The sequence below is a fragment of the Megascapheus bottae genome, chromosome 27, assembly GCF_031878675.1.
Source record: "Megascapheus bottae isolate mThoBot1 chromosome 27, mThoBot2.hap1, whole genome shotgun sequence".
Taxonomy (NCBI): Eukaryota; Metazoa; Chordata; class Mammalia; order Rodentia; family Geomyidae; genus Megascapheus; species Megascapheus bottae.
The window spans coordinates 22,387,721-22,530,960 of NC_143535.1; the positions used below are offsets into that span (position 1 = coordinate 22,387,721).

Sequence of the window (143,240 nt, forward strand, 5' to 3'; positions counted from 1 at the left end):
TCATCACCTCTGATTCTGGCAAGCTTTATACCTATTTGTTTTTGCCTGTTTTACTACTTGACTAAATACTTGCTTACTGTTAGAAAAAGAAACCTTTCCTACCAAACTGCATGTTTTTAAGAATTAAAATTTCATATAGTTCCTGTTAGCTTCATATGCTTAATTAAATACAGTATACTCTTTTTTCTCTGTCTGGTGCTGGGTTTGAACTCAAGAGCCTTAGTGTTGCTCAGCAGAAACTTTACTACTTGAGGTATATCCCCAATGGAAGAATAAATTTAGTTAAAAAATCTAAATTTTCATGATATAAGCCAGACTCAAAGGAACATAGGCCCAATGGTTTCCCTCATTTGTCATAATTAGTATAAACCTTGAACTCTCCTAGCAGAGGTTTACAGTAGGGCAAAACCTAAATACATAAGGCCATATAGTATGACACTAAATGAAAGGACCTCCAAGATACAGAAACAAGAGCCATTAATGTGTGACTGTTGTTCTTAACCTACTATGTTATTTCTTATCTTTTTTGTTGTCTCTTGGTTATCTCATATTGTTACAGAATCTTACCTTGTTATCTGATATATTGTATATATGTTTATTTGCAATAGGATAGGGAAGGGGGAAAACAAGATGAGGGGAGTGGGTGGGGGAGGGAAATGGGGACAAAAACATGACAAGGGGTAGCAATGATTGTTAAGTAATGCACCTTCTATCTGGCGAATATAATGTAACCCTTCCATTAATTACAATAAAAATATATTTAAAAAAATCTAAAATTTCAGGTTATTTCCATCTTGCAGTGGAAGGCATGGCTGGTTTGGGGAGCTGAGACAAAATGTTAGATTGGTTCAAAAATCTCAGCTATAGAAAATTTTCTAGTTCCTCACAATCATAGTTGAGGGAGAGATGGGGAGAACTACAGTTTCAGGCCTAAGATGTAGAGTGACTCAGCAGGTCTTCTTTGATTGGTTGGTTATTCTAGGCCTCATTCTAGGCCATAGGAGGGACCAATCAGAACATAGCTCAGAGTATAAAATCCCTAGACACACAGCAACTGAGTCCCACACAATGGACTGGGAGAGTAGTCCGTACAGAGCAGAGGCTGTGACTGGGGTGGTTCTCTGAATAAAGTTCTTTGCACTCTTTCTCCATTTCCCAGGACTTAATTCCTGAGATAGCCCTGCATAGGATACAGGTGACAGAGCTGGCAGTCTGGAGCTGCACTACTGGCTGGCGTGGTCTGCTGCTGAGCTACAATACTACACTGGTTTTGCCTGCTATAGAGCAACAATCCCAGTGGTTGCTGCTAATTAGGGAGCCAGAAACTTGAGCAATAGCAGAAGAAAATTCTGTATCATAGATTTATCCCCCCCTTTTTGTCAGTTGTGGGGCTTAAACTCTGGGCCCAGGTGCTGACCCTGAGCTCTTTAGCTCAAGGCTAGTGTTCTACCTCTGGAGCCACAGCACTATTTCTGGTTTTCTGGTGGTTAATTGGAGATGAGTCTCATGGACTTTTGTGCCGGGGCTGGCTTTGAACGGAGATCCTCAGATCTCAGCTAGGATTACAGGTGTGAGCGACGGGTACCTTGCAGATTCGTTCCCTTTTGTCAGCACTGAGGTTTGAACTCCAAGCCTGGTACTTGTTGGCTTTCTCAGTGGTGCTCTGCCACTGAAGTCATTCATGCCTGTTCTCTAATATTTTGCTGGTTGTTTTGGAGACAGAGCCTCATAGAGTTTTCTGACAAGTCTTGGCTTCCAATTACAATCTTTCTAATTTCAACCTCCTGAGGACCTAGGATTATAGGCACAAACCAACCTCCAGCACTTTTTGCTGTATTTTTCCAAGTAAGGCCTTGCTTTTGCACAGGCTGTCTTGAACTTCCTTTTATTTGAGGGAGTAGGGAAGCACCTGCACTGGGCTTGATCTCTGGGTATTGCACTCTCTCCTGACCTTTTCTCATTATAGTACTTGAACCATACCTCTACTTCCAGCTTTTTGCTGGTTAATTGGAGACAGGAAATAGGGCTTTTTTTTTTTCAGTTTGGGCTGGCTCTAGATCTCCATTCTTAGATATCAGCCTCTTGAGCAGCTAGGATTATAGATGTGAATCATTAGTGCCTGATACACCTCGCATTTTAAATTTATTGAGATGGGGGTCTTATGAACTTTTTACTGGTAAAAAGTTGGTTGGCTTCCAACCAAGACTTCAGAGCTCAGATCAGATTGGGGAAAGTGTGTGTGTGTGTGTGTGTGTGTGTGTGTGTGTGTGTGAATGTGTACAGGTGTGTGTGTTGGTCTTGGGGTGGGGTTGGGGTAGAACTTAGGGCCTGGGTACTCTTCCTGAGTTTCCTGAGTTGTTTTGTTTGTTGTTTTGGCCAGTCCTGGAGCTTGAAGACAGGGCCTGGGCTCTGTTCTTGAGCCTCTCTGTGCTCAAGACTAGCCCTCTACCACTTGAGTTACACCTCTACTTCAAGTTTTCTGATGCTTAATTGGAGATAAGAATCTCACAGACTTCCTGTCTGAGCTGGCTTCAAATCACAATCCTCAGATCTCAGCCTCCTGAGTAGCTAGGATTAGAGGCACATAGCAGGTTAAGGTTTTAAAACAATGCAATAGGAGGATTAGTCTAGAAATCTTGATGTTAAAACTTTTTTTTATTGCCTCTCTGGAATTTCTTTAAGCAAAATCTGAATTTTCTTTCAGGAGTTTGTGATCGTTACATAGAATAGATTTTACCCAAATAATCCATGATGTCCCCTGGAACATAATTGTTTTGCCTACAATACTCATCCTTTCAAAAATTAGGATTTTATCTAGACCATTTTTTCTCTCCAAGGAATGACATTTGAGCTCAATTTCTTGAGCTTTCCTCAGCTGGAGTTCCTGTCTGGAGCTCTCCCACTTGAGTCAGACCTCAAACCAGGCCTTTTGTAAGTTATTTTACAGACAGAATCATTTGGATTTTCTTGCCTAGGCTGGCTTCAAACTTTGATCCTCTGGATTTTTGTCTCCTAAGTTGCTTGTGATTGCATGTGTGAACCACAGAACTGAAACTACCGGGAGTCAGGGCTAGAATAAGGCTAGAGGAAAAGAAGGACAGAATGTTTCGGTCCACAGACACATCGTGCTACACCTGTAAGAAGCACTCTGAGCTATACATTATGTTTACAATTCTTTAAATTATTATTCTTTAATTCTTTAAATTCTTTAAATTATTTCTTTTCTTCGAAATCTAAATTATTTTAAAAGGTTTCCTTGTTTGCTCCCCAGAGTGGCAGGTGCCTTTAACACATACTTCCCTATGTAGCAAGGTGGGGAGGGAGAGACTTTATTCAGAGTATGCTAGGAGTAGAGGACACAGGCTTACTATTTCTGCACTTGTCTGTATTCCACGTGCAGGAAAAGACTTTGCAAAACTAGGAATGCCTCTCTGCAGCTCAGGAGGAGATCTCCCGTGGGGTCCACCCTTCTCAGGAAACATGGGGCTGGCAGGAAACCTGCTCCAGGCGAGGCCCCGCCCTGCTGCAGTCAACTCCCCCGAGTCCTCCGCCCTAATCTCCCGAGCTCGGGGCCCCGCCCCTGCTTAGGCGTGGTCTGAAGCTGCAGCCAATGAGCGCCAGCGGGGCCCAGAGCGGGCCGGGCGGACCGAGTCACGGTTGCCGGAGCGACCGGCGCGCCGCCCCGCCCCGCCCCGCAACTCCGGGGCTCCAGGGTGCGCGGAACAGGGCCGGAGTGGAAGCGCAGACCCTGGGTCATCTGCGCCCAGCGAAGCGCGATGACCACGTGGAGCCTCCGGCGGAGGCCAAGCCGCACACTCGGACTCCTACTGCTGGTTATCCTGAGCTTTCTGGTGCTCCGCAGGTGAGGGAGAGCCCCGTCCACAACCTCCTGGGTCCCTTGCACGCACCCCGGCTCTGCACACCTCTCGTTCTCAAGGTGCCAAGCCTGAACTCCCACTGGAAATGGTCCCAGCCTCCTCTTTCTTGGAACTCGCCAACATCCAAGAGTCCTTTTGCACCTCAGGCACTTTGATCCTACCTGGAGATCTAGGACGCTGGGTGACACACCGAGCAGGTGTTGTCCTCAGACTCTCCAGGCACCTGTCAACTGAATTTCCCACTCCAACACACCTGTGATGCTGAGCTCTGCCGCAGTTCGACACCTTCAGTCTTAGGGGAGGTTGGCAGAACATTCCTCCCATCACTGTCCTCTGCCTAACCCCTTTCTGATATTCTCCAGTGCCCCCGCATTTCCTCCAGATTTGGCCAGGAGGTTTCCTGTTTATGGTGCAATATTTAGTGAGCCTCGCACAGTCATAAAGTCTCTGCCCAGGAGTGTCCTAGATCCTAGGGCCTGATTTGGTTGCACCAGATTAGTACTGATAAATGAGTCTTTCCCTTTTACCCCTTTCCACATTACCAGCTTACTCCTCCTCCCTTCCACCCCACTTTCGAACTAATTGTTGATAGCTAGAGATGGAGTTCATGGATAGAATGCTATCTATCTGGGTGCTCAACTCCAGGATTTTTCTAGACAGAGCCTATCTATAGGAGTTTACAGCCCTGACTATCTTTCAGGTCGATTCCTGGTGCTTTCCATATTCAAAACGTCCCTTGTTGCTGGGAGGCAGACCAGCAGCATGGCTTGGTTTGGCAATGGAATTGCCGAGCTGAAGCTGAGCCTTGGGAGCTGGTGGCAGGGCTATCATCTCTGTTTTGTCTTTGACTTTTTTCTTTTTTTCTATCCATTACTTCACCTTTCTGAGAGACAGGTTTTGTTTTTTTTTAATGGAGACAATAATTTTAAGATTTGCTTGCTTTTTTATATTTTTCCATATGAGCACATTTGGAGACTACACCTTTTCCTGATTTACATTACTTGTTCTTTTTGTGTGTGTGTGTGATCATGGGGCTTGAACTCAGCCTGGGTGCTGATCCTGAGCTCTTCAGCTCAAGGCTACCACCCTACTTCCCATTTTCCAGGGGTTAATTGGAGATAAGAGTCTCTGGTCCTTTTGTTCCCCGGGCTAGCTTTGAGCCTTGATCCTCAGATCTCAGCCTCCTGAGTAACAAGGATTACAGACATGAGCCACCGCAACCAGCTACATTACTTGTTTTTGAGATGAGAATGCTGTAATATTTATGGGAGGAGAAAGTGGATCTTTTCTTACTCTTAGCAAACCTAATGAGGCACCTCACTTCTCTGGTTGTTACAAGACTTTTCTCATCAAGATAGTTCTGGAGCTTGTAGGATCTTCAGCCTCTCAAGAGGCTGATGTAACCCCCTGGAAGAATCATTCAGGTCCGAGCAGCAGGAACATCTTTCAACACAAGGTGCTAAGGAGCCTGGGCTCCAGAGATCTGCAGGTAGCCTGCTGTTTGCTTGTCCTTGATCAGGGATACAGCTGTCCATGCACTGGTCCCAGACAGGTCACAGTAAGGGACAGCATTGAAGACTTGAGACTAGTCGGGCAGCACACCTTAGTAGGCCTCAGGAAAAGGTATGAAGCAGAGGCTGTTTGTTGTTAGTTTCTCAGGTCAATGTGGGATAGTAGGCTGGGCTGTGAAGAAGCCTGACTTTCTGGGAGGTGAGTTAACTGTGCCTCTATCCAGGTGGATTGTCCACAGTTGGAGTCAGACTAAGGCCTGTGGACCTGCTTAGAAATGGCAACAAGGGGGCTAGGAGTTTGGCCTAGTGGTAGAGAGCTTGTCTAGCATGCACGAAGATCTGTATTCTATTCCTCAGTACCACATACACAGAAAAAGTTGGAAATGATGCTGTGGTTCAAGTGGCAGAGTGCTAGCCTTGAGAAAAGCCCAAGGACAGTGCTCAGGCCCTGAGTTCAAGCCTCAAGACTAGCAAAAAAAGAAAAAAAGAAATGGCAAGAAGGCATTCATATCTTCTACTCAAGCCTGGAAATTTGAACTGCTTGGGAAAGCTGATGTTTCTGCTACTCTTTCTGTGTCAGCAGTTGAGAGAATGGCTAGAGAATCAAGTTCAGGGCCATCTCTTAGGATCTTCAGAATATCTGTCTTTCATTACCTCATGATTATATATCATCCTCATCACACTTTCTGTTGAACTTCTATTTGACCTGGGCTGGACAGCAGTGGTTCTAAGTTGCTCTAATAGTTTGAGTAACTGGCAGGAACAGATTCTGTGACTCCTTCACGACTTACCTTGTTTACCCCAGCCTTGACTGGGTCATTACATGAGTGGGAGGAAGGGGCCTCTCCCAGCTGTTGTTGGGGAATGTTGGTGTGGCCAGTGGAAAACAGGTCATGAGGAACTGGCTCCTCACCTCACAGCTTTGCCAAGCCTGGCTGTGAGAACTTGCCTTTCTCCTGGACCCCAGAAGGTAGGTATTTGGAGGGCAACTAGGGTGGGGAGCAAGGGCCTCTGTTTGGCCTTAGAATTTCTTTTCTATGAATGTTTCCTTTGGTTGGTTTAATAGTCAGTTAACCATTTGTTTACATCACATCTAAGAAATAGGAGGGTTAGATTGACTTCTGGGGAGAATTTTAGCCTTAGGGTTTTTAGACTAAATAAGTGCCCCCCCCCTGATTTTTTTTTTGCCAGTTATGGGGCTTAAACTCAGGGACTGTGCGCTGTCCTTGGGCTTTTCTCAAGGCTAGAGCTCTGCCACTTGAGCCACACCACCACTTCCGGCTTTTTAATTTATATATGTGGTACTGAGGAATTGAACCTGCGTTTTTGTGTATGCTAGGCAAGCACTCTACCAGTAGGCCAAACTCCCAGCCCTCTTTTTCTTTTCTTTTTTCTTTCTTTCTTTCTTTCTTTCTTTCTTTCTTTCTTTCTTTCTTTCTTTCTTTCTTTCCTTCTCTCTCTCTCTCTCTCTCTCTCTCTCTCTCTCTCTCTCTCTCTCTCTTTCTTTTTCTTTTTTTTTTTTTGCCAGTCCTGTGCTTGAGCTCAGGGCCTGAGCACTGTCCTTGGACTTTCTCAAGGCTAGAGCTCTACCACTTGAGCCTCAACACCACTTCTGGCTTTTTTCTATGTACGTGGTACTGATGAATCGAACCTGAGTCTTTGTGCATGCTAGGCAAGCACTCTACCACTAGGCCAAACTCCCAGCCTCTTTTTCTTTTTTTAAAAATACCTCTATTGAAATATAATTATGGTACCAAAGTGTACATATTTAGTATATCTTCACCTGGTAAACCAGCACTATAAATTATCATAGTGAAAACATATCAAGTCTTCCAGATTTCTCCTTCCATTCTGCTTTAATCCCCCAGACTCTAGATAAGCACTGATTTGCTGCTTCCTGCCACTAGATACTGGTTTCTCTTCTACAGAGTTTTATAGAAATGTATCCTAAAGCGTGTACTCTTTTGTTTGGCTTTTTTCACTTAGCACATTATTTTAAGATCCATGATGCCCTGTCAGTGTGAGCCCAAGCATTTTAGCCAGTCACCTGGGATCTTCTTTCCTCTTTCTGCTCCATGAACACAAGAATGCCTGTTTGATATGATCACAACATGGTTCCTTAATAAAAATGCATCACTGAGAAATATTTCAACCAGCTCTTACGTGTCTCATACTTGAAACTTGAGCTGGCAAAGAGAGAGGGGGGGGGCAGGCCTACTGAAGGCAGCCCAGCACCATACTCCTTTCCTCTCAATTCCATCCATCAGATACCAAGGCCTTCTTGAACAAAGAAAGGGGGAAACCAGTCAAACTCCTTCTCCTTATTAAAGGTGGATACCTTAGCTATGCAGGTCACTTACCTTAGTCTAAATCATAGCCTGTCTCCTGAAAGTATATGGACAAACCGTCTCTCTTCCTGAGTTTTGGTGAGGTTGTGGATTTTATAAGCTTTGCCTACTCCAGGACTCCACTGTGCTAGAGGCCTGAGTCATAGTCTCTGGGATGTTTCAGCTCTTTGAATGCTTCTCTTTCATCTTCTAGTGGTGGTACATCCAACATCTGGGAAGTGTCAAGCATATCTGCCTGAGCAGTGGCTCAGATGGGGTGTTGCTGGGAAGATAGAGTTAGCTTTGTGAGTTTCTCAGGGCCATGCTAGACAATCATGAAGGAGATGAGCATTGTCTTGAATTGGTGAATTTACTTATTGAAGGGGCTTGGATACCTTGAAGACTGGGAGCCAAGAGTTCCATGGCCTTCACAGCAGATATATCAGAAATCTGGCCATAGAGTTGTCCTCCTATCAGATCATAGAAGTAATAAATAAATAAAATCACTTAGGTTTCCCGCCCCCCCTTTTTTTTTGGTGCAGGGCCTGTGCTCTGTCCCTGAGCTTTTTTTGCTCAAGGCTAGTGCTATATTACTTGAGCACAGCCCCATTTCTAGAATTTTGTTTGTTAATTGCTGAGGAAAGTCTGATAGATTTTCCTGTCTTGTCTGGTTTTGAATCATGATTCTCAGATCTCAGACTCCTGAGAGCTGGGATCACAGGTGTGAGCTACTGGAACCTGACTTAACAGCACTTAGTTTTTTATGAAATGGTAAGTTCCATTATGTTTTCTTGGATGCTCACCTGGAGAAGCATTGAGGAGATGCTGAAATATGGAAAGAGTTTAGAACATTTTGTACCTGAAATGGACTTTAGAACCTAGGAGTGCCTTTCTACTTTCCTAGCCTGTCATCTGATCTTGGAGATGTTTCCTGGGACTAAATGGAATGGTCTCATGCTAAAACTGTGTGTGTGTGTGTGTGTGTGTGTGTGTGTGTGTGTGTGTGTGTTTGTGTGTTCCTGAGGCTTGAACTCAGAGCCTGGGATCTATCCCTGAGCCTTTCTGCTTGTGACTAGCACTCTGCCACTTGAGATCCACTTCCCGATTTTTTTGTGTGTGTTTAGTGGCAATAAGAGTCTCATGGCTTTTGCAGCATGGGTTGGCTTTGAACTGAAATCCTCAAATCTCTGTACCATCCTAAGTAGCCAGGATTACAGATGTAAGCCATCAGTGCTTGGCTGTGACTTGGGCCGGGAGTTCAGCCTAGTGGTAGAGTGCTTGCCTAGCATACACAAAGGCCTAGGTTCAATTCTTTGGTACCACATACATAGAACAAAGCTGGAAGTGGTGCTGTGGCTCAAGTGGCAGAGTGCTAGCTCTGAGGAAAAAGCCCAAGGACAGTGCTCAGGCCCTGAGTTCAAGCCCCAACACTAGCACAAAACAACAGCAACAACAATAAATAAATAAATAAATAAATAATACTTAGCCAGAGCATAGCCTACTGGTAGAGTGCTTGCCTAGCATGCACAAAGACCTAGGTTCAATTCTTTGGTACCACATACATAGAAAAAAGCTGGAAGTGGGGCTGTGACTCAAGTGGTAGAGCTCTAGCCTTGAGAAAACCTAAGGACAGAGCTCAGGCCCTGAGCCCAAGCCAGGACTGGCAAAAAACAAACAAACAAACAAACAAACAAACATGTAACTTATTATTTTTTTTCTGAATCACAATTTTATTCCTTTTTCATTCGTTGAAAGTACCACACTGAACAAACTGTAGGCACTCCTCAAGTAATAAACACTATACAAGACACCTAGAATTCTATCAAGAGTGAGACAGTAGTCCTACCAGTGAGATATTCCAGTCTAGAGGGGTAGGAGGGATGGGGCATGGCCTATGCTGATCATGCAGAAAGTTGATTCCCAGAAAGTGCAAAGTTACTGCTGTGCATCTGATGGGGCCAAAGGTCTTCCTTTTGTCTTAGTTCTTCATTATTCTCCACAGAATAGTCTGTATATTCCCTTCTTGATTCCATATTTAACTGCCTTTCTGGCTTCACAGTAAACTTGGTGACTAGATGATGGGAAAGAATTTTCCTTTTCCTTAGAAGAGTTCATTTTTAGTTTGCAAAAATCTGTGTGTTCATAGGGCAAAACCTAGATAGATAAGGCTATATAGGAGGAGGCTAAATGAAAGGACCTCCACGATATAGAAACAAGAGGCATATAAGGCGTGACTATTGTTCTCAATGTACGATGTTATTTCTCATCTCTTTTGTTGTCCCTTGGTTATCTCATATTGTTATAATATCTGACCTTGTTATCTGATTAATTGTATATAAAACATGTAACTTATTAACAAAGGTATATAAGAGAAGGATTATTTCTTATGAGACCCAAGAATCTATTTATCCCTATACATAATAAAACAGAATTTCCTTCTGTAGACTATAGAATTGAGCTCAGCATATCCTTTATGCTGACCCAACAGAAATGGAATATGCTATTTTGGAAATACCTTATCAAGATTTAAAATGAATATCTCTTATGGTCAGCAGTTCTGACAGAAATATATCCAACAGACATTCACTACAATTCCGTTTAGTAGCCAAACGATTGCAAACAATCAGTGCTCATTAATAGAGGGCTATTTAAATAAATTATGTGTCTAATGGACAAATGTATGTGGCTATCTTATATCTGCACATGATATCTATTAAAGAAACCATTATCTGCTGGGAGGGAAGGAGGAGCCTAAGTGGAAGAGATGACAGTTTGGGAGGTTGGGAGGGAACTTCTGGGTTTCTGAGTCATTTTTAGGTAGGAAATATTCCAAGATGGAAGGGTGGTTATTAAGAGTAGGGCCCTTTGTAGTTATTAAAGTTTTAACTTATCTGTAGATTGAGAAACAATAATGTATCTTTTTATTTTCCATTTGTCAATGAAAAAATTTCCAAGAGTGAAGCATAGCATCTCTGGACACCCTTGTAGTTTTTTGTTGTCCTATGTTGAATTATTAATGAAGAAATGTTGGTATCTCACTGTTGAATCTCAAGGCATTGGTCTCACACAGACTTCTTACTGTATATTTTTCCTGCAGTATTTAGGAAAGGTGGTCCTTTGAACCACAGTAATGTTTTAGGGTTGGGTAGGCAGCCACTTGGTCTGGTTCTTGAAGCCTGGTGCTAGGCCAGTTCTTGGCTGGCAGGCTTCTCAGGGGTGCTTGGATTGCAGTAGTACCTTGAGCCTATGTCTCTGTAGATCTCATGTGTTTGCTTTGGGAATAGAAGATCCAAGTCTTAACCTGCAAGAGTGTAAAACATTAGGAGTGTGCAGGAAGCTGCAGCAAGTTCTTGGGGCCCAGTGATGGTTCCAAGAGTTAGTATTTGGGAGTATGGGCCTGAACCAAAGAATAAACTGCTTCTTTTGCAGGCCTTCCACCTCCACTGCTGAGGGCAGAGAAAGCAAGGGCTACAGATGGGTGGGATGGCAATACTTCAAATAGGATTTCAAGGAAACCTATAAGCAAATCAGAATCTGGAGATTAATGAATAGAAATTTACATTCTCTCTTTCAAACTTGAAAGTTCATTCATGAACTCATCCAAAGTGAAGAAAGTGTTCTTCTTTATTCCAACACACCCACCTGACACTTCTTATTATGCCCAGGGACATCTTGCCTTCTTCATCCTGCCCGGAACCTTTTGTCCTCAAGATCCACTTCAGCAATCAGTAATAAGGTGTCCGAATGCTTCACATACTGCCCTGCTCTCTCACTGGGCACAACCTGATGAAAATTCCTCATACTAGGCTGTAGTAGATCTCAGGGATTCCTTCATGTCCTCAGTTTTATGCTTTTATTGCACAGAGCCTAGTGAATGATAAATGCTTTGTTTCCACTTGTCAAAAGGAAGCTGGTAGGAATGGGGCATAGAGGACTTATTCTAGGAGAGGTCCTGTCAAAAATCAGGACACCCATGTCTTATTCTAGGAATCTCCTTAACCAACTGAGAAGCAACAGAAACCCCCAAAATGAATGCCAGTAATAGCCCTCCCTCCACAGAATGTAGGCGTCCCTGATTTTATCCTAAAAATGTTAATCACAGGGCAAGGAGCATGGCCTAGTGGTAGAATGCTTGCCTAGCATGCATGAAGCCCTGGGTTCGATTCCTGGGTACCACATACACAGAAAAAGCTGGAAGTGATGTTATGGCTCAATTGGTAGAGTCCAAGGACAGTGCCTAGGCCCTGAGTTCAAGTTCCAGGACTGGCAAAAAAATGTCAATCACAATGTACTGATCACTTAAGAACCAGCAGAAACACCTTGTCTTCCTGAAGGTTGGGTAGTACCTTAGTGACAAAGCTAACTTCAAAGTCTCTTTGAGTTTTAAACCATGCAGCTAGTATTTCCCTTATTTTATTATTACTGAATGAACTACTCTGGAAATGATGGGAGTTAATATGACACTCATTAATGTTAATGATTATGATTAGTGTTAATAACCATTGGTGTGGTGCTTTGTGGTTTAGAGCAGGAAGCTTTAACTTGTATCATCACATAACATTTATCACCCTCCCCACTTCTCACTAAATTCATCCTTTTTATTTCCAGAAAGGAAACAAGTAAATTCTCCAGATTTTGGACTTTGATAATAGCAGTTTTGTGTTTTTTGTTGGTTTATTTGCAAAATTTATTTCTTGCCACTTGGTAGGCACCAAAATTGTGTGTGTGTGTGTGTGTGTGTGTGTGTGTGTGTGTGTGTGTGCATGTGTGCTTGTGTGGTGTTACTGGGGCCTACTGGAACTTAAGAATTTACCCTTTTGTTTAGCTTTTCTACCTAAGGCTTGTACTCTACCACTTGAGCCATAGCTTCACTTCTGGCTTTTTGCTGGCTAATTGTAGTAAGAGTCTCTTGGAAATACCTACCCAGGTTGGCTTTGAACCTGGATGCTCAAGTCTTAACCTCCTGAATATCTAGGTTTATAGCTGTGAAACATCAGTACCTGGGAAGAAATATTTTTATATCTAGAAAATAGCAGGGTACAGAGGAACTAGGAAAGTATTTTTCCATATTAGAGTGAGAGACTAAATGTCCATATATTAAGGGAAAGAATATAGCTTGGTGCTTTTTCATCTTTTTTTTTTATTGTTGTTCTTGCTCATCTTTTTATACTCATGTCTGACATTCTACCACTTGAGCCACATCATCAGTTGTGGCTTTTTGTTGATCAATTAGAGATGAGAATATTCTGGTTCTGTCTGTTGAGGACGGCTTTGAGCCATAACCCTCAGATCTCAGTCTCCTGAGCAACTGGAATTCCAGGTGTGAGTCACCAGTGCTTGGCTTCATCTTTAACATTGGAATCTGGCTAAATTGCAGATGTGGAGTGAGTAGGACTATAGTTTTGTATTTCTAAAAACCTGTGTGGTTGTGTGCTCTGCAGATTGCACTTGGAGAAGTCATCCTGCACTTGTGTAGCTCAGTGTTGGCAGAGCTCCCATACTGTCAAATGTCTTGCTTGCTTGCTTGCTTATTTATTTATTTATTTATTTATTTGCTGGCCTGGAGCTTGAACTCAGGGCCTGCGCACTGTCCCTGAACTTTTTGACCCATGGCTGATATTCTACCACTTGAGCTCTACTTCTGACTTTTTGATGATTAATTGGAGATAAGGGTCTCATGGACTTTCCTGCCTGGGATGGCTTCGAACCATGATCCTTATTGTTCAGCCTACTGAGTAACTAGCTGTTTCCTGGCTTTCACTTTCTATTTTTGCTTGAAACAGGGTCTCTATGTGGTCAGGGTGGCCTTAAACTAGTGATTCTCTAGAGTACTGAGAATGTAGGGCTGTGACACCTTACCTAGCCAAAATGCCTTTTGTTGTTGGTTGTGGTGCTTGAGCTCAGAGCCTAGGTGCTGTCCTTGAACTCTTTTGCTCAAGGCTAGCACTCTACCACTTTGAAGTAGCTCCACTTGTGGTTTTTGAGAGGTTTATTGGAGATAAGAGACTCTCAGGGACTTATCTACTGTGGCTTTCAAGTTCGATCCTTAGATCTTAGCCTTCTGAGTAGCTAGGATTACAGGCGTGAGCCAATGGTACCTGGTTTTGGAGTGCCATTTTTAAGAAAAAAAAATCTGTGCGTGTAATTTTATACCTATATTAGCTGAGGCAAGCCTTGCAGGAACCTGAGTGGGGACTCAGGGGAGGGTGTCTGGTGAGCTTGCTGAGTGCTTCAGGCATGGAGGACAGAGTATATTCCTTAGAGGAAATATGGTTAAAATGAAGGGATGTGGGCAACTTCAGACAAATTCAAAATGGTCAAGATCCCATGATCCAGAGGAAGAGCCTGCAGAGAGGAAAAGGAACAGTTAAAAGAAGGTTCAGATAGGGGCTGGATGGGGACCCCAGCATCTGATTTGAGTAATCTCGGCCTCCAACTACTAGAACAGTAGTTGGCAGGGTATGGGCTTTGTGGATCACAGAGTTTCTATTGCGTCTAATTAATCGAACCCCAAATCACCTGTGTAGGTAGATAATATGGCAATGTGCCAGTACTACTCTTTGTGAATGCATGTGGAGGTGTAGCTCAAACTGCAGAAAGCCCTGAGTTCCAACCCCTGTACTTGTGAATAGTAAAGAATGAAGTTGTCACTTTTATGGGTCCTAAAATACATTTTTTTGTCAGTCATGGTGTTTGGACTCTGGGCCTGGGTGTTGAGCTCTTCAGCTCAAGGCTACCACCCTACCCATTGAACCACAGCACCACTTCCAGTTTTCTAGTGGTTAATTGGAGATAAGAGTCCCACGGTCTCTGGCTCAAAATAGCTTTAAATGCTTTTGATTTAAGAATGTGAAGAACATTTTGAGCTTGTGGGCCTCACAGTAGCAGGTGGAATTTGGTCCGTGGCTAGGCTTGGCTAACCCCTGGCTGAGGGCTTGGACTGGGTCCAGAAGTATCTCTGTGTACAGAGAAAGTTTTGAAATTGTAATTAGATAGCCCGGCACAAAAATCTAGCAGTAAAAAATTTCATACTGAAATGGAGAAAACGGAGTATTTTCAACATAGTCAAAAGGGGGACATGGGGAAAGTGGGGAGGTTGGGAGTATCTCGTGAGCCTTTCTGAGTGGTGGGGGTAGGTATTGGCTGTATTCCAGGTGAAGAAACTTACCATTCCCGAGGATGCTGCTGCCATTTACCCCACGGGATAGTGCTGCCACACATGTGTGTTCAGTTGTGGTTTTGGTCCCCATAGAGGTGGCTCTCACTTATCATTTGTAAATCACTTGTTGAAAAGTGGAACTTTTGGCTTTAGAGGAAAAAAAAAAGGTGTGGACAGTAGGTCTGATCTGCAGGTGATGAGCAGAGGTGTACTTACTCCTGTAGTATCAGTGTGAGTTTTGAGACTGGGTATGTGAGAAGTAGGAACAGGCTTTTCTTCCTCCTCCTCCTCCCCCTCCCCCTCCCCCTCCTCCTCCCCCTCCCCCTCCTCCTCCTTTTACCCTTCCTCCTTCCCTCCCCAGTCCTGGGGCTTGAATTCCGGGCCTAGGCATAATGCCTGAGCATCTCTGTGCTCAAGGCTAGTGCTTTACTACTTGAGTCACAGTGCCCTTTCTGGCTTTTTCTGAGTAGTTTATTGGTAATGAGAGCCTCATGAGGGCCGGGAGTTTGGCCTAGTGGTTAAAGTGCTTGCCTAGCATGCACGAAGACCCGGGTTCGATTCCTCAGTACCACATACATAGAAAAAAGCCGGAAATAGTGCTGAGGCTCAAGTGGTAGAGCCTTGAGAAAGTCCAAGGACAGTGCTCAGGCCCTGAGCTCAAGCCCAGGAATGGCAAAAAAAAAAAAAAAAAAAAGAGCCTCATGGACTTTCCTGTTTGGTTTGGCTTCAAATGCTGATCCTTGGATCTCATCCCCCTGAGTAGTTAGGATTATAGGCATGAGCTATGGACACCTGGCTGAAAATGATTTTCTTTCTCCATCAGTGGTTCTAGAAAAATTCCCAAATGGTCAGTGATGTCCTATCCACCGTTTCCTGAATAGCCATGGGGATCCAATCTCTCCTGGAACTAAGGGAACTTTAAGAAAATATTCTTTTGTATTGTAAATAATAGAAGGGTTGCATTATATTTGCCATATAGAAGGTGCATTACTTCACAAACATTGATAACCCTTCTCATGTTTTTATGCAGAGGAGCCCAGCCTAGCAATTGGCCTTCTAGTGTCAGGATCTGTACTGAAAAGGAATCAAGGAAACAGATGCCTTTGCCACTACCTCCTTCAAGTTATTTTTTTCTTTTCAACTTTCCTAAGCCTCCTGGCTGGAAACTTCCAGCTCCCTAACAGTTATTCTTGCCCACTTTCATTTGAAGCTTTCACGGGCCTAGGTGGAGAAGAGAGAAGATTCTAGAAGCCCTAAGGACTTGGGAACAAGTTGGAGGGATCTCCTTAGCCAACTCCAGAGATGGCAAGAGATGCTTTTCTAGGAACATCAACTATCCAGATGTCTTCCTGAGTAGAACACTAAGTCATGCTAGGTTGTCTTATGGCTGACACCCCTTTAGAAATTGAGTTTTGGAAGTCTGGCCAATGACCTAATGCCTCTTTCCAGGTATCTGCATTCCAGGTCTGGTGGCTGTGGCCGTGAGGGTGCTTGGAGGTATTGTTTTCTAGTAGCTGCTGCTTCTGTGTTTAGTCAGATGGCTGTGATCCGTCTCCTGAGTTAAGTCCCTAGTGCTAGAACTCAGTACTTTTCCCTGTCCCATGTAGCATGACCCTGCCTCATCCTCTCTCCTTGTAGCACATGCCTCTTCATGTTGAACCTGTGTTTGTCTTGTTCCTGGCTGCAGTGTCAGCTTGCTCTTCCCCTGCAGCAGGCCGAAGCCCCGGGACTGCTGCTGAAGGAAGACATCTCCCAAGGTTTGGTTAGGTGGGAGGGTGGGAGCTGTGCCTGATCCCTCGGGGGAGCAGGCCTCCTTGAGATGTGAAAGCTGGGTCTGTGAAGGAGGCAAAGAGGCCTATCTTTTCCCTGTTTTGGTGTTTGTGGATACCTGACAGTTCCCAGGCCCCAGGAAAATCCTTTGTCTTCCCAGATTGGATTGGAGCACTCTCATTCCTCCATGGCTCCGACATCGGCAGTTGGGGCTGCAGGCCAAAGGGCAGAACTTCATGCTGGAGGACTCCACCTTCTGGATCTTTGGAGGCTCCATACACTATTTCCGCGTGCCTAAGGAATACTGGAGGGACCGCTTGCTTAAGATGAGAGCCTGTGGCTTGAATACCCTTACCACGTGAGTGCAATCCCTCCTTCTCCTCCCCAAGCCTGGTTCCCAAACAAGGGGTTTCTGGTTGTCTATAGGAGGCAGAATGTAAGAGGGAAGCCAGCCCAAGCCTCTGTTGAGGTTTGCAGCATGTCTCCCTCCCTCTGGAGCCCCACAGGACTCATTTTTAGTACGGCAGGCATGAAAAGAATAGTAGCTGGGTACTGGTGGCTCATGCCTATAATTCAGCTGCGCAGAAGGCAGAGGTCATGGTTTAAAGTAAGCCTAGCCAGAAAAGTCCTCATGACATTCTTACATCTAATTAGCCACTCAAACAAAAGGAGTGGAACTGGAGCTCAAAGTGATAGAATGCTAGCCTTGAGCAAAAGAGCTCAGGGACAGCACCCAGGCCCTGAGTTCAAGTCCCATCATTGACCAAAAAAAAATATAGATGTAAGAATAGTTAAGTATAGATGTAGGAGGTGGTTTAGAGATCATAAATATTTATTTGTGAATGACTTGAAGGACAGAAATCTATTGTCTCATGATTCTGGAAACTAGAAATCCAAGATCAAGGTGTGGAAAAGTTTGGCTACTCCCCGGGTGGTTCCACTTGGCTTGTAGAGAGCTGTTCTGTTCTTATCCTCACTTGGCTTTTCCAGGGCATGCATTTTTGAGGTCTCTTCCTCTTCTTACAATGTACTGCAAATAGTATTTTTCACGAACAACCCCAGCCCATTTATGCCATAGATGGGTGAGCTGCCTGAGAAGGCATCTTGCAGTTTGAATATTTTTCTTTTGAGATAAGCCTCCTTTTGTCTTGACTGTCACTTTGCTGTGCTCCTGATTGGTGCACTGTAGGCACACAATGAAATGCAGATTATACAAATCTTTTAACAAGTACCCATCCCAGTGCTAGTGGCTCACATGCATAATCCTAGCTACTCAGGAGGTAGGGTATTGAAGATATTGGTTCGAAGCCAGCCTGAGTAGGAAAGTCCATGAGACTCTTATCTGCACTAAACTACAAACAAAAGTCAGAAGTGGAGCTGTTGTTTAAGTGGTAGAAAGCTAGGCTCAGGGACAGTGTCTAGACTGAGTTCAAGCCCCAGGTCTGTCTGGCAAAAAAAAAAAAGAAAGAAAAAAAAGGAAGAAAGAAAGGAAAAAGAGTAAAGAAAAAAAAAGGATTAGAACCTCTATTCTATTGCGGGCTTTGGAAATCTGCGTGCTTTAGTAAAACTAGGATTGAGCTGAAGTTTCTTCTTATATTTTATTTTATTTTATTATTTTATTTTATTTGTTCTGGTGAGTTCCTTTTTTTCCCTTCAGTGAAAGCTGGGAGTAGCAAGCAACCTGTAGTTAAAGAGCCATATCTTTTTCCTGTATGTGTCATATTTTACTCCAGTCTAATCTTCTGCTAAAGAGATGCCATGTTAGTACCTTGGGACTACTGTCTTCAAGTCTGTTTCTTTAGTTCTCAGTTGCTGGCCCAGGACATTAAGAAGCATACCTTCAGCCATCCAAAAGGGGTTTAGAGATGAAAGGTGATCCTGGAGGTAAAGTGAGATGAATAACACGCTCTTGTCTTTAATTATCTTTTCTATTACAGTTATGTCCCATGGAACCTCCACGAGCCAGAAAGAGGCAAATTCAACTTCTCTGGGAACCTGGACCTTGAGTATGTGGTCTTGCAGCTTCTGTGATATGGCCTGAACTAGGGTTGGGGGGCCAGAGAAGAGCCCTAGGAGTATCTCAGCTCAGCCTGAGAACTGGAGGGACTGGGGTTGGTGCCTTGTTCTTACGATGCTGGGAAGCTCTGCCTTCAGGCCCCGGATGCTCCCCAGCTGTGACCTGTCACTTGGGGACTTGGGCCTGCAGCCCCTGCTACATGCTCTCCAGTACCTCTCAGTGAACCCACGACCCCAGGTGCTGCCCAACTCTGCAGTGCATCTTTCAGCCATTTGGATGGGGCAGGGGCTGCTTCTGGGTTAGCAGGCATCTATTCTGTACCTTGTGTGGTGCCATTTTGCTTACAGTCTTGTGCTGGGATCAGTGCAAACCACTTCCCAGAGCCTTTGGGCTCCAATTGGTGGCACTCTAGGACCTCCCTTCCCCAGTTTCTCAGGTTGAGAGAAGCAGCAGAGGGAGGAGCCTGTGACTGCTGTGGGATCCTTCTACACAGTCTCTCCTCTTGGGCCATCTAGAGGGGACCTGACTTGGTTTCTCTCCCCAGGGCTTTTATCTTGATGGCTGCAGAGATTGGGCTGTGGGTGATTCTGCGACCAGGCCCTTACATCTGCAGTGAGATCGACCTTGGGGGCTTGCCCAGGTAAGCAGCGCTGAGGGGCTGTAAAGTGGCTTGAAGTATCTCCATGTTGGTACAGAATACTCAGAGATGTTTCTTTAGTTTCCATTTTCAGGTAGAGTGTCCATTCTGTGCTGAACTTGCTTTTCAGAATAAGTGACACCCATGAGGGGCCATATCAGTTCTGCCCATGGTGATTTTTTTTTTTTTATCAATAACATGAAACACTTAGCCCTTCTGAGCCCAATTCTGGAGTTGGGACCCCACGCGAGTCATTGATCCCCTTCTGGATCTTAGCAGCCTGGTAAAAATGGGAAAAATCAAACCTACTTCTGTCTGTTTTTTAGGGATATTACCACTCATTTACTAAAAGTTCTAATACTGGGAAAGTTAAAAAAAAAAAAAAAGCTCTTGCTACTATTTTCTTCCAGTTTCCTGATGTCTAATCTTCTTAAGTGAATCTCATATGCTGAGTGCCTGGTTCACAGCCAGCCAGCCAGCCAGCCAGAACCATTCATTGCTTAGCCTTGTTGTGACTGTCTTTACTTTCAGTAAAAAGATTCTCTTGTCAATGGTATAATCTCTCAGCCTTACTCTGTCCCATGTTGGTCCCAGTCTCCCTCTGTGTTGCCCCAGGAGGAAAGAAGGCTGAGCCTATTACCTCCAAAGTCTCCCAGGAAACAGTTTCAGCACAACACAAACACTGGGCCCTGGCATTGTTTCCTCTTGGTTTCTAGCCCTACTCACTCTTCCCTCAGGACTCACAGCCTTCTCTCTCCATCTCTCAGTATCCAGGATGAGGTCTCTGAGCCTGGATTAGGCTGAGAACGCAGCCAGAGTGCCTGCCCCCTCCCTGGGGATTAGAAATCTGGGCCTTAGTTATTTCCTAGGGGCTCAGCTGGAGAAGGGCACAGAGGACAAGATTTAACCTTCTTAACTCTTCTTGGAGATTCCCCTGCAGGGGGCACTCAACCAGTCAGGAAGGAGGCTTGTTTGAGACTATCTCCCCTTCTGTTGTGTATGGTGGATCCTTACCGTGTTCTGGGCTTCCATATCACGTGGAGAGCTTCACTAGAGAAAGATCTTAACTTCCAGCTTTGGAGCTAGTCCAAGGTGCTGTGTTCCTCTGGGAATCTGTGCTCACACTATAGTGTGGGTAGAGACTTTGCCAGGCTCTCCTGTGGCTACCTGTAGGCAGAGCTTTGCAGGCCTAGGGCTGCTCTTGTAAGTAAGTCACTCAGACCGCTGGTTACTACCTGGCTCAGGTGCATTTTTCTGAGTAATGTGGGAAACACGTGTTTGGGTCGCCCAGTTTGGCATCACCCTTTTGTAAGGGGATTGCACTACACATGAGTGAAAAATGGGCCTTGAGCCCAGGGCTTGAGTCTCACTGATGGACAGTGGTAGAAGAAGTAATGGATTTGTTAGGACTGTTTCTGTGTGGGTTAAGAAACAGACAGTGTGGGCCGACACTGTGGCATTCTCATTTCTGAATCAGTTGTCTCATTCCCCGACTTCCTGTCAGGTCTCCTATCCCATTCCTCAATTGTTTGAAGCTGCTTCTTTCTCCCTGGGCTGCTACCTGGCCTGAGGTCACCCCAAAGCCCCTGACACTAATATCCCTCTCTCTTACTTTTATCTCCAAGCTGGCTACTCCAAGATCCTAGCATGAAGCTGAGAACAACTTACAAGGGCTTCACTGAAGCAGTAGACCTCTACTTTGATCATCTGATGTCCAGGGTAGTCCCGCTCCAGGTAAATTGTATTTGATCTTCACTTGCTTTCTTTTAGGTAGAAGGTATCCTAACCTAGCCTAGGTTAGTGCTCAGACGAGGGCCATGTGGTTCTTTTCAACATGGGAACAAACTCTTGCTACTTCAAAGAGCTGTGCATTTCAGTGTGATCTCAGCCAGGGCCAAAAGGGCAGGTAGGTATAAGCAGTCACATTGCCCTATGTATTCCCTGGAGATGTGTGGACAGGATATCTTGGTAACTGAAATCAGCCTTCTACCACTGTCCCAAGTAACACAGTGCCTTGATTCTGTACAGAGCAGAATATAGACAGACAGGCCATGGAGAGGTCAATAGAAGCTTTCTAATGGGGAATGCTAAGGAAGAGTGCACTGGCCCAGAGTTCAAGCCCCTCTAATACCAGCACCAAAACAAAAACAAAAACAAGAACACTCAGAAAACTGTGTCAAAATTAATATTTTTGGGGAAAGTATCTCAATATGTTATATAATCATTCGAAGCAATAAAAATAGGAATTAGGGTAATTAATCTAGTTACATATGTAAAAATGACATTGAAAAATTATCACATCAATAAAAATTAGTAATTGCTTTTAAGTTAATTGTTTGGAATACTCATAGCACACATAAACCAAAGTGAATTACTGCCAGGTAAAATGAAGAATAGCTGGTTAAATTTGAATTTCAGATATGTAGGAATAATTTTTAGTATAACTATACTCCACATATTGTATGAATCTTACACTAAAACTTATTCATTATAAATTCAAATGTAACTGGATGCCTTTATTTTCTAAAATTGGCAGTTCTAATCATTAAAGAAGCAAGCTGCCAGTATATAACTATTCTAGTGCAAAAGTTCTCATAGATAGGTGCCTTTGGCTCATGCCTGTAATCCGAAGTACTCAGCCTCTGAGGATCAAAGTTTGAAGCTAGCCCATCAGGAAAGTCCCTGAGATTCTTAACTGCAATTAGCAAACAAAAGAACTGGAAGAGAAGCTGTGGCTCAAGTAGTAGAGTGCTATCCTTAAGCACAAATGCTAAGGCCTAGACCCTGAGCCTAAGCCCCAGTATTACACGTACGTGTGCATGCACATGTGCAGGCACACACACACACATGAGACAGAGAGAGAGAGAGAGAGAGAGAGAGAGAGAGAGAGAGAGAGAGAGAGAGAGAGAGAGAGAGAGAGAGAGAGAGTGTTAGTTATTGGTCTAGACTTTTACCAGGAAGACGGAGTCACCTAGATGGTTCAGCAGGTGGTGGCAGTAGATTGGGTGGTGGAGGCAAGGGTAAGGGCAGCTGGGAAGGTGATTATTCTGGGAAATCAGCTCAGACACATTCTTAGGCATTACAGTAGTGAATACTAGGTTGTTTCATTTTTTTCAGGAACAGCAAAATTATTTTTACTTATTTTCTATTGGCTACTTTATATGTCTAGACCAGGTGCAGTGATTATGTAGTGATCCCCTTTTCAATGAGGGATATACTCCGAGACCCTCAGTGGACAGGAGGAATGCAACATGTGCTATATAATAAATGTATATTTGTTATTACTCATATGTGTGAATAATATTCATTACTGTATTCATCAGTAATTTTTTGGTGTATATGAATGTATACAAAATGTATGGAAAATAAAATGGGTTGATATGTGAATATATAATGAGTAAATTCATATATATGAATTTTAAGTAGTTATGTATATACATTTAAAATATATATATGTGTATATGTGCTTAAAAATAAAGGTTAATTTATAAACCAGACACAGTCAGACATTGGCAACACTTATTGGTCACACAGTAGAACATTTATAACAATATAATGTAATAAGATTACCATTTAGTCCATTGCTGTCATTGTGCCTATAGAACATTTTGGGTGGTACAGGGTTGCACTGGATTCAAAGTACCCAGTAAACTCACCATTACTCCCTTTCAGCTCCTAGCAACCATTATTCCTTTAGGTCTCTGAGAATTTGGTTATTCACTCCATTTCATGTGGGTGGAATCATTCAGCATTATTTCAATTAGCATGATGTTATCAAGGTCGCAGCATGTGTTAGAGTCTCCAGTCCTGGGGTTTGAACTCAGGACTTAAGCACTGTCCCTGAGCTTCTTTTTGCTCAAGTGTCTATCACTTGAGCCTCACTGTTTTTTGGTAGATAATTGGAGATAAGGGTCTTATGAACTTCCCTGGCTGGTCTAGCTTTGAACCACAATCCTCAGATCTCAGCCTCCTGAATAGATAAGCTGAGATGTGTGAGCCAAATGGGAATGCCTGGCTTGAATTTCCTTCCCCTCCCCCCAGTCCTAGGGCTTGAACTCAGGGCCTGGGCACTGTCCTGGGGCTTTTCTCAAGGCTAGTGCTCTATCACTTGAGCACAGCTCCACTTCTGGCTTTTTCTGTGTATGTGGAACCGAAGAATCGAACCTGGGTCTTTGTGCATGCTAGGCAAGCACTCTACCACTAAGCTATGCTCCTGGCCCCAGGTTCAATTTCCCTTTTAAGGTTGACTAATAGTCTGTTGTGTATGTCCTACTTTCTGTTTATTCACTTATCCACTGATGGACCTCTGGATTGTTTCTGCATTTGGCTCCTGGGACTAATCCGTTACGGATGTGGATGCACAAATATGTATTTGAATCCTTACTTCACCTCTGGGTTTACAACTAGAGATGAAATTGCTGATGTGTATGTGTTTCCATTCTTCCATATCTTTGCTGGTAATTGCTATTTTCTTTTCAGTTGGTAAGAGCCATATGAATGGTATAAAGTGACATCTACTCATGGTTTTGGATTGTATTTCTCTGGAGATGTGCTTATGGCTGTTTGTTTTCTTTGAAGAAATGTTTATAGAAATTCCATTGACTCCATAAGTCATGTTGGGTAGTATTGACAACATTGAGTCTTCCAAATATATAAACACCAGATGCCTTAACTTTACTAGTTCCTTCTTTACTTTCTTTTTTTTTTTTTTTTTTTTTTTTTGCCAGTCCTGGGCTTGAGCTCAGGGCCTGAGCACTGTCCTTGGACTTTCTCAAGGCTAGAGCTCTACCACTTGAGCCTCAGCATCATTTCTGGCTTTTTTCTATGTATGTGGTACCAAGGAATCGAACCCAGGTCTTCATGCATGCTAGGCAAGCACTTTAACCACTGGGCAAAACTCCCTGCCCTCTTCTTTACTTTCTTTTAACATCTTTTTTTTTTTTTGTCGTTTCCAGTGTATGACCATTTCATTTGCTCAACTGTATTTTTTTTTTTGGCATTATTAGTAGTTGAAAGAAATAGAGTAGATTCTTGTGTATCGGTTGACTGATACAGAAAACTTGAGGTACATTTTGGCTTTTCTTTATCAACTGAAATAATATTTTTCACCTTAATTTAAAAAATGTGGTTTATCACATTCTTATCTGTGTAGAACCAACCTTGCATTCTAGGAATCTATTCCATTTATTTATTTCTCTGCAAATAGTGTCAATTCAAAAATTCTAGTATTTTGTTTAGGATTTTTTTTTTGTAGCGCTGTAATTAATTTGCCCCTAGTTTTAATTTTTGTACTTCCTCCTTCCCCTTTTTTCTGTTTGGTAAAGATGGCTTCATAGAACAAGGAAGGAAATGTTTTCTCTCTTCACTTGTGGAAGGATTTTTTTTTTTTGCCAGTCCTGGGCTTGAGCTCAGGGCCTGAGCACTGTCCTTGGACTTTCTCAATAGAGCTCTACCACTTGAGCCTCAGCACCACTTCCGGCTTTTTTCTATGTATGTGGTACTGAGGAATCGTGCATGCTAGGCAAGTACTTTAACCACTAGGCCAAACTCTCGGCCCCATGTGGAAGGATTTAAGAAGGATCAGAGTTCTTTAAATATTTGATTGAGAAGCAGGTATGGTTATGTATACGGGCAATTCCAGCATTTGTGAGGTTGAAGCAGGAGGAGTGAAGACAGCTACATGGACAGTGAGACTTTTTATTTAAAAAATGTACATGTATTTGATAAAATTTATTCATGAAGCATCTGGTCCTGAGCTTCTCTTTGGAGATTTCAGATGACTGATTCAGCCTTTTTATTAGTTTTAGGTCTATTAGGTTTCTTTTTCTTCATGACAAATCATATTTTTAGGAACTTGTCTGTTTTGTTTAAGGTTATTCAGTTTGTTAGTGTAAGTTATTCAAACTCATAATCCTTGTGATGCCTGTAAAACCATCACCAACATTTTCTTCCTGTTTTGTATCTGTTAGCTGTGTTTCCTCTCTAGTTTATTATCTTTAAGTGACTATACAAAGGAGTTGCCATTTAACAAAGCACTTGATGAATACAGTATATCTTGATCAATGTCACTCCTTTGAATATTTTAAACATCCGTCCACTAACCATCTCTTTCCTCATTCATCTTAATTTTGTAGTATATAAATTGGATTTTTATCTGCTTTTCCCTCTCTTCGCCTCTTCATTTCTATAGTCTGTTGAAGTAAATTTTTTTGGTTATTTTTGCAGTTCTTTTAAAAGACTGAGATCTTAGATTTGTCAAATATTCTTCATTTGTTCTTAAAATAATCTCTGTTCTAATTCTGTAACATTTTAATTTAGTTTTTTTTTCTAGTTTTTGAAGGTATAAAGTTAGGTTGTTAATTTAAGACATGGTCTTTTAAAGGAGTTTACACTTCTTAGCATTTTGTTGGTATCTCATATATTTGTTCATTTTTAAATTTTTGTCTCATTTTCTAATTCTTTTGTGATTTCTTCATGAGCCATAGATTGAGAGATTGTTGTTTAAATTTTTTGTAAATCCCTCCCCCACCCCCTCCCTTTGTTTTTATTTGGCTGTTTAATGCTTTCTACTTCATCCCAAAATATCTGGAAAGATATTTTGTATGATTTTGGTCTTACAATCCTGGGGATTGAATTTAGGGTCTGGACTCTATCCCTGAGCCTGAGGACAGTGTCCAAGGACAGTGCCCAGGCCCTGAGGTCAAGCCCCAGGATTGGCAAAAATAAAAAGAATTACTGTCAAGCTGATGTTTATTTCATGCAAAACTGTACTCCTAAGCCAGGTGGCAATGGCTCATACCTGTAATTTGAACTATTTGAAAGGCTGTGATCTCAAGATTGTGGTTCTCAGCTATCCCAGACAGACAAATCCTAGAGACTTTTATCTCCAGTTAACGCATAACATTGGAAGTAGAGCTGTGGCTCAAGTGTAGAGTGTGAGCCTTGAGCGAAAGAGCTCAGTGAGAGTGTGAGAATCTAGATTGAGCCCCAGTTCTAGCAATAGACAAAACAAAACCTCCCTCACTTTAATGATGTTAAATTACATGTTTATGTATTATGTATCAAATAATGTAGATTCTTTCATTTATTTATTTTTAATTAAAAAAATTTGCCAGTCCTAGTGCTTGAACTTAGGGCCTGAGCACTGTCTTTGGGCTTTCTCAAGGCTAGAGCTCTACCACTTGAGCCACAGCCCCACTTCCAGCTTTTTCTGTGTATGTGGTATTGACAATCGAATCCTGGTTTTTGTGCATGCGAGGCAAGTACTCTACCACTAGGCCAAACTCCCAGCCCCCCTGTTTTTGCCTTTTAACTATTCTATTAAAAAGTGTCATTTTAAACTAAATTATCAATAATACTCTTGTATATTTTTCATATATTTGTCTTCACTGGTGAACATTATATTTTAGATGGCATCAGGTTACTATGTAACATCCTTTTATTTGAGCTTGAAGCTGAATTGCAGAGCAAGTCTAGTGGAAATAAGTTGCTTTTGCTTTTCTTTTGGAATGTCTTAATTTCTTTCTCATTTTTAAATGACAATTTTGTTAGATACAGAATTCTTAGTTGACTTCCCTGCCCCCAATACTCTTAATATTGCTGTTTACCTGCCTTCAGGCCTTCAAAGATCCTTTGAATATTACAGGGTACTTTTTCTACTCTCAAGTGTTTCATTGTATTTTAACTGTTTGATTATATAATGTGTTCCTCTGTGGCTGTCCAGGACAGTATGTTTGAAATTTTTGAATTTTTCTAATTGGAAACATTTTTGGCCATTAGTGTGTGTGTGTGTGTGTGTGTGTGTGTGTGTGTGTGTGTGTGTGTGTGTGTGTGTGTGTGTGTGTGTCTTTTGGGGCTTGAACTCAGGGCCTACGCTCAGTCACTGAATCTTCTTTTTGCTCATGGCTAGCACTCTACCACTTCAGCTACAGTTCCACAGACTTTATTGCCTGGGCAGGATCCTCAGATCTCAGCCTTCTGAGTAGTTGTGATTATAGGTGTGAGCCACTGGTGCCTGACTATTTTACTATTTTATTTTTAATTTTTAGATAGGGTCTTGCTAAGTAGCCCAGGTCTTGAACTAGTAATCCTCCTGTGTTAGCTAGGAGGTGCTAGGTTTACAAAAATGCACAACAGATTAGACATTACGTCTGTTGATCTTTCTACATCTTTTTTCTCTTTTGGGAATGCCCAGAACAAGTATATTGGTCTGATTAATGGTGTGTTTGAACCCCTAGGGCTCGGTTAACCTTTCTTCATTGATTTTTTTCTTTTATCTCCTCTGGTGAGACAATTTCAAATGCCCTGTTTTCAAGTTCACTTAGTCTTCATTCTGGCAGTGTGAATCTGCTGATACATTTTTCTAATGAACTGTTTCTTTAGATAGTGAACTTTTCAGTCCTATAATTCCTGTTTTATTAAAAAATATTTTCTCTTTGTTTATATCCTCATTTTGTACATATATCATTTTCTTATCTGGTTTGGCTTTTTACTTTTTCTTTAGCTCCTAGAATGTATTTTGACAATTCTTGTGATGTGCTGGTTTAGCGAGGTGTGTATGCATGTGTGTTTAAACATTTCTGGAGATTTATTCCTTTCGGTTAGCCATGTTTCCCTATTTTATTTTTGGTCGGTTGTGGAGCTTGAACTCAGGGCCTGGGCACTGTCTCTGAGCCTCTTTGTGCTGAAGGCTAGTGCTGTACTACTTGAACCACAGCACTACTTCTGCTTTTTTTTTGTTTTGTTTTCCGGTACTGGGTATTGAACGCAGGGTATTGCACTTGCTAGGCAGGTGTTTTGCCACTGAGTTACATCCTTGTCCCAGAGCGGAATCACTTCCAGTTTTTGAGTAGTTGGTTGGAGATAATTAAGAGTCTGGTGTGCTTAGATCTTTGGCTTGTTTCCTGAGTTTCTGTAAAGTTCTTCAGTCCGGGGTTTTTTATTTGATGTTTCTGTGGGTGCCAAGGGTCTGTTGTACTCTGCTCCCCTGTCTTGATAATGTCCTTTTTTATTGGTCGGTCGTGGGGCTTGAACTCTGGGCCTGGGCTTTGTCCCTGAGCTCTTCAGCTCAACGCTAGCACTCTACCACTTTGACCCATAGTGCCACTTCTGGTTTTCTGGTGGTTAGAGATAAGAGTCTCATGGGCTTTGAATCTTGGTCCCCAGATTTCAGTCTCCTGAGTAGCTAGGATTACAGGCATGAGCACCAGTACTTGGTGATAATGTCACTCTGCTTTTCAAATGGGACATAGCACAAATAATTTGTGACAGTATGGTATCCCTAACTAGGACAAATTCAGACCACATGGTGCCCACTACCAACTCAACTTCTGGTGGTTCATTTCTTCCTCAGTATAAACACGGAGGACCCATCATTGCTGTGCAAGTGGAGAATGAATATGGCTCTTATAACAAAGACCCTGCCTACATGCCGTACATCAAGAGGGTGAGTGTGGGTCCAGCTTATTACTCCACATCCTTCCTCTTAGACTCATGTGCCACAGCTTATAATACCTTCCATGACATTCTTCCCAACATCATCTATTAGTTTTTCTCCACCATTACATGTTTTTCTCCACATTTTCTTTCCACAGGTTTGTCACTTATTTACAATGTCGTGACTGAGTTTAATTTGGGGTTTGTAGCATGTACCAGGTATGGTAAGGGCTGAGGATAAAGGAATGGCAATGATGGAAGCTTCTTAAAGAGTCTTCCTCCTCCTTGTGTAAAGATGTGGTTCCTACAGTGGCTGCATCCTCTGCACCAGCCAACTACCACAGTGAGTGTAAGAACCTCTGAGCCAGAGCTCACAGCTCTGATTGCATTTTTGTGCTCAAGCTATTGAACAGCTGATCTAATTAATACATGGTGCATGAGCGGGCAGCAGAGTTAGACTGACAACCAACAGTTTAATATTCACCTGTGCTTTCTTTCACTTGGCAGCCTAAGGCCTTGAAGAAATGCCTTCATTTTTTTCTAAACTTTTTTTTTCTCTTCTACAAAATATAATGGGACTAAAAAGAGTATCTACCTCTGAATTATGTTATGTGAGGTCATGTGACCTCCCAGGACAGTCCCAAGTATAACTGACTTTGACGGAATCATTATTTGGTTTGGCTGCTGTGAATCTTTTTTTTTTTGCCAGTCCTGGGCTTGGGCTCAGGGCCTGAGCACTGTCCTTGGACTTTCTCAAGGCTAGCACTCTACCACTTGAGCCTCAGTACCACTTCAGGCTTTTTGCTATGTATGTGGTACAGAGGAATCGAACCCAAGTCTTCGTGCATGCTAGGCAAGCGCTCTACCACTAGGCCAAACTCCAGGCCCCTGCTGTGAATCTTTCTAGCTGAATCCATTAGTTGGCTTTGGCCCTGGATGGCCAGGGCATTTCCTGCTGCTGATACACACAGACTTATTGCAGAACAGACTGCACCCTGGCTGGTCAACTCCTGGCTCTGCTCACCTCTGACCTGCAGAAAGCTCTCCTGGGAGATTGCAGGCTTTGTCTGAGAAGGGAGGCATTCCTCAAGCTGGAAGGAGGCAAAGAGCCTGGGTAGAGCTCCTATGTGGCTTCCTTTTCATTTTTGATGTAACTAGAAAAATCCAGCTATAGGCTTAGGATTTGTGGGTTCCTCCTGCTATACTTAGTTCCCACTGCAGATTTTCTCTGAGCCCCCTTCCCCCAGGCTCTTCAGTGGTTGTTTATTTAATGACACAGCCATAGAGGATGCAGCAGATGTAGGTGGTAGCTCCTTCCCTGGTTTCTCTAGTATCCAGCTATCATCCTCCGTCATCCTGAAACTTTTGGTAGCACCTCTCCTGAACTGTCTGGGGAGGGCGGGGAAGGACCGCTCCAGCACTGAATGGCTTTGGGCAAGTCTCCTCAGCTTTCTGAGTCTTTGTTTTATCTATACAGCATGGAGAGAATACCTTTTTAGAAAAGACTGTCAGGAGAGAGTGTGAAATAAGACACAGAGCTCCTAACTGTGCTTGGCAGGCATTCAGGAAACAGTCATTGTCTCTCACAGAGCGAAAAGTTAAGCAGATGCAAATATGATGGGAACCAAAGTAAATGTTATATGTCAGCGAAGGGCAGGCCCGGGCTTGATGAAGAGCTCACTCCATTGAAGAGTCCATTCCCCAGCTTCTGTGGTCCCTGAGACTTAGCACATCTCTGCTCCGACCTGAACTGATGTGAACTCCCCCATCAGATGATCTCTGCCACCCCTATTGCCCAAAGAATTAAGTTGAAATCACCTCGTCATAGTATCTGCAAGGCCACTATTTGGGAAATCACCTTTGTAGGTATACCTGAGCTGGAGAAGCTCAAAGCCTCAGGGTGGCACCTTTGCAGGTAGACAGATTTGAGTTCTGCCCACGTGCTCTTATTATTTCTGTGACCCATGGGGAATGAAATGCCTGTATTGGGGAAGATGTGGTGTGTGCCTACCACCACAGTCAATGCCATGCAGTCATCAGCGGTGGTTGTGAGCAACAACAGTCCCATTGTGGGCAGGTGTGCAGCCTTCCAAGAGGGCATTGCACCATGGCCATGTTACAGAGGCACAGCTGGGCCATTTGTGCCATTGCCCTAGACCAAGCCCCCACTGGAGGCTGTGCATAAGGGGGAGGTTGGTGGTGTCCTGGATGTCTGACACACTTACTGAAGCCCAGCAGGTATTTTTCAGGTGACAATATGGCAGCTGCTTCCTGAGCCAGCCTCGAGGAGTCCTGGCTAGAAACTGCAAATGGCTTAGCAGCTGTGGACTCTGTAGTACAGGAATGAGACAGAGCTCTATGAGAGCTTTGCTGAGGATGGGTGGGTGCAGACCAGATTCAAGGGAAATGGTTTAGTTCGATTCTCCATCTTGTTCTCCGGGCTGCCCCCCTTGCAGAGCATGCTACTGTAAGAACTTGGAAAAATGAGGACAGACTTTTAACTTTTCTTTAATCCACTTCGTCCTCCCTTCTCAGGCCCTGGAGGACCGTGGTATCATAGAGCTGCTGTTCACATCAGACAACAAGGATGGCCTGATGAAGGGAGTGGTCCAGGGAGGTAATACCAGGAGGCTGTGTGTGGGGCTCCACTGCGCATGCCTGCCCTCCAGGCAGGCCTGAGATACAAGCAGGACTTTCTCTGCTTTCTATTCTTTCCAGTGTGTAGGGCATCCAGCAAGGAGCTCTGGGCTGTAGGGACTGGAGGGTTTGTGCCAACTCCCATACCTATTTCTTTTTTCTTTCCTAACAAATGCATTACACAAGGGCTTCCACGAACTGGCCTGGTGGACTGTACCTGCTCCCTATCCTGTTGGGCATGCAGGGCACTGTTGGCTCTCTAAACATGCTACCCAGCTCAGGGCTTCCTCTCCCCAGCAAACTGCTGGTCTATTTTCCTTCAATGACACAGCCCCCCTGCTCCTTTTATCATTAGCTTTCTAATGAAAACACACCCAGACCACACTATACCCTCCCCCACCCCTGTTGCCCTTGTGTTTGTAGCAACATTTAACTGGCATCCTTTTTTTTTTCCTCATGGATCCCTCCCTCCCTAGCTCTCTCTCCCTCCCACTCTCTTTCCCTCCCTCCTCTCTCCCTCCTCCCTCCCTCCCTCCCTTCTTCCCTCTTCCCTTCCACTGAGCAGCCTGTATAACCCTTGAGAACACAGATCAGATGATCTCTCTCACTATGTGGGCTCCAGGTGTCCCAAAGGAAAGCATACATTCTGAGACTGACCCTGTGTGGCCTCCATACACGGTCTCCCATGTGACCCATCCTTCCATTCAGCCTCCCTCTCCGTAGGCCCCCTGCATTGACTTCCTTTAAAGTTTCATTCCTAGTCTCTTCCATATTCTTGCCCACAGCTGCCAGGACTGGCCGAGCTCATCTTCTCCTTACCCCCTAGCTGTTCCTAAATCTGCAGAGCACAGCTGCCTGGGGAACTTTGCACTCATTGCTCAGAGGTGCATGGCTGTCCTTGCAGGTCACCTTTATAGTGATGCTTTCTCTGAACATCACTGTCTAAAATTGCACCCCGCACCCTAGGCTCTCCAGCCCTTCCTGCCCCTGTTTTGCTTTCTAAGCTTTGCAGCCATTTGTTTGCTTGTCAAACTTGCAACCTTTGAGATCCCTTAGGATGGAGGTCTGAAGATGTAGTTCCTTCCTCTCAATTGCAGCAGAGCTTTTCTGTGGCTCCTGCACCCAAGATGGCCCCTGACTAGTATATTCTCTGCTCTTTTTTGTTTCTATATTTCCTCCCATAGAATGGCTTGCTTGTAGACAGGGACCTGTCATGTGGTTGGCTCAGGGAGTGATTGTTAGGTGAATGGCAGGGAGAAGGCTCCTGCCTGCGATAGAATGAGCGGCCTGGCTTCGCGGAGTAATTCCTGCTGTTTCCACAAGGTGGCACTGCCTCCTTGTGACAACTACTGTTTTTTGTTTTTTTTTTTTTGATCTACAGTATTTATTGGCTACCAATTGCTTTATTTTATTTTATTGTAAGGGTGCTGTACAGAGGGGTTACAGTTACATAATTAAGGTAACGAGTACATTTTTTTACAGGGAACATTGTTACCCTCTTCCTCTTATTCTCCCACTTTCCCTCCTCCTCCCCTCCTCACCCAAGTAGTAAAGTTCATTTCCGGTGTAGTGTCTTGTAAGTACAATGTTGCATGTGTTCATCCTTGTTCTTTGTCTCACCATTTTATTTTTCTCCTTCCCTTCCCCAAATATATATATAAGACACAGGGTACCAAAATAAAAAACAGTGACAACAGGGGTAAACCAAGGGGGATGGGTGAGAAGGAAACAAGAAATAATTTCACACAGTACATTAAAAACAAAAACCTCTTGTTTCCATAATTTAGAGTTCATTTTTACTAGCGTCATGTTAGGGCCAAATGTACATAGCTATTGAGCTATTGTGATTCTCTGCTGGGACTATCCTAGACATAATTATTACAAATGAGGGAAATCATGGAGCCTATGTTATGATGGTGCCATTTTACTGCCTCATACACTTCTGATTAGACCCTTGGTCTAATCAGCCATGCCTTCCCCTTCTTTTCCACAGGCCCACAACTTGTAACCCTGGTGCCACTTGCTGCCTGGAATGACGCCTTTAATTAAAAAAAAAAAACCCAACAAATTAAAGTAATGCACTCACATGGGCCCAAAATGAAATATTGGAAAATGCTTGTAGAGAAACACAGTGTTATCTGCCTCCTCATCCTATTACCCAGAAATGGCCATTATGAAGTCTTTAGCTTTTCATTCTGGTACTTTCCTCCCTGTTTCTGTATAGCCTGCTTATAGAACCTTGCATTTATTGATTTAAGGCTTTGTCTCTGACTTTGGGTTTCAGTGGATGAGTAAGTTGGCTCCCCCCACAAGTGAGCCTGCCTGCTTTTTAAATTGCATTGAGTCTTTTATCTGCTTTGATTTTTGGTTCATACTGATTCTCTTTTCACCCATACTCTTGTTCCTTCCTCTACTGTTTCCCCCTCTCCCTCTCTCCCTTCCTCCTTCCCTCCTTCTCCCTTCCCCTTTCCCCCTTTCTCTTTCTCCCTCCTTCCTTCCTTCCTTTCTTTTTGTGCTTGTACTGCCAGGCTTGAATTCAGGGCCCGGACATTGTCCCTAACCTTTTCTCATTCAATGATGACATTCTATACTTGACCAAAACTCCACTTCTGGAATTTTGGTGGGTAGCCTAGACTGGCTTCTAATTGCTCTCTTCTGATCTGAGTTTCCTGAGTATTTAGGGTATAGGTATGAGTCCCCGTCCCTAGCACCTTGTTCTTTGTTTTTTCTTTTTGCAAATACTTTTTCAAAATCTTACCAACACACTTCTCTTTCTCAGTGGCTGTGCATGCCAGATTCCATGTCAGGTGACATGGACCCCTCTCTGTTTTTTTTTTTTTTTTGCCAGTCCCAAGCTTGAGCTCAGGGCCTGAGCATTATCCTTAGGCTTTCTCAAGGCTAGAGCTCTGCCACTTGAGCCACAGCACCACTTCCTGTTTTATCTATGTATGTGGCACAGAGGTATCAAACCTGGGTGTTGGTGCATGCACTCCACCACTAGGCCAAACTCCCGGCCCCCTCTCTGGCTTTTATGGGGGCAGCTTAAAACAGAAGCACTGAGCTGCCATTTGGTGTCCTGAGAGTCAGGGAGAATGTAGACAGGATCCTTTCCCTGTGGGGCAATATGGCTGCCATGGCTGTTTTAAAGAGGGAAACTGGCACATTGGTGTCTGGAGATATTTTTTGTTTTTTATTTTTGTGTCAGTTGTGGGGTTTCAACGTTGAGCCTGGGCACTGCCCCTGAGCTCTTCAGCTCAAGGCTACTCCTTGAACCAAAGCACCACTTCTGGTTTTCTGGTGGTTAATTGGAGATAAGGCGTTAGTGCCTGGGCTGGCTTTGAACCATGATCCTCAGATCTCAGCCTCCTGAGAAGCTAGGATGACAGGCACGAACCATCAGTGACTGGCATAAGTCATTTCCATGAGCTTTTGGCTTTGTCTTTTTTCTGTACATGTGAGAGCAGGGTCATTGTCTTGTATTTCTTTGCTTCCTGATGGAGACAAAATTTGATGATGATTGATACTTAGTAGGCTCTCAGTAAATGCTTGTGGATGACCATATGCCTAACCCATTCATTAAGTCCCTACTGTGTGCCCTTATGCACCTTTTCAGTAATTAAAAAATAGCTTTATTTTTATAATGAAGGTGTTGTACAGAGGGGTTACTATTTCATAATTCAGATAATGCATATGTTTATGATTTTTGGACAGTGTCATCCCTTCCTTTGTTTTTGTCCAGTATCTCCACCAGTGGAAATACTGTCTTGAAACAACATTAGAAGTTTCCGTAGATGATACCTTTGGTATCTTCCTGTAGGTATATAGAGGTCAAATGTAAGGAGCCTTGTTTCCAGGAATCTTTTGCAGTATTCCTAGCTGAGTGTTCCTTCCCAGCTTTCACCTGCATCCTTCAGGAACGGTTCTCCAATTGCCTTTAGAGCTTGTCCAGAGATGGGTACTGGTGGGGAAGGAGGCTTGACAGGGAGGTGGAGCTGGGGGTCCTCACCTGCACGGGACTGGACTTGGGGACTGGTAGAAACTTCTATTCTTCAAGGCCAGTGGATCTGTTTCCTAGGATCTTCTTGTGGCTCTACCCCTGCCAGTATCTCCTTTGTACTTCTGTTCCTGTGACTGTCTGTCTGTCTGTCTGTCCCTTGTCTTGTTCTTTATTAGGTATTGGGAAGGACAGGGCCCAGTTGCTTGTGTTCAGCTATTCATGTGCATCCATTGGCTTGAAAGATTTCTGCCTAGTTAATGTCATACAGGCCTCACCCAGTGCGCTGCTGGAGGATAGCGGCTCACAGGACAAAGGGGTTGATGTCAAAGGAGCCTGAGTCTTCAGTCCTGCTCTTTCACGTTATTAGAACTCTGGGCCTTCAGTTGTCCACTGCTCATCAGGAACTGAGGTCCTGTAGGGTGGCTGACTCAGTCTCTGCCATTAATCCTGGACTCATATCATGCATGTAGTGGACAGCAAGCATACAAGGATTCTGTCAATCAGGTTAAGCAGGTGGCTTAGGCCAAGAGAGCTGTGCCCATGACCTACCATACACATCTGATAGAAAACCATGTAAAAATTAAAATTTAGTGATCAAATTATGGATTGAATAGATAATAATGTTAGAGAATGAAATAAAAGTAAGAGTTTCAGGTCATGAGCAGGTGCTGGCTACTTGGGATACAAAGTAAAGAGCAGATTGTCCCATACCAAGAGACTAATTAACAGAGTTATGGCTATAAAAGTTAGAGCTTATTATCTTGCTGTTAAAGAGTTGACTTCTCATTGGAGGTGGGAGATAATGTCCAGACTAGTTGATTTTATGGTGCTGAGTTTGTTGAAGCATATTTGAGGTTACTCAGGAAATCTTTCTGACTTTAAGATGTTGTTTTATCTTTCCCTTTTCCTTTCTGTTCTCAGTGTTGGCCACCATCAACTTACAGTCACAAAATGAGCTCAAGTTACTAACCACCTTTCTCTTGAGCGTGCAGGTAAGTCTGACCCAGGGGAAGCTATGGCCTCTTAGCACCACAGTGCGGGGATACTGTGTCCAACCCACTGTGCTCAGGTTTCCTCTAAAGGACAGAAGGCCTCTGGGTCCTCCCAGGCTCTTAACCTGCAGCACGAGCAGCTTTGAAACCATTCTGAAGTTTTGCTATGCTGGTTGATGCACTATGGACACAATTTGTTGCTTTAACCTACGTTCTCTTTTGAAGCTCTTGCATTGTGAACTCCATGAACGCAACCCTGGTTCTGGTTCTCTTCTGAAGGAGAAGAGAAATTTCCCTTTCTGACATTAGCCACCAAGGCCTTTCTGTTTATGGAAAGGCTTTTTTTTTGTCATTTACAAGACAGGAGGCCTAGTAGCAAGCCTCCTGGAGATTAATGTCACCTCTCTCCTTGGCTTCCTGAAGGGTAAAAAAGCCTCCAGATTGTCTTTCCCTGTTGCCTGACCTGGTACCCAGACCAGGAGTAGAGATGTTGGGGTATTTCTGTCATCCATGAGCAGATGAGTATGGAGGTACTGAGCTGGTCACGGTCTATCGAGTTAACCAGCTATTCCACGTGATGGCCTTTCAGGGCAAGAATCACCTGCTTAGGCTTATCCACATGAAGTTGCTATAGCATGGGGAAGCCCTGTAGGCTGAGGAGATGCACAGCTGCCCCATCACTAAGTAAAGCTGTACTTGAGTCCTGCCAAAGGGAAGCATGGGTGCTGTGAGCTGCCCTGCACTCCTTCAGCCACTCGAGTGCGTGGCCTTGTCCTAGTCACTTTAGCCTTTCTGTTCTCTGTCTTTTTTGATTAACTGGGAATAATGGGAATCCTGACTCAGAGATCCCTGAAGTGATATTTGAAAAGTGCCCAGCACTGAAGCTGATAGAATCACCAGTCTGGAGGAGACACGACACCCAGACAGGAGCTATAGATTCCACACCATGAATAATGGGGCTTTACGACCCTAATTTTCTGGTCCAATTTTGCAAGCATCTGTTTCTACTAGAACTTGAGGTGGGCCCATTCTGCGTCCTCATAACGCTTCTGGATGAAGGGAAGCTGTAACTTGGAGGGGTGTGCATCTATAACGTGCCTCTTAGATGTGGAGTCACCTGAACAGAACAGTCCTTTCCCAAGAAGATAGGAAAAATGTATCAGGAACTGGAAGACAACCTAGCCAATATAGAAAAGGACTTATAAACAATACTGCTTTGTAGCTAGGCACTGGTGGCTCATGCCTGTAATCCTACCTACTTAGGAGGCTAAGATCTGAGGATTGTGGTTTGAAGCCAGCCTGGGTAGGCAAGTCTGCGAGACTTTCATCTCCAGTTAACCACCTGAAAGCCAGAAATGGAGCTGTGGCTAAAGTAGTGGAGTATTAGCCTTGAGCAAAAAATCTCAAGGACAGCATCCAGGTCCTGAGTTCAAACCCAACAACTAGCAAAAATAAGATATTAGCACTCGGTTTTCATCATGGTAACACCCATCATAGGTGCTGCTGAAACCATATTAAGCCATGAGTCTATATATCAATTCTAGAAGCTGCTTCTGAACTTCACCTGCAAGCGTAGAGGGTGAACGTGGCACATGATACCTCATCTGTGTCTTACTTCCAAGGCTTTTCAGGCGAGGGGTGTATGGCCAGAAAAGGGGTGGAGGGACAGAGAGACTGGGGTTCCCTCCAGGAAAGGCATTCCTCTTCCCCATTTGTCTGATTCTCATTTTCTTTTACACTAGGGGATACAGCCAAAAATGGTGACAGAGTACTGGACGGGATGGTTTGACTCGTGGGGAGGCCCACACAATATCCTGGATTCCTCTGGTGAGTGTCTTCGCATCCCCTACCTCTAGTATATATGTTGACCTGAGTAAGAAGAAAGCATGTCAGAGTCTTTGAATGGCTGGGGTGCAGAGCTTCAGGAAACAGGGCTTCTGGATCAAGTCAGCTATTGATACCTCGGTCATTCATCTTGACATTTGAAGTGACATTGGACTCTCCAATATTGCTTCTGCATATTTTGTAATACAGAAATGTATCATAGTGTATGCTTACTGCAAACATTCAAAAAGTAACAGAAAAGTAAAAGAGGAAGAATAAGTCTGTCAGAGCCTAGGGGGAACATTCTGACATGTACAGTACAGGCGGATCTTGGGTTTCTCTAGCTATAGACCTATCTGCATGTGAAGATAGAGCTAGAAATAAATATTGCTTTAGATCCTGCTATTTGTCACATGCTGGATTATTACTGGCACATGTGGATAGCTTTCTGTACTATCGAACCCTAACTTTATATTACTGCCTTAAGGAATGCAAAGAACCCCATTGTACTGGTGACTGGACTTACTATTATTCATTGATTCGGTTTCTTATTGATGAACCATTAGGCTGTTTTCCATGGTTTTAAATGAATACCCTTTGACTGAGAATCCTTGAAAACCCACTTTTTCATACCTGTTCTGTTATTTCCAATGATAAGGGGTAAATTGCTATGTCAATACGATATTATATGTACAAATATATGCATTTAAACTTGTACATACGCATATATATACATTTATATATACAAATACATACATGTGACTATATACACACAAATTTATACATATATATTTACCAAATTGTTCTCTGGGAAGACTGTAACAATTTCTACTTGCTATTAATGAGAACTCATTTCCTGAAGCCTCAACAAAATAATGTGTGTGTGTGTGTGTGTGTGTGTGTGTGTGTGTGTGTGTGTGTGTGTACCCAGGTGGCCGTGGTCTGAGCACTGTCTCTTAGCTTTATTGCTCAAGGCTGCTCTGCCACTTGAGCCACAGCTCCAGTTCTTGCTTTTTGATGGTTATTTGGAGATAAGAGTCTCACAGACTTTCCTGCCTGGGCTGGCTTTGAACCAGGATCCTCAGATGTCAGCATCCTGTGTAGCTAGGATTACAGGTATGAGCCACCGATGCCCAGCTTAAACTAATTTTTAATATTTGCCAATCTAACAAGTAATTGATGAGCTCACAGTTTTGTATTTATATGAATAAAATATATCATTGGCTAACACTTTTCTCCTCTGATATTCTTTTTGGGTCCCTCATTAGTTTTTTCCCTAGTCAAGGGCAGACTTGGAAGGCAGGAGAAAAACACATCTTGATCTTATGGCATGTCTTTTAGCATCTTCTTCAGTGAGGGTAGCCACTGGACACCGTGCCAGCTGGCAGGGGTGGTTGGCCCAGGTGAAGGTTGTCCACACTATAGTTGAGGATGCCACTTTTCTTTCTCCTTCCCTAATCTATAGTTGAGATTTCTTTTCTTTTATTTGCGGGGTGGGAGGGGAGGGAAGGCTGGATTATGATTGTAGGACTTGAACTCAGGGCCTAGGTGCTATTCCTGAGCTTTGAGGCTCAAAGCTAGTAGCGTACTACCACTTTGAGCCACATCACCACTTCCTGTTTTCTGGGGTTCATTGGAGATAAGAGTCTCAAGGACTTTCTTGCCTGGGCTGGCTTTGAACTGCAATCCTCAGATCTCCGCCTCCTCAGTAGCTAAGATTATAGGTGTGAGCCTCTAGCACCCACCTGTAGTTGGGATTTTCATGGAGACTGAAGGACAGAGTGACAAAGTGGACCTTGAGGAGGGTTGGGAAGGTGAGGGAACCAAAGAGACGCTGAAGGACTTGCTTTGGGCTCTGCCTTCCCCTGATGCACACCTCTTCCTCCCCTCATCCTGTAGAGGTTTTAGAGACAGTGTCTGCCATCATCGAAGCTGGCTCCTCTGTCAACCTCTACATGTTCCACGGAGGCACCAATTTCGGCTTTATCAACGGAGCCATGCATTTTCAGGAATATAAGTCTGATGTCACCAGCTATGGCAAGTACTTCTCAATTTCAGTCCTTCTTCATCTTCCTGGCATTAGCAGGGCTAGGGTGTGTTTTAGGGCAGACTGTTACTAGGTCTTGAAATCAGGGCCTGGCACTTTTGTTCTTTTATTTTTTCTCCCACTGCTGGCTCTCTCTTATTGGTGCCATACCTCTAGGCTAGCTTTTTTGCTGATTAGCTTGAGATAGAATCTTGAACACTTTTTTCTTGGGCTGGCTTTGAACCTCAGTCTTCAGGTTTCAGATTCCTGAGTACCTAAGATTACAGGTATGAGTCAGTGGCCCCCAAAGGATGTTTTGTTTGTTTGTTGTTGTTGTTTTTTGTTTTTACACTGGGTCCTTTAGGGAAAAACTCTAGCACCTTCAGTGATTTGGGGTATGACGTGCTAGAGGAAAGTAGAGGTTTTGTCTGAATCATCTTTGAACTTCCGGAGCAGTTGAGACTTATAGCCACTGCTACCTGCCTGCAAAGTCTCCTGCTCTGGTGACAGAGCTCTTAGGAGGAAGCAAGCTAGGGCAAGGAAGGGGAGGAACACTGCTTCCCATAGACTGTGTCTCTCCAAAGAGTGGCAGACTCTCCTGTTATCATCTTACCACTAGGAAGTTAGTGTTGTATTGCAGTTATGGGCAGTTTTTTTTTTTTATACTCTTTTACAGTATTTAGTTTAGACTCCTTTGACTGAATGGTTTATACTAAATATGCTTGCCTTCCACATTGCTGGGCTGAGGAGTTTTCTACCTTTCCCTTGCTCCTCCATCCCTTTTGCTGTCCCATGCAGTATCCTGGGGACAGGAATGACCCTGACAGGGCCGTGGGTGTCTTGCAGACTATGATGCTGTGTTGACGGAGGCCGGAGATTATACTGCAAAGTACTCCAAGCTTCGAGACTTCTTTGGTTCCTTCTCAGGTACCAGTGAACAGTGGGCTCAGGCATCTACTTGGGCCCTTGCTTTTATTCTGGGACCTTAGATTTACCTTCTTTCTCCTTTATCTGAACTGAAGCTGATCCTTGTCCAAGAATGTCCTAGACTGCTGGGCTGTTGTAGTTCCGTGAAAGAGTGTTTGCCTAGAATGTACGAGGCCCTTGGCTCCATAACCAGCACCAAACCTTCCCAGAAAAGAATTTCCTAGAGAAAGAAAGTCTGAAAGACTACTGTCAGCAAACTGTGCACTTTGATCGCTTCACCTCTCTTTCTTTCTTTCCTTTCTTTCTTTCTTTCTTTCTTTCTTTCTTTCTGTCTGTCTGTCTGTCTGTCTTTCTTTCTCTCTCTTTTTCCCTCTCTTCCTCCCTCCCTTCCTTTATTCTTTCTTCTCTCTTTTCTTATTTGTTTTCTTCTTTCCCCTCCCTCCCTCCCTCCCTCCCTCCCTCCCTCCCTCCCTTCCTTCCTTCCTTCTTGCCTGCCTGCCTTTCTGTTTCTCCTCCCTCCTTCCTTCTCTTTCTTTTTCTTTCCTTTCTTCTTTCTTTTTCTTTTTTTCTTTCTTTCCCTCCCTTTCTCCCTTCCACCCTCCATAACCCCACTCTTTCTTTCTTTCTTTTCTTTTTCTTTCTCCCTTCCTTCCTTCCTTCCTTCCTTCCTTCCTTCCTTCCTTCCTTCCTTCCTTCTTTCTTTCTTTCTTTCTTTCTTTCTTTCTTTCTTTCTTTCTTTCTTTCTTTCTTTCTTTCTTTCTTTCTTTCTTTCTTTCTTTGTTATAGGACTTGAACTAAGGGTCTGGGCGCTGTACCTGAGCCTTTTTTTTTTCCGCTGAGGTCTAGCATTCCACCACGTCGAGGCACAGTGCCAATGTGGTTTTTGGTGGTTGACTGAAGCCAAGCGTCTCCTGGACCTTCCTGCCTGGGCTTCTTTGAACTGGGATCCTCAGATTTCAGCCTCCTGAGTAGTTAGGATTACAGTGTGAGCTACCAGCACCCAGTTTCGCCTAACAGCTGCAAACACTCCTTTCTGTCTTATGGAGAAGATCCCCCAGATCTTGTCTCCTAGAATGTTTTAAGTACATACTCGATAGAGGCTTTTGTTGGTATTTGGCTCACAGGTTGGAGGCAGGAACACTTGGTGACAACTGGGTCCTTTGAGAATAGCCATGTTGTCTCTGTTGCAGGTGTCCCTCTTCCTCCTCCACCAGACCTGCTTCCCAAGATGTCCTATGAGCCAGTGATGCCTTCTTTCTACTTGTCACTATGGGATGTTCTTAAATACATGGGGGAGGTGAGTGCCCTGGGCTGGGAGAAAGGGCAGGCAATAGGAGGACAGCCCCAAAACCCTTCAGATGGGCTGCTGGGAAGGACATAGCTTCTCTGGATCACTCTGGGGTGTGCTCTCCAATGTGAGAATTCAGAGTCAAGCTGGTGCTGGAACCCCAGGTGGAGAACAGAAGCACTTGGGCATGATGGAGACATACTTCCTCCAGCCTTGGACTCCAGTTCTTTCTCTTCATTCTGCCAGAGGAAGGCACCTCTGGCAGCTCACTTGAAATACTAGGCAGAAAGGCTGTCATGTGGAAATGACAGCAAGTTAAAGAAGGAGTCTTGTATACGGCAGAGTTCCCTTCTCTTATGATAGTCCCCCAGTCCTCATCGCTGTGGTTTAATTAGAAAGATGAGAGCTCTATCTGCCTGCTTCCTCCTATCCCTCCCAGGACAGGACCCTCTGGCTTCTAGGCCACAGGTGAGATTAAGGCAGCAGCCTGGCCTTTGGGTCTCCCTGTGTCTTTGGTATATAGCCAATCAAGTCTGAAAACCCAATCAACATGGAGAATCTGCCAATAAATGATGGGAACGGACAGGCCTTTGGGTACATTCTGTATGAGACTACCATCACCGCATCTGGTGTCCTCAGTGGTGTTGCATGTGACCGGGGGCAGGTAAGCCCATTTTTTTGGTGAGTTCCTGGAGCTGTCCACTGACCAGACCCTAGAATATGCTCTTCATTCTCTCAGGGCTTAGGATGTGCTATTGCCAGTATGTAAAGTTACCCATCTTTATCAGCTGGGACCATAGTATTTGTTTTCCCTCTATACTTCCAAGCTTCCTCCTAGGCACACACACAGAGTGATGCTTTTGTTGGTGCCTAGAAGAGGTCCCTCTCCCGCTCCGTCCAGGGGATCACGAATGCGTTTCCATCTGCTCATTTTGGCAGGTATTTGTGAACACAGTGTCCATCGGATTCTTGGACTATAAAACGACGAAGCTTACTGTCCCCGTCATCCAGGTTTGTTATCCCAGGGACCTGGATGTTGACTAGCCCCAGCTGTTTCCGTGAAAGTTTGGTGGGAGTCAAAGAGGAGGATCTGGAAGACAGGACATTCCTTACCCACAAGCTGCAGATGGAGAGGGATGAGCGTGGCTTTCTGACCAGCCTGGGCTCTCCCATCCTCAGAGCCTAGGGAAGAACCGAGGGCCACACACATATCCCCAGGTGCAGCAGTGACCTCATGCCTGGGTTATTAGGCAGTCACTATAGGCCACTGTGTTCCTGGCAGGGTTACACTGTGCTGAGGATCTTGGTGGAGAATCGTGGGCGAGTCAACTATGGAAATAATATTGATGATCAGCGCAAAGGTAGGTCCTTGCGTAAACCAAGAGAAGAATTGCCAGTGCCCCTTACAGATATGACTATCTCTTCTCCATATGCACTTGTCAGACTCTGTGCAGGGAGCTGGGTCATACAGGTCCATTGCAGAAGGCTGAGTCATGGACGTTTACAGCAGGAGACTGGGCTATGGAGGCCCACTAAAGGGAGCTGGGTCACGAGGGCCATGACACAGGGGTAGAGATTGGGTTATCATGCAGCTTAGGGGAGGCCAGCACTGTATGTACGTCCATGTGTTGGAGAGGAATCCACAGGAACCCTGAATTGGCCTCTCAGTCTCTTCTGAACTGCTGTCTCTTTCTGTGGGAGGCTGCCTGTATGTGGGGGTGGTAGGTGAGGAGCTAAGAATGGGATCTACTGGGATCTAAAGAAGGACATGGGATTCCTTGCCTTCTTTGGTTCTCATGCTGAATTTCTTTTCTCTGATCCTCTCAGAGCAGGTCATGTTTCTATAGAGAGGAGGAGGGAATCGTACAGTAAAAAGAGCCTTTTGTAGGCACAGCCTTTAGGCAGGCATATCCCACTTGTACACTTTACTTTTTCCTGGTTGTTTGATTTCTCATGCTTTAATTTAGCTCTTCCTTTCTTTTATCTATATCTAAATGTGGTTTCAAGCAAGTCATAAAACAGAACTCGAATCAAATGATCCCACACTGTGGAGAGGAAGAGTGCTGAACTTCAATTCCCTGGCAGCGCTTTGCCATTGGTAGTGAAAGAACTTGCACTTCTCTTCTCTGCCCAGTCTGTGGCATCTTCTAGTGAAGCAATGTGGTTCTGACATGGGCCTAGAACCAGCTACACCTGCCTTTATTTTCCAGACAGTTGTCACTGCTCCTTTTTAGACTTGGTGCCTCCCTGGGCTCCCTTTCCTGGAACCACCTCACTTCTTTTGTTCCTTTGGGAGTGGGGGGGATGAAAGGTCCTAACTGTCTTACCTTTGTCACCAGCCTTTGCTTCTGTGGGATCTTTCTCAAGTTGCCCTGACCCTCTGGAATTCAGTCCCCCGAACCACAGTTCAGTGTTTAAAGTCACAGAGCTCTCCTCCAGGAACACGTGTGGGTGTTGCCACACATAGCCACTGTAGCAACTCAGTAGCTCCACCACCTGGAGTACCCTGAGGCTGCTCCAGAACCATTGTAGCTGAGTCTGTCCCCAAGGCAGTTGTTATTCAAATGTACACAGTTCATAGGTGTTGGATACCAACAAGGTGCCATTTGTTTAAATTCAAATACTCTTCAAATATGTCTTTAATCTTACTTAGGTTGTGGGGAAGACTTTGGGTTGAGTTCCCAGAGGTCTGTTAGACTGGGATTCTACTAACACTGACTGTGAAGGTAGACTTTTGTCACCTCTTTGTCATGCAGAAATTTCCCCAGAGAGAGGCCAGGGGCTATTCTCATCATCACAATATCCCTGCTGTGTCACTCTGTGTACTGGTACATCCATTGTAGTGTGGCAAATAAGTGTCTTGCTCTTTGTCATCCCTTCAGCATCTCTAGTGAGGCTTTCCTCTGTGCAGAGCCTCTCAGACAAGGGCTTCAGGAGAAAAATGCACTGGACTCCCCCCCCCCCCCCTGGATTTTCCCTTACATGGCCCTGGCCATATCCAGGTCATCTGCACTTGTCTTGACTATGGGCTTGCTCATGTTTCTTCACCTCCTCCCCACAGGCTTAATTGGAAATCTCTATCTGAATAATTCTCCCCTGAAGAACTTCAAAATCTACAGCCTGGATATGAAAAAGGACTTCTTTCAGAGGTGGGCCCTTGCCCTGTGCCAGAGTGTGAGCTCGTGGAGAACACGTGGCAAGAACCTGGAGGGCCTTGGCTTTCCTAGCCAGGAACCTGTAGACATGTAAACAGATCCAGAGGCCAAAGCCCATTCATTCCAGCACTGGCGCTGGAATCCATGTTTTCAAATTAGGGGTATACCTTCATGCCACCTTTTCCCAGGCCTGTGCCCTGGTTAAGTGGTGGAGGTGTTGGGGTTGGGGGCCTGGCACACGGAAGGGCTTGGGTCTTAGGAGTTAGATACAGGCCCAGAACCACACTTGAATAAACCCCTTCTTCTGTTTCTCACTCCTTGCCCTGCCCTTAGGTTGGACATCAACAAATGGGACAGTGTTCCACAAACTCCTACATACCCTGCGTTCTTCTTGGGTGGCTTGTCAGTTGGCCTTTCCCCTTCTGACACGTTCCTGAAGATGGAGGTTTGTAGGTTCCCCCTTTCCCTCTCTGGTGTTCTCTCTCTCTCTCTCTCTCTCTCTCTCTCTCTCTCTCTCTCTCTCTCTCTCTCTCTCTCATTCAGGGTTGTTAGACTAAAGCCGCTGTGTTTAGCCTAGATGGGACATTCTGTTAGTACCTGGGCCCAGAAGCCTCCTTTCCCTTATATGCCCCTACCTGACAGGGCTCCGAGTCTTCCTGGGTGGGAAGGAGACTCAGAGCACAAGAGGGTGAGTTTAGGTGCGGTGTTTAGAAGTCTTTGAGCTAGTAGGAATGGGACACAGAGAACATACCCTTGTGAACTTTTTTTTTGCCAGTCCTGGGCTTGGGCTCAGGGCCTGAGCACTGTTCTTGGGCTTTCTCAAGGCTAGAACTCTACTACTTGAGCCACAGCACCACTACTGGCTTTTTTCTATGTATGTGGTACCGAGGAATTGAACCTGGGTCTTCATGCATGCTAGGCAAGCACTCTACCACTAGGCCATACTCCCAGACCCACCCTTGTGAACTTTTGTGGTTGTCAAAATGTCTGCTCATTTTGTCTATGGGAAGCTGAGTGGAGAACATGGATTTGTGTCTGGGTGTCACTGGTGTGACTCTGTCTTTGATGGCTCTCATGTGAAACGAACACCCTTTCTACTCTGCTTGAAGGGCTGGGAGAAGGGGGTTGTATTCATTAATGGCCAAAACCTTGGACGTTACTGGAACATCGGACCCCAGGAGACCCTGTACCTTCCAGGCGTCTGGCTGAACAAAGGAATCAACCAGGTAGGAACACTGCCACCCTCCTTGTCCTGGCGACTCTATTTCCATCCCTCTCCTCCTGGCATCCAGCTGCTTCCCTGGAGCCATTGGTCAGGGTTGGGGAGAGGACAAGAGCTGATACAGCCTATTCCTTCTCCCTTTGTATTGACTATGTAGTCCCTATGTCTTTTAGCTGGGCTTCCAAACCCTTTCCTTTCAACCTTATGCCTCACAGCTCCCTTATCTGCTTCCAGGACAGATAACTCATAACTCAGCCCCACTCTTTCCCACAGGTCATCATTTTCGAGGAGATGACCGCAGGCCCTGTAGTCCAGTCCACGGACATCCCCTACCTGGGCAGGAACCAGTATGTTCACTGAGCAGAAGTCCCTGGTCCCTACTGCCTTGATCTATAGGAGAGCCTCTTTAAGTAATCATCTCAGGGAGCCAAGGGCCATGAGCCAGCCCCCCCCCCCCCCCGCCCCGTCCCTTCCTCAACCTGGATGACTAAGAAAAAGGTGGGGTGGCCAAGGATGGCAGACTTCCTCATATCTAGATGACTCTCAGCCTGGCATTATGGATGGTACTTTTTTGCTGCTTCCCCGAGGCTGGATGGATATCTTTGAGAGGATGGGAGTGTTTAGTCACCATGGGGGGTGAGGCCCTTGGGAACGGGGCGAGTGGCACCCCTGCTCTGGAACTTGCTGGCGGCATGCTGGACGCAGGTAGGCTATCTGTATGTTTCCAGCAGGGCGTGGCTATGGCTAATGTGGCTTTTTTCACTCCTGAGATTGTGCATTTGGAACTATTTGTAGAGATTAGGGAAGTGGGTGTTTCTCACCCTGGTTGACTTTACTCCTTCTTCATCACACTCCCAAGCTGCCTCTGGGATCCTGGAAGAAACTCCATTTGACAAACACACGTGTTTTCCTCCTCCTTCCCTTCTCAGTGCACCTGGTAGGAGGACAAACTGAGCTTCAAGAAACAAAAATGCTCAGCCACTTATTTTCTGAATTAGAGCATTTACGTTTGCACTCAACGAGGAAGAAAACTGATTGTAGCTACCAGAAGAAACCACTCCATATCAGAGCTTGGGGAGTACAAGGGCAGAAGTCCCAGCTAAGTGACATTGGACAGTTGCCTTTTTTTTTTTTTTGCCAGTCCTGAGCTTGAACTCAGGGCCTGGGCACTGTCCTTGGGCTTTCTTAAGGCTAGTGTTCTACCCCTTGAGCCACAGCACCACTTCCAGCTTTTTCTATGTATGTGGTACTGAGGAATCAAACCTGGGTCTTCGTGCATGCTAGGCAGGCACTGTACCACTAGGCCAAACTCCCGGCTGGGACAGATGGCTTTTAACCTAGGAAGTTTAGAGTAGCCACAGGGCCTACAGGACAAACCCAGGCCTTGCCCTCAGCTTAATGAACTCTTTTCTTGATGACCAAGAAACAGGGAGGAGAGCTAGCCTTCTGCCATGTTGTTTCAATGTCCAAACTGGAGGCTTTTGTTTTAGAGATTCTGTGCAATGGTTTGTCTCAGGTTTGCTGTCTCAAATGGCAATAATGCAATACAGTTGAATCAAAAACTCATTGCCGATGTCTCCAGTCTTGTCTGTGTCACTCAAAGCCACAGGGGGAAGTGGCATCCAAGGGTCCAATGCCACCTTCCCAGTACCTGTGGATGTCCTCGGCTCATGTTCTTATTATCCCTCCTAACCTCAATTCTAGAAATGGCACTGGTGAGAAGGTCAAGTGCAAATCCAGCTTCTTGTTAGTGAGCGGGGCTAAGAATCTGCTGGACAGTCTAGAGTGCCATGAGTTCACTCATTAGTTTGGGACAGAACATCTGATGTTCATTATCTTGAGTAATAGTCAAGTAAAATAGCACATACCTGAGCGGACTGTGAACACAGGCACCAGTAAAGATGGGTCGGGGAAGAGTGGGCTAAGAGTCTCTCAGGCTGGCATCCACTGTGGCTGAGGTCCAGATCTGTGCCAGCAGCATGGCGATGTGCAATCACCGAGCCCAGAACCCAGTTTGTTCAATGGCAGATGGTCAAGGGAGCGGAGCCCATTCATAGCAGAAAGACCGAACTTAAAAAAAGCGTTGTGTGTATGGGTCTTGCTTTGTAGCCCAGACTGACCTGGAACTCACTATACAGCTCAAATAGCCTCAAACTTGTGATCCTTCTACCTCAGCTTCTCTCTAGGAGTGTACCACCATGCTAGTGGAGGCTGGGGACAGTGGCTGGAGAGGAAGATGAGCTAAGTCCCCGTTTTGTCCAAACTCACCCACTCTTTCTGAGCTGCCTGGGAATAGCAAGTGTCTGGCTAAGAGGAGGATGACCTGAAGGATACTTGAGTATGGCCTGAGCCAGAAGGCAGTGTCACAGTATCATTTTGTCCTGGGTAACCTCAGAGTGGGTTTTCGCAGAGCTGTATGCAAACCAGAATCTTACAGCAAACGGTTTTGTCAGATAGAACTACCTGTGGTTTTATGAGAGCCTGAGCAGGGATGCATTGGCCTTACAAGGAACAGTGTTCCTTAGCAGCTTATTCTTGTCTTATTTGCTTCCCCATAAGAGCCTTTCTTGGCAGATTTTGTTCTCCAGAATTGACACAGATCTTGCACGTAGTAGGGCCCTGTTTCAGTTTCATATACCAACTGGTGAGAGCTGGGAGTCTCTGGGCTCACTCTTCCCTCTATCTAAAGTCACGGTGTGATGAGTTCCTAACAGCCTCAACACCAATATGCCCACTATCCATCTCATCCTCACTCCAGGTGTACGTACAGCTAGCTGCCTCTCGCTTGCCCTTCTATATATCTAATAAGCATCTGAAATCCATTTTTCTCAACAACCCTTCCTATACTCTGTCTCATCTCAAGGAAAAGAAGTTCTGTTTTTATGCTTCAGAGTTTTGTTTTTTGGCTCTTCTTATATATCTTATATCTAATTCCTTAGCAAATCCTCCTGGCTTTTATGAAGATTCAGAATTCAGAACTATGTTGTTTTGCTTCAAATCACGTGCCCTCATCCAGTCCACTATCGTCTCCTATCTGGATTATTGTAGCTGCTGTCCCTTACCCATGCCACTTGTCAGCAGCGCCAGAAGTGGAGTGGTTCTTAAAGATCAGTCCTCCAATGGTTTCTTCTTTCACAAAGTAGTTTTACCCAGGCTTCTTTCTAAATGAAGATGTTTGATTCTCCCACCCCATTTCCCACCCTACCCTGACTCACCTGCATCTGTGTGTGTGTGTGTGTGTGTGTGTGTGTGTGTGTGTGTGTGTGTGTGTGTGTGTGTTGAACTTGGGACCTGCTATTCTGATGCACCTTTTCTCACTCACAGCTAGCTGGTACTCTCCCACTTGCCCCCTACCTCTCCTTCTAGCATTTTTCTGGTTGATTGAAGATAAAGAGTCTCAAATTTACCTGCCAAGTTTGGCTTTGAACCTTGATCCTCAGCCTTCAGTCCCTAGAATAGCTAAGATTATAGTTGTGATCCTGGCCCCATTGTGGGCCAACTATCAGTCTTTTTGTTGAGCAGAATACTCATCCACACATGCATGAGTTCTCTCCTCAGGATGTTCTGACTCAGGGGACTCCGTGTTGGTGATTGCTGTTCTGTTCCATGCCGTTCATGAGGGAGCTCTTTTCTGACCACCCTATGCTGAACTTCAGCCCCTCCCTTGCTATGCCTCACCTTTCTACTCCTCTCCACAGATCACCTGTGGCATGCTAAAGTCTATTTGTTGGGAGTTTCCTCTCCAGGGAAGGTAGGCTTCATGAAGACAAGGACTTCGTTATTCACTGCTCTGCTGGTTCTAGAATAATGCCTGCCCTTAGTAGGTATCCACTAAATATTTATTGAATGGTTAATTCAATTGATGAAAGAAAAACAAAAATAAGGCAGGGCTGAAGAGGATTTAGGACTGTTAAAAACCACATTTGACTTTTAATAGCAAAAACAAATTAAATACAGTTAAATTAAAACAGAAGACCAGATGGTGCAGCTTTGTGGGCTCCACCCTCATCCCATCCTCTGCCCTCAGGACTCCTAGCTCCATTCCTTGGTGCCAGCGGGGGAGAAGGGAGAAGACTGGGTTTGGAGAACAAATTGTTGATATGGACCTGAATCTGGTGTATAATAAACTTGTTCTCAACAAAGATGAAGGCTGCAGTCCATCAGAGTTATAATTATAAATAAATACACATGCAGCTAAGAGAGGATATTAAGTGAAAACAACTGAACTAGCATCTGCCAAAAAAAGTCTATTTTTGTTGTTGTTGTTCATTATCAATTTCCTGAAAGTGAGCCCTGGGGTTTTGTCTAAGAAGGCTGCCTTTGACCAGCCAACTTGACCTTGGCATTCAGGGCCAATTTCCATGAGAGTGGCAGTAGAAATCCCAGTCACAAATTCACTCATCTGATGGATGTGCCCACCTCCTCATTCTCTCCCAAGTCACCCAACTTGATACCGTCGGGCCACTTTCCAAAGCAACATCCAAAGTGTTAGAAGTTGGGGAAAACGTCCTATCAAGTGGCTCTGGGATCTGATTCCTTCAGATGGTTTCATGAATACTGCGGAAAGTTAAATCTGTTTCAAAATAGGCAGCTGATGCTCTGTTGTGAATGTTAGATCTGTGGACTGAGTCCCATCCACCCACCCATCCACCCAGGAGTGGGTTCTAAATGTCCCTCGGAATTGTCCTGTGAGTTTTAATGGAATGGTGGGGCTGTTAGCAGTTAAAAAATAAACACCTTTTCAGTGGGCTTGGCCCTTTTCCTTTTTCCTCCACTTGGAAGGAAAGTTGTGCTTCCAACTTTCAGGAGCATGAATGAGGTCACCACCAGGGGGTGGTGACCATGCAACCCCAGACCCAGGGCCATTTCAAGGCCTGTGTGACCAGGTACTTTTCCCCACTGTGGAGGGCAGCAGCTCCTGGCATACTTCTCTCTCTGGGGTGGAGAGGCAGAAGCTGGACATGAGGCTGGCAGGCTCTTCATGCTCCCAACTTAGCGACAAAGGATAGTTTCTTTTCCGCTTTGTGTTTAAAATACAATGATTTACTAAGCAGTGTGTGCTCAGATGTCTTTTCCTCCCAGGGTCCAACTCACCCTGTTCCTTTCCCCAAATCCCTCTACTGATCCAACTCTCACCAAAACCAGGGGCAGGAGAGAGTTAGGGACTACCCTGCTCTCCCGCCACTCTCCTGGCTGGAGAGCTGTCCACCTGCCCACCACCTGAGGTCTGTGGTTTGCAGGAGCTCCAGGAAGAGGGTATCACATTTTCCTGGTGTAGGCCAGGCAAGGGGTCCTGCAGCCCAGGGGTAGTGAGGAGGCAGTGTGTGGGCAGTGGGCTCACATGTTCTTGGTCCAGGTCAGTAGGTGACCTGTGCTGGCTGTAGGCCCACCTCCTTGCCAGTGTTGGAGGAGGAGAAGGCTTGAGGGACATGGGCGAGAGGAAGGGGCTCTGCTCCCACCCAGCCTGAGGTACAGGGGGCCAGTTGATGGGCCTAGGGCTCCCCCATGCAGGGCTGGGTGCCATTTGGGATCCAAGACAGCCTTATACTCTGTAAACATGAACCAGAGGAGAGCCAGAGGTATGTCTGAGTTGGGAGCAGCTCTCAGGAAGAGCAGATGCTGAGGAAGAAGGGATGGAGCATCAGAGATGCCCCAGGCTGCTCTCTGATCTTCAGATTTCCCTGGTGGGACGTGCTATGAGGTTGGGCTGGACCCAGGAGCCAGCAACCAGCAGGTGCCATGCTCTATGTGACAGTGGGGGTTGTCTCACCTCCCTCCCTAGCCCCAGCATCACTCCAGGGCAGATATAGATACCTGCAGCCACTGCTCTCATGGCCCCATCCATGCAGGAAGCTTCTAGGAAGGTGAGCTGGCACAGGTTTTGCAGGCAGCTGGAACCCCCAGCCCTCAGTTGTCTCAGGCCCCGTAATCATGTTAGATGGAGAGAACACCGAGTCTGGGATTTCTGTGCTTAAAATTCTCTGTCCTTTGTCCTGGCTTCAAGCTGGGCTCTCTTAGGAGCCCCCAGAATAGAAAGGAGGTGATGGTGGTTCCTTAGGAGTCTGCCTTGGAGGGACCATCAGCTGAGGGGTTAGGATGGGAGGCCAAGATCAGGGTCTGAGAAGGAGAGTCCTGTGTGGAGAGGAGGAATGGCAGTGTGACATACGGGTACTCCTGCGTCTACCAGGAGTTTCTCAAAGTTGGAGTCCTGGATTCTCTTTAAAGAACTCCTTTCCTTCCTTCCTTCCTCCCTCCCTCCCTCCCTTCGTTCGTTCGTTCCTTCCTTCCTTCCTTTTTCCTTCCTTCCTTCCTTCCTCTCCACCCGGTACTGGGGATGGAACTCCTGTTTACTAGATGAGTGCTCTTAAAACTTGAGCTCTACCTCCAGCCCCCTTTGCTTTCAGTTTATTTTTTCAGATGGAATCTTACACTTTTGCCTAGCCTTGGGATAGAATTCTTTTAATTAGCCAGATGCCAGTGGCTCACAGCTGTAATCCTAGCTACTCAGGAGGCTGAGATCTGAGGGTCATGGTTCAAAGTAAGCCTGGGCATGAAAGTTCGTGAGATTCTTCTCTCCAATGAACCACCAGAAAACCGAAAGTGGCGCTGTGGCTCAAAGTGGTAGAGCATTAGTCTTGAGCTACAAGCTCAAGGACAGCGCTCAGGCCCAGTGTTCAAGCCCATGACCAACAACAACAAAAAATTCTTTTAATTTCCAACTCCCTGGCTTATTATTATTTATTGTTACTCTTTTTTAGATAGAGACTAACCATAATCCTCCTCTCTCTGCTTTTCTAGTAGTTGGAATTGTAGACATGAGCTACCATGTCTACTCTGAACACCTGGGGCAGATCACTGAGGGCAGAAGACCAGGAATAAGGGCATGAACGGACTGATCTTGAGTAACATTGGCCACATAGGTTTCATAAGTTTAGGGAGCGCAGTAGACTGTAACCATTGTAGCCAGTCCCCTGTGGACAGGGTGAATGCATATGCCAGACAGAAGGATGTCTCTTCCCTATCTGAGTGCTCATCTCCATGGGGCATGACCTAAAGCAGGGAGTCCTGATGAAGAGGTGCTCTCAAGAGTCAAAATAAGATGACAAAAGTGCTCCTCAAAAACTTATGGGTTGTCCAGCCACTCTGCAAAAGTCACTTGTCCCACTGTGTCACATTGGACATAATTGCTTTACCTCTGTAGGAAGAGCTTGGTGGCCTACCTCAATAGAAGAACTTAGACTTGAATAGTAACACATACAAAGGATTCGGTATCGGCGACGCATTGTTCTCAGAGCCCCTGGCAACCCATTTCAAGGATGAAGAAATTGAGGCCACCAAGTAGTATGGTCTGGCCAGATGGAAAACTTAGTTGCCTGGGTGCTGGAGCAAGCCTGAGGCCCATGGTCTCAGTGTTATATTAGTGGAGAATCACAGAGCTGCTGATGTGGAGCAGATAGTCATCTCCCCTCATGGCCATGTTACTGAAAGGGGAAGCCAAAGGACCCGAGAGAAAACCTGGACAGCAGTCTTTTGCTGTGTCCAGGCATCATGGCCAGTGTTATAAAAAAATGATAAGTGGTTGGTAAGGTGATGCCTTCTGCTGCAGAAGGAGCCAGCTGTATGGGTGAAAGCTGGCATTTGCTCGCTGTCAGGTGATTACAAAAGGGGGCTCTGGCTATAGCTCTTCTGCCCACATTTGCCCAGTCCTCTACAACTGAGGATGGAGATGGATTCCATGTCCAAACCTGGTACTGAATTCTCCAGGTCACAACCTGCCCTGTTTTTCCCTCCTACCTGTGTCCTGAGGCTCAGATCTCCACGGAAGGGTCAGTGAAGCCCTTCTTCCCCTCATTCACCAGCACTGGCTTCTCTGTCCGGGTGTGCCAGACCAGGATCTGTGTGTCCAGAGACAGGAAACAAAGTAGGGCAGGTCCCCACCTGCCAGCTTCCTCCCACACTCCCAACGGATTTTTCCTGCCCCTCCTTTCTATCCTTGTTTCATCAAGATTTGCTGAATTGTTCTTTATTTCCACCTACCCTCTCATTCTTGCTTATACATGAGATGCATTCCAAATATCACTTGGGAATGAGAAATCCAGAACTACAGACACAGCCCAAGCACACATGCATGTGTTTATGTGCCTGGGTTTCTATGCATCTGTGATGCATTTGTGCATGCATGACTTTGCAGATGTGTATGCTTGTACAAGCATATGCATGCATGCACCTTGCCATGCCACGTGCTCAGCTTGGAGGAGATCGTGGAGCACAGCCATTCTGATGGAAGGGATGTCCCTATTAGGGCTTCCTTTTGGCCACCCCTCTCCATTTCCCTACCTGTCTTCATTGTGGCCATCTTACGGATGATAGACTGTCTTCCAGGGTGGGGACTGCAGGCAGGTAAGATCTGTAGAGGATCTGGATGGACCTGTCATGGCTGTCAGATTGACATGGGGTTCTTACCTTGGTGCAGTTGGCTGCCTTGGGTTCCAGGTCATTGAGAGTGACAAGTTCTCGAAGGAGGCTGCTTTCCTGATAACCTCCCTTCACTCCACGCAGTTTGAAGTAAGCCTGGTTTCGCTGCAGGATGAGCCGCAGGTTGACAGCAAAGCCAGCCATGTCTATTGCAAATGGTCGGTGGGGGTCGAACACTGTCTTCCAGCCAACCACTTTCCCTGCCCCATTCACCCGTGGGGCCTCATACCGAAGGCCACCCACAAAGGCCACAGGCCACACAGAAACCCTCCTGGTGCTGCGCATCTGTAAGGAAAAGAGCTAGAGTCAGGACACCTGAGCTTCATGACAGGACCGCTGCCCAGCTCTGCGGGAGGTGAACCCCATGACTGGAATATGAAGCCATGGCAGGTCCATCCAGTCCTGCGTGCAGACATGGCGCCACTCACAGCAGACGAATCTCCCTGAAGCTGTGAGCGAGACTTGCCTCAGACTAGTGCTATTCATCTTGCTCACGTGCCCTGCTGCTCTGCTGCTGGTTTTCCCCTTGCAAGAAATCTCTCCATCTTGCCACTTTACTGTCTGAAATCTGAAATGACACCCCTCCCCCTCCCCCCTGACTTGCATGAAGCTCAAGGAAGTTGAAGCTGAAGCTCTTTCATCCAAGGGGCGAACGATTCAAAGGCCTCATTCCTCGAACCTTTAAAGGCAGGACTATGGTTTGGTAGTTCCAAATCTCACCTGTTTTCCCTTTAACATGCAGTGTCCTTTTTCTTTTCTTTTTGCCTTAAAAATGTTATTATAAAGGTGATATACAGGGAGAGGGGTTATGGTTACATAAGTCAGGCAAAGAGTCCATTTCTGTTTTGGACAATGTCATCCTTTCCCTTGCTCTCTCCCAGTTTTCTCTCCCACCTCCCATCCACAAGTTGTATAGTCAATTTAAGTCTAGTATCTGGTGAGCATTAGTACTCTGTCTGTCTGTCTGTCTCTACTGGGGCTTGAACTCAGGGCTTGGGTGCTATCCCTGAGCTCTTCAGCTCAAGGCTAGTGCTCTACTACTTTGACTCACAACACCACTTCCCGTTTTCTGGTGGTTAACTGGAGATAAGAGTCTCATGGACTTTTGTGCTTGGGCTGGGTTTGAACTGCCATCCTCAGCTTTCAACCTCCTGAGTAGCTAGGATTACAGGTGTGAGCCACCTGCGCCCAGCTGTCCCTTCATTTCTATGCCTCCTCTTATACTCCCAGTGCAGTGTGACCACCCCATCTCCATTCCTTTCCTTGATTATCTGTTCTCTGTACCCAGCCCAGGGGGAGCTCCCTGTGTTTGTACCCCACCATTTTAGAAAGTTCCTCTTGGCATCTCCACTTCCCTCCACCAGAAGCCTCCGCTAGTGTCCTCCCTCCTGCCACCCTCCCTCCTCTCTGTTCCTCTCACACCTCCTCGAAGAGCTCCAGACTGTAGGTGTTGTCATCGTCGGCAAAGTACACAACGCCGGGTTGGGTGGAGTTCCGCGGGAAGGTCTCCCGCAGCCAGCGCAGGGCCAGGTTGCGCTGCATGGTGCCCCGGGGGATGCGTGGGTCGCGGGCATCGCCTCGCAGCTTGTAGTTGCGGGGCGTCTCCACGTGCAGGTGAGTGTAGTTGAGGCCGGTGTCGCGCAGCAGGCGCGCCGTGAGCGGGGTCCTGCGTGGCGCGTCCTCCACCACCAGCCAGTGCAAGTTGGGCACGTGCAGCAGCGTGTTGGCCATGCGTGTCAGTTCGGCCTTCTGCACTGGGCGGCTGTAGGTGGGCGTCACCACGTGGATGGTGGGCAGTGTGTCCGACCACGGAGGCGGCCGGGTGTAAACGTACTCTGTGCGCACCACCTCCACGATGTCGCGATCTGACATACAGTACTCCCGGGGGTCTGCACCGGGTGGTGCCTCACGTCGAGGATCAGTGCCCTCATCTGTGGAGATGGAGAAGGGGGGCGGTGTGGGGACCAGAGCACTGGCCCGACTCTGGCCCCTAATGCCAGGCTCCAGGTCACCTCCCCTGTTAAGCTTGTCCTCTCTTCTGACCCCTCTGCAGGACTGACCTCAGGGCCCCATCTTTGGATTTCTCCTGGGTATTTTTTTTCCTAGTTCCGACTCTTGGGACAACACAGAAATAACCCCTTCCTTCTCACAGCTGACAGCGCTCTTGATGTTTGAATGGAGCTGGCCATATTCCAAACGTGCTTCTAAATGTATCAATGACAACGTGCCCTGACCCTTGTTTTCTGGTGAAGCTGGCCAAGTGGCACTGTCACATTCTGTGGTATGGATGCCACACAGCTGGAGGGCAAGGTTACAGTCCTGGTAGAGGCATACTATAGATCCCAGAGGAACCTAGATTAACTTGCCCCAGATCCATCATGAAAAATCTGTTGAAGTGGTGCCACTCTCCCCTGGCATTCTGTAACCAGTTCTTTGAATCTTGAAACCTAACTCAAGATTTAACTGCTGTATTTTATTTCAGTAGATTTTTGCCCATAGTGTCAAGGTGTTTTTGAATTTGAAGTTGGGAGTGGGTTCCAGATTTTAAATATTCCTCTATTTTTGGTAGATACCTGCTTAAATTCTTCCACTGGTTTAATGGAGGTCTCCCACTCAACTTTCCTGGACATGCGCACTTGGCTGGACACTAACTGTCCCACTGCCCTGGCATCCAGGTTCTTGTTTCCTGTCTCCACCTGCAGGTGCCATGGGAATACCTGACACTTGCAGAAGCCTGGCCTCTGGATACGGCAACCTGCTCCAGCTGGGTCATCCTTAGTAACTAAGGCTTTTACACCCTGCACATTTGATATCCTGATGGGAAATCTAGCTATTCTATAAGAGGAGAAATCAGGCCCATTGGCATTAGTAGTGAGTATTAGGCCCTATGCCCTTTGGCATGAGTACTGAGTCCCTACTCTCCAAGCTATGTCTGACCAAAGTGCCCCATGTATCAACCTACCTGGTCCTCACTGCTGACATGCTATCTCAGTGGGGGTGGCAATGGGTAGGGGCAGGACAGACTTTTAAATTTGAATGCCAGGGCTCAGACCCCACCCTCTGCCTTTCTTAACTAACTGCTCTTGTGAAAGTTGATGTTAGCAACTGTAAATTGGAGCTACTGGACCTACTTGAGGAGAATCCCTGTAATCCTAGACTCTCAAGAGGATCTGCTGGATACATTGCGTGGTTAATCTTTGTGATCTTAGATTCCCAAGAGGTGGGCATTGGGAGAATTGAGGCTCAAGATTAGTCCAGGTACAAAGATAGTGAGATGCACTTCTCAACCAATAAGCCAGGTGTTGCATTGCATACCTGTGCTCTCAGCTACGTGGTAGGCTAAAGGTGGGAGAATTGAAGTCTCCCTTTGTTTCACACTACCTGAAGAATAAAGCAGAAAAGGGATGGGGATATGGCTAAGTGGTAGAGCATCTACCTAGAAAGTTTGAGGTTCTGAGTTCAAGCCCCAGTATTGCTCCCCAAATACAACATCTACTACATTTGATTAATGCTTGCACTGATGAATTAATACATGTCAGGCTTGGAGTGCTGCCAGATGCAGTTACTATCACTACCTCCAGGCACAACTAGAAAGACCTAGTGGTACCACTTGTGGCTCCATGAACTTCCAGCATAGATGAAAAGGGAAGGTCACACGAGAAGCTTAAGTATGGTAGAAGAGAGGATGCCTGGCAGTGGCCATTCTGTTCCCTTCCTCTTTTCCACCCCTACCATTAGCAGCCTGTGGATGTGAGGATGTGTGGAATCTAACCCAGATGGTGTCTTGGCTCTCAGCTCCTAAGAAGGACTCTGAAACCACTGGTGCAGAGGATAGATAGGTAGAGCTGGGAACCTGCTAGCCATGACGCTGTAGGGGAGCAGGGTATAGGTGGGAGAGGGCAGGGAGACCAGAAGAGTTGCCAAAAGGGGTTTTCTGGAGATGTTTTGGATCAAACTGAAAATAGGTTCTGATCTGGATATAATATTTAATTTTGTTTCTGTAGTCAATAAGATTTTAGACACTGAGTGCTGAGGCAGACTTAGAACCACCTGTCCAGTACCCAGACCATTTCGAATAGGCAGAGTACTTGTGCCTGGGGGACTTCTCTGTGTATGCGGCTGGACCTCTGCCCTATTCACTGGCTTCAGCCTTTCTGTAACACTGAGTACTGGAGGTTTCCTAGTGACTAATTTCATTCAGTTTTCCTCCTTGCATGCTCTGGAGAGTCAGAATGGTCAGTAACATCAGAGCAAAACTACTTGTCTCTGATCCTTGCTCTGCCAAGAAAGCAACAGAATTGATCTGTCAATTTATATATTTTAATCTCTCTAGAATGATGCATTTTCAAGGTACCAGTGGTTCTAAACTGGCAAGTGTCAAAGGAGCTTTACATGCAGAAGGAAAGGATGGCAAGTGGCTGAAAAGTCCAACATGTCCAGCACAGACAGTGTGGTTACAGCAATCCCGAGCTTGGCCCTGTTAGAGGAAGCTTCGGGATCTGTAGGAGGCTCCAGGGCCTGGCATTTCACTGTGGAGAGCAGCATAGCCTGGACTATGATTTGTAGATATAGCCTGTAGCCAATCACTTGTTGTCATTGGCTACAGTGGGTTTCTAGGCCTTACTTCGGAACTGTTGTTGGTCACTGGATGACTTCCTATTTTCTGTGCTCCTAGGTAAGTTGATGCATTTTACAATGGCAGAAGCACGGTATGAAAGTGTTGTATCATGTGTGTATGTGAAGAGGGGTAGAGGAGAAGATAGCAATGAGACTAGAGGCTAAAAGATGACAAGTAGCAGATGTGGAGGGCACGGAAGGTGGAGTAGTATAGAGTTCAGGTGTGAGAGACAAAGGCCACCTTGGACTCAGAGGAGGTTTTATTCCTAGCTCTTCCATTCATTTTGGACTTCTTTCTCTGGATAGAGTTTCCAAAGCAAGAGAAGGTGAAACTGATAGTTTCCTTAAAAGTTTTGAAAGCACTGTACAGATGGGGGATGTAGGTCAAGGGTACAACATTTGCCTTGGGTTTGACCCCCAGCACCCCCTAAAATAATCTCCCAACACAATACAGGCCAAATCCCTTTTCTGCTCCTGACCTGTGCTGATCTTGGAACTGGATGTGTGATCTGTTGTGTCTATATTAATATGAACCACATTTGTCCAATACTAGGGCTTAAACTCAGGGTATAGGTGCTGTCCCTGAGCTACTTCAATCAATGTCAGCACTCTGCCACTTGGTCCATGGCTCACTTTCCAGCTTTTTGATGGTTAGTTGGAGATAAGAGTCTCACAGACTTTTCTTCCTGGGCTGATTTTGAATCAGGATCCTCAGATCTCAGGATTATAGGCACGAGTCACTAGAGTCCAACTTGTTTTTCTACATTTGAGGATGTGCTGACATCTACATCTCCAGGTCAACACCTGAGAAGGGATCCTTCCTCTCAGGAAACAAGAAACAATGCAGCAAACAAACCTTTCATAGTCAGACCTCCTAAGGCAGAGATTACACCCAACTTGGTCAAACTTGCACACAGCTCATCTGTCCCTGCCCTAAATCATTCTAGGGACATGTGTAGGACAACTAGAAACCAAGTGTCTCTCTCATCTTAGCATCCAAATTATCCATTTTCTAAGCCTGACAGTTTTTGCTTAGCCCTTCTCATCTCATAAAACCCATAAGAAAGGCTTTTATCCATGCTATGCCCAGCTTTCTACCCCCTGACCACCCCAATTCATGTCTCCCTGGGTGGCCCATGTGTGACATGCTCCCTCCTCTTGGGCATTGAAAACAGAGCAGCTCTTCTTTCAAGTCAGTCATCTTGATATGAATCATGTTACCATACTGAATTAAACCTCAATTCCAGGGACATCTTTTGGGAGCTTTCATTAGGTTCTCCCATTGGCCAAGATGATGCATAGGGTCTCTCTAGCTGCTTAGTGTGTAGAGCAAGACAGGGTTGCATTTGCTGTGGTTGCTATCATCTAGGCTGGGCTGGGGCAAGGAGGGGGCTGGTGCTGGGAGTGAGATTGGAGGCAGGGCGTGGCAGGGGGTGGTGTGGGGATGGGGGGCGGGGCTGAGTACAGGGCTCACCCTTGTGCACAGCAAGTAGAGGAGCAAGGGTGCTCTGGTGCCAGACGGTGATGAGCAGAGTCCAGGGTAGCACGATGAGAACAATCGCAAGGATGTCCCGTCTTTTCGGCATCTCCAAGGCTGGCTGCACCCACAGTTCCTCATTACCTGAGTGGTGGCAAGGTCAGGAGAGGGGCGGCCACGGAGCGCGGGCAGCACAGGGAAAAAAAGAATAGGCATGGGCCCACCGGCCAGGCACAAGAGAAAGAGCAGCTGAATGCTGGCCAGCAGGTCTTACCAGCGCTCACACCCACCCATTGTGGAAGCAGGTTTGCAGAGTCCGGCCTGAGGGAGTCAGAAGGAGCTGTTGTTCAGAGGTGGGGTCAGCAGCCCTCAAAGGGGGACACCTGTAAGACAGAATGGATGAGGATGGCCAGAGACCCTGGCATTGAGAGGGACACATAATATGGGCCACTGGCTCAAGGACACCCAGCATGGTATCTCAGAGGGGTATCCATCTCCTCAAAGACCTCTCACGTCGAATATCTGCCTGGGAAAATGAGTGAGCCTGCATCCTCTCACAGGCACAGGGCCAGGACAATGGTCCATTATAAGAGCAGGTGGGTACAAAGCTTAAAATGACATACTTCAGTGACATCTGCTTTTTTTTTTCTTTTGGGTGTGTACGTGCCAGACCTAGAGCTTGAACTCAGCAGGGCCTGGGAATTGTCATTAGCTTTTTCTCTCTCCCACCCCCTCCCCGCCTCAAGGATACTGCTCTACCAGTCAGCCATAGATTCCATTTTGAGAAGAGATTTATGAACTTTTCTGCTTAGGCTAGTTTGAACAGTGATCCTCAGATCTCCTAACCTCCTGAGTAGTTAGGAGCCATAGATATGTGCATTGGCTCCTGATAACACGTGTTTAATCACAATCACATTGTGTTGATGTCAAGTGTGCTATCTATGAGTTGAGTGTGGGAGATTTGCCTAATTACATCAACACGCTGTACCAGTTTCTCATCTTCAAAACTGGGTACCTACCTGGGCATGGTGGCTCATGCCTGTAATCCTAGCTACTCAGGAGGCTGAGATCTGAATATCTCAGTTTAAAGCCAGCCCAGGCACTAAAGACCATGAGACTCTTATCTCCAATTAACCACTAGAAAACTGGAAGTGGTGCTGTGGCTCAATGGGTAGGGTGGAAGCCTTGAGCTGAAGGCTAGGGCAGTTGCCTTAAGCTGAAGAGCTTAGGGACAGCACCCAAGTCCAGAGTTCAAGCCCCATGGCTGACAAATAAAAGCCAACAACAGCAACAACAACAAAAACTGGACACCTACTTCCCAAGGTTATTTTCAGAATGAAATGAGTCAACATCCATCAAGTCCAGGGATGGCCTCTAATAAAAACGCATAAGAAAGGTTGGCTACAATGCATACTTAGGCCCAGGATAATGCTTCACAGCATAGATAAAGAGCTGGAGTTGGGTGGGAGGGGTGCTCTGAGGACAGGGAGAAGTGTTTTAGGAGTGGCTCTGTGAGAAGCTAAGAGTACCCTTCTCTGCAATGTCTATAGGGCATCCTTTGTGGGGGTGCCTGCAGGAAAAGCATTAGGTGGCATAGGCTTCAGCAGTGAGAAGTGGTACGTAGCCATGCTATCTCATCAGGAGGTGCTTCTCAAAAATGTCAGCGTCCATGGAACCAAGAGGTACTACCTGAGGGGAATCATCCTGATTCAAAGTTCTTCATTCTGTGGAAGATCTGCCAGTGTTTACTCCTTCCAGTGCAATCTCATGACCAGGGGAATAGGTTCATGGCCATCTTGGAAACTGCCACATCCTTTTTCTACTCTTCTTTTATTTCTGTGCTGGCCCACAGGAACTTTCATCCCCCAGTACAATAAGCCACATAAACTTCTTCCTTACCCTTCCTTCTTACTCTGCCTCAGATACTGTGTTATGATGACAGAAAAAAAAGAACAGATTAAGACAGGGAGGCCAGGTCTAGCTGGAGCTAAAATATCTGGGAAGATTTCCTGTATAGTCTGAGACTAGTAAAGGCATGCTCTCAAATTCTAGGTTGGAAACGTGGAAGGAATATGGAGTCATCAGTGTTGTATCCTCTTAGCCTATGAAGGTCAAACCCAATGGGCAGTGTTTTCCTGCTTTTTCTCTCTTTTCCCTCTGGATGGATGCTGTGTCTTGCAGCTTACTCGGCCTCCCTGTGTTTGTCTGGATGGTTGTTAGTGGTTATCAGCTGTCCTACAGCATTCATGGTATTCACAAAGGTATTCACACTATTGTTAATTGTACTGTTCTGTGCTATGCTCATGGCCACCCTGTGTGATACGTGCTGGTGTGTCCCTGTTTTATAGCTGTTTGCACTAAGGCAAGAGGACTAAATAATTTGCCTTGGGTCAATGATTAGCACCTAGTAGAATCAGAGCTATATGGAGGAAGTGTAGAAGCATGGTTCTGTGTTTTCAACAAGGCAGGGAATGGGAAGTTTCTGGGTGAGGGACAGGTGGATTGAGGAATGCACACAGGCCCAAATCTTTTTCTGGCCTCAATCAAAACTACTTGAACAGCCATCTTCTGCCATAGCTGCCTGCATCCTGGGTCCCAGTACCTGCTGGACACTGAAGCAGGAAGAAGGGGGAGGAAAGGATAAAGGGAAGATGGAGGCATGATGCAAAGGGAACATGCTGAGTATCTGAGCCCATTCAGGTTTTTTGGTCAAAATATCTATGAGATGAAAGTGAGAAGAATGAGGAAGAGAAAGCTCCAAAAATAAACTTAGCAATAAACCCAGTTGTGCATTAATTACTCTGGAAGCCATTACGGTTTGAAAACCCCATAACTTTAATGGAGGCTATTATAAGCATAGTGGCAAAATTGTGGAGCTAATTACCAGGAGGTTATTAAGTAGAACAGTGCCTTTAGCTTGGCAAAACAGCCATCTGGACAGTAGGGGGCAGGCTCAGAGAAGATGGTGCCTGGATGTGGGGGCCCTGGAGTTGGAGATTGTGTTTATGCTCCAGTCTGACACCAGGGTGGATTCCACATCCCTCCTCCCATCATGTGGCCTTTCCCTGGATTTGGAGGAAGGGTGGTGGTGGTTGCTGGTGGTTACAGGCATATCTACCACCTCAGAATGGCTCCTGTGCCTTACTTAGGACAGGCAGAAGAATCAACACAAAAGTAGAGAGAATCTGGGCCAGGGAGGAGAACCCAGGAGTGGGGATAACTAAAATGGGGAGAATGGGTGTTTCAGAGTATGTTGGATGGAAGGAGAGGCAAAAGGGGGAAAGTATGGCAAGACAGGAAATGTGAATGTACGTGGAACCTCAGGGTCATTTGTGGTCGTGACTCCCCACCCCAACACTCACACTCAGGCCTTGACTGGCCCGTGATGACAAACATCTCTCTCCAGTAAGGGCAGGCATAAGGAGGCCTCCCCTTCCTGGGTGTTTTCAGTGTCCTGTGGATAGAAACAAGGGCTATATTGTGAGAGCTACTGGGAGCCAGTCACAGGGGCAGCAACAATCAGAGTCATTTCTCACCCTTCCACCCGCTGCTGGAGACTATAGTCACACTTCTCACTATGTTTAACCTCCACCTTTATCTTTGAAGCATGGAAGTAGGTTGGAAGAAGTTGAATGAGTTTTTAGTTCTGCTATTTTAGCAACCTGAGGCTAAGGCACTAGGAAGATAAAAAATGTCATGTGGGGGCCAGAGTCAGACCAGAGGGCCTAAGTAACACCTCAAGGAGCTGAGCCTTAATGAAAGCTAGGGAGCCAGGGAAGACTGGGCATGTCTGAGAAGACACAGCAACAAGAACTTAGCCATGGGTTTTGGGTTGCTTTGGGCAGCAGATAGGAACTAGGGAAATGTCCAAGATACTTAGCCAAGACTGATCATCTTATCTTGAGGAGGGCAAGTCAGGCTGTAATAGCCCAGGAGTATCCAAACCTGAGAATGCCAGAGATGTACATGAAGTTGGCATAAGGCAAGCTAATTCCAAAGGAATGGAAAGGCTTTCTTGGGAATATCTGAGCCTCAGTGATGCAGTTCATCATCCAGTAAGCTGAAGATCAGCCTAATTGAATACCATCTGGCAAATATTCACTGTGTCTATAGTGGACAAGGCGCTGTTGGATTAATGGATGATACAGCAATGTGGAGAGGAAAGAAGTCCTTCCTCCAGGAGAGATCTTATGCAGGCGATGTGTAATGTATACATAATATCTGAGAGTTTTGTGTGAATACATGTGTGACAGAAGTCCATTACAAGCAAGCTCAGGGCTTATCCACACCGCTTCTCTTTGGAGGATCAAGTCTTTGCATTAATTTAGCTGGTCAACAGGAGGGCTCTTATAGAACCATACACACATGCTGTACTGTTTTCAGCAAGGAGTTTAGAAGAGCCAGTTGTTCAATAATGTTTGCCCATGATTACAAGTACATAAATCAAAACTAACCAGCTGTCTGGGTGCTGGTGGCTCACACTTACAATACTAGCTATTCAGGAGGTTGAGATATGAGGATCATGGTTCAAAGGCAATCCAGGCAGGAAAGTCCATAAAACTCTTATTTCCAATTAACCACCAGAAAAATTGGAACCGGTGCTGTGGCTCAAAGTGGAAGAGGGCTAGCTTTGAGTGAAAGAAGCTCAGGGACAGTGCCCAGGCCCTGAGTTCAAGCCCTCTGACAACAAAACAAAAGGAAACAAAACCTTACCCAATGTTGGCTGGTTTCCAGCACTTCCAGGTTATAGGTGCTGGGCTGAGGGTGCTTTGGGCTGAGTAGAAGCTTTGAGAATTCCTACACTGCCCTTTTGTCTTCACCTCACCTCCCTGCCATTTCCAGCTCTGAGACCTTTGCAGTGACTGGAGGGTGGAGGACACTTGGAAAGACATCTGAAAATAGTATTCGATAGTGTTCATGACTGGTTCCCATCAATCTTCATCAAATTTGGGGAAACTTTTTTTTGCCTCCACAGACTGTCCTTATGTGGTCCTTGGAGAACATTCAATTATATTTTTGTAGAAACAGCACACACTTATTTCAACATACTCGTCCAATGGTTTATGTAACAGCCCATGTAATAATAAGTACTGTGGTTTTATATAGGTGGCAATGAACTTTTGACTCCAGGAAATATGTGCTCAGTCCTGTTTGAGGAAGCAACCCCTATCTTACCTCTTTTGGGTACTGGCCATAATTAGCATGCTGTACGGACTCAATGGAAGACACTGATGTTCTTTGGAATTGATCAAAACATGGCTGGTTAAGAAGATTTCTACCCAGGTATCAATAGTTCATATCCCAGTTACTTGGGAAGCTGGCATCTGGAGGATTGTGGTTCAAGACCAGTCTGGGGAGAAAAACTTGTGAGACTTTCTCAGCTGGTTGCAGTAGCACATGCCTATGATCCCAGCTATAATGAGAGATCTAAAAGGAATGGGTTCCAGATTAGGCATGTGCTCTGGCAGGAAATAAGATCCTATCTCAAAAAATATCCAGAGCTAAAAAGTAATGAGGGTGGCAATGAGCAGTAAAGCACGTGCCTAACAAGTACAAGGCCCTGAATTCAAACTCCAGTACCACCAAGAAAAAAGATTCTGTGAGGCTGAGGAGACAACTCATGGCTGGAGCACTTGATCCATCTTCAGCATCGCAGAAAACAAGGGCAAAGATAGAGAAAACAATCTGAAAACCTTCTGTTTGTGTACAGACAAACACGAATATCTCCCAGGAGTCTGGGCCTCTGAGCTGACAGAGGCAGATGCTGAAGCTTCTTCCTGAAGCCTCACAGGGGAGCTGGGGAGCCAGCTGGAAAGATAGCTCCTGCCCCCAGCCCTCTGGGTATGGAAAAGAGGCAGTGGTAACAGAAGGGTGACGGGAAATTGGAAAGAAATGGCAGAGATGCTGGCCAGCGCTCCAGCATCCTAAGCCATGTCCCTCTTCCTTCCAAGAGAGAGGCACAGACTTTGTCCCAGAGATCCACAGGAGCCCCTAATGGGATCAAGGGATTAGTATTGATTCTGCAGGCGCTGCTCAGGAAAAGCTCAATGCCAGAGCTAATCAGTTCCCAGTCCGGTCAATTCATACTTCACTAACCCAACCCAGCCCTTCAGCAGCCAGTGCTGCAACCCTCAGGCCCACATAGCCCCTGCTTGGGCTATAGGGCACAGACATTGACCTCACCCTGTGTATCCGTTTCTAGAACACACAGGCCCTCTAAGGGCTTTCTCTCTTTCTTTCTCTTCTGGTCTAAGTCACTCATAGAGAGGAAAGAAAAGGGATTCCTCTGAACCTACATTGAATGCGCAGGGCATCTGTTGTTGTTGTTGTTTTTAAAAATAAAGCTGGACCTTTAGATCTTCACAACAACCCTGTGAGGCAGGCAGGGACACTTTGTCCCCATCTTGCATAGTACGTCATGAAAGTTTAGATAGTTGTACACGATAAACCTAAAGCTCCCATGTTAGGCACAAGCCAAGGCCTTGACTTCTGGGTCCAGCAGTCCAGCAGCCTGCCAGGTCATGCTGCCTTTTTTTTTTCACAGCTTCTTCTGGGTTTTGCTTTCCTGTGGTTTACCTTCACTTCACCTATCAAGAGCCCTAGTGTCTTGATATTGATAGGCCTTACCTTCACTTTCCCCACCCAGTGGCTAGTCCCAAGGACTCTGGGAACAGATTATGAGACTTCTAAGGCTGCAAGGCTCCTTTCCTTTCCTTCCACCATACAGGATGGAGAAGGAATAGAGGAAGGCCCAGACCTGAGGATGCCTTTGTCCTGTGCTGACTGAGGGCCTGGACTACTGCTGGCTGGTACTTGTAGATGCTTTGTTAGGAAGGGCGATGTGAATTTTAGATCTTCTACTATCGGTTTCCTTCTAGCTAGGAAAAACAAGCCAAGGATACAGACCAAAAAAAGTGTTACACCTATTCTTATATGGTGTAAAGAATATTCTTAGGTTTGTTTCTTCCTGCCTAACGGCATCAAAAAACATGAAATTGTCAGTTGTGGGCTTGAACTCTTGGGCCTTGATGCTGTCCCTGAGCTCTTCAGGTCAATGTTACCACCCTACCCTTTGAGCCACTGTTCCACTTCCAATTTATGGTGATTAATTGGAGATAAGGGTCTCACGACTTTATTGCCCATGCTGGCTTTGAACCGTGATCCACAGATCTCAGCCTCCTGAGTAGCTAGGATTACAGGCGTGATTCATTGGATTTTTTTTTTCTTATAGGTGATTTTTTTGTTTTTCCTTTTCAGAAATAGGTTTTGAGTTAGATTTGGATTACAGTTCTGTTAGAAATGAAAATTGGGTTTAGTTCAGTGAGGAACATCTACAAATCAAAGTCCATTCTAGGTTATGGCAGTAATTTTGATGGAATGAGCACTGACTCCAGCTGGTTCTGCCATAGGCCCCTGCTCTGTCCAGTAGCAAGTAGTCTCCAGGGAAAAGTATGAAGTCTATTCACTGGCCCAGGGCTTCTATGTGGGAGGACCTGAGAGCAAATAAGTGCTTTGTCCTGGAGAGACATCACATGTTCCTGCCCTCCACTGAGGCCCACATAGGAAGGCATAAGCAGGCCTATGACCCCACTCAGGACTGGAAGAGATGGAGAGTGAATGGCAGCAAAGGAGACAGATCCCGTCAGAGATTTGGGAACCTATACAATTGTTTGCAGGCCCTCAGTGAAAAGCCACCATATAGTTTTCAGAGGAATCCCTCCTCTTTTTCTTCCCTCCCTATGTGTGACTTAGACCAGAGTTCATCCCGGGTGATGGATGAATGACTGCACAGTAGTGTTCATGTGGGGGATGAGTGGTCTGTGGCTAAGTACGGGAAGGCCCTTAGCAAGACCACCAATGGAACAGGATCTAGAATAACCCAGGGATGTTCAGCCCTGCCTGATGAGGGAAACAGACATCTTTGGGGTTCATATGGTTTGGGTGCAGTCTCTGCAAAACAAAAAAAAACAAAACTCTCAGCCTCACCTGAGAGGTAAAGAGGACAGCTCAACTTTGAAATGGACTACCTTCCACCACCTCATGCCCCCCCCCACCCCACTCCTTTTCTCTTCCCCTCCTTGTCCTAGGTCCTTTCCAGCAGCCGTGCCAACTGTCACTGTTCCCAAGGCAAATCCTCTCATTTTCTCTTGATGTCTGTCTCTTGGGAGCTTAAAACAGCACACATTTATTCTCACCATTCTAAACATCAGGAGTCCAGACCTTATTTCTTGAGGTTGCATCAGGCTGTAAAGGATTCATTGAGTGGTATTCTCCTCTGGAGCGTTGACTAGATAAGAATCTGCTGCCCAGCTCACTCAGGCAGTTGGTAGAATTCCCTCCTTGTGGTAGTAGGCTGTGAGTTGCTCCTTGGTGGCTGTGGTTAGGAGCTGTGTTTACTCCTTAAGGGTGACACACCTCACTCTATCTTGCTACAGGGCTCTCCCAACAACCTCTTTCTCAAGCGAACAAGGGGAGAATCTGGAGCAGATCAAAGCCCTATTGAACACAATGCAATAGTAGGAAAATCGGCTCCATTTTCATGGCAACCTACTGATTAAAAGGTTAGTGACAAGGACCAGCCATGGTCCTGGTAGAGATGTAATCTCTACACAGAGGCAGAAATACACCGTGTCAGAGATCCTGTGATACCTTAGTGTTTGTCTATTACCACTAGACAGCTGGGCCTCTCCTACCTCAAACTGCTCAGCTCTTGCCCAGCCCTCACAGCTACTGAGAGTGACCACAGGATCTACCTGCAGACGTGGCCTTCTGTCACCAGCCTCCCACCTTCCCTTTGCTCTATTCTAGAAGTATGGAAGAACAGTACAATGGTAGGGAGATCCTGAGTCACAAATACTCTATGACTTCTTTACTGTGTGAGCTTTGCAAGGGAACCTCTCTGAGCCTCAGTTTTCCCATCTGTAAAGTGGGACCAAAAATGTGCTTTCCCAGATAGGTTGTCAGAACAGTTAGAACAAAATCTGTACACTGTCTGACATGGGATAGGCAATGAAAAATAGAAGTTACTGTAGCTGTCATAAAATCTTGTTTGACCTTGCTTCTCGCCAACTCCTTCCTGGATGCTGGAATGCAGATGGATGCTAAAGAACCGGGAAGCCCATGTTTTGCTCTCTAAAAGAGGAGGCAGGGAAAAAACAAGGGACTGGAGGACGAGAGACAATTTCATCTCAACTGCTAACTCTGGTCTTATGGTATGGTGTGAAGCCACCAACCTTTATATTTTTCCAGCCTGGTTTCCTCATCTCCATGGGGCTTCTATGCTTCTCTTGTTCTGGTATGTTCTACTGTGACATGTCTGAAATCCAACCATCATCTTTCTTCCCACAGCAGCCCCTCATCTAGGCTTCCTTTTTTCTGTCATTGTCTTGAAAGCCAACACAACTTTGGGATTGTCTTTAGTTCTCCCTCTTTGCTCTGGTGGGCTCAGCAATGAAGTATCTGCTGTACCCCTTTAATACTGATTCAGGGCAGATTTCTGTCTGTAGCAGGCCTCTGTGGTGATGTGACTTTAATTCAGAGTCTACCCTGTTGCCTGACCCCACCCATAGTCTTTACCCCTGAATTCTAACAAGGCGTTTATCCTGCTGTCCTTCTTACATCCTTGATAATCCTGGCAGCAGGATTGACATGTCATATAGTAATGTCCCATCCTTACCTTCTCCTGCCAAGACTGGGTCTGAGACAGCCCCAGTGGAACAGATTTTTCAACCGAGTTGAAGTCCAAGAAGTAAACCAGGCCCAGCTCTTGGAAGCCATTATGCCCCGTTGGCTGCACACATCCCACCTAGCCTTGGCCTTTGCTCTATCTGCTCCTTTTAGCCAGGCTTCTTTCTGGCTTGATTTGCCTGTGGTGTGCAGCAGGCCCTGAACAGCTGTCATATGTCCTCTACCAGTGGAAGTCTGGATATCACTTGCTGAGGATGTACAAGGATGTGAGTCTGGCAAAGATGTCTCAGGAATCTGCTCTTCCTCGAACCTAGAAGTGGCGAGGGTTGAATCTTTCATTTAGACAACTCCTATAGGCTGCTAGACAAAGCACTGACTAAATTCAGAAGTCAGGTGTTTCTTCTTGACATACATGTGCATTTACATATATGCTCCTGGCTAGCACTCCATATGAGTATGAATACATGTGTTAATGACTCAGTGTCAGTTACTGCTTCTGAGCCTTATTAGAGAATCCATGACTAAGACCTTGTCCCAATAAAAGACTGTGTCATGTGCCTTTGGCACCAAGCAACACTTGGGTCCTGGAATCTAGATAGGACGAGCCTAGTTTTCTTTCTGTGCCATGCTAGAACGGAGGGGCAACCCCTCTGAAAAGTCATAGTCATAAGCCTGTTGCTGGTGGCTCATACCTGTAATCTTTACTCAGGAGGCTGAGACCTGTGGATGACAGTCTGAAATCAGCCTGGGCAGGCAAGTCATTGAGACTGTTATTTCCAATTTACTCCTAAAAAGCTGGAAGTGGAGCTGTGGCTCAAGAGGTAGAGCATTAACTTTGAGCATATAAGCTCAAAAACAGAGCCCATGCCCTGGGTTCAAGCCCCAGGACCAGCAATCAGTCTGCCTGCCTGCCTGCCTGCCTGTCTGTCTGTCTGTCTGTCTGTCTGTCTGTCTGTCTGTCTGTCTGCCTGTCTACCTATGTATCATCTATTTCATACAATAGCTCACATTCAGTGGTATATGTGTGGCTCCCTAAATGATTTCACATTAGTTAACTCATTTAACAATTAGCCCTTATAATACCAAAGCTTTGTTTGTGTTACACAGAGAAAACTGAGTCATAAAGAGGTTTTCCTGAGGGTTCTAGGCAATGTGCAATGTAACCTGGTCACATCCTTCCTGGGCTGAGGGCTGATGCTAGCCCCTCCTAGGAAGCTCACAGCATGTGGCCAGCAGATCCTCTGCTCTCCTATTAACAGATGGATAAAATCCCCGTGCACCTTGATCATCAGGGCTAGTGAGAACTTACACTTCTTTATCCAAGCGAGAACACTTCTGAAAGTGTGATGAGGTGATAGAACAAGTAACAGGAGCCAATGCAGTCGTAACAGGTAAGGTCTGGGAACATATTGGGCACAGTGGGCATCAGGTCCCTCAACCAGGGCTCATGAGTCTCCTGTGCAGGTGTTAGGTGTGGAAGTGAGTGCCAAGTGCAGCTGGGTACCTTTCCCCTCTTCCTCTCCCAGGGTAAGTCTTCAGCTCTGCACATAGTTTAAGCCAGCAACCTCCAAAGAGGCCACTTTCCTCTCTGCAGTATGGTAAGCTCGGGGAACAAGTGTGTCTCATTCGCTCCTTCTAAGAGTCTGTCCCCATACTCTTCTTGCTTGGACTCACTTTGTCTAGCCCAACTTCAGGATGTTGTCCTGCCCTGGACTCTGCACATGGTTTATAGCAAAATCACTTTGAAATATTGACCTGCTGGTTTGGAGATTCCTAGAAATCTGCAATCTTCAGTGCATTATGAAAAGCCCAAGGGCCAGCCTAAGGTACCTGTACAGTGGAGAAGGGCTCAACTATTCTGCTACTGGATAAGCAACAGGAACTAGAACTACAAGACAGTAAATCTACAACTATGAGCAAACAATTGCAGCAAGCAGTATGTGGGCAGCTGACCAGAAGGCCTCCTCCCTTCCTTTACCAGGATAGTATAGGCCACAAGGCCTTCAAGACTCCTAGAACCTTGTGCTCTGGAAGCTAGGAGGGGTGCCTCCCTTTCTTCCTACAACCCTCAAGGCAGAGAAGGTACCGCCGCTATGCTATTTGGGTGCTGAGCACTCGTGCAATGAAGCTGTCTCAGAGCCAAACAGGGAAGGATGCCCACTGAAGTGTGGAGCCAGACACAAGGCACCTGCCAGATCCTCTGGACCCCTGGAAGGCAGGCCAGGTGATTCTACTGGATCTGACCCTGGAGCTGAGTTCACCTTAAGGAGTCACTCTTAGACCTAGGTGTCCTGGAGGGAGGACTTGGACAGCCAACATCTGTTTGTCCCCACAGCATCATCTTTCCCATTCTGAGGCTGTCCAACTCTACTGACTGCCTCTGTTTCCCTTGGTGCTGATGTCTATGCTGCCCTGGGTGAAGGTGCTGGTTAGGTGAGACTCTTGGGCTTTGTGCTTCTCTGAATGTCCTATCTCTTCTCCTTGCCCTCCACAGGCTTGAGCATTTGAGACACCCACACTGCCAGGGGTCCAGTCTATAACCTGATGTGTACTTGCTGATTATGGGCCCTGGGCCATGGCCTCTCTAGAGGTGCCAGGGCTTATTCACTTGTGCATTCCTACCACAGGGCTCAGGACTGTGTGACTTAGTCTCCTTTAGCTATAACTCTTCCTTGGGGGAAAACATGGGAAACACTTGCTTTACAATTCGCACTATAAGTGTTAGGTTATAAAAATGCAATGACATCAATAACCACTGCCACCTTATTTCAAAATTGGACTGAACCTCAGTGCCTGGAGAAGTTGCAGAGAGAGGAGACATCTTGGCTTCTTCCTCAGGCCCTTTAAAGCTTACAATGCACTGCCACACTGTCTCCCTTTAGGAGGGAGGGTACTGCTTTTTCTGATTGGACAGCTGAGTCTTAGAACTGAAGGTCATACAACAGTCAGGCCGTGAGGGCTTCCCTGGTGTTCTGACAACTAGTCCTTCATCTTTGCTGGGTCCAAGATTCTCCCCAGGGAACAACTGGGGATTCTGCTAGGTCACACGTTCTCTCTTTTCCAGCCCCTGGAGCTATCAATGCACTGAGACCCATCAACCAGGATCTAGGGCCAGTGATCCACCATTATCTTCTGCCCTTTCCTTCCTTTTCTTACCACTTCTGAGACTGCCCACGTCTCTCTCTTGTGCCCACCCTATCCCTAACGTCTGTATCTTGGAGAATTACCTTACTGTGCTGGATGTAAGGAGCTGAAGGGTGTTGGGTTATTCACAGCCTAGGAAAGCAATGAGCTGGAGTGGGAGGCAGGCTCACCCCCTGCAAGCCCAGCAGGTGCAGATGTGATGAATAGAGGGGTCTTTAAATCTCCATCCCACAGGCGGTACATTATGCTGACAGTATCTGTATGTTTTACGGGCTGTATATTACACAGCAAGCTGCAGGGGTGGCCACAGATCACTGATCGCTGAGATGGAATCTGAACATCACAGAGGCACGTGTTGAAGGCAGAACTGCCACATCCAAGGGCCTCTCCAGGGTCCTCTGGGCTCTGGCTCCCTGTGGGGTTTCTGGAGGTAGTGAAGCAGAATTTCCCAGGAAGGCAGTGGGGTACAGAGGGTCTGGCACAGGATGAAGGCACTCCCTCTCCCCTTACCCCCCTCACTAGTCAAGGAGGCCCCTCTGTCCCCCACTGTATTTCCACTGCATGAGCTGCTCTCCCTCCAGGATGAGGACAGGGCACTCATTCTCATGCCAGCTGACCTGTGAGGATGTTCAGGAAGCAGAGCATGGACGAAGGGAGAAGGAAGATGCCTGATCAGACCCTAAACAGAATGGGATTCCCTCCTGACCGGTGCTCCTCTGGCATCTGGTACATAGCTTCACTCTGTATTTGCACAGGCAACACCCAGAATGGAAAAGTCCAATGGGGAGAGTTACTGTGGCTTGAGCACTTTTGCTCCCCAATCTGGTAGAAAAGAACTTATCCTCTAGAGATAGATGAACAATTGTGATGTATGCCTACAGTGGGATGCTATTCAGCATTACAAAGGACACACATATGACATGGCTCCGCCTTAAAGGCATTGTGCTAAGGACAATGAGCCAATCACAAGAGGACAAATCATGTACAGTCCTGTTCATATGAGGTACCTGGAATAATTAAGCTCACAGAGATGGAAACCAGAATGGTGGTTGCCAGGATTTAGCAAAAATATTTGTTTGATAAATAGCTTCTAGCTGGGTGCTGGTGGCTCATGGTTGGAATCCTAGCTACACAGGGGGCTGAGATCTGAGGATCATGGCTTGAAGCCAGCCGGGGCAGGAAAGCGTGAAACTATTATCTCCAGTAAACTACTCTGAAAAAGTTGGAAGTGGTTCTCTGGGTCCAATGGTAAAGCACTGGCCTTGAGCAAAAAGAAACTCAGGGACTTGGGCCAGGTCTTGAGCCCAGGGCTGCTTCCCCACCCCCCAAAAAACAGTAATTAAAAAGGGAAGATTTTATGCTATGTGGGTTTTAACCACAAAATCAGGAAGCCTGTCACCTGTTTAGATGTGACCAGGTTCTGGAGGGGAGACTCTAGTAAGCTTTCTCTGCTGCTGGGCTGGGCTGAGTGTCCTGTAGGGTCCATGAGACTGCTTCCCTGTATGCCTTCCTAGGCTGTTGCTTGAGAATGTCACATGAAGCAGGCATAGGACACAGCCCTCCCTGTGGCAAACAGGGCTGTGCAGTTATCTCCTAACTGAAACCTGGGCAGCAGCAGAGACCAACATCAGCCAGGCTGCTTGCTCTGTGACACAGAGAGGGAGACTGATGAGTGGGCGAAGAAGTTAATATCGACACGTGGTGAGTTATGAGAGCAATGCTTCAGCTTAAGATCACAAACTGACAGAGAAAGAAAAATCCCATGCCCAGAGACCTTTCTCCAATGAGAACAGGCTGGTGAAGTGAGGGCCTGGACCAGTGGGTGACCAGGCTGAGTGGGGGCTGGCCTAGTGGCCTCCCCAGGGACCCGAAGCATAATTGGGGAAGGGGAGAAAGAACAGATGGGTGGTATGGGGAACCAAATAGATGCCCTGAAGCACTACAGCGATGTGGCTGGTCCATTTCACAATGACAACATCCATGTTACTAATGTGGGGTTGCCTCCAAGCAGACCCACACAACCCCTCTGAAGGCAGTGATCTGAGAAGGTGGTAACAGAGAGAGGCTTATCTGGATGGTTATTCTCAGATTTATGCAAACTCAGGAGGATACCCCCAGTCAGAGGGCTCCCCATCTGGGATAATCAGGAACTAGGCAGTCCCAGGATCCAGACCTTAGCCCCCTAAAGACACTGGCAGAGTGTCTGGCTTCAGTGATCCAGGCTAGGCTTACTCCTTGCTCAGAATACATGAGGGTGCAAGTTTCTGATGCATTGCTAGGTGGCAGGAGGAGCCAGCCTACCTAAGGGTCCTGATGGAGAAAGTATAGGCCATTCTCCTTGTCATCTCATCTCCCTGCCCACCTCCACCTGGGAAGAGGGGTACCCTGACCCTGAGAAAGGATATTGCCCTATGTACTTCTTTCTTCTTCTTCTCTTTTTGGTACTACTTGAGTTTGAACTTGGGGCCTCCTACTTAGGAGGCAGGTATTTTGACAGTGTCTTTTTGTACTGATTCTTTTCAAGATGGTGTCTTGATTTATGCTTGGGCCAGCCTATGCCACGATCCTCCTCTTGTCACAGTCACTGGCATGAGAGCATATCACCATGTCTAGTCACTGGTCAAGACAACATCGGAAGAAATCACCCCCCCCCAACCCATTAGCCTTGAAACTCAATCCCCCTTCTATACTTCCCAAGTAGGTAGGATTACAGGCTTGAGCTTAGTACTGTCCTATGCATTTCTGTTCCTTTAAGAGGATAGACCACCTGCCAGAGGGCCAGTAGGTGTCAGAGGATTGGAACATGGTTTGGGATGAGGCACTGAAATTCTGTGCAGCCTTAGGCAGGAGTGGGAGCACTCTGAGTATCTGTTTCCTCTTCCACACAAGGAAAGAAGCAGCTTAGAGTCACAGAACCCAATTCAGGCTAAGATGGCCATCCATCCGTCTGGTGGAAAATTCCTACTTCCTACCACTCCCTTCCTTGTCTGCTTTTCTCCAATCTCTGGCAACTGAGCTCCTGGGGTGTTTGAGGGGATTAAATGTCATAATTTACCTGGGAGGGGAGGTGTCTTTTACCCCATTTTAGATAAGCAAGTGAGGCCCTACAAGATTTGTCATACAGTTATGAACACAGCCAGGACCATAATGTGGGCTCCAGCGGCACAGTCTGCTGGGTATATGGCAACTAAATCCTGTCCAGCCAAGTGCCTCCTGGCTGTGGTTGTCCATTGAGTTCAGGGCTTCTGGGATTTCCTTCTCTCTAGTTGAAGGATGGGGTGAGCCAAGCAGAGCCCCTCAAATTCCTTCCTCCATCTCTATCAGCAAGATGCCACGGTGGCTGAGCTCACAACTTACATTGTGAACTCCCCAGGCTTCTAAAATGCTTTTGGGTGAGATGGGTTCCAGTAAAACAGAATCCCTTCTCCTCCAACCAAAGCTCCAGTTCACTCTTTGTCTGGCAGCATTCAGTTACAAATAAGGATACAATCCCAGTCTTAGTTTATTTCCAGGGCTACATCCTATCACAGATGGGGAAACTGAGGCTCAAGAGTGTTCAGTATTGTAAGCATAGTCATGAGCTGGCAGCAAATAGTCTGGTCCAGAGTGGCCTATTTGGTAAGTGCTTCAGTGAATTGGTAAGCAAATGAATAATACAAATGGCTTTCTCTTTTCAAATAAAATAAATAGCATGGCACCTGCTATGGCATGTTCTGAGTAATTAGCATGATGAACTACAATGACTCATTCCCTTCTCATCAACAACCTATTATTACTCCCATTTTAGAGACTACAGATCGGAGGCACAGAGAGGCTAAGCCATGGCTCAAGGTCACACAGCTAGAAAGTAGTAGAAATGGGATCTGAGTTCAACCAATCTGACCCCAGTGACTACAATCTTAGCCACTCTACCAAAAACATGTATGTGTCTGTCAATTAGAGCTTTCTGTGCTATCAAGAATGTTCTTTATCTGTGTTGTTCAAAATATGTAGCCACGTGTGGCTAAGTGCCTTTGAAATAAACGAAAGTGGCAAGGGACTGTTCAGGATACAGGGTGACACAGCTCACACCATTCACTGTTGCCTTTAACAAGTCTGAGAAACAATGAAATGAATAGCCTAAATTCTGGGCCTGAACAGAGACAGTGATGTCTGGCCTCTAAGGATGGTTCACCTGCCCCAAAGGAAGCAAACCCCTAGGGAAGCTGTCCCACACAGCCACACAGTAAGGACAGGAGAAACTGGCCACTTATCACAGTGACACTTATGACCCCATGGCCACATCTTTTTGCTCTGATTTCTCTTTGATCCATCCCTCTCCCCTCTCCTTCCAGTGAGTAGATGACTGGTACACAATTTCTATATTTAAGAAAGGAAAAATTCTGCCTGTACAGAGAACACGAAGGCTAGGGATCTAGGGACCCTTGGGCAATGTCAGTCCTTCAGTCCAGTCAACTCTTTGATCCAGACTTAGATTCTCTACTTTAGGGCTTATTACGGTGGCAAAGCCTTAATCTCTGCCAGCACTTGGCATGGAGGCTGCCTCCTGCGCTGCTGTCAGCTGGTGTGTGCGCAGGGAACACAGACTCATTTTAATATTGGCCGGAGCTAAACCTCATTAGAAAAGTAAATTTGCTGTAGCTGCAGGAAAAAAAAGGAAGCAGCAACCCACATAGTCCTTCCAAAGTTAAATAGAAAACTGATTTTGACTTATTTTGTACTATATGCCCTTAGCATCTGGTGCAGAACCTTGGACACAGGAGATGTTTTAGTTGGTGTCAGGATGAATGGACTGAATTTTGAGGGATCTCTGGTCACCTTTTAGCATGGAAAATAAGAGGTCATGGATTAGGATTTTTTTTTAAATAACATGATTTTTTGATAAAGTGCTGATAATAACTAGACATAAAAATAGCATTCTTGCTGTTCTTTAGTAGAGGGATGTTTTGGGCTCTTGGGGTTTGAATATGAAAGGGGCAGATCTAGCTCAAAGTTTTCAAGTATGCGTGATTATGTAGAGTGAGGATCGCAAGGGATCTGTGGATCAATTCCTATGAGACGGGCTCCAGTTGGCTAGTCGGAGTCATCTAGGTTTTGGGAGAATGGGAGATGGGTGTTGGGGGGAGCAGGAAAAATATATAATCAGTTAACATTCACATAGCACTTTCTCCCAAAATAGACTATAAGATGTGGGCTTCTCAATCTATAGACTTTCAGGAAACCAGGGCTTCATAGGACTCATTTTTCCCCCAAAGTCTACTCAGTTGGTCACAGAAAGGCTAAGCCTGGGCCAGCCAGGGCCCATTCTTTCTGCATTATATCCCGCTCTTCTTACTGTGATCTTCAGGAGGGTCTCTGAAGGTCTGTGACTAGAAGCCTGGCTGGGGAGAGTGGTGCATGCAGCAGCCTTCTCTTCCTTCTTCCCCTGAGGCCTGCCTAGGTCCTGCATCCTAGTCCCTTCCATTGTGTCTCAGGAATAGGAAGGGTAGGGAGAGGCTAGAAGGAAGAGCAGCATCCTCAGTACTGCAAGTAGGAGGGCCTGTTTGAAGATCCCTGTACATTCCTAATGCTTTTGATCTCACAGCCTGCCCCCTCTGTCTCTTGGCCTCTCAGTGGATTGTCCAATGCCCCCATGGAGGGTTCTTACAGGGAAGTATAATTGTCCATATCTGTATGCTGGGGACTTGGTGAAGAGAACTTTGCATGCCCTGGCTTCTGCCTGTGTCTTTGTGGTCTCTCTCTATCCCCTTCTCTTTGCCTATCACAGGCCCTTCTCTCTTTTAGGTGCTCCTCCCCTCCAGTTCTCAACAGAGGGGAACTCAGGCATCTCTAAGCCACAGAGATTATCCCTCTATTCCAGCCACAATGGACCACCAAGCTTCCTGGTACAGAGGCGGGGCTTCTGATCAGCACATCCTTCTCTGTGTCTTGTTCTTATAAAGCTCCTGACCCATCTTTTACCTTGTGCTCCACAGACAGGAAAAGCATACTGACTTGGTCCTCTCTTCCCTGGAAACTATTGTGGGGGAATCCAACTCTATCTGCAATCCTAAGTGAAAGAAATGGGGCTTCTTTTCTCTGGAGACTTTGGTCTCTGACAAGGGCTCTCATACTGTTTCAGGAGCTGGTTTGCTCAGTGATTAACCTGCTCTATGCTTTAGCTAGAGCAGCGAACACCTGCTCCTTGAGAAGCATACACGCACATATTTAACTCAGCACACAGCTGCTTTGAGCATGCTTGAACACGAGGTGCTTCCTAAGCATTGAAAGATCAGTCTCAGGAACAGTAACAACAAAGCCCTGCCCAATGGGGCACAAATGTATTCACTGTCCCTGTGCCATTAACCCAAGCTAGCATTTTTGCTTTAATCCAGGAGAACAGAGAGAAAATGCACATAGTTCCAGGACCTTTGGGGTACTGAAAATAGACTGAGCAGAGTGGGAATTCTTTCTGCAGACCTCATGGGGGAAGGGTCTTCATTCCAGTTAATGAACAAAAGAACTTGACTTTTGCTCCACGAAGGCAATTAATGGTCACTAAGAAAGATCTGGCAAGAAAATGTTTCAATTCTGTGGTGGCTCTGATCTGAAGTAGGGAAATAGATGTAAGAGTCAGAAGATAACTCTGAGAAAACCCTAGAGCAACAGTTCTGTGCAGCCATATGGCCCCTTAGTAACTCATGACACACTGTGCTTGCCCTTTTCTCACAAACACATGGAAATAACCTAGTGCTATGTGCTAGGCATCCGAGGCAATCATTTTAAACAGTGCATGCCATATAGCCCACGTTGAAGGCGCTCTGGATACCCCACCCAAACTGGTATCCATGCAAACAGAGTTAGTTCCACCACACAGAGGCAAGGCCACAGTCATAGGCCTCTGGAGTCCCTTAGCCACCAGGTTCTTTAAAAGCTATTTGTCTAGTGTGGGACTGAGATGTGGTCTGACTGGGGGAAGCTGGTCAAGACCTTGTGTTCATGAGGATGGGGGTTCCTCTCATGACTTTAGCTGCCCACCCTGCCACCCCTGCTTGGTGGACTGGTGGCACCCTTTCTAGCCTCAATCTCTTCCGCTTCTTTCTTTGAAGTTGGGTGTGACTGGAGGGCTCAAGGCCTAGGCCTGAACCCATGTGAAGGGGCTGAGGGGTGGCAAGCTTGTCTGACCCTCTTCCTTCTTGCTGCACCGAAGGTCCCAAGGACCCGCTGTCACTCCTGTCACCTCTCAGTCCCTTAGCATCCCCAGAAGAGCTATAGCGGTTGACTTCCGTGAATAGTTAACTTGCCAATGCTTGGGAATAGCAGAGGAGTTAGGGATGATTGTTTCTGGGAACATGGGTACATCAGAGGTGCCGTCTCTTGACTGCTCCTGTGGGCCACCTGGAACCACCTGCTGAGGTGGCACCGGGTGGACTGGCTGAGAGGGACCCGTTGTTAGAAGCAGTTCTTCCCTCCTCTTGGTCCAAGGAGGGTAGCCAGTGCCCAGGGTTTGTTTCGCAGCTCCTGAGCAGCAGCAGGGCCTCCCAGCCCCGCTCCCCTTTTCAGCTGCCCTCACTGTGCGACACACACACACACACACACACACACACACACACACACACACACACACCCCACGCGCGCGCCCGGGAGGACATGGCGTGGGTACTGATGGGGGTCGCATAAAGGGGCTCTGTGCGCGCGGTGGCGGCGGCGGCGGCGGCTGCGGGGAGCGCGGGGTGCGGGAGGCACTGACCTGCGGTGGCGAGTCCGGATCGTCCCCAGCGCGGTCCATCGCCGGTGGCGGCCCCTATGCCCCGGCCCCGGAGCCCCCAGGCTGCTGCCCTGGGCCGCGCGCGCCCCTCTCCTCAGGGGATGTCGGGCTCCTGGCCCTTGGGGGCCACTTCATAGCCGCGAGGTTCGCGCGTCCACCGTCCGCAGCCCCGGCCCGGCCCTGCCGCCCTGGCCCCACTCCTTCTGGGCTCAGCGAGGCGGCGGCCGGAGCCTGGGAGCGCGCGGGTGGGGGCGCGGGGAGCCCGAGATCAGAGGCGCGGGGCGGGCGGGAGGGGCGCGGAGAGCGGGCCCGTGGGCTGGCGGGGAGTGCGGGGCGGCGGGGGCGCGCGGCCGGAGCCCAGCCGACCGGGCCGGCGCGCGGTCCCCTCGGCGCTGGTGGCGGCGGCGGCGGCGGTGGATGCGCCGGTGCAGCCGCGGCTCTGACAGCGCCTCCCGCCCCGCCCCCACCCTACTCCCCGCCCCCACCCCCTCCCGCCCCCAGCGAGCGCGAGCTGCCGGCGGGACCCGAGCCACTAATGGTCGGTACCAACCTCGCTAGCTGAGGCGGGGGGCGCGAGGAGGGAGGCCGGCGAGGGGACCCCCTCCCCGAGATTGGTTTCACCTACCCCCCCCATACCCTACCGGCGAAGGCGAAACACACCCCCCCTCCCTAGCGGAGGCCATTCCAGCTTTAGATGCTGGAGCCAGGACTGCAGGAGGGGCCGAAGACGCGGGGGGCTTCAGCTCTCCAGAGTTAGAGCGCGCCGGGGCCCTGCCGGCGCCCCCATCCCACCCCGCCTCCATCCTGGCTGCTCCAGGCGCCCAGCTTGGCAGCCTCTCTCAAAGGGAGATTGTTTCCGGGCTGGGCTGCTGGGGGGCGGTTCTCGGGGACCCAGTGGCAGGGCTGGAGCGCGGGGAGGGTGCGGCCCCTTTCTTGGCTTCAGGCGCCCTGGAGTGGAAAAGGGCTGCCTAGATGGGGCGGGGAGGGGGGACGGTCCTCAGGTCTCCAGTGGGGCAGGCCCACCTGTGGGCACTGCTGTCTTGTAGGAGGGCATGTCAAGCTGCGGAGTGACAGTAGGTACCCCCTCCCCTTCCGCCCCTTTCCTCCTGTGCGCGGAGCATTCTAAAGAGGAGGCAGCAAGACACTGCTGGGTGCAGAAAAGCAAGAGCGCTGGCCAAGAGCGGGGAGGTGAACGGGGGGGGGGCGGGGAGAGGCCATCCAGGAATTTCCCAGCAGGCGCTCCTGTCCCCGGGAGCTGTGGCTGCTGAGAGTGAGGGGGGGCGGGTGCTGGAGGATGTGTGTGAAAGTGTGCATGGATATGTATGTGTGTGGATAGAGGCACACTGTCATGTGTCCATCTAAGGAGAGTTCCCCAGTGCATCTCACCCACTTCTGAAAGACTCAGGAGCTGTCCTGGAACTATAAAGGTTTACACCTCTCTAGGCCAGTCTGTCCCGGACTACGGGATGGTCAGGGTCATCCAGCTGTTGTCCTCTTCTTAGCCCCAGGACGATGTCACTGCTTTCCTGCTAACTCCCTTTCTAACCCAGTGAGGAACTAAGCTGAGGCCATAGGTCTCCTTCCTTATCACCTTCTTTGCCTGTTAGGATCAAACCAGGGTCTCCCACTAGGTGGGGTTTGTTGGAGGGAATGGGGCAGGAGCTCCATAATCACTCACTTTGGTCAGAACCTTGAATAAGAAAGGGGCTATCCACCACATCATCCCCCTAGAGACTTAAATATAATCTCAAGGGACAGCTGTTCCTCACAGTCTTTCAGGCCTGTGCCTAACAGCCTCCTTATTAGCAAGGTCGTTTCTCCAGATCTAATTTGAGTACCTGCTACTGCAGCATGGGATCATGTTCTCCTCTTCATGAAGCAGAAGTTACGACCAGCCCTGTTTGTGCTTGTTGGAGTGACCCTTTCTCCTTTCGACTTTGTTAAGAAAACCTTTGCTGAGACTGTGCTTTCCTTCTGGTATTTCTTTCCCTCCACCCTCTGCTTCTTCACTGACACCACATCAAGTGGGGCTGGGGGATGGTGGTGCAGGTAAAGAGCAAGGAGGAGGAAGGAGCACTGGAGGACACAGACCACTCAAATGGGAAATAACCCTGGAAAGTATCTCATCATTTTACCAACAGAAAAATCAGCACCAACAGAGGGTCTCATTAGTGTTTTGTCTTATCCTCAAGGATGGGGCCCAGACTCCCAGATGTTAGCTCAGCAGAACAATGACAAAAAAAAGATGCCTAGGTCTATGGCCAATTCTGAAGGCACTGGTCAAATGACCTGGCCAAGGACTGTCCTCTCTATCTCCTCAGTAATAAAATGAGGTTGCATGAAGCGCTCAGGCATTCTGTGTGATTTCAAGAGGCTGTGGCCAGTCATGCTGTATGCAGGTGTTCTGCGGGGGTGTACTGCCGCCCCCCCCTTATGGGAGTTCAACCAAATGGAACACTGTTGTAAGAGCCACGATGATAATAAAGCCCCTTTCTTAGAGACCTGTCTTACAATTTTGTCCCAGGCTCTGCTTAGGGCACTTTTTAATATTAATTTTTTCAAGCCAACTTAAAACAGCAATGTGAAATTAAAATCAGCATAAGAAGGCTCAGTAAAGGGACGACAGCCAGCCATTTGTCTTGGTGGGACATTTTGGCAACTCTCCAAGTATGTGGACACACACAAATACACAATCACTTCTATAGGCACAGAACATGAATAGAGAGACAGAATCACAAAAGGAGTGCATGCCAATGGTTTCTCACACACCTTATGCACACATACAAATGTGTGCACATGTTCCTACCTGTGTCTAGCGATTTCTACAGGTGGTCTGAGCCCTTGATGCCACTTTTTTACTCATTCTCTGTCTCTCCTTGGTCTGTGCAGACCTGTGTACATTGTTTCATTCCTCACCTGGATTTAGTGTATCTCCTCTACTTAGTACTTTTTCTAAACCTCAGGAGCAGAATTTTTGTCTCTTTAAATGACTGATCTTTCCCCCCTTCCTCCAGAAGTGAGCCCCTCTTCTCAGAGGCCCCCAAAGCCCAACACCAGGATGTTTAGTATGCGAAGCTCGGGTTTGTCCTCTGGGACAAGCCATTATGTGTTTATTGTGTAGTTAAGCTGGACAGGAGCCCTGCCCCTGCTCTGGTCCTGGCCCAATTCCCATAATCTGAATTTCAAAAGGGTCCCATAAAAGCATCATCTGTAATGTAAAACCCACGGAACATCTGGGATGGTCTATAAGTTTTCTCCAAGTCACCTGTGTCCTAATTTGATATGAATAACAATTAGTTTACTCATCAGTTAATTGTTCCTCTAGTGGGTTCTCTCTGCCTTGGCCACTCTTTCATCTGGAAATGTGGTGTGTACTAGAATTGTCACTGATGGTTCCTTTTCAGGCCTGTCTTTTCCTTCTCAGCAAACTACTTCTGCTGAGCCAGTAGGAGTCATGTACTGGTCCCAGGCCCCTGCCCTGTCCTCCTAGTTTTCTGATTGGTGGAGCCATGCAATATCCATTTGTGCCCTGGGCATTTGCAGCAGATATTTGGCTGATGAATGTGCTTGTGCACATGCAAGCACACCAGGGAATGAAGGAGGTTGAGGTTGATGAGGTTCACAGTCATGCCTTGCAGAATCTGGCAGGTTTCACAGGAAAGCTCCTGCCCTGATTCCCTGTTGGTTGGGTATGTATTGTTTGGGCTGGTAGAGCTCATGGTTCAGAGACAGACAGGAGACTTTTCAAATCTTCTCTTTTATTAAGAGATCTATAATCCCAGCTTCAGATCTTAGATGCTCTTGGTTCCCTGAGCAAATGGAAAGCAGTCATTTATTCGAAGGATACTCAAACTCAACCCCTTCCTTTTCTATGCCTACCTGTCTCCTCTCCAGTCTTTTTACACTATGACCAGGGTACAATGTTGTAACTTCAAGATGGCTTTGTAACTTAATATGCCTGTTGTTTCTATGAGGTGTTGGTACTTTTAGGGAGCAATCTTTCTGAGGTAGCATGGGGCCATTCTCTGTCCTCTTGAGGAAAGGAGAAAAAAAAAAGTAGGCTATCCCTCCATTGCTTCAACTACTTTGAAGGGCCTCTTCTTCTAGTCTCCTAGCATCCCTTCCAAACTAGATTTGAAGTTCTTCTGCAGTTCCTACAAAGTCTCAAGCCCCCCAGGTAGTGACCTACCCTTCTCTGAAGTCATTGCACTTAATCTGAACTTATATGTGGACCCCTAGTCTGTTCCTCCAATATTTATTGAGCTCCTGTCATATACCACACAGTGGTGAATGATAACCACTAACAAGGTTAACATTGCTTAGATCCTCTTGCATATCCCAGGTCATGTTCTAAGTTTTGGTGTGCATTAACTAATTTTATGACATAAGGTGTTACTTATGAGGTGCCACTTGTGATATGATTCTATTGTAGCTTCCATTCTGTAGGTCAGCAATCTGGGGCATTGCATTTCAGTAATTTAATCCAGGTCACATGCTCAGTAAGTGAAATAATTGGACCTTGATTAGTTTATTGGATTCTGGGACTTGATTCTGTATCCCCTGTTTCTGGAGCTTCTATGCTTGTGGCATCCAAAGTTGAGCCACTAGGACACACATATTGAAATGACATGATGGTGGCTCATGCCTGTCACTCCAGCTACTTGGGAGGCAGAGATAGGGTAGCATGGTCTAAGTCTACTTAGGCATAAAACCAGATCCTATCTCAAAAAATAAGCAATATACAAAGGACTGGTAGAGTGGCTTAAATGGTAGAACATCTGCCTAGCAAGCACAAAGCCCTTATTTCAAACCCCAGGACTGCCTAAATAAATGAATGAATAAACAAACAAACAAACAAATAAATAAATGAAAACTAGTAAGGGTTCTGGGAGTGGGGACCAAGTAGTCCTCTTTAGGAAGGCACATTTGAGCTAGGACTAGGAGAAAAGCCAGGAGGAAAAGTGCCATGCTAGGAAAAAGTGGGGGACACGAGCCAGGGGAGAAGCAACGGACAAAGCCAAGTGCAGAAAAGGCCTGGAATATTTGAGAAAGGAACCCAGGTGTGAGGCTGCAACATGGTGAGCTCTACGAAGCAAAAGAATATCTTTTCTTCAGAGTTTGAGGATTTGTGTGCAAGACTGATCTCCTGTACTGGTGTTTTCCAGCGAGAAGCTGTTCAATAAATATGATGGATGTAGTTCTTTAATTTCCTGCTTAAACTCTCCCTCACAGCCTAGTGATGGGCAAACACCCCAGACCTCTGGTGTTAGTAGAGCTTCTGCAGAATGGCTCCATGCCTCTTCCTCTGGAGATTTGGAAAGCATAACAAAGGATCCAGGCATCTTCCCTGATGTTGCTTCCATCCATCCATCTATCCATCCCAATTTCAGAGAGGGTCTTCTGGCTGAAAACTTCGCTACGTGCTGAAAATATAGAAATCAAAGCCAAGTTCCTAGTTCCAGTCCCATGGAACTCTCAAGTTTAAGGTATCAGTGTCTCAGTTTACCTACCTGCCTTTCCCTTTGTGTTCTACTGTTGATTCTGAAGGAAAGAATAGTCAAGGGGCAGGATTGTGGGGGCAGATGAAGTACTGATAGGGGATGCTGAAGACAGAAAACCTTGCAGAGAAGGAGAGGCAAATGGTGGAAATTGCCTCTGAATTCTTTGTGCTGTCATCTAAGGGTCTGATATATAATAAACTTTGTGAGCCTGAAGAGGAGGCAAAAGTTGCTGGTAAAATTCAGATATCTAAGAGTGGTGTGTGTGTTTGTGTGTGTGTGTGTGTGTGTATGTGTGTGTGTGTGTGTGTGTGCATGAGGGGTGCCAAGTACCGAGGCTTGAACTCAAAGCTCCATGCTTTTACTTGGCTTTTTCCATGCAAGCCTAGTCACAACTCCACTGCTAGCTTTTTGTTGGTTAATTGAAGATAAGAGTCTCACAGACTTTTCTGTCTGGGCTGGTATTGAACCTTGATCCTTAGGATCTTAGTCTCCTGAGCAGCTAAGATTATAAGCAGAAGTGACCAATATTTAACCCAAGATACTTACTCAGAAAAAAATGTTCGAAAAGTTTTGAGAAACAGTTCCATATTTTGGAAACAGACCTAACTCCCTGCAGTTAGGATTCCTCAGAACTATGATATTCTTTCCATCTTTCCTTGGCGCTAAGAAGACGGTAGATGAAGGGGAGAGGGATACCCTGGATCAGTGGACTGTGATGTTCCTTATACAAACTGCTTGTGGCCTAGGCTGTGTGTCATGGCAGACAGGAGGAAAAAATCTCACTCCTCAGACTCCTGATTATGGGACTCATGGAAAAATGAGACTCATGGAAATAAGGACTCATGGAATGCCCAGTGTTGGGGACAATGCTCATTATCCTCAGACATGGAGAAGGCAGGATGGGCAGGCACATTAGAAAGTCTGGGCACCATCTTCAGGAAGTTACAAAGCAGTTGGCCCTTCATGGACAGCCCCAAGACTGCAGTCCTGGTCGGACTGCCCAGATAATTATTCCTGGGCCTGAAATGGGAAAAACTGCATTTTAAAAAATCATATGGCTACTTCCTGTCTGGAGGCACTGGAAGTCTCTGTGGGGGGAATGGTGATCTGTCCTCAATTTACTTAGCAAAAGATAAGGGGTCTATGGCTCTAGGGAGAGCATTAATAGGGCCCTGGGGTTTGAGTACTCATCTGACCATTCTAATTCTCCAGCTCTGTTTTCAGCAAATGGATGGTCATTTTGAGCTTTCTAGTCTATAATCCCACAATCAGCAAAGCAAACACCCCAAATCCTCAATAATGCAGGTTTCACAGTCTTGTCCACACATATCTTTGTTTCAGCACTGAGGCCAGCACCATTCACAAGAGGCATATGCTTCCACATCTGGACAGAACAGCTTCAGGGCTCTGCAGACCCAACTTGGGTTTGGCAGGGCCTCACGTGGTGGAAATTAGGCTGAGGTCCACATGGATCCTGCTTCCAAACCTGCTGGTCATGTTTTACTTTTTCTGAAAAAGACAGGATCTGTAAAAGTGGAACCAGGCCACTGAGGAGGACTGGAGAAGGGTAAGGAAGGACTACATTCCAAATGAGGAGAATGAGGGGATCATGTCAGATCGGGAATAGCAAATCAATGTCATTTGATGCAATTGTGTGCCAATTTCATTAAATTTCTTGTGAATGTGTGAAGTGATGTGAAATGGTCTGTAGACACAGCTGTGTTAAGCAGGACAGAAGACCTTTACCAGTTAGTGAAGACTGCCTTCAGTGGGTAATAGGATAATTTTTTTTGCAGGTGTGTGTGTGTGTGTGTGTGTGTGTGTGTGTGTGTGTGTGTGTGTATACATGTGCACATATGTATGTGTGTATTAGTGGAGACACATACACACACAGAATGTTCTGGTAATTGGGCAATGTAATCCAACTTCCCAAAATCCATTTAAAATTATGTACGACTTTTCTCACGGACATTTGCCAGTTGGTCTAACTGACAATAAATTCCCCATCCTGTTCTGTGGATACTAGGCCACTCAGTTCAGCTCCATGGAAGACTTAGAAGTTACCTAACTTAAAAACCTCCTTTAGAACTTGAGATGTTGTTCACGAGTGGTAGAGGGACTGAATGCCTACATTCTGGACTAAAATTACAGTAGAAGGATGGGAGTGTCGTGGCATGTGAATACTTGGAAGATACTTCTAGAAATCCAAAATGAGTAACTTCTACATATCACTTCAATGATTTTTTTTTCTAGTGACCTTTCTCTCCAGTGTTTGATAAAGTTATCATCTTTGTAAATCTCAGCTTTGTTTGTGATAAACAAAGCTGGAGAAGCTATGCAGTTGGAAACTTTAACCTTACAACTGAGGCCCAAGAAGGAAAGAAGACTCCCTGGCGTCACATCACACAGCCAAGCTTTTCTGTACCCACTGGCTTGAAGAGGCAGGACACAAGAGAGGTCAGGAGTCTCGTTTAGCTGAGGCCAAAACTCTATTCATTCATCCCAGTGGTGAATGACAAATCTTGCAGCTTCTCTTGAAGATCCTACAATTAAACAGGCAGAGAAATGTATTTCATAAAATATGCATATTGTTTGCTTCGTACAAAAGCATTTTAATCTCTCTTAGCTCATAGCCCAGATGAATAGTGGGAGGAATGTGCTTTCTCTACATATTAACATTAGTTGCCAGCCAACTGTCTTCTGGGGTAAAGGCCTATCACCACCAAACCACCACCACCTCCACCATTGTTATTCCCATTATTTCTCCTACGTAGGGTCAGGATATAATATGAGTTCCATGGGAGTTCAACCTTTGTTTTGATCATCAAACCCACGCTTCCTTTAAGTACGATGTTAGGCACAGCTGACTGGTGCCTAATGAACATTTGATACTACAAATCTTTCCTGAAATGAAAGAATGAATGTGCTTTCATATAAGTTCTGTTGTTTTTTCTTAAATAGAGCCCCATGTAGGTTCTAGGGAAACTGAGGCACAAACTGTTTTCTTGACACAGGTCCTGACTTGTGGCCTGACTACCTGGAGATGTATTGTTTATCTGTGTTAGGTCTGCCTGGAAGAGATAACTTCTTCCCTTGGCTCTCTCCTCCTGCACCCTGGAAATCCTAGCCCAGCACCTGTAACCCTGGCAACTAGCATGACTGGAGGTCCCCCAATCTGAGGTATTTCCCCATCCTCTGAGATCACATCCACTTCACTGTGGCCACATCCCTCCCCCTATATAATCTCTCACTTCCCACCATAAGCTCTCTAGCTCCACCTGACCCCATCTTGGGCGGCAGGAGGTCTGCTCTTTCCTTACACAATAAATCCTTTTCTCCTGAACGGCATGGAGTTTCCTTTTGGCAGACTTTACAATCTGGTGAAGACATAACAGAGTCTGCTGTTACTTCTCTTCTGGTTCTGGCCCGGATGCCTACCTTTGGGTTTCCAACCAGCCCCCAAACTCATTCGGTGCTTGTGTTCTATCAGCTAGTTTTATCTCACTCCCCCCAATAATGGTTCCTGTCAGCACTGAAGCCTGAGGAAGAAATTCTTCATTATTGCATGGAGCCGACATGCAAGAACAATTGGACTAAATTGATTGTATTTTCCAAATCATTGCCCAGCTTCTAATTCTATCTGTGAGATGGACTAATTTGAACGAGAATTAGCTTCTAAATTGAGAATTCAGTCCCTTGACCAGAAAGGGAGAAAGAACCCTAGTGCAGTCCAGTAGGGGAAGGAGGGCTACAGTAAGCCCAGTGGCCTTCTCAGAAGCAGTGTCTGGGGAAGGGAGACAGCACATTCACAGGGTGAATCCTGTCACACTGTCTGCCCACCTTCCCCCCATCTACCATTGCATCCTTGCTTGATAATGCTATCTCAAAACCAGCCCAGAAATTCAATTACAGAGATCCTTGCCATACCACCACTCTTGATGAACTAAGACAATGGCTTGGGGGTACACTTAAAGAAGCCTCCTACTGTTGAGTCTGTAGGGAATAAGTCACTCCATCCTCCTGCACAGCTCCCTGAGAAGTTACAGTCCAAGTTCTGTTTTAACCCAATGGTGGACTACCTGCACCTCCCAGAAATCCAATTTTACCATGAATTTGCTCCTTAAAGTAGAAAAATTCTTCCTCTTTTAATAAAAACCTCTCTTTCTTGAACACTTAGGGTTTTATCTTTTTTGGAAGTGCTCCTCAAACTTTGAAGTGCTCAGAAATCTCTTGATTTTGGCTCGAACTATATTCCAACATAGATTCTGATTCAGTAGCCCTGTGTGTTCCATATCCAGGAAGAGCTCAGGCGATGCTGCTGGCTCGCATAGCATGCTGGGAATATCAAAGACTTTCAGGCAATGATGACACTCATATTTTGATATCTCCTCCCCAGCACAAAAGTCCTACACACTATTAAGTGTAAGTAAGCAAGTTTTATGAGTTCATAGAATGTAAAGTCTAGGTAAGACCTTCTCCTCCAGGAGAGATACATCTATGCATATTTACTGTACAAAAGAGGAAGCTGAGGCACACAGAGGTCTCAAAGGTTGCCTATAATCATAAAGCTGGCCAACGTATAGCAGCTAGAATGAAAGTGTGCTGAGCTAGGATTTTCTTTTCACCTCAGTCAACTTGAGATATTGGAAGTCGAAGCAGATAAAAGACAGTGATAGAATGTGTTGTGTGAAGATGGAGCACAGAGATATAGTACTTGTAGTGATGGTCCATGAGGTTTGCAGTCCTCAGGGACTAGAAAGATGTATGAAAAGAAGGAAGCAACGGTTAAGAGAAGTGGAGAATGGAGACCAATGCAAGGCTGGTAGGACTCCTGTTGAAGAAGGAGAGGCAGTAAAGATGGAAGTAAGAAAGAAGGAATCAGATCCTTTTTAGCCATGTAACAGAAAATGGGCAGCCCTACTTCCCTTTTCCACACTCCTTAGCCGTTATCCCACATGGTGCCAGCCATCTTGGGTAGCTTCCCTGTTTGCTTGTTTTCCCACTTCTATACCATTAGCATCTTGGGGACAAATCTGTTTACCATTGCTTCCCAAGGACTTATCCCAATGCCTGGCACCGAGTAGGTGTTTTCTTCATATTTGTTAGTTCATGAATGTCTCATAAGTAATTAGGAAGGAAGTGATTATCCAGCAGGGTGCATCCTAATGAATAAAAAGTCTGACTTGACAGGAGAGAGTGGACATTAGTCCTGGCATAGGCAAGGAGATATGGTGGACTTATGGTGTGGATGATAAGGGAAATCAGGGCAGCAAGGAGAGGCCTTATCTTTGTAAACAGAAGAAGAATGGGTAGTGGGGATAAGAATCTGGTTTCATAGGAAAAACCAAGAATTTGTGTTTAGACATTAAGTTTGAGATGGATATTAACTATTTCACATGAAATTCTTTATATATATATTTTATTGTAATTAATAAAAGGGTTACATGATATTTGCCAGATAGAAGGTGCATTAATTCACATACATTGATACCCTTTCACATGTCTTGGCAACCATTACCCTCCCCCCACCCACCACCCAATCCTCTTATTGGTTTTCCCCCCTTCCCTATCCAATTTCAAATAACCAAACACAAATATATTCAATATATCAGATAACAAAGTGAGATACTGTAACAATATGATATAACCTAGGGACAGCAAAGAAGATGAGAGATAACATAGTACATTAAGGACAACAATCATTCATTATATGGCTTTTGTTTCAATATCCTGGAGGTCCTTTCAATTAGCTTCATACTATATGGCCTTTTGTATCAAGATTTTGCTCTATTGCAGATCTCTGCTAGTAGAGCCCAAGGTTTCTACTGATTATGACAAATGAGGGAAACCATTGAGCCTAAGTTCCTTTGAGTCTGGCTTACTTCACTTAATATGATTTTTTCTAAGTCTTTCCATTTCCTTACAAATGGGTCAATGTCTTTTTTTTCTGACAGCAGCATAGCATTCCATTGTGTACAAATACCACAACTTGTTGATCCACTCATCAACGGAGGGACATCTAGGCTGGTTCCATATCTTTGCTATGGTGAATAATGCTGCAATGAACATTGTTGTGCTAGTGGATTTAGTATGCCCTAGTGTCTGGATGGTTGGGTAAATGCCAAGTAGTGGAATTGCTGGGTCATAGGGGAGTTCTATGTTTAGTCTTTTGAGGCACTGCCATACTGCTTTCCATAGTGGTTGAACGAGTTTGCACTCCCACCAACAGTGTAGTAGTGATCCCTCCTGGCCACATCCCCTCCAGCATCTGTTGTTATTAGTTTTCCTGATCCTGGCCATTCTAACTGGAGTGAGGTGGAATCTTAGAGTTGTTTTGATTTGCATTTCTTTTATGACCAGAGATGTTGAGCATTTCTTCATGTGTCTATAGGCCATTTTTGTTTCTTCTTCAGAGAAGACTCTCTTTAAGTCTTTGGCCCATCTTTTACTGGGATGGTTGTTACTTTGGAGATTAGTTTTGGAGTGATTCAATTTTTTGAGCTGTTGATATATTTTAGATATGAGGCCTTTGTCTGTTGTTTGGTTGATGAAGATCTTCTCCCACTCTGTAGGCTTCCTAATTAATTTACTAGCTATGTCCTTTGCCATACAAAAGCTCTGCAGTTTAATGCAGTCCCACTTGTCCAGCCTTTCTCTGATTTGTTGTGATTCTTGGTCCTTATTAAGAAAGTTTCGACCTGTGCCAAGGAGGCCTAGTGTATCTCCTATTCTTTCTTGTAAAGTTTTCAGTGTGTCGGCTTTTACCTCCAGGTCTTTGATCCATTTGGAGTTAATTCTAGTGCAGGGTGACAAAGAAGGATCCAACTTTAGTTTTCTGCAGGTGCTTAACCAGTTCTGCCAGCACAACTTGTTGAAGAGGCTATCTTTCTTCCATTCTATTTTTTTTGCTCCCTTGTCAAAGATTAGGTGGCCATAGGTCTGTGGTTTAATATCTGGTCCTCAGTTCTATTCCGTTGGTCTTCAGACCTGTTCTTGTGCCAGTACCAAGCTGTTTTGATAATTATAGCTCTGTAATAGAGTCTAAAGTTTGGTATTGAAATTCCTCCGGTGCTGTTCTTTCTGCTAAGAAGTGTTTTTGCTATATGGGGTCTTTTATTATTCCATATGAAATTTTGGATTGCTTCTTCTATTTCTTTAAAGAATGACACTGGGATATTGATGGATATTGTGTTGAATTTGTAGATAGCCCTTGGCAAGATTGTCATTTTCACGATGTTGATTCTTCCAATCTAGGATCATGGGAGGTTTTTCCATTTCCTTAGTTCTGCTTTAATTTCCTTTTTCAGGGTTTTAAAGTTTTCATCAAAAAGGTTCTTTACATTCTTAGTTAAGCTAATTCCTAGGTACTTTATTTTCTTTGAGCTATTGAAAAAGGAGTTGCTTTCCTGATTATTGCCTCGTTCCTCTCACTGTTGGTGTAGAGGAAGGCAGTTGATTTTTGAGGGTTGATTTTATAGCCTGCTACCCTTCCAAAGTTTTGAATCAGCTCAAGGAGCTTGGGAGTAGAGTCTATAGGGTTCTTTAAATACAGAATTATGTCATCTGCAAAGAGGGATAGTTTTACTTCCTCTTTCCCTACTTGGATCCCCTTTATGCTTGCTTCTTGCCTTATTGCACTGGCTAGGAATTCTAATACTATGTTAAAGAGGAGTGGAGAGAGTGGGCATCCTTGTCTTGTTCTTGATTTTAGAGGGAATGGCTTTAACTTTTTGCCATTAAGTATAATACTAGTTGTGGGTTTGTCATACACAGCCTTTATTATATTGAGGAATGTTCCATGGATTCCTAGTTTCTCCAGAGCTTTTAACATAAAGGGGTGTTGGATCTTGTCAAATGCCTTTTCTGCATCTCTTGAGACAATCATGTGATTGTCCTTGCTCCTGTTGATGTGTTGAATTATATTAATTGATTTATGTATGTTGAATCTGCTTTGCCTCCCTCACAGGAAATTCTTGCAGTTGGATATAGCTCATTTCCCTGGATCCAGAGAAGCTGGAGGCTGTGGCAGGGTTGGGGGGTGTGAGGATTTTCTTATCCTATGCTAGGTCCAGTGATAAGGAAGTAGAAGCAGAGTGACTTCTTCCTGGAATCCAAGGTAGAGGATTGTCAGCGTATTACCAAAACTAGAATCCAGCTGAATTTAATCTCTGCTCTTATGGACACTCAGTATCCTGGAAGGACTTGAAGGTATATATGAGATAGCAGTAAAAAAATTAAACCACAATCAATGTGACACTTCAACACAAGAGCAGTACAGTCAGAGCATCTGAGAAGCCAGCTCTACTTGAGGACAGGGAGCCAAAACCCAATGGCAGTACCTACAAAATTAGAACATTGAGGAAGATTAAGGCATAGTGGAGGAAATATTTTCTTGAGAAAAATCCTGTTTCCAGGCTGGATGTGGTAGTGGATGCCTGTAATTTGGCGTACAGGAGATGTGAGTGGGAATATTACAGTTCAAGTTCTGTTTGGGGGGGGCAGATAGTGTGTGTGGGGGAAGGCAAGATCCTATCCCAAAAAGAAGAAAAGGATAAGGGGAGTGATTCAAGGCATCTGTCTAACAAGATCAAGGCCCTGCGTTCAGTCCCCCAGTACTTCCATGTATATGTTAAAATGAGGTTCTATTTCCAAACTGGATAATTCAATCTGAATTAAATGAGGTAGAAGCTATTTAGATGTAAGTGAGTGGCTTTTAGGAACAAGCAGCAATGTGGGACAAAACCCAGAGAGTTGCAAATTATAAGAAGAAAGAAGATAGTGGTAGATCAAAGACCTTCACTTGTCACTTGGGTAAGTAAATGGAAAAGTAACAAGGAAGAAATAATGCAGGAAAGAGTTTCATAACTTTCAAAATACTTAAGTATGAAGACTTGGAATTGGCTAAATCCCTATAGGTGAGAGCAGGAAGGTGTTTATTGGGTAAAGTGGAAAAATTCATTCCCTTCATCATACCTCCCTGACCCCAGAACAATGGCTGCCTCAGGAAGTATCTCTCTTAATGCCTGCTTGTCAGGGGACTTGGGAGAGGTTCATCAGGTCCTGTCACTGGCCTGAGGGGGGTGGATGCTGGAGGAAAAGAGGGTTACATATCACACCCTGCCTTATAGTTACATAAGCCAATTTCATAGCTCATTCCTCTAATCCCAGCTACTCAGGAGGCTGAGATCTGAGGACCAACCAGCCTGGGAAGGAAAGTCAGTGAGATTCTTATCTCCAATTACCTACCAAAACCAGAAGTGGAGGTATGGTTCAAGTGGCAGAGTGCCTTTCTTGAGTGAAAAAGGCAAGTTAGAATGTGAGGCCCTCAGTTTAAGATCCAGTACGGACACATATATCCATACAAAAGAAAGAAAGGAATGAAGGAAGAGAGAGAAAACAAAAGAATCAAATTTCAGATGCACACTAGGGAAAAAGTAAGTCTGGGAGACTAAGCCAGCTAAACTGAGGAAAGTAGGAGACAGGAGTATTTCAGATGCCTGGGGTTCTCTTTGCTAGCATAAGCGTTCCCTCTCAGGTGTGTACCTGCCAGTGTCCTCAAGTGGCCCAGGGACTATCACAGTGCTGTATGTGTGGAATGGTTAAGAGCTGAGCCGTGATTCCATACTGCTGGCCTATGGTGATTAAGATATAGGGAGGGGGGAGAGACATTCATGGCATCGACATCCATTTGTGTCTCTTTTGATATCGAAGTACCAGGCAGAGTTCTTTGGAACAAAATGTATGAAGGCTGAAATGCATTCATACAATAGACCTTTACCCCAAAAATGGAAAGGATGTAGGAACAGGACTGCAATGCTGACAGTTGAGCTGCAAGGACACACACTCTGCTCCAGTGAAAGGGTCACTGGGCGGGGCCACTTAAGAAATCTCACCATGGAGACAGGTGTTGGAGTCTCATATCTGGAATTTTAGGTACTCAGCAGGCTAAGATCTGAGGAGCGTGGTTTGAAGCCAACCAGAGCAAGAACCAGAACATGGGAAGTGGAGTTGTAGCTCAGTGGTAGAGTGCTAGCTTTGAGGGGTAAAAAAAGCTCAGGAACAGTACCTAGGCCCCAAACTCAAACCCCACAACTGACCAAAGGGGGACGGGGAAAGAAATCTCCCCAGGATATGTGCGCCAGGAGGATCTGAGTGTGCCAAAGGCAGTCTTTTGTTGGGCTTCTCAATGTGATAAGGTAAGCTGTGTTGATGAGTGGCAGGATGGCCTTCCATGTGGATTTGGAGAACTTCAGAGAACATAGAAGTCATCTGGCTTTCCCATCTCCTCCATAACAGGGCCTCCTGTTGGTGCAGATTCCCCCCAGCCACACCCACCTCTGGCATTCCTAGGTGTATATCTAGAAGCTGAGGAAATGGTACTGTGGCTCAAAGTGGCAGATCAATAACCTTGAGCAAAAAGGGCTCAGGGGCAGAACTCAGGCCCTGAGTTCAAGCCCCATGACGGACCAAAAAAATAAAAAAAAAAAAGCTGAGCTGACTCTTTTCCCTGCAGATAGGTGAGAGTAAGTAGTTATTGTTTTACATCACTGAGATTTAGTCTGTTTCTTTTTTATTAAAAAATTAATTGCTATATTTATCTATTTTGTTGTACATGGGGAGTTACAATTTAACTTGCCCGTGTATGTGTGTGTACAGTGCATCTTGAGAATCATTCTTTTATCATTCCCCCTTTGAGTTTATTCTTATTGGGCAGAATTATAACAGTAGCTAACAAATGCTCTGAGAGACAGTATGTTACTTTTATTTCAGCTCTAGTGTGCAAAAACAAAAAGTCACCCCAAATTCCCATTCAAACACAGACTTTCAGGCCCTTAGGAGATTCTGATCCCCTAAGTCTACAGAGGGCTGCAGGGATTACAGGTGTCACCACTGTGCCCTTCAGGAAACCTTAAGTTAGTGCTTTGTGATTCTGCAGAAGGTTGATTATCCACCACATGCTAAATGGGAAAGATTCTTATTTACCTGTGGCTGGTGGGTTACTAGTGAATTTTCCAAGTCCAGGACTTTAGGATATCAGAATGCAACCCCCAACCTCCATAACCCAGCTCTAGCAGGTGGAGTGTGAGTGGGGTGGGGGCACCTGTGTGGGTGCAGCCATTAGTACTGCGACTGAATCTGAGTCTGTGTGCTGTAAATGATGTAGCTCTAATCTGGCAAATTGTTCCAGGAACTTGGTTAATGCTGTGCTCTAAGCTGCTGACAGCTGCAGCTTCTTGATGCGAGCTGCCCTCCCCGCACACACACACAGGCGTGCACTTGCTCATGCAAGATGGTACTTTTCTTTTTGCAAGGATCAAATTGGCCTCCTTGTTGCAGGCTCAAAGCAGCTGTTTATTTGTTGTTTCTGTGTTTTCAACTGTTGTGATGAGGTTTGTTTCCTTCCCCTTTAACTGAATTACGTGCCACTTAGCTCTTCAGTGCAAGCTGCAGTCGGCGCTGGATCCTCTGTCACGTGGGTTTCCAGCCCAATTAGACCAGCACACATCAGATACTAGGGTGCTGAGGCCCCTACAAGCAAAAAGCCAGAAGCACAAGGTGTTCCTTGGGCTAAGCCTGTCATTTTCCCTCATCTAATCTCCATGGGAGTACAGCTCTGAGTGGAGCCAGGCAGGCAGCTGGGTTTGGACTGCCAACAGGCATACATTTTTCTCCCTATTGTGTCCTCAGGCCCAGATAGAGAAGAGGGCATCAAGAACTAAGATCTGGTATACTTTAGTTTATGGTGTGCTAGTGACATTGAGGTGATCAGTGGTAGTTGAGTCAGTGCTTGTGAAAGAATCCAGAAACAAGGTTCCAGAGACGGTGGGTATATACATACGGTAGGTAATGGCATGGACCAGATGTTCTCAGAGCTTTTCTTCATCTCTTGGGCTTTAAATTCCATCAATATAGACCTCGAAGGGGCCAGAGAAACTGTACTAGCCTAGTTCTTTTTATTTTTCTGCTGCTGACTCTTGCCTTTAGGCCTGTCCCTATCTTCCAGAAGGACAAGACCAAGGCCACTTCTATCCCACCATGGACGGAGAAGAATCCATATTGCATTCATAAGTAATTGACTTGTTGTGTGATCATCAGCAATTATTTTTATTCTTCTTCAAACCAGAGTCTTTTGAATATTGAATGAATTGAGATTATCTAGGTCAAAATTTCTTGATAACTCTACACGATTATGATCTAAATGGATGACAATGGTTTAGTGATGAACTATAGTTCTGCAGTGCTAGTTGGGCGTCTCTGTGATAAAGAATCTTGATCATCAGGTAGACTAGGCCTGGTAATATGTTTGACAGCATTCAAAGGGGCTGAGCAGAGCCTAAAATAAGGCCCTTTAGGCCTGAATTTTGGTGAAATCAAGACATGGACATCACAGAACAGCCATTAGAGCAGGTTCATCAGCAAGAGAGCCTACCAGATAGGTCACAGAGCTTGCTCATAGAAAACTGTGGCTGTGGGAGCAGCTGGGCCCAGGGATGCCTGAAAGAAGGTCTGACCTGCAGAAAACTGATGCAGGAAGGCTTAGCACCTAGGAAACGTGATTTGCTGTATGGCTTGGGGTTTCTATATGCATAGGGATAAGGTGACATGGAGGTAGTGGGGGTGGGGTACCATCCCTAGAGGAAAGCAAGTGCTGAGCTGGAGACAGAGGCAGAGGCTCATGGAGGAGGATGAAGCTGAGAGGAGACCAAGTGTGCAATGTGGGAGTTGCACGAGAAGCAGAACATCATTGGCCACAGGCCCTTGTATGTGCTAAGCCCAACATTCTGAGGGCAGGAATCAGATTTCTTCCCTTTCCTGAGCTCTCATCAGATTGAGAGTCCACTGTGTACAGGAGCAGTGGTTGCTCCCTTTCCTGACTCTTGACTAAAGACATCAGCAGGACTAGCAACAGTGGGTACAACGAGCTCCTTAGAGCCCCTTCTGAGCAAACGGTCACTCTTCACAGCAGGATTAGGAATGCTTTTCATAATCAAGAAAGATTACATACTTTTTCTTTCCAAATTTCAGTGGAGAAATAATCTCCAAAGAGAATTCTGAACAAAGCAATGCAATCTCTTCTTCCTCTTCCTTTCCTCCTTGTCCTCCTCCTCCTCCTTCTTCCTAGACTGGCTTAGAATGTGATTCTCATATTTACACTGAGACGACTGGAGTAAACCACCATGTCCATTTTTTTTCTGTTGAGATGAGGTCTTCTGATTTTTTTATTTTTTATTTTTTGCAAAGGCTGCCCTCAAACCTCAGTCTTCCTGATCTCTGCCTCCTGAGTAGCTTGGATTTTAGACATGAGCTACTGTGTTAGACAGTAATTTTTCTTCCTTCCTTCCTTCCTTCCTTCCTTCCTTCCTTCCTTCCTTCCTTCCTTCCCTCCTTCCTTCCTTCCCCCCCCCCCTCTCTCTTCATTTTTTTTTTTGTCAGTCATGAGGCTTGAACTCTGGGCCTGGGCGTTGTCCCTGAGCTCTTCAGCTCAAGGCCACTGCCCTACCCCTTGAACCACTTCCCATTTTCTACTGGTTAATTGGAGATAAGAGTCTCACAGTCTTTAGTTCCAGGCTGGTTTACATCTCAGAACCTCAGGATGACATGCATGAGCCACCACATCCGGCTGTAAAGTTGTTTCTTAAGGCAACGAAGAAGCATTTTCTCTGGTAGGAAAGGGAAGAGGCCTTTCAGGGCAGTTTAACTATGTGCCGCTCAATAGTCTTGGGCCTGAGCGATACTTAAGTGCTCCATACAAACTCTCAGGTGGGTCCTTCAGTTAGTAGAATTGGGTGGGACTTGAAGAACAGGCAAGAAATGCATTCCTTCACTCTGCAGAGGCTTTGCAGTACCAGACAGGTCTCCTAAGGAGATGCCAGCCCTCTGTGGCCCTCACTGATGGAAGCTGTGCTCCAGGGCTGCCCAGGACACAGCCCAGCTGGGGCCTCCACTACTAAGTCAATTAGCTTGCAAAGCACAGTGCTTGCTTTGTTTATGATTAGTAATTCATACCCCACCCTAAGGCACCATGAAGTTAATGAATGCTCCCTTCCCAATTCTATAGGGAATCTTTTCTGGTATTGTATAGGTATATAGAGGTGCTAGATTTCTTAAGCTTGTGTCTCAGTTGTCGTGTTTGTATTCATTCTGATGATTCCTTTCCAGAGGACACCATTTTCCAGTTTTTGGTTTAGAAAACATGGTCACGGTAGGTAGAAGAACTCAAAATCTAGGAATGTCCAGCTCAAGAAGGACCTCTACTGCACACAAGGTAGCCCCTCAGCTTTGTTCTCCCTTCTTTCCCCCTCTCCCCAGAAGTCCTCAGGTTATTCTGACCCTCATTGATGGAGCACTTGAGGTATCAGGTCTATTAGAATTTGTTTCCAACTAAGTGCCTACTCTTCTTGTATCTCCAGGCCTGGAGATTTGCTTCAGGCCTTCAGTTGGGAGACTAGAGGACCTGGGGAATCTCTGAGGAGAGGATTACAGGCTCCTGGAACTGGATCTTAATGGAGAACCCAGAGCTATAAGAAATGAGAAGAGGATGTAGAGAAGCAGTGTATGCATAAGAAATGGCAAATTTCCCAGGACCCAGAGACCCTAGGGTGTGCTTTCTACATTGAATCTTTTTGTGGAGAATCAGGGAGAATCTCTTTGGCTTCAGATTTTCTTTTCTTGGAAGAGTCCCCTGGTTCTAGCCCAAAGGCAGCTTCCCAGCTGAGGTGAAGCCAAGCCAGGAAATCGCTCATCTGCTGGCTTCCGGGTGATGGAAGCACCAGGGGGAAGGTTAACGCAGGTGCATCATCATTAGCATCAGCAGGCAGAGGATCCTCTCCAGACCTGGGCAGGTGGCCTACAGATCAGATTAATGATGGGAATTGGGTGCTAATTACCACACTGTGACGCCACACAGCCACAGCAGGCGGCGTGGGATCATCACACAGGTTCTCTTCTCTAGTTCATATTTGCCATGGAATTATTCCTGTTTCACTGATATGAAGAGAAAGGGATCAAATTTATCTCATTAATAGGCTAGAGAGTAGGGATGTGATTATTCAAGTTTGCTTCTTCTTTTCTTCTTTTTGGTGCTTTCTCCCTCTCTCTCCCTCTCTCCCTCCCTCCCTTTCCCCTGTGTCAGTACTGGGGCTTAAACTGAAAGCTTGGGTGTTGTCCTATAGCTTTTTTGCTCAAGGGTGCTCTTCCAATTGAGTCACACCTCTACTTCTGGCTTTTTTGGGGTAGTTATTTAGAGATAACAATCTCACAAACTTTCCTGCTTGGGCTAGCTTGGAACTGTGATCCTCAGATCTGAGTCTTCTGGTTAGCTAGGATTACAAGCATGGGCCATCAGTGTCTGAATTTGTTTCTTGACTATATCTCCTTCTGATTTATCTCTGCCACTTGGTTGGGGAGAGAAAGGATGAAAATGGCTCTTCTTGATGGTCTCCCATGTGGGAGCTACTCTATGCCAATTTGTTTAATTAAGAACATTTGGCTGGGCACCAGTGGCTCACATCTGAAATCTTAGCTACTAAGAAGGCTGAATTCTGAGAATACTGGTTCAAGGTGCCCCTAAGCAGGAAAAGTCCATGGCTCTCTTATCTCCATCACCAAAGTCTAGAAATGGAGGTGTGGCTCAAATGGTTAGAGCACTAGCCTTGAACAAAAAGATAAAGATAGCACCCAGGCTCTTAGTTTGAGCCCCAGTTCCAGCAAACACACACACATACACACATGCACACATACGCATACACACAATATTTGTGAAGACACTAAGAAGCAGGGAAGTTGATAAGCCTGATGTTGCGCCCCGCAGAAAGAGGTACCTTACAAGTCTTCCTATGATGTCCCTAGATACTCTTGGGCTCTGAGATATGGCCACATTCTTATGAATTATATCCTTCCTGGGTTCAAACATGAATTCTGTACATTTGTGCCTCGCAGGAGACTCTGTCTTTATTTCAGCCAGTCCCATCTGCAAAGCCTGGGGCTTGAAATCAGTGCCTGATTGCTATCCCTGAGTGTTCTTTTTCTTTTCTCCTCAAGCTAGCATGCTACCACGGGGACCACAGATCCACTTCCAGCTTGTTTTCTTGGTTTATTGATGATAAAAGTCTTGCAGCTCTTCCTGCCCATGCTGGCTTTGAACTGTGATCCTCAGATCTCTTATGTAGCTAGGATCACAGGTGTGAGCACCTGGATGTCATGACTGCAGGCTTTTCAGGGTGAAGAGGATCATGCCATAGGCCAGGAACTGCCCTGCAGGGTCTGTGCCAGGCTATCGTTACCTAGTTTTGATCAGAAAATCTAGCAGCTAATGGGAGTTTCTCAGCCTTCCTCTGTCCGGGAGTCCATCTTCTAACACTGGGAGGGAAAAAGTGAGGAATTTAATTTGGTATCTTCTAGGGTCTTATCTCCCAGACTGCTAAGGTTTTAGTTTGTCCTTAAGGTCACTGGGCGACTGCATGAGATTGTCCAAAAATTGCTAATGAATAAGCAGATGTAGACATGAGCGATACATCGACTGGCTGATAGAAAGTCAAAGAACGGCTGGGCACAGATGGCTCATGCCTCTAATCCTAGTTACTTAGAAGGCTGAGATCTGAGGATTATGGTGCTAGAAGTGGCACTGTGGCTCAAGTGGTAAGATGGCTAGCTTTGAGCACAAAGAAGCCCAGGGACAGGGCCTGAATTCAAGGACCAGCAAAAAACACAAAGAAAAGAAAAAAAGAAATTCAGAGAACAGGGAAGTTTCAGGAGTTATCTGGTTTAACCTGTTCACTTCTCAGGCATAAAACAAGCAAGCTGAGTGTCTCCTTATGCAGCAGATGGGCAGGTGGCCAACAGGACTCATTCCCAGGTGGTTCTTTTTTCTTATTTTCTAATTATGCCTTGATAGTGCTATGTTCTATATCCTATTTCTCATCTTCATTTTGGACCGATTTGCTAAATTAATTCAGATCAAAATGTTCATTTGGGCTGTAAATTAGCTGAATAATTGCTGTGTGGGTTTCACACCAGTAGCTTTCTCAGAGGTCCCACAGGTTGGGGGAGCTATGAAGCCAGCCTGGGCACAGCTCTGCCTGCAGGGGGAGAGAACCCTGCTGGCAAGGCAGAGACACATCTGCAGGAGGATCCTGCACTCATGTGCCACCCAAACAACATCCACCACTGGCAGAAAGAGCGAGGGAAAGGATTCATGAGATCAGTTTGTATTAACATTTATATTTACAATTTTTAAGTTCATCTGGGAAAAGTGCATAAGTAAAAATATCTAAAAGTTATGAGAGGCAAATTGAGTGAGTGAGGTTTGTTTTACCATATAAGAGAGAGTACTATAAACCTTGATTGATTAATTGCTTGGTTGACTGATTGGCAGTAGTGAGTTTGAACTGAGGGCCTTTTACTTGCTAGTGTGGCACTCTGATACTTAAACCATACCCTCAGCCATGGTTTTTTTTTGTTTTTGTTTTTGTTTTTTTTTGGTCAGGCCTGGGACTTGAACTCTGTGCCTGGACATTATTCCTGAGCTCTTCAGCTCAAGGTTACTGCCTTATCCCTTGAGCCACATCACCACTTCTGGTTTTTTGGAGATTAATTGGAGATAAGAGTCTCACAGATTTTAGTGCCAAGGCTGGTTTTGAACCACCATCTTCAGATATCAGCCTCCTGAGTAACTAGGATTATGGGCATGATCCACTGCGCCCAGCTTCTAACCATGCTTTTAGCTGGTTATTTTGGAGACAGAGTCAATCAAACTCTTCCATCTGGGTTATCTTTGAACTTCGGTCCCGTAGACCTCAGTCTTCTGAATAGCTAGGATTACAGGCATGAGTAATGAGTGCTCAGCCAAAAATCATTATTTAATAAGACCACTGTCTTATTTCAGATATAGACTCGTTAAAGATAGAACCTCGTTGCATGGGATACCTGAATAAAGATTCTACATACCGGCATGTAGAATCCTCAGAGTGGGAGGGGTGAGTCATTGCAGAAAACTGACCTGTTTGGGGGGGGATAAAATAAAATAGAACCCCACTGTATTCTACATATCAAAAGGGATAAATATTAATGAAAAAAATAAAATTGTGTTAAGATTGTAGGCTAGTGCTTGTTTCAAAAATTGGGTGATACTCTAGGCATAAAAGTAGAATAAGTAGGAGTTGGGGATTTAACTCAGTGGAAGAACACTTGCCTAGCACATGTAAATGCCCAGAGTTCAGTCGTCAGTACTACAAAACAAATAAATAAATAAATGAGGGATAAATAATAACAAGGTTGGTTTATTATTTTGAAAGAGCTTCAGTATTTTTAAGCTCAAAAGTAGTGTACCATGAAAAAGCTAATATTACAACAATCAAAGTCAAAGCACAAATGATCTGAAAAATTCATTCCAGTATTTCAATGAAAGGTATTTAGATTCTGCTAGGAAAATGTACAAAGATTGTAAATAGACAATTTAAAGTATCAATGATGAAGAAGCATGCTTTATCTGTTAATTCTTTCCAGAAATGAAATAAATGCAAATTAACAAACACATGAATCTATTTCTACTTGCCTTATTGACAAAGATTTAAAGGGGATATTTTAAATGTGTTGAGTATATACTAATAGATTTCTTACATGGTGATTGCTGGTTGAAGAATAACATTAGTAGTACCTTTAACTAAGACAATATGCGCATACATATTAGAAGCCTGTACGTGGGCTCAGACATTGCTGGTCAATACTCTGTGTTTAAGAGTCATTTGCAAGAGTGCTTATCCCAGTGTTATAGTAGCAACTATAGTTTATAGTGGCAACATGTTAGGGAACAACCCACACAGTCATTTATTCTTTTATTCAATAACTATTGAAATCTATTAAATGTTCTAAGTACTATTTTAAACCATTGGGGACACTGGAGAAAGGAAATCACATGGTTTCTGGTTTCTGTGGAGCTTAGAAAACCAGTTTATTCTTCCCAGATTAATTGGGAAAGATAAACAATAAATGAGTTAACCAATAATAATTATCTAATAGTTATGGTTGATAGTAGTATTATTATTTAACATCTTAAATTATAACATGTCTTTAAAATGTTATGTAATCATTAAAAATAATGATCCATCCATCCATCCATCCATCCATCCATCCATCCAATTAGCCATCCAATCAAGAATCCTGTTCCTCCCTCCATCCCCTTCTCCCCCTCCCTTCCCTAGGCATCAGGATCTGTGGAGGTCTGGAGGACCCAATTGTCAAAACACATACAATTCCTGTGCTCAATCTCCTCATACAGAGCTGGGAGTGTGGCCTAGTGGTAGAGTGCTTTCCTAGCATGCATGAAGCCTTAGGTTTGATTCCTTGGTATCACATACACAGAATAAGCCAGAAATGGTCCTGTGGCTGAAGTGGTAGAGCGCTAGCCTTGAGAAAGTTCAAGAACAATGCCCAGATCCTGAATTCAAGCCCCCAGGATTGGCAAAAAAAATCCCACAAAAAAAACCATTCACAAACTCAATAAATTATGATGCTGGGTGAGAATGACTAGGATGCATTGTAAATGTGTGTGGAAATACCACAATGAAATTACTCTTGTATAAAAATGTGTGCTAATAAAAAGAAAGAAATTACGATGTTTTTAATTAGGACTGCAGTAGGAGTAGATACCTACAATAGCCTATAAGGAGGCATGTGTGGGTAGTCAGAGAAATCTCCCTGGAGGAAATCTCATCTTTAGGATGTTGTTTACCATTCAGTGACAAAATAACCTGGGCTAGATACATGTGAGAAAAAAGACTTACTAAGCTCATACTTCTGGAGGATGCATGTCAAAATTGAATGGTTCTGGTGAAAATGGAATGATGGGCAGTATCAAGAATCATGGGCATATGTGAGACAAGAGATAATACAAAGCAAAGGAAGACTGTAGAGGGACTGGTTTTGTGTTTTTCTAACAATCCTCTTGGTTTTTTTTTGCCAGTCTTGGGCCTTGAACTCAGGGCCTGGACACTGTCCTTGGGCTTTCTCAAGGCTAGGGCTCTACCACTAGGCCAAACTCCTGGTCCCTCTAATAATCCTCTTACAGAAATTTACTCTATAAGACTGATATTAAATTGTTCATATAGAAGTGCTCTTAGTGGGGCTTGGAGTGCAGCTCAATGGTCTAGTGTTTGCCTAGCATGTACAAGTCTCTCCAGCACCACAGAAATAAAGAAGGAAGAAAGGGAGGGATGGAGGAAGAGAGAGAGAGCGGGGGGAATACAATAAATAAAATTTTGGACAGTCTGTAAGAAGGAAAGCTGGATGCACAGAGATAGCCTGGTACCAATAACATAAAAATACAAAATGATGTGGCTGGGAATGAGTTGCAGTGGTAGAGCACTTGCCTAGCAGGAACAGAGCCCTGGGTTTGATTTCTAGGTACCACATACATAGAAAAAGCTGGAAGTGGTGCTGTGGCTCAAGTGGTAGAATGCTAACCCTTGAGCAAAAACAGCTCAAGGCCAGTGCTCAGGCCCTGAGTTCAAGCCTGAGGACAGGCAAAACACAACAAAGCAAACCAACTTCAAAAGCATAGGACAAATAAGAGATTTAAAATTATTCAGTATAGTCCCAAATCACAATTAAGACTACCTTTATTAAGCTAACAGCAGATTTATCAGCTGAAATGTGATAAGCCTGGAGGGCTCAAGTACTAAAAAAATCATTGTCAATCAAGATTATCATACCCTTGGCTGGGTGTTGGTGGCTCATACCTTATTCCTAGGTGCCCAGGAAACTGAGATCTGATTGTGATTTGAGCCAGCCCAGGCAGAAAAATCCATGAGGCTCTTATCTCCAAATAAATACCCAGCAAAAAAGCAGGAAGTGAAGGTATGGCTCAAATGGTAGAGCACCAGCCTTGAGTGAACAAACCAAGTGAGAGTTTGAGGCCCTGGGCTCAAGCCCCAATACTGGCACATACACAAAAATCTGAAGACATCCCAAGAAGCAATATAAGACACTAGAGTAGCTGGTAGTGTTATTCATGGGTCTTCATTTCCATCATTTCCTCCTTCATTCCCTTCTGTGAGGTTAAGTCACTGCTCTTGGTACCAGGAGGACAGCAGGCTGTACATACACCTAGCACAAGAGGTAGTCACCTCCTTTCTACAGGCTTCCACTGAAACCACGGCACCTGTCAGCAAAGCACCTAGAGTCTTTGCATTTGTACAGCTTCAAGATCTACTGTATTCAGGAGACATGGAAGTTTGTCTTGTTTTTGGTAGGAAAACAATGAAGCTCTCTAGATAAGAAAGTATCTTCTGCATGGTATGATGCTGGAGGGCTCTGGAGGAAAAATGACTTTAGGAGAGGATAAGTGTTGATGAGAGGGAGTCACTCAAGCCTGGATAGGGGAGGCTAGCTTGCCTTTCCTTGAGGCCACTAGAACCTGCTTTAGACATTAGACAGCTTTTAGTTTCTGCTTTCCACCCCTCTCTTAAACCTAACATCTCAAAGCTGCCTGCCTTTTAAAAAGATTTTTCTCCAAAATTTCATTTATGTATGCATATTTGTATGCATGTATGCATGTACACATGTATGTATGCATGTATGTATTGAATTCAGGGTCTAGACACTGTTCCTGAGCTCTTTTTTGCTCAAAGTCTATCACTTTGAGCCAAGTTCTACTTCTGGGTTTTGAGTGGTAAATTGGATGTAAGAGTCTCCCAGACTTTCCTGCCTGGACTGGCTTTTTAACATTGTTATTATTAAGGTATAGAGGCACTTGTCCACTTTAAGAAAAAAAATCGAATACGGTGGTCACAGGATTCTAATGTCCTTAAACCTAGTTCTTGTGCACCTGGTTTTCTCTGGAATATAGTCCCCTTTCTACAGCAGCTTGAAAAGAATGGGGGACAAAAGCATTCCCCCATCCTATATCTCTCCTGACCACCTCAATTCAAACAGGCATTTTTCTTTAACTTGCCTGACATTTGCTGTCAGAAATGCTCATTTGACATTTATCCTATTTTGTCCCTTCTTGCCAGTTATTTGTTAGTGTGTTTGCAACAGTCTTTCCCATGTGAATGTGGCAGCATTCTCTTTACTTAGAAGGCCACTCTTTTTCTTCTCCATCTGTTGAACTCTAACTCTCTGAGGCTTCGCTCAAAAGTCACTCTCTTACTCGAGCCATCTATTATCTTTTTATGAATCATCATTCATGTTCATTCATTGGAATGATTTTCAGGAAGTGATTTCTAGCTTGCTTTAGCATCTCTCAAGGTGCCTAGCTCAGTGGTAGGGCTGAGAGATGATGTGATTCAATGTTGAGTCACTGGACACGAGCCTCTGAGGGTAAGGGAGAAGATGGAAATGGATGGAGCTGAAGGACTGTTTGGATGTGTCATCGATTATATATTGCTTTTTTGCTCTATATTGTACAGAGCATACTAGGCATGCAGCGGGTACTTGACAATATGAATTAGTGTACTTGCATTGACAAATGCATCACTATCAGCATTCCACCCATTTAATGTTGCTATGCTTTATGCTTTCGATCTCAACAACTCTCAAGGAGAAGTATGGCACAGAGATAATTATTTTTTTGAAACAATTATTTTTTAACGATAATGAGGTAGCTGGACACTGGTGGCTCTCAACCATAATCCTAACAACTCAGGAGGCTGAAATCTGATAATGCTTTGAATCCAAATAGGGGAAGGAAAGTCTATGAAAGTCTTATCTTCAATAAACTACTTAGAAAAAAACTGGACGTGGAGCTGTGGCTCAAGTAGAACACTAGCCTTGAGCACAAAAAGGCTTAGGGACAGTGCTCAGGACCAGACTTTAAGCCTCAATACTGACAAAAAAAAAAAATCACTGCAATGGAGAATTTTCTCCTCCTCCTCCTTCTCCTCTTCTCCCTCCCCCTCCTCTCCCCCCCACTTCTCCCTCCCCTTCCTCCCCTCCTCCTCCTCCTTCTCTTCTCCCTCCCCCTCCCTTCTTCCTCCTCCTCCTCCTCTTTCTCCTTCTCTTCCCTCCCTATTTCTCCCTTTGTGCCAATACTGGGGCTTGAACTCAGGGCTGATGTGTCATCCCATAGCATTTTTTGCTCAAGCCTAGTGCTTTATCTACTCCATTAGCCACAGCTCTACTTCGGGCCTGCCTGCCTGCCTACCCTCCCTCCCTTTCTCCCTCCCTCCCTTCCTCCTTCCCTCCCTCCCTTCGTTCCTTCCTTCTTTCCTTCCTCTTTTTTTTTTCTTTTTTTTCTTTTTTTTCTTTTTTTTTGCCAGGCCTGGGCTTAAGCTCAGGGCCTGAGCACTGTCCTTGGGCTTTCTTCAAGGCTAGTGTTCTACCCTGAGCCACCGCACCATTTCTGGCTTTTTCTACATATGTGGTACTGAGGAATCAAAATCAGGTCTTCGTGCATGCTAGGCAGGCACTCTACCACTAGGCCAAACTCCCAGCCCCTCCTTCCTCTTTCTTTTTGTGTTAAATAGAGTGAAGAGTTTTATGTCCTTTCAAAGGTACTTGATTCATTGACCTCTCATCCTTGAAAGAGATCTTCCTTCTGGATCTATTCTGTTGCATGAAGGAAACCCTTGTATTTGGTATAAGAAGCAGCCACCTTTAGATGACAGCCACTGGGACAGGATCCTGATGCTGCATTCAGCTGCTGTCACAGATGGGAGACTTCGTAGATGGGAGTATGATTCCATCCAGGCCATTGTGTTGTATGAAGGCCTCAGCTGAAAGCAGCCTGCTCCTGTATCTTCTTCCAGTGTAACTGCATGTAACATCCATCCACGTCCCAAGGAACTGTAGCTGGGATGGCAATCAAAATACCTGACTACTTAACTTTGGAGCATAGAACCCATTCCCACTTTGGATTTCCCACTTACCCCGTTGCTTTCAGGCTGTGGGGCTGGGTCCAATTTCAACTGTAGTGTTTTTTTTTTTTTTTTTTTTTTTTTTTTGCCAGTCCTGGGCTTCAGCTCAGGGCCTGAGCACTGTCCTTGGACTTTCTCAAGGCTAGAGCTCTACCACTTGAGCCTCAGCACCACTTCCGGCTTTTTTCTATGTATGTGGTACCGAGGAATCGAACCCGGGTCTTCATGCATGCTAGGCAAGCACTTTAACCACTAGGCCAAACTCCCGGCCCCAACTGTAGTGGTTTTTATCAACACACTGCAGCCCGAAGCTGATGGCTCCCCTTCCTCCCCCTGCAGAGAGGAGCAGCCTATGCCTCACAGTAGTTCCACTAAGCATCTTAGCAAAGAGAAAAGAAAGAAAACAAAACAAAACCTCAAAACTCCAGCTCAGCAGAGCCATGCTATTCAACTGGCTGTATTTATCCTGACAATTTCAGTTCCTTGTTCTTTCCCCGTGAGTGAAGCTGTTCTTTTGATCCCAACGACTCTGAGGGAAAAGCTTGGCACAAAGATAATTATTTTTTAAAGTTGCTGAGGCATCACAGTCACAGAGAACCCTGTGCCTCTAAGAGTAGTTCTTGCTGAGAGAAAGTCTTCTAAGTCTTTGGCTTTGCCCTTGGGGCCTGAAGCCTTGGCTATGTACCTGGTCACAAGGTAGATAGGACATGGGCACAGATACCCATGGTTCCAGGACTTGGTGTGTACACCACACAATGGGCTTGAGTCAGCCTATTCCCTCAGAGCACTTTGTTGGGTGACGAGCTTCTAAAGGAGCCATTGATATATCCAGGCCACAGAGAAGGGATTGCTTCTTAAATCACATCTGTCACCTGGAAAGGAAGGCAGATGATGAAGTCCATTTGGGATCAGGGAAGATTCTGAGTAGTCCCGATGAATGGCTCCTTTTTATTCTTGGTGATGCCAGGCTGATTCTGGAATCAGGCTTGTGATGAGAGAAACTTACTGGGGCCGGGAGTTTGGCCTAGTGGTTAAAGTGCTTGCCTAGCATGCATGAAGACCCGGGTTCGATTCCTCGGTACCACATACATAGAAAAAAGCCGGAAGTGGTGCTGAGGCTCAAGTGGAGCTCAAGCCCAGGACTGGCAAAAAAAAAAAAAAAAAAAAGAGAGAAACTTACTTTCCTTGACCTTCATTGAGATCTAGCTGCCGTAGCCATCTCTGAGGGGGCAGAGATCTGTAGCCTCCATGATGTTTCCAAAGCAGGACTAACTCTACTGGGTTAACTCTTCAGAGGAATGGTCCCCTCCTCTGTGCCTGAGTGGCTCTTACCCCATTCAGGTTTCAATAGCCCTCAGGCAGGTCTTCAATAGGATGCTTGTCCCTTGTGTCCCAAGGTGGTTCTTTAATTTCTCTGAGGTCCTCAATGGAGGGGTGATGAGTTCTTTATGTCCCATTTCTGGAAGTCATCCTATGTCCTCCCTGAGCAGTGTGGTCCTGCTGTCCTGTCCTGGCACATACCTGACCCCCAGGAAGCAGAGAAAGTTTCCATTCACATTTTCTAAGACATACCTGTGATTCTGAGAGTAGAAAGAACAGTCTTGCTTTAATTCTCAGGACTTGTCTGGGCCCTGGGTTGTGAGGCAGGATGGGTGTAGAGGCCTGGGATGGACAAAACCAAGCACAGGTACTCCTTAGCTCAGCAACTTGGATGCACTTGGCCCAGATGGTCCAGCTTCTAAAATCCCAGGGGTTTAAACTTCTACCCACAGTCAAGCAGCAGCTTTCTCAAATCACCCAGAGATAAGAAAGCTTCGATCTAATCGCCCTCTGAATTTTCCCCAAGGCTTTTGCTGCTCTTTTCTGTAGTCCCAAAGCCGTATTAGTGTGAGCCAAAGTGCCTTTATAAATGGGCTGTGACTTCAGAGGTCTACCCACTGATGGAGCCATTTATTTCAAGGGATCGAGGGTGGAGGGGGCACTTTAGAAGCTTCTAGAAAACTCCTGAAGTGTCTATCTGTGTTTTTCTGTCCCTCTGTCCATCTGCTTGTCCGTCTCTCCATTTCTTATCTCAACAATCCAATCAATAGATTAGACAGCTCTTAATCAGGGTAAAAGACCCACAGAAGGAAGCAGTTTCTTGAATGGGTCATTGGAGTCACAGGGCAATTGGTGAATCCTGTTATAGGTCCACGTGCCAGCTTAGTCCATGGCAAAAGCCTGTGGCAGGTGCAGATGGTATCAGACAGCAATTCTCACTTCTCCTGTTAATCCTTTGACAAAGGACCACATTGTCTTGCAGCTTCTTGGCTCCCCATGCACAGTCCTCCCTCCCCCCCATGTCCTTCCAGTGTCCACTGGAGAGTTGGAGAGGTGAGGCCAGACCCCACCCTTGGACTCCTTGAAGACTGCAGCCAGATTAATGGTCCCAAGGCTTTGCTTTGATGATATCACTTTTATAGACACATAAAAAGAAGCGCTTAGGCAGTCAGTCATGCTAAATCTTAACCATCTTTACAGACATTTTAGTGCAGCCTATCAAAATTGTCACCAGCCCTAAAGGTCCACATTTATGGCGTCTATGGTAGTCCCTCCTACGCAGGAGGCAGCAGGGACTTGGAATTGCAGGACACCGAGCTTGCACTGCAGGACACTCCTTGCCCATGTCTGTGTCATGTGACTGCAGCCATTTCTGACGCAGTCCTAGCTCAGCTCCTGTGGATGCTGCCTGGAACCTGTAAGTCACCTCTTACCTCTTCCACTCAGGAATCGTTAGCCCTCCCTCTGGATGCCATTGGCCTTCGTCTGTATGTCCCAGTACCTACAGGCACAACTGTTGGGGATTAGAGGTTAGATGCTGAGTAGAACTGGAATTGGCAGGCTTCAGCATCAGCTATGAACATCAATTGGAGTAATTATGCTGAGTCAGTGATAGGCATTAGATTTTCTCTGACTTAGAAGGGTTTCCCTTATGGCTTGGCGGCTCTGCAATGGTGTGAAACCCATATGAGTAGAGGAGAAACCATGAGTTGAATTTGCACTTTTCTTTTGGACTAATAGCATGTTGGACAGATGACTGACACTCAAAATGCTGGCCAGCAATGAGTCCTGACTTGCTGTCAGCACGTAGCTATGAGTTAAACAGCATACGTTCCATTGTGTGCTGTGTCACTGAGCTAGGATCTTCTACTATAAGTTAGGTGCATTAAACATCTTTGCAACTTACCTCTGTTTAGCACAGAGGTATTAGGGAATTTGGAATTTATTACCTTAAAAGTTAAAGTTTGGAGACTTGTATTAGAGATTTAAATGTAAATTTGTTTACTAATGTCAGAAACTTTGCCTATCTGTCTTGCAGACTGACACGGGAAATCTGATGATAAAATGTGGATAATATAAATGTTTAAAGGTTTATCTCCTTATGATTTGGTTTCATACTACCTCACAATTGGGTGTATTTAAAAAAAAAAGCCTCTTCTAAAAGGCAAGGGGAGTGTCTTGAGCCCTAGGGGGCCTGGAGACAAAAGGAGTTCTTTGTGCCCTTAAAGGTTTTTCAATTGCAAATAAAGGCTGAGGTGTTAATTGTTTAAGCCGGTATCAGTAAAAGTTTTTAAGAACATTGGAAATGGGTTTCTAAACAATATTTGAAAGTAAAGTTGTCTTAAATGTTTGTTTGAAGAAAGAGAAAAAAGGAAAACTAGGACTACCAAAATGATTGCTTAATTGCTATTTAGCTTGCTCTTGTAAGTTACTTTATAGCAATTTCCAGCAGGCCCATGGAGAAGGACAGCAGATCCTCATTCAGATGTAATTTTGGCCCTCACCAAGTTCCAGGTAAAATCATGCCTAGAGACTATTTCTGTGTTGACCACCTTGTTGATTTAATTGGAGTAACGTGGGACTCATTGATCTGAAAGCTGCAGTTTCCAGCCAGCCCCGGCAAAGCAAAGTCCCTGTGAGACTATGGTGTCTAATCTGGCAGCAGAGTGCTATTGAGGCAGAGTTGCTTTGGAGCTCCAAGTGGCAGAGTGCTAGCTCTGAGCTGAAAAGCTGGGGGACAGCACTCAAACACCAAGCTTGGGACTCACAGTGGCAGAGTGCTAGCCTTGAGCTGGAGAGCTGAGAGACAGCACCCAGACCCTGAGTTCAAGTCCAGCAACCAACAAAGTGAAATGCCAATGGGATGTTTATCCCGGTGTGAAGAGACACTATTGGGACAAAAGCAATGAAGCATCCAGATGCAGTAAGCCACTGCTTGGATGGCAGAGTTGGTGTCAGATCCTAGAGTCACTCGTGCTTGGCCATTCAATATTTATCAGAGCCGGGAGGTCATAGAATAGTTTGTAAGCATGCCTTACTAATGCCCATACCTTTCATAACTGGGCAGGAACTTGTCAATCTTCTGTGATAGTGGGTAGTTTAAAGTCCTAACTGAGCGAATTTTTTATTTGACACCAGCCACAAATTCAGGAAAGTTTGTGGATCTGGGGCTTGTGTCTCTATTAATCTGTTTAGATCTGGCAACTAAAGCATTGTTGAGGTTGCAGGGATTAAGTTCCTCAGACAATCAAGAAAATGCCTTTGCAAATGGGTGCTAAGTAAGCTACTATTGTAGCCAAAGATGGTTTGTGCAGTTGTTAAATGTTAAATATGATCTCTAGTTTGGAGCAAATTATTGTTCTTGATATCTAATCCTTACAACCCCTTGGTAATACAAGCTAGGCTTTTTAAGGTTCCCTGGTAAGTACAGAGACAACACCCCTGAGTCAGCTTGAAGAAGTCACAGAAGCTGAATCTCCGCCCATCAATTCCCTTTAGATGGAGGGACCAGTCATTTTTGGAAAATGACACAGGATAAATTAGAGGTATTGGAAAGAGTAGAAATTGCACTTGTGTTTCTTTTGAAATAAAGACGGGGGGGGGGGGGATATATTGGGAGCCAGAGTGGAATCAAACTGTACTTTGATTTGCATCAGATAATTGCTTTATTGTCTTATTGTTTTTTGGCCTTGTTCTGTTCAAGTGATCTGAGATTTACCATATGAATGTAACCCCCAACAGTTCCCTGATTTACCATCTGGATGTAACACCTGGAAGTTTCCTGGTTTCAAGAAGGGATATAAGCCTTGAGTTTGGAAATAAATAGGGCTGTAGTCTTTACCTGGGCTGCAGACCTCCTGGACCCCATATATTTGTCTCTCTTCTATTTTTTCCAGTCCCTGCCCCCTATTTCAGGAACCCCAATTTGCTGCTGGTAGGCCCTGGCAATAGGTTAGGTGCATTAAACATCTTTGCAACTTAATATGATTTTCAACTTATGATGTGTTTATGAGGACATAGCCTCATTGTAAACAAGGAATATCTATAGGAATCAAAACCCACAGTCTTGCTTTGCGGTGGTTGGTGTGGGTTTCAACCCTGGTGATACTGGTAGGGTAAGTAATAGTAATAGTACTACTACTACTACTACTACTAATACTAATAAAAGTTCCACCTCTGAAGAAATAATTTTTTTTTTTTAGAAAAACAAGAGTCTGGCTTTGAAGCCAGACTCAGCTCAAAACCTGTCTCTCACACTTGGACTGGATTACTTTGGCAGGACCACTTAATTCTTGTGATCTCACTTTTCTCATTTTGAAAATGAGTATAAAATGGCATAACAATGGTAATTGGCACATGATATTGTTGAGTTGAAAAAATGAGTAGGGCCTGAAAGGAGCATAGACAGCACTTGGCACTCAATGAGTTATGTGGGCCACCTGACCTTGAGGCACGTAGGTGTTGTGGCAGGGTGGTGGCACAGTGGTGATGGAGGAGTGGATGAGCTGTGGGGTCGGTGGTGGCACCGTGGTGTTGGGGGAGTGGATGAGATGTGGGGTGGGGATTTTGCTAGTCACTGGCTCTTTGGTGTGTCTTGTTCTGAAGCTGCTTCCTGTCCTTAATTAGCCAGCTGTTTGCCTCTGGCTGGCCACATGGCATAGCACAACTATGCCTCTTCTTTAACCACAGGAATGCCTTACAAAGTCCCAGTTATCCAGCAAGCCTGATCTTACCTCCACGTCCCTGATTGTCTCAGCTTACCATCACTTCGGTGTCACTCAGTCTTTTTCATATGACTTCTTTTACACCTGCTCTGATGACAATATCAGTGAGGTTGTATGCATATGGAACCAGGATTTTACACCCCAGACCCCACGTCCAAGGGTCTCATGTTAGGTCCACCACTTACTGCAACTGCAGAATAAAGAGACATGGAAAAGGGCAGAGAAAGGAGATTTATTATTATGTGGCACCCTGGAAAAGAGAGAGCTGTATTCTGGGTTATAGACACTGACTTCAGATTAAATAGGAAGAGCTGGGAGAAGGGGTGAGAAAGGTATGCAGAGATAAAACAGTCTCAAGTCACAGCTATGGCCTGATTGACCATTAGCTCAGTCTTCATCTCTAGAGAAGTTGTCACTTTACCATTGGAACAGAGCAGGAATAAACTACCTGATGCTTGGCCCTGAGTTTTTGGCTGTTTTCCATAAGATGGTGGGACTCCTATTTGAGCAGTAGTTTGCCTTCCACAAAAGATACTTATGGGTGAATTTTCTCTTCCTGGGGGCCAAGGTTGTTGTGAAGTGACTGCAGCAGAAAATAGCTCATAAAAGGGCACAGATAAAAACTTGGGAGACTTTTAGTTACTTCACAGGGCCCAGGAAAGACTTATTTTAGGCGCCTCTTAAACATTCACATGTTTTCTCAACTACTCTATGAGTTGACTATGCTATTCAGTGCTGGATTCTGTCATGTGCGATTATGATGATATGTTAGTGGAGACTTCTGTTTAATTAGTGCTCCCCTGGCCTGTGCATGCTGCCATGTGGTTGGTAGGGACAGAGATGATGTTGGTTTACATGAGGGACTGACCACCAACTTGACATTGGTCTCCCATTATCCCTGCTGAAAGTGCTTGATTTGTGGTAGGATATGAATGAGCAGAGTCCAGTAGGGCTCTTCTGCCTCTCACCTATAGAATTACAGAGGAAGAAGAGCTTTCTGTCATATCCATGTCATAGGCAAAACAAACCCAGCAGTTAATTTGGGCAGAGACAACAGCCGTTCTTAGCTTCACAGGGGTCAGGCACTGATTGATTGCAGGAGGCACAGGCTTCTCCAGGTGTGCACTTGACCTCTGGGCTCCCAAGGGCAATGCAAGGCAATCTGTAGCCTCCTTATTTCTGAAGAGTGCTTGAGAGAAGGCTGGTTCTGCTGTGCACTACAGCCTTGGTCTATGCAAGCAGCTGGCACTTCTATGCTGTTAAATAATTAATCAGCACTACATGGAGTAAAACACACATTGGTCTTGGTAAAAGGCCTCAATTAATTGCTTTCACTTTGTTGTGTATTATGTCTCCAGGAGAAGATGAGAGAGAGAAAGAGAAAGAGAGAGAGAAAGAGAGAGAGAGAGAGAGAGAGAGAGAGAGAGAGAGAGAGAGAGAGAGAGAGAGAGAGAGGTTTGAAGCCAAGCTGAAAAATATTCCAAAAATGTGACAAATGTCACCCCTCTCATTAAGTTGTCTCCTCAGTTATGTAGCTGAAGAGGTGGGGTGGTGGCTCTGGTTGTCTTCCACTGGTTCCTTCTGAGCTGCTGCAGGGGATATGGGGACCCAGCCTTTTGCTGATGGGTGATGTGTGAATGGTTGCCTCAGATGGGATGACCCAGTTTTGTGACAGAAGAGAGACAGCAATATCAGGCTGCTTTTCTGATGCGTGATTGGAAAAAACTCTGAGTCATCACACACCTGATTTCCAGGCCCTGCAGAGGAGGCCTGATGTTTCCTGCAAGAGGCTGTCAAGGCTAGAGACATTCTTAGTGACCTGTCATATCACCGAATATGCAAACTGATGAGGGAAGGCTAGTCTTGCAGCATTTTGTTCTGTTGTTGCACCAGCCTTCCAGAGATTTTCTGTTTCATGAGGATGCCTTTCTGTGCCTCCTATCTTGATCTGATGATAGAGCCCAGGGCCTTACCCATCAGATAGTTTGGTGCATAGACCACAATATACACTAAGCTTCCTAAGGATTTATAATGAAGGACTCTGATAATAGCTGCTAAATGAATGATTGTGAGCACACTGGGATGCAGAAACAGGTCACCAGGGGCCAGGCAGGAAATGAGTGCCAGAGGTTAGACACAGGAAGGGTGACTCTCCAACGGGACACTCAGTAATTACCGTAGGACATAGAGTTTTCCCAAGGGATGATTGGGCAGCCTCTCTAGTTTTCTCTGGCATTCTGGGAAGTGCCATCTTTTTGAGGGCTCAGAGAGAACTTCTCATTACCTTTCTATCTGTCCTTATAGGTGGACTTGCCTGCTTTGTTGTCTCAATTCTACTTCGAGTGGCTTCTTTAATGTGGGTTATCTCTTATTTTTAACCACTCAACACTGAGTTTTATTTTTTTTATCTTTATTCTCCCTCCTTCTGGAAGGTTTCTATGACTGATCAAGTAAAAGTCAATAGCCAGGGAAGCTATTTTCTGATAGGAATGTGTCCTTAACTTTTCACACCCAATGCATTTTTCCCAGTGTGATTGGGCTATTAAGTACACTACTGTTAAGTTCTTTGGTCCATAGCAGGCTGATTCCACTCCTACCCCCTCTCCCCAACTGTGCTCCAGGACTTAACAATTGTTTTTCCATAAATGACCTCTATCGTATCTTTAATTGTGCCCTTGACTCCAGTGTGTTCCTAGAAGGCCATCTATCCATTCATCTATAGATTGAACCGTTTCTCTTTCCATCCACATCCATCAATTTTTACTGTGCCCTCATTGCATGCCAGGCTGTGTCCACAGTGCCTTGGAGGCATTGTTTCTGTCCTCAAGAGGAAAGTATTCTAGTAATTTTAATCCAGCGATGTGAACCACACCCTTTGAACGTTGGCTACTTCACAAGTGGAGAATGTCAGAGAGTCAAAATGTCAGCAAGAGCCTTGAAGGACACCTAGTAAAATCTGCTCATTTTAGAAATGGGAACCCTGGACTGGGAAAGAAATCTGGGATATAGCCCAAGACTTTTTCCAGAATGCTTCCAAATGGATTTGTGGTGGGGTCCCCTTGTGATTTCTGGATTTGGTCCCAGTGCCTTTTGATGGACAACTCCATCAACCAGTTCCAAGACCCTAGCAACATTTGAAGTGAGTGAAACCACTTCCCATCTGTGCCAGGAGACACATGACAGTGGCTGAGCAGGGACATTCTACAGAAGTCTGGGAGGATTGTTCAGAGAGGACAAGGTCAAGCAAGGGAACATAGTCATGCAGATATCCCTCAGACTGGAGTTGAACCCTTACTTCAAGTTCCCTGCCAGAAAATCACTCCTCAGTCTGGTCAGCCTTGGTTGTGCTGCAGCTGCCTATAGCAGGACCTTAGGGCTCACACCTGGTATGCTCTATTCCAGTACCCCTGCTGTCTTCTTGAGCAGAGTTTTTTAGAGAGGAGACAGCAGGGCTGCAGCTGGCCCTGCTCACAGCTTCCATGTCATCATCTACTCAGTACGATACGTTGTCAACACAGACCCAACAAACAGTATTTGAATGGTCATTGGAGCAACTGAAGGAAGTTTGGGGGCCTCTATATGGGGCTTGGCAAACATGTTCATTATATATTTTTACGTTCCTTACCTTGATAAAAAACACATCATTTAAAGAACTATTAGGAAATAAATATTAGTTAACTAATGAAATGTAGTATGTACATTTGTATAAAAATTCTAGAAATCCAGGGAATTAAAAAAATAAAAAAAACAAAGAAAAACAGAGCTAGCTTCCCTGAGTACAATGTGGATTATTTTTTTTTCTTTTTTTTTTTGCCAGTCCTGGGCTTGAGCTCAGGGCCTGAGCACTGTCCTTGGACTTTCTCAAGGCTAGAGCTCTACCACTTAAGCCTCAGCACCACTTTTGGCTTTTTTCTATGTATGTGGTACCGAGGAATCGAACCCGGGTCTTTGTTCATGCTAGGCAAGCACTCAACCACTAGGCCAAACTCCTGGCCTGTGGGTCATTTTTTTTTTTAAATCAGTGTCAGTATTTTTTTAGAAAAGCCAGAATGAAATTTATACATCAGACTTGGTGATCATTTGTTCAAATTCCTAATATGTTACCATTGACTAGAAACTTTGTTCACACAAGTAGGTAATAAAGTTTTAAAGCCAGTTTTTTATGGTCATTCAGAAATTTATAACATTTGAAATTATATTTGAAGCTTCTAACAGTTCTTCCTCTTTCTTTCACTGACAAAAAAGTACAGTTAGGATTTTTTGTGATAATATAACTAGATCTCCTATAAAATATTTGGAAATGCTGAATTTTAACAATCCCTGAAGTTGATGTGTTCCCTATAGATGGCTCTGAGGCTGTCATGTCAGGCAGATATGTCAGACAGATGCCAGCGACAGACACCACCCTTCCCTCATATGAAGGTCCAGAGCACTGGCACTTTACCTGAAGCTAGCACTGCAGGGAACCCCTGCCCAGCCCAGCCTACCCCCCAGCAGGTCATGTGTTCTGGTGAAATCACCCTTGTCCTGTGCTGGCCAGGAGCAGTGGGGTTGCAGCAGGCAGTGGGTCCCTGGTTGTCTTCCCAGCACCACACTAGAGCTTCTACCTCGGCTGTGGTCAAGTCACTCATGAGAAGCTGTGAAGCTAACCTCGACCCCTGACCTGGGGGCTGATGGCTGCTGACTGGCCCCCTGAGCTGTCTCAGCATGCTGTGTAGCATAGGGCATGGAGGCCATTTCCACCCCCTCCTTGTGCCCCAGGACCTCCAGCACTTCCCCATCTGCTGCATTTTGAGATGACGTTTTTTCCCCTACTCTACTGAGAAAGCTGAGATGCTTCGTCTAAGTCCCCATTCCTTTCATTTTGTCTTTCAACTTTTCTATTCCTTACTCCCTTCGCTCTCTCTCCTCCTGTTTGTATTTGTAAATGTGTGCATACCACCCATAGTTGATGTTCATACATTAATTAGGTACTTGGAGAGTGGAGTGGACAAGAAATCCCCAGGTCTCCTCTGGGGACTGCTGGGCCTGGCTTGCAGGTGAGCTGAACTCAGCTGCCATTCTTCAAATATGTCTTCTCACTCTAGCAGCTCTCATATCTCTCTCCTCTGGACTGCATCTGTTGCTGCATTCCCAGGCCCTGTTCCTTTGTCAAATCTCTGATAACCCCCTGTTCTTTGTTCCTTCTTTCCTTCATTCCTTGCCACCTGGTTCATCTGAGAGTGGGTGCTGATTCTCCTTCTCATTTTCCCTGCCCACTCAGCCTTTGACTTTACACCATCTGGATCCTGCACTCACCACACAACAGAAATTGCTTTTTCAAAGGTCACCAGAGACAGAAATACCAACCCGATGGCATTTCCTCAGCTCTCTGTCCCTCAATCTCTGTGTGATCACATACTGCTGATCCCTTTTATGCTCTCAGTTCTCCTCCCCTTCTCACTGAAGCCACATTCCCTTGGCCCCTCCTCTTCCCTCGGGGTCCTTTTTATAATCTCTACTCTAAAGAGATTCAAAGGCCATTTTAGCAGAAGAGAAAGAAGAAGGAAAGTGAGAGAGGCAGGTGTGTGTATGTGTGTGTGGAAATCAAGTTTTCCATGAAGGATTTGAGAATTTCTACTGTATTACCTGTAAAGCTTTGGATGTCTCGTTTAGTGTGTACTTCTTCCCATTACTGGTATTGAGTACCCCAGGTAGACAAAATGGGCTTTGTGTTTGTTTAAGAAACAGCAGGGAATAGGTTAGTGACCAAATCCTTTTTTCTGGATCAGTAATTTGGATTAAATGCAAATCTCCAGAAACTGCTCACAGCCTGGGCTGTCCAGTTCAGCTTCCCAGGCAGAGAAGCTTCACTAATCTGTCTGCTGCCCACTACCCATCATTCTCTCTTAGGGGCTCTCCCCACCGGCCTGGGTTTCTCCAAAAGGCCAAGTAGATATCTTCTCTCTCTCCTGCTCATTCTTCTTTCTTGAGTCTTTACTTCTCTGAACTTAAGAGTCTAAACTGAGGACATTCTAGATTTATTTTCAATCCTGGGACTTGAACTCAGGGCCTGGGCACTGTCCTTGAGTTTTCTCAAGGCTAGCTCTCTACCACTTAGCCACAATATCACTTTTGGCTTTTTTTTTTTTTCTGTGTATGTGGTACCTAGGAGTTAACCTTTACAACTAGGCTACACTCCTGGCCCAACGTTCTAGTTCTTGTTTTACTTTAATCTCCTCCATCTCCTTACCAGGACTCGAAGAAGGGTTTGGACTAGACTATCTAATGGGCAGTGATAACCACTGGGGCTTGGGCTGAGTGTGTCAGGTAAGAAGTTCTTTTCCTTTCCTTTCCTTTCTTTTTCTCTCCTGAGGCAGCCCAGAGAGGGTTTTTTTTTTTTTTTTTAATTTTTTGTCTGTTGTCAGGCTTGAGTTGAGGACATGGGCCCTGTTCCTGAGCCTCTTTCTGCTCAAGGCTAGTGCTTTATCACTTGAGCCTCTGTACCACTTCTGGCTTTTGAGTGGTTAATTCCAGATAAATGTCTCATGGGGAATTTTCTGCCTGGGCTGGCTTCAGACCATGATCCTCAGTTCTCAGCTCCTTAGTAGCTAGGATTATAGACATGATCCATCAGCACCCAGCTTGAGAAGTTTTTTTCTCAAGCTAGGCATTGACTAGCTAGCTACCTGTAGGCTCCAAGGGGTTAAGTGTCTGAATGTCAGATTTACACTTGAATGTCTCCTGAAGGAGGGAGGAAAAAAGTCCGAACTGCCCATGGAACATTAATGTACTTCTAGAATGACCAGAGATTTGGACCTTTCAGCCTCACTCCCTGATTTCTAAGAAGATTCCCGGTATCCTTTCCATGTAACTAACCATTTGCAGAAAGATAGGGTGCCTCAAGTGCGCAGGAGCTCTTCAATCCATTTGCCCCCATTTCATGCTCTGTGTACCTCTCCACCATGTAAATGTAAGCAGAATGTTCTCAGGGTCCTGAGAGCTGTCCCAGCAAGTAGTCATATGAGCTTCCCATGAAGCTGGGTGGCCAGAAGTACAGGTGGAGTGTGGTTGATATGTGCAGTGGGGGTAGAAGTCTTGGGGCCTGAAGTGGACTCCAGGCAGATAGTGTCAGGATGAATTATTTGACATCCAGGTATTACCCAGCGAAGAATTGCTTGCTGTGTGTGGCAACTCTCCACACTGTGGATCACAGGAGTATCATGTGTTTAGTGGGAAGTAGAGAACAAAACTGTTTTATCCTTCAGTGACATGGTCTAGATCCCATGTCCAGTAGCCAGTGTCAGGTCTTCTGTTTCACTCTCTAACTCCCTGGATCACCTGGGTGTGCCATGTGTATGAAGAAGATGGAACAGCTGGTAGGAAAGTGGCTCTCACTGAGGTCACCCAGAAGTCTTGATGTAGTGAGTCTACTGTTCCACATTCAGTGTGCTCAGTCTATTATAGAAGGACAAGAAGTCAGACTAGTGTGGGTTGAGAAAACTGTGGGCCTGCCTGTCAGTGGTGTGCTGAGTCTGTACTCTGGGGAAGCTGGGAAGGAAGCTGCTATGTATCAGTACAGACTGCCGTGAGCTTCTGGAAGAGATACAGATGGGATCAGACATAATGTAGTAAATACAATGCCACAAGAGAGCTTTCAGTAGGCATGATGGGAATTTCTAACTTATCTTCTTCATGAGAAAGTACTAGTGGGTCCTAAACTCCATCTTCTGTCTCCATAGCTGCCATATGTATCCCTGTAGAATACACTATGAATTTTCCATTGGGAAAAGGGTCTTTCCTATCCCCAGTCCATCTGTTATTCTCTCCCTAAGTTCCTCTCTTCCTAAGAAATGAACACCCACACTAGATATTATTATATAGACACCTGGGCTTGAGACCCTACTGGAATATGAAATTGAGCTAACAGAAAATACTCAGAAACTAAAGCAAGACCTTGTCATTTGTGATGTCTGCATTTACATATGTCAATAGAGCCTCTTACCACTCAGAAACCTTGAACACGATCACCAGAACTCATGATCATCACAGGCTTTTGTTCATCCCAAGAGCCCTGTGTATTCTTCAGAGGTGCAGCCTTGGGGTTGGGGAGAGGGGACCTTGTGAATCTCCTTGGGAAAGTGAGAGATAAAATCTCTGTGGTTAGCACATTTTAAAAAGGCTCTGTAAAGCCTTTTGAGACATATTTGCCCAATATCATGTTTAAGACTGATAAAGGTTTCATAGTGTTTCTCCAGGGAAATAAAATGTTTTTATTAGTTGGGATTCGGATTTTTCTTTCTCTATTGTTGATATAGTGTTGTATTATTAGGTATAGGGGCATGTGTGTGCGCGCACACACACACACACCCACACACGTCCTCATGAAAAGACTCCTGGGGCCAGGAGTGTGGCCTAGTGGTAGAGTGCTTGCCTAGCATACATGAAATCCTGGGTTCAATTCCTCAGTACCACATATACAGCAAAAAAGAAGCTAGAAGTGGTGCTGTGGCTCCAGTGATAGAGCACTAGCCTTGAGAAAGCTCAAGGGCAGTGCCCAGGCTCTGAGTTTAAGAGCCAGGACTGGCACAAAAAAAAATACTCCTCTTCTCTAAGAACGAAGATCCAAACCGTACCCAGAGTTTCCCTGCCCACAATGTCAATGTGGCTTTTTCTCAGGGAAGTGTATGCAAAGGCACTCTTAGATGCAAATCCCTTGTTTCATCCTCTAACAGCTCCCACAAGTCAGTGTGGCAGACCTGGCTCTGTTATGGCATAAACCAGTGTATGGGACAGCGCTCTCTGATCACAAATACTCCTTTTTGTTACAAGATTCCTGTTCTCTTCTTGTAGACTTTTCCAGCCCCACCCACCCAGTTCTCCCAGGATTAGAACTCTTCTCACAAAAGCCTTGAAGATGATGCATGTTTTTTTGGAGAAACACAGTGGCTTAGGAAAGAGTAAGCATGTTTCACTAGCCAGACAGCCTTGACCTGTGCCTCATTACAGACATACTGTAAACCAGGGAAACTTACTGGACTTCTCTGATGCTTTTTTATCTGTAGGATGGGGAACATAACAATATCCCCTATATAGGATGGTTTGTAGATTAAATGCAGTAAAGAGTGTTGGGCTTGGAGGAGAGTGATCACCATGTTATCAGAGCTTAGTAATTGCTTGATGTATGTTTCCTTGATTTGAAATGCACATTTTCTCCCCAAATATCAATGCTTTTTCAATAGAAACAGGAAGTGTCCTGATTTCCTATGGTGGCTTCCGCTGGGCATTGTTTATAACAGGGCTCATTGCCAGCACACGATCTGGCACTCAAATCTCTATCCTCAGAACCTGTGGACTGGCATCAGTAGACAGGATCTGAAAGACAATAAAGGTGGATTTTTTAGGCCCATAGGTACCAGATTGGTTTATGGGACAGTATATTAGAATCAAAAGTAGGCTAGCTCTACATAATTACAAAATCCACTTAAGGACTCCCAGTGGCTTTCAGTTCTTATATAGTTTCCTATAAAAATGTTGCATCAGCCGAGCTTGTGATGCACAGAGACAATATTATGTGGAAAAACTTGGACATTACCAGCTTTGAGTCAGAGCTGAGTTGGATCCTTCCAGTGAAGATGGTTTAAGAATATCTTAATTTATTTTACTGATGTTCCTCTTTTCACCTGTAAAAACATACTTTATAATAAAAAATATTGCCAAAGTAAGATTTAACAGGTTCTTAAGTAAACATAACATAAAAATTATATCATGAGATACATTGTGTCCTAATTTTCTTTCCTTTTTTTTGGCCAGTCCTGGGGGTTCAGAGTCTGGTCCTGAGCACTGTCCGTGGGCTTTCCTCAAGGCTAGTGCTCTACCACTTGAGCCACAGCACCACTTCTAGCTTTTTCTGTGTATATGGAACCAAGGAATCGAACCCATGCTAGGCAAACACTCTACCACTGGGCCATGCTCCTGGCTCCTAATAAGTCCAACACTATTAACAGAGTATCATATTCAGCAAGACACAGTATTACGTAATTACTGTTGGTTCCTTTATATAATTTTCATATGGCATGGACTTGTAGGGGAATTTTCTCTCCTTTGAATGATATCAGGTTGATATGCTAATGTTTCATTGTGATAATTAATTTTGTATCAATTGGATAAAGCTATATGGCACAGTTATTAGTCAAACATTAGTTTAAATATTACATTGGAGATACTTTGTAAATGTGAATAACATTGACAATCGGTTGACAATAAAGAAGAAGAAAATAGTTACTTTCTGTAAGGTGACCCTAGAATCATCCAGTTCATTGAGGGTCTTGAGACCAAATGCCAAGATTTCCTGATCAAGAAGAAATTCAGATCTTACCTGAATTTCCAACTTACTGCCCTGCCCGTGTGTTTCTGTTTCCTAGTCTTATAGTCGCTTGAGCCAATATCTTAAAATAATTCTATCTCTCTGGCAAGCCCTAATGTAGTCTTTTAGAATCCATTAAGTAGAATTCCCCCAAATGACTAATTTAAAAACAAAGGGAGAGAGTGGTCTTTGTTTATTGTTGCTTTAGCTAATACAGACTATTTCTGCCGGGACTGTTTGAGTGTCTGGTTGATTGTAACCAATGAGTTCTGCTGCAATCTCCATTTCTTCTCTAAACTTATGTGATTGTTTTGGGCAGAGCATGTACAGGACCTCATATCTATTTCAAGTAACTCCCACTTCACTAAATTTGGCCAATTGCTTTAGGCATCATTTACCACTCAGGGGGGTGTCTTCTAATGCCTCCCCCATTGGGGATGTGTGGGCTGCAGCTGTGTGGCTTGGAAGGACAGGGATCCTGCCCTTGCAGGTGCAAGAATGGAGGCACCAATTATATCTTTACTGCAGACCTCGGAGAGGTCATCTGATCCTTTCACTGAAGCTCAGCCTCTCCAGAGTCAATTGCTCTGGGCTTGGGCTGCATGTGGCAGAAGTGAATGAGTTATATTAATAGTTTCCCTAGCATAATCCATCATCCCCTCAACAATGCATTTCTGGCAGTTAATTAGAATCCACACAGTGGAATAACGAACGTCGTGTTTAGAATTACAATCTATTGCTGAACAACAGATCAAACAGCCCATTGTCTCCCATCACCCAGGATGTCTTAAGTGTCTGCTTTCCTGAGCCTATTTAGCACTCTTTAGCCAATAATTCTGTGAAATGTTTTCAGATGGCTCCATCACATCTGTGGGGTGGAACTTCTACCTGTCTATTGACAGGAGTTACAGGAAGGAGAGAGTAGAGCTCAGCATTTAAATGACTGAAGCTACCATTGCCCAAGATGGCAAAACTGCTGTCTCTTCCATGGGCTCCATCTCTGAGCCTGCATCTAGGAAGATAGGAGGAAGCATTCACAGATCAAAGTTTGAATTAGGGCTCCAGAGATATCAGTCCAGTTCTCCATTCAAAGCCTTAAAGAGGATGGAGCTGTTCTTTTGTTCCCCACCGAGGCCCAGGACTTTGCTGCACCTGAACGTAGGTGATTTTCACCAGGCTTCAGATGCCCTCAGCAATTCTTTTGCTGGCTCAGAGACATGCCTGATGCTCTCAGCATCTCAGGACAGTCAAATGATCAGCAATTTCAGAGTCTTCCAGTCTGGGTTCCCCAATGGTTGATAACTCGTTCCACGAAACAGCTGTGGAAGGAGGTGGCAAACACATGAGAAATATCTCTGGCTCCGACATGGGGAGGCTTTGCTCCTGGCCTTCTGTTGTCACCTTTTTGGACACTTTGCCCACTCCAGGGACTAAGAAAAATGACTGTGTGGCAGGGATTTGGAGAGGGTGACTCTGGGAGAATCAGTGTCTTTAATCAAACTAGTTATCTGTGGCTCCAAAAAGAATTATACTTCATGCTATGGCATGAATGAATCTCTGCTGCTGGGAAATTCAATCCTTAATGACATGGTTGGGAGAAGTGGGTAGGTCAGGGGGACTCTTCCTGATTCCTGTTATTGTAGGTGAGTTACCTGTAGAAGTACTTTCAGCTCTCTGGTGCTCTCTTGCCATGGGTACTCACTGATATGCTATGATCTAGCAAGACTATCCCCCCGAAATGCAGCTCCTTGATCTCGGGCTTCTCAACTTCCAGAACCATAAGACAAAGAACATTTTTTTTTGGTTGGCTCGGGGGCTTGAACTCAGGTTCTGGGCCCTGAGCTCTTCTGCTCAAGGCTGGGACTCTACTACTTTCAGCCACAGCTCCACTTTTGGCTTTTGAGTAGTTAGTTAGAGGTAAGAGTCTCACAGGGACTTTGTTGCCCAGGCTGCCTTTGAACTGCGATCCTCAGATTTCAGCCTCCTGAGTAGCTAGGATTACAGGCTACCAGCAGCTGGCTCAAAGAATGATTTTGTTCATTACAACTTACCATATTCTTCTATTAAAGCACAAAATGAACTACGGTGTTATAGTATTCTGGCCTAGCTTTTTTGAGCACTCCCACATTAGTATGCTCTTGAATAGTTTCCAGGGAGCCCCTGAAATTGGAATCCAACCCCACAGCACCAAATGATCCTAGCAGTTGCTAGCTTCAGACATTGTTAGGCTCTCAGACATTCAGTTTCCTCTTCTATAAAATGGGTCCTTGATTAAGTGTGAAGCATACTCCTGCCTTACATACAGTAAGTGTCCACTCAATATGTGCTCTATGTATGTGCATAAGAGAAAGAGACTTCATTCATGGTTCCACATTATAGGCAGGATGAATTATACTTGAAAAAGATGTTTTTCCCCTTCTTGCCTTCATGGAGGGTGTGGTGGGCCATACATCTAGGCCTCTTTTTACTTAATGGAACCCTCTGCTATGTTGAAGACATGATATATCACAATCAGTTTAAATAGGTGAGACAGTAGAATTCATTATATTCTACTCACTCAGGCTTGCGTTGGGAGTCCTGATATGTTATAAATACTTATAAACTGATAGAAGATGAAAAACCTTAGCATGTAGCTCTGGAAGCTTCATCACTGTCTTTGGATCCAGAGGCCCCAGGTCCAGGGCCACCAGTCCTTCTCATGTGGCCTGGTCTTGCTGTACATGAGGTCCTATGACTTGTGGGTGAACCCTGAGAAGAGTTGGTGAAGAAAAGAGGAGGCTCTGTAGCTCCACAAGTTATACACCCCCAAATTTCCTCAAGATCTTCTCTTTATCCCTGGAACTCTAGAATGAGGACATCTGGGTACATTAGACCAGGATAGTCAAACCTGCTTCTCTGTTTTCTCCATTCCAACAGCTGAAGAGTCATACCCTGCCCCCCAACACAGTATCTCCTCCAAAACACATAGTAACTCCTGTTTGTGAATCATTCTTATTCTGTTTTTCATCTTTTAGAATCTCAAGATTGCCAACGGCCGGTGGCTCACATCTGCAATCGTACCCATTCAGGAGGCTAAGAGCTGGGGATTATGCTTTGAAGCCAGCCTAGGTGACTATTAACCACCAAAAAGCTGGACGTAGAGATATGGCTCAGAGTGCCAGCCTTGAGTGAAAAAGCTCAAGGCACAAACTCGAGCGCCAGTATTGGTGTACACACACACACACACACACACACACACACACACACACACACACACCAGAAATAAAAAGTTCACTCTGAACATAATTGGGGCCCAGGTTTTTGAGGATTGTGAATATCCACTCTCATCCCTGTCTCCCAGGCCAATACATTTTCCCACCCTATTCACATTTTATTATTTTCCAGATACCAACAGGATAAGAAACAGTAAAATTCATTTACTCTAGCCATTTGGGTAGATGTTGTGAGGTGCTGGTAAATACTTCTAGCAAAGGATTTAGTTTATAGTTGCCCTAGTTTCTGTTCTGCTGTTGTAACCCTGACATTTACAAACAGTAGATGTGCATGCGGGACTCCTATCTGGACAATGGAAAGTCCAAGGTGCAGGAGCTACAAGTAGTAAGCATATTCTTCCTGTGTCATAACGTGGCAGAGAGAAAAGTGATATCTCACCAGTAGGATGACTCTGAAAGTTCCCTACACATGAGAGTCAGCCTCTGGATACATGCTCCTGAAACCCTGACTACATTCCCATTTAGTGCATGGATGGCCAATAGAGTATGTATGCATGCAAGAGAGCATTCTTGTTCTGGTTTGAATTGTTGCAGGCAAATAAGACCAGGCTACTTACTTGCTACTGGCTACTACAGGAGCCAGCCCACCAGTTGTTGGAATAAATCAAGGATTGCTGTCATCAGTGACTCGAAACCCTTTCCTGTACCTTTATTTCTGCATCTCTTCCAGCACAAGCTTTGGGCTCTTTCTCTCTCTAGTATAAGTGAGACCTGTATCCCGAGAGGCCTCTGTCTGTTCCTGGCAGCCCCAGAAAAAGCCATCTTTATAACAGCAGCCAGGCAGTGCAATGTTAGGGGTGGAGGGAGAGGCCTTCTAGACATCCAGAAGCAGCTCAGTTTCCATGAGCTTCAGAGTAAGCTGCTTTATCAGTAACTAGGAGGATGGAGGAAAATGTTTCCAAAAGGCAGAGAACAAATGCCCTGGGTAACGAGAGCCAAAAACAAAGTGATAGAAGTTTTAGATGTTCAGGTGCATTTTATACAGCGGGATTCGAACTTGTTCCTCAGCAGCAACCAGGAGTTTTCAACACCAAGTCCTCTGCAGTAGGACTCCGTGGGCTGTAGGGAGGATATCTGCATCAAGACATCTTTACAGAACACAGTTTGGAAATGGCCTGGAAGGAAATTAAAACAGCAGTTTGCTTACACTTTAATCACTACAGGCAGATGAAGATGTTGCTGTGATTATGACAAAGGAATCTATATTTACTGTCTTGTGGGGATTTGTATCCGAGACACAGTGATCTTTCCACAAGGCACCCAATTTATTCGTAAAGCTATAGCAAGGCATTACAAATGCACGCGAGTCCTTCACCTGTCTTTTTCCAGCTTTACAGAGCTAGAAGCAGGGGATGAGCCTGTCCACTCACCAGGATTCTCTGTGTCCAGCTGAGCTAGTGAATTGAGAAAGTGCTGTCAGATAGGGATTAAGAGAGGGAACCAGAACCACTGCAGACACTGTTTTCTGTGAGTACAGACCTGCTGCCTTGAACTATTAAATGCACAAGAATTATAAAAGAGGCCTCAAGTGAGAACCCACAAACACTGAGAGGAAAGACAAAAGCCCTCGCCAGCCAGTGCAAAATTTGGGTAAAGTGCTTCAAAAAGGTCTTTCCTGGCTGCACCCACGTGTGACTCGTGATTGAAATCGTCTGCAATGAGCAGGCATTCATAAAACGCCTACGCCATGCCAGGCTATAGATAAGAAATGGGTGGGAGGGTGGGGAATGCAGCCACAAAAGTGAGTAAAATGCCATCCAGTGGGGGTTGGGGGGGCAAGGCTAGGACAACCAAGTTATGCAGGCACTGGAACTGAAGAACAGACCCAGTAAACCAGCCCAGCCCATATTGGTGCCTGGTCAGACCTGGTGAGACACTTACTAGCAATGGGCAAAAAAAATCATTTCAGCTTTACCTCAGTGGCTACCAATGAGTCAACCCCACTTGTCATTAGTCTGTCACTCCTTGACTGTCTCCAGCAGGCTTGGACCTGAATGTGAAAGCTGTGTGTGCTCATTTTGCCCTCAATTCAGCAAAGCAGCAAATACTGCTGCTGTCCTCTGAACATCCCCTCTCAAACCTCATGTGAGAATTTGATTGCTACCCTGGAAGTACTGAAGAGGTTATGAAGGCTCCACCCTCGTACATGGACCTAGGCCCTTAGCTCTGGAGTGGCTTTACTATAAAAAGCCAGATCTCTCTGTATTAACCATATGCTCTTGATTTCCCTTCTTCTGTGCTAGGACACAACCTGAAGACCCTACCATATACAGCCTCTGACAGTCTTGAACTTCTCAGCAACCAGAACCAAGAGCCCCGTGTATCTCTACTATTTATAAATAAGCCAGTCTGGAGTACTGTATTACAAGAGCAGAAACAGACATGAGGGAACATCAGGCCTAAGGGCTGGACTTCCTTGAGTTTCTGAGGGACAGTATGGGGTTTTTTTGGTAGGTCATGGGGCTTGAACTCTGGGCCTGGGCACTGTTCCTGAGCTCTTCAATTTAAGGCTACTGCCCTACCCCTTGAGCCACAGCACCACTTCTGGTTATCTGATGGTTAATTGGAGGTAAGAATCTCACAGACTTTAGTGCTCAGGCTGGCTTTGAATTGTGTGATCTTCAGATATCAGCCTCCTGAGTAGCTAGGATGGCAGGCATGAGCCACCTCGCCTGGCAGGACATTATGTTTTATCTCTTCTCCAGCTGCCTAGTGGATGCTGTACTACTAAAATGGTTCTGTGATATAGCAGAATATGTATTTGGATTGCATCCTTGTTTTCTAGCAAGTTATTTCTAGAATTCTTGGGAACTCTAAGTAATGGGGATGCATTGTATGCTAATAAGTTGACTGGTGGCTGGGAGCCTTAGGCAGCTTTGGGATGGGGGGAAGCTGATTGTCAAAAAAGATCAAGGCAGGATTAATGGGATTAGCATGGCTGATCTTTGGGGGAGAGAGCGGGTTATCACCGAAACCAATGATTTACTCAGTTGTGAATAATCTAATGCAAGATCCATTAGGCTCTGGAAGGCAAGGTCTGGAGCTTTCAAATAGTTGAGTATGAGAAGGTTTCTGGGGATAATGCATATCCACATCCTTCCTTAACTCTGGCCCCTGTGCATCTCTTCATCTGCATCCTGAAATATCCTTCATAATGAGCCAGGAAACCTCAGTGCATGTGAGGTTTCTAGGCCCAGAAGGATTTATTATTATTATTATTACTATTTTAGTTGTACAAAGGAGTCACCATTCAACAAAGAAGTTTATGTATATGATTTATCTTGAGCAATGTCACCCTTTCCATTGTTCTTACTCATCCCTCTTAATCCTACCCCTTCACTCAGTTTTGTTTTTTGTTTTTTGGGGTTTTTTTTTTGGTCGTGGGGCTTAAACTTTGGGCCTGGGAGCTGTCCCTGAGCTCTTCAGCTCAAGGCTAGTGCTCTACCACTTGAGCCACAGCACTACTTCTAGCTTTTTCTGTGTATGTGGTACCAAGGAATTGAACCCAGGTCTTTGTGCATGCTACTCTACCACTAGGCCATGCTCCTCGTTCAATTTTGTTTTTAATGCTGTAGGATAGACATTGAATTTTCAGATTGAATTCTCACCCTCTTCTTCTTGTCATTTGATCCCACCCCTCCCTTTCCGGTATCCATTTCCTGCTGTCCATTTTGGTGGATCATAAGTTTATTTAGCTAATGATCAGAAGGCCACAACCTACAGGTTGTGACAGGCAGGGAAGTCGTGGTGCAGGGAAGTCTTGGGGACTGAGTTCTAAATTTGTGCTCTAATGCTATCTCTAGATAGGTTGTATCAAAAATGAATTAATTGGCGGACAAAAATGACATTGTTTATTTGCTGGTGTGGGGCAAATCCCATATATTTTGGGGTCATAGGAATAATTTGTGCTGTAAATATTGGGGAAACCAAAATTGAGCTAGTTTGGTTTTCTACACAAATTCCAAATCACAGGTCAAATAAATAATGAGTTAAATCCTCAAACGCATATATCTCCTTATCTTGGAGAACAGCCCTGATGTGCTCCTGTTGCTATGGGCATCCTTTCTGGCTCTACACCCAATTTCCAATGCTTCCTGATTTTATGTTGCAAATGTTCTTTCAATCCATTCATGTCTCTCTGTCCTCAGTGTCACCACTCTGGTTCCAGACACCCTCATTTCTCACCAATTGATTTCAACATCCTGGCAACTGACTCCCTAATTCTAGCTGTATCTTGCTTCAGTCTCTTTACAGCCTTATATGTTTGGAAACTTCAAGCATGTCAATCTGTTCCTGTCGTCCATCTATTCCAAGCCTATTTTTGGCCCCCATGTTGCCTGCAGGATGAAGTTTAAGGCAAACTGGTGGACCCCCTCCACCTCCCAGGCCTCTAGACAAATGAACTTGCTTGTAATTTCCCCAGAGCACCACAGTATCTTTCCTGCTTGGATATTTGCATCATTATTTCCCCTGACTTATCAATTCTCCACATTTCTTACCTTGGCCATCTTCTCACTCTGACAATCATTTGTTCCTGAGGAAGCCCTCATAAACATGTTCATCTAATGACTCACTATTCTCTAGTCTCTGAGCTCCCCTAGGGCCAGAACCCTGGCTGGTCCTGGTGCTTTGAGCAGTGCTGGGCTAAGAGTAGATCTGCAAATACTGTGCAGCAGATTCTCATTTCTAAGCAAAATGTACACTGTGAAATCTATCATCTGCTTGCATTTTTAGGAGGAAATGGACATGCCAAAATATGCCAGTGCATTCCAAATTATTACTTTATTATTATGTTTTTGTCTGGCATTAGAGTTTGAACTCAGAGCCTCCATCTTGCTTTGTTTGCCTGCTCCATTGGTGCTCTCCCATCTGAACCATGTCTCCAGCCCTACATTTTCGTTTGTTATTTTGGAGATGGAATCTCATGAACAGTTTTGCCAAGATTGGTTTTAAACTGTGATTCTTTGGATCTCACTTTCCTGTAGAGCTAGGATTTACAGGTATTAATCACCACTGCCTGGCCCAAATGATTTTTGATTGCTAACATATAACACATTTATTCAAGCCATTGATTGCACCTGCACTTATTTTTCAGTAAGAATAAATTCACTGAGTGACTCTGTCACATTTGTGATAGCAGTGAAGTCTTTTCTACCTGGGCTCTGAAAGGCCACTCTGAAGCCCTAGCATGGCTGCTGTTGTTCTCAGGGCACGTTTTCCATGGGAGGTCACCTGTGTAATTTCAAGAATATTGAAAGATTCCATGATTTCTTCTGCCCTGCTATTTCATTCAGCTCAATTTTTTTATTCTCTCTCTCTGTCTTTCTCTTCTCTTCCCTCCCCCTAGCTGCCATATTGACTTGAACATAGCTAGAAGTGAAACAACCTATCTTAAGAATCAATTTGACACATGTGGCAGATGCTTCTGTGTCCCTGAGGGGGGATCCCTCGAGACTTGTTCACTGGTCCATTCCCCCTCCCAGCTTTGAAAATGCAACCACCTACGTCAGAGGCTCATGGCTTCTAGTACCTGTCAATGCACTGCTAGTAACTGAATGGCTCTCTCTAGGATGTGTGATCATTTTCCTCTAAAAGTCTCTCATAAATTTTTTGAAGAAAATTTAGGGGAAAATATGGATTCCAGTGGAAGGTCAAACTTGCATGACATAACCAAAGCACATAATAATCAAAACACCTACCCTTTCTACATACATTGGCAAAGATGAATTTGGACACTCTATATGTGCTTTTGGATCTCAATTTTAAGACTCCCTTGATTTTATAAATGGTCATCAATTAAACAGTCTTGTATGATCTTAGAGGGAAAGATATTATAAATAAGTAGAAGAACTCTTCTTTTCCCAATCTTTGCTAATGTCTATTAGTCACGGGAATGATCTGTGATCATTTCTATTTGTGCCAGTGCAGGGGTTTGAACTCAAGTTCCTGTGGGTTTTTTTGTTTTGTTTTGCTTTTTTTTGCTTTTTCACTCAAGGGTGATAGTCTACCACTTGAACCACATCTCCATTTCTGGCTTTGTGTTGGTTAATTGAAGATAAGAGTCTCTTGGATTTGTCTGTTTAGGCTGGCTGTGAATCACATCTTTCTATCCCAGCCTCCCAAATAGCTAGGTGTGGATCACTGGTGGCTATCTCTATGAGTTTTATTCCACATATTTTTATTAGCATCAATTAGTTGTATGGAGAGATTTCAGTGTGACATGTCCATATATACATACATGTACCATGATGAGACACACCTCTGTCATGCTCCTGAATGTCCTCCCTCCTTTCCCAATTTCTGAGTTGTGTGCTTCATGTTTCCATATAAATAAGGAGCTCTGCAGAATGAGTGCGCTTACCTCCTTTTAAATTGTTGCTCCCATGCAGCCATGTATAAGGGTTTTTAGGAAGGGGCCCTGTTGAATTTGTCATCAAGGCAGGTATGAAGAGTTGGATTTTTGAGCTGATGTATCAGCAGCTTCCAAGGATGAAGAAAGGTCTTAACCTTCAAATTAACTTCCTTCATTTTCCACGAGGGGTCTTCTGTCTTAGAAGGAAACAAGTTCTGCTGGCTCAGTTTGCCAGTCAGATTTCTATCACTGAACCATATACCTAAGATTATAAATGCATCAAGAGGAAAGCTTCCTTTTGGATAAGAATCTTGGGGGGTCTCAGTTCATGATTGGTTAATCCTATTGCTTTCGGGCCTATGGAGAGGCAGTATTTTATGGCAGGGAAAGGAATAAGAAGGAGCTAAGGTCTCACCTGAAAGAATGTGCCTCCGATCATTAGAAGATCTCCCCCAAAACACATCTTTTAAACATTTTACCACCCTCCTCCCAATAGCTCCAAGCAAAGGATAAAGCCTTTACTGCACTGAGATCATTTTGGCATTTAAGATCTAAACTACAGCACCCAGATGATCCCTTATTTGCATGCTCCCTCACTTTCAGAATCCTTTTATAAGGCTAGAGGGGCCTCTCAATGGCAATTTGGGATGAAATATAGGCATTCCAAGTTTTCTTCAGTGCATGTGGAAGGCAATCCTTCTCACAATATGAGGCATTCTCATAGTCACTGTGACAAGCTGTGCCTCTTCTTCTTTTTCTTTTTCTTTCTGCCAGTCATGAGGCTTGAACTCTGGGCCTGGGCACTATCCTTGAACTCTTCAGCTCAAGGCCACTGCTCTAACACTTGAGCCACGGCGCCACTTCTGATTTTGTGGTGGTTAATTGGAGATAGGAGTCTCACAGACTTTCATGCCCTGGCTGGCTTTGAACCACAGTTCTCAGATCTCAGCCTCCTGGGTAGCTAGGATTAGAGGTGTGAGCCACTAGTACCTGCCCCACTCCTCTTCTTTACCAGGATCTTAACTATAGACTGTGTGGTGCTGTTGATCCTTTTTCCTGTCCCTCTTTGTAGGTCTCTAGTATGTCTATTTTCCAGGTCCCTCCACTTATGAAGAGGCTTAAAGGGGAGGTGAAATCTAGAAAGAGGCTCTGATCTCAAGGACAGGAAAATTATTTAGGGAATAATTTGATTGAAAAACTAAAACAAAAACCAGTGGCTTAGTGCGTCATCAATATGGCCTTTAGATGGCTACTTTTCCTCCTAGGGAGTCCCAGAGCTGTGCACTTGAACCATCTTTGCCTGAGGTCTCTGCAGCTGAGCTCATATCATCTCTGCCTGAAGTCCTGGCATCTAAGCTCTTATATTTCTCTTGCTAGAAAACATAGTAAGGTAGAGCAGCTATATCAATGATTTTAATAACTGTCCAAATTTGAATAATTACTGTCAAATTGCAAAGCACTTTTATTCAGTAGGTTATAACTCTTGGTCATATTTACTTTGTGAGACATTAATTATTATTCGCTTTTTACAACTTATTGATGAGGTTAGTTCACTCATTCTTTTGTGAGTATATTCACTCATCTACTTAAAAAAAATCACTGAATAGGGGCTGGGAGTTTGGCCTGGTGATAGAGTGCTTGCCTAGCATGCATGAAGACCGGGGTTCGATTCCTCGGTATCACATACATAGAAAAAACCCCAGAACTCTACAAATTCAACGCAATACCCATCAATATCCCAATGTCATTTTTTAAAGAAATGGAAAAGGCAATCCAAAATTTCATATGGAATAATAAAAGACTCCACATAGCAAAAACAAGTCTTAGCAGAAAGAACAACGCAGGAGGAATTTCAATATCAAACATTAAACAGAGCTATAGTGACCAAAACAGCTTGGTATTGGCACAAGAACAGGCCTGAGGACCCAGGCCTAAATAGAACTGAAGACCCAGATATTAAACCACAGACCTATGGCCACCTAATCTTTGATAAGGGAGCAAAAAAACATAGAATGGAAGAAAGAGCCTCTTCAACAAGTGGTGCTGGCAGAACTGGTTAAGCACCTGCAGAAAACTAAAGTTGGATCCTTCTTTGTCACCCTGCACCAGGATTAACTCCAAATGGATCAAAGACCTCGAGGTAAAAGCAGATACACTGAAAACTTTACAAGAAGGAATAGGAGATACACTAGGTCTCCTTGACACAGGTCGAAATTTTCTTAATAAGGACCAAGAAACACAACAAATAAGAGAAAGTCTGGATAGGTGGGACTGCATTAAACTGCAGAGCTTCTGTATGGCAAAGGACATAGCTAGCAAATTAATTAGGAAGCCTACAGAGTGAGAAAGAAGATCTTCACTAATCATATAATGGACAAAGGCCTCATATCTAAAATATATCAACAGCTAAAAAATTGAATCACCCCAAAACTAATCTCCAAAGAAACAACCATCCCATTAAAAGATGGGCCAAAGACATAAAAAGAGTCTTCTCTGAAGAAGAAATAAGAATGGCCTATGGACACTTGAAGAAATGCTCGACATCTCTTGCCATAAAAGAAACGCAAATCAAAACAACTCTAAGATTCTACCTCATTCCAGTTAGAATGGCCATGATCAAGAAATCTAATAACAACAGATGCTGGAGGGTATGTGGCCAGGAGGGATCACTATTACACAAGTGGTGGGAGTGCAAACTCATTCAACTACTATGGAAAGCAGTATGGCAGTTCCTCAAAAGACTAAACATAGAACTCCCCTATGACCCAGCAATTCCACTACTGGGCATTTATCCAAAGGTTCAGAAACAAGGACATAGTAAATCCACTAGCACAACGATGTTCATTGCAGCACTATTTACCATAGCAAAGATATGGAACCAACCCATATGCCCCTCAGTTGATGAGTGGATCAACAAGATATGGTATTTATACACAATGGAATTCTATGTTGCTGTCAGAAAGAATGACATTGCCCCATTTGTAAGGAAATGGAAAGACTTAGAAAAAACCATATTAAGTGAAGTAAGCCAGACTCAAAGGAACATAGACTCAACAGTTTCTCTCATTTGGGCTCTCCTAGCAGAGATTTACAATAGAATAAAACCTAGATACATAAGGCCACATAGTATGAACTAAATGAAAGGACCTCCAGGATATAGAAACAAAAGCCATATAACGAATGATTGTTGTACTTAATGTACTATGTTATCTCTCATCTCTTTTGCTGTCCCTTGGTTATCTCATATTGTTATAGTATTTCACCTTGTTTTCTGATATATTATATATATGCTTATTTGGTTATTTGAAATAGGATAGGGAAGGGGAGAAACAAGATGACGGTGGGGGTGGGGGGAGGGAAATGCGGACCAAAACATGAGAAAGTGTATCAATTCTTGTGAAGTAATGCACCTTCTATCTGGTGAATATAATGTAACCCTTCTATTTATTACAATACAAAATATATGGGAAAAAAGCCAGAAGTGGTGCTGAGGCTCAAGTGGTAGAGCTCTAGCCTTGAGAAAGTCCTAGGACAGTGCTTATGCCCTGAGCTCAAGCCCAGGACTGGCAAAAAAAAAATTCACTGAATATATAATAAGTACCAATCATTGAGCTAAATGGTATGAGGAATTTCCTCTTGAGTCACATAATCTAGAATGTTTATATTCCATATATATTTATCTATAAATATATTGACGTATATGTACATCAGCATAGTGATTCATAACTATAATCTTAATTATGCCTGAAATGAAGATCATGAATATTGTGATTAAAGGCCAACCCAGACAAAAAGTTTACAAGCCCTCTCTCAACAAATAATCTTGTCATGGTGGGATATACAGTTATGTGGGAGGTTATAGGTAGAGTCTTAGTCTAATTCCAGGCAGCAATACAAATCCCTACCAGATGAATAATGAAACAAAAGGATTAGGGATGTGACTTGAGTGCTGAATAGTGCCTACCTCAAGCAAGCTCAATACCTCAATACCTTAAGTTCAAACCCCAGTACTGTAAAAAAAAAAGCTTTGCATATATGCACATATTTGTATAATATAATAATTGTTATAATCTATCATTATTATATATAATAAAAACATTAAAATTGCTAGGCAAAATGTCCGGTGAGGTCATAGATGAGAATCATCACCATTATTTTCAAAGAATTGCCTGATCAGTACCCCGGGTTTACAGGAAGTTGGTGATGAAGCTTGAAGTTCTCCTGACAATTTAAGAGGTATGAGTATAAAAGGCAATGCAGAAATAGGTATTGCATTTGATGGCAGTAGTGTACCTGAAAGATTGATGATGGACAGTGAGGGTGAAGATCTCCTGTGGCTAGTTCTACAAGATTGGCTTTACAGCCAGCAGATGGTGGGGTACCATTGAAGCCCAACCTCAAACTTCCCACTGAGACAAACTGTCTCTCAGAAGATATTGCTCTTCCTAAGTAGGGGTGAAGGAAATATACAAACCCCCAGAGATCCCCCACCCCTTTTGGAGCTGCGGCAGTGAGATGTAGATAGCCAGTTGTTGGTTTTCATTTTTCCCTGTTCTGAGTGTCAAACACCATGTTGCTGGATACAGATGTGCCTTAGAGAGGGCAGAACCTTCCCAAGAACATTCTGACTCAGGTGCTGGATTCTGAGGTGTACTGCCCTCAGTTGTTCTCTGAGCCTCCTCTCAGGGTAGATTTTTGCAGGAAACCTGAGGAAGCGAGTGATCAAAGGGCTTCCCTCTTGCTCCCAGTCCCCTCTCCTCAGCCTGGTCTATGGGACATTGCCAGGGGCTTGGCCTGTCCCAGGCACTGCAAAGCTCTCCAGGCTTAAAGAAAGTGCTTGTGTTGGAGAGATCTGCCCTTATTCTCCTTGTCGTGTCTGATGTCTATAAGGCAACACTTTTGACTTTAGACTTCCTGCTTTAATTGAATCACTGTCACTCCACTGATAGTAATTTAAACATCAATAATTATAACTGGTGTGACAGGGAGGCACTGGTAACTTGGCTCAAGAACTCCAAATCTCAGGGTCTAGTTAGAAAAGTCACTGATCCCCAGCCACTGGGGTCTCTGAAATGCCATGTAATATTTGGCTGAGGCCAGAGGCTCAGGATGCCAGAGGCTTCCTCTTCTACCCATGAAGCATTTCTGAGCTCAAACTGGATGGAAGAAGGGTGAACCTTTGGGGAGCTTACAGTCTAAAGAGAGAGAGAGAAAAAAAGATAGACACAAATAACAAGGCTGCAAAGGTCAGTTAAAGAGCTGTGCACTCTAGGAGTAAGGAGGCAGACAGCCCCCTTCCACTCAACTGTATTCAAGTGAATTCTACCAGCTGTGCTGAAAAATCCCTGTTTGGAGATGAGCTGGATGTGTGGAAGAGTGAAATCATCACAGATCATGGAACATGAATGAGATGGTCGCTTTCTCTCCCTGTCCTCGCTCTCTCTGACAGCTTTGGCTCTTCTTCATTCATTCAACAAGTACCTATGGTGCTCTTACATACTCCAGGCTATGTGCTTCTCCCTGAGGACTGGAATGGTGAGCTGAACACAAACTCTTGTCTTGTTTTCATGGAATTTACTGAAATGCACAAGGAAAACAACTGCCAGTCAGTAAGCATCCAAGTGTGCAATGAGGAATTGTGTTCAGGAAAGCACAGAGCATTGTTAGTGATGTGAGAGGTTTTTCAGACAGGACAGTGAGCCCTAGGCATTTTGTGCTACAGAATATTGTTGAAGTCAGGGCCTTATTTGCTAGGTAGATGTTCTAACCTTAATTCACACTCCATTTTTTTTTTTAGCCAGTCCTGGGCTTGAGCTCAGGGCCTGAGCACTGTCCTTGGACTTTCTCAAGGCTAGAGCTCTACCACTTGAGCCTCAGTACCACTTCTGGCTTTTTTCTATGTATGTGGTACTGAGGAATCGAACC

At 45.1% G+C, this 143,240-nt stretch overlaps 2 protein-coding genes across 4 annotated transcripts; one reads left to right on the forward strand and one right to left on the reverse strand.

The window, feature by feature from the left end:
* Nucleotides 1-3,734: 3,734 nt before the first annotated feature.
* Nucleotides 3,735-47,262, forward strand: Glb1l2 (galactosidase beta 1 like 2). The gene is made up of 19 exons (XM_090319837.1): nucleotides 3,735-3,862; nucleotides 16,806-17,003; nucleotides 18,583-18,651; nucleotides 19,207-19,302; nucleotides 20,925-21,033; nucleotides 28,652-28,744; nucleotides 31,270-31,351; nucleotides 36,290-36,360; nucleotides 38,103-38,187; nucleotides 40,084-40,221; nucleotides 41,057-41,137; nucleotides 42,328-42,434; nucleotides 42,949-43,089; nucleotides 43,365-43,436; nucleotides 43,708-43,786; nucleotides 45,487-45,574; nucleotides 45,914-46,025; nucleotides 46,690-46,806; nucleotides 47,076-47,262. The coding sequence occupies exons 1-19, from the start codon at nucleotides 3,777-3,779 to the stop codon at nucleotides 47,160-47,162; spliced, it is 1,911 nt and encodes a 636-aa protein (XP_090175963.1). The 5' UTR covers nucleotides 3,735-3,776; the 3' UTR covers nucleotides 47,163-47,262.
* Nucleotides 47,263-50,702: 3,440 nt separating this feature from the next.
* On the reverse strand, nucleotides 50,703-82,673 carry B3gat1 (beta-1,3-glucuronyltransferase 1). 3 transcript variants are annotated; one of them, XM_090319751.1, is made up of 7 exons: nucleotides 82,591-82,673; nucleotides 61,662-61,754; nucleotides 61,369-61,515; nucleotides 56,700-57,208; nucleotides 55,266-55,562; nucleotides 54,597-54,697; nucleotides 50,703-52,934 (listed from the first exon to the last, which is right to left on the reverse strand). In XM_090319751.1, the coding sequence occupies exons 2-6, from the start codon at nucleotides 61,663-61,665 to the stop codon at nucleotides 54,611-54,613; spliced, it is 1,044 nt and encodes a 347-aa protein (XP_090175877.1). In that variant the 5' UTR covers nucleotides 61,666-61,754; nucleotides 82,591-82,673; the 3' UTR covers nucleotides 50,703-52,934; nucleotides 54,597-54,610. The 3 variants fall into 3 exon arrangements, with proteins under 3 accessions (XP_090175877.1, XP_090175878.1, XP_090175876.1); XM_090319752.1 differs by lacking the exon at nucleotides 82,591-82,673 and adding an exon at nucleotides 81,932-82,381 and having other exon boundaries at nucleotides 61,646-61,754; XM_090319750.1 differs by lacking the exon at nucleotides 82,591-82,673 and adding an exon at nucleotides 81,932-82,380.
* Between the last annotated feature and the right edge of the window lie 60,567 nt (nucleotides 82,674-143,240).

Excerpts from the sequence above, each read along its gene's own strand:
- Glb1l2 (XM_090319837.1), top strand. The coding sequence starts at position 3,777 with ATGACCACGTGGAGCCTCCGGCGGAGGCCAAGCCGCACACTCGGACTC. Across the intron at positions 38,188-40,083 it reads CAATATCCTGGATTCCTCTG|AGGTTTTAGAGACAGTGTCT; the intron begins GTGAGTGTCTTC and ends CTCATCCTGTAG. Across the intron at positions 40,222-41,056 it reads GTCTGATGTCACCAGCTATG|ACTATGATGCTGTGTTGACG; the intron begins GCAAGTACTTCT and ends GGTGTCTTGCAG.
- B3gat1 (XM_090319751.1), bottom strand. Across the intron at positions 57,209-61,368 it reads TCTACTTGCTGTGCACAAGG|ATGAGGGCACTGATCCTCGA; the intron begins GTGAGCCCTGTA and ends CCATCTCCACAG. Across the intron at positions 55,563-56,699 it reads GTCTGGAGCTCTTCGAGGAG|ATGCGCAGCACCAGGAGGGT; the intron begins GTGTGAGAGGAA and ends TTTTCCTTACAG.